Here is a 114,739-nt window from a genome sequence, read left to right as displayed (position 1 = left end):
TATTTTTATTTACTTTAACTAGTCTATGACGACCTGGTCAGTCGTCTCATGAGTTACCGCTCCCTTTTTCCCATTTATGCTTCTTTATGCTTTGTTATCCGTGTTTTGTGGTATTGGGTTGGTCAGATCGAATCTGGAATGATTTTGGTAAGGTTCGAGACACTTAGTCTCTTCTAAGAAAGCTTAAGTTGGAAAAGTCAACCAGATATTGACTTATGTGTTAGTGGGCTCAGAAGTGAATTATGATGGTTCGGTTAGCTTCGGGAGGTAATTTGTGACTTAAGAGTGTGATCGGATTGAGTTTTGGAGGCTCGGAGTAGACTTAGGCTTGAATTGACGAAGTTGATATTTTGGCGATTTCCGGCCGGTAGGCGAGATTTTGATATAGGGGTCGGAATGAAATTTCGAGAGTTGCAATAGCTCCGTTGTGTCATTTGGGATGTGTGTGCAAAATTTCAGGTCATTCAGATGTGGTTTGGTTGGATTTTTGATCAAAAGGGGAATTTGGAAGATTTTGGAAACTTAGGCTTGAACTGATATGTTTTGGTTAATTTGATGTTGTTTGAGGCGTTTTGAAGATTGGTATAAGTTTGAATAAGGTATTAGGAGGTCCCAGGGGCCTCGGGTGTGTTTCAGGTGGTCAATCGGATCATTTTGAAGTTAAGAAAGTTGCAGAAATTGCAGGTTCAATAGTTGCAGGTATTAACTCTTAGCGTTCGCGAGTGGACCCTCGCGCTCGAGAAGAGTCAACTGAGGGAGGTGGAAATTGAGACTTCGCGTTCGCGAAGCAGGTTACGCGTTCGCAAGAGGCTACGAGATTGTGCATCGCGTTCGCTTACGTGTAGTCGCGTTTGCATAGAAGGAATTGAGAGGCTGAGCTTCAGTGGAATTACCCATCGCGTTCGCAATGGATGGAACGCATTCGCGAAGGTTCGTCTAGGTAAAGCATCACGTTCACGAGGGTTTTGTCGTGTTCACGTAAGAGGATTTTGGTCAAAGTTATTTTTGTGCTCCACGAATGCGAGGCTTTGACCGCGTTCGCGAAGAAGGAAATTTAGGCCTGGACAGAATGTTTAAGTACTTGTCTTGTCCGCGATTTTGGGGTTTATTTCCTCCATTGTTGGTCGTTTTTGGAGATTTTTGAAGGAGATTGAAGAGGGATTCAAGGGGAATAACTTGGAGGTAAGATTCTTAGACTTAAAACTCGATTATTATTTGAAGTCCACCTAGAAAATCATGGAAATTAAGCAAAAAATTGAAGAACTAGGGCTTGGAAATTTAGACCTTTAATTGAGGATTTGAAGGACCATTTGGGGTCGGATTTGAGAACTTTTGATATGTATGAACTCGTTGGGAGATAAGAAATCCATTGATGTAAAAATTTTGAATTAGGAGATGTAGGCCCAGGGTCGGGTTTTGGTAATTTCGGGATTTGTGTCGTATTTTGATTATTTTCGCTTGGGCTTCGTTCCCTTAGCATATTTTGATATCCTCGTTTTGGTTTTGGATAGATTCGATGTGAGTGGAGGCCGATTCGAGAGGCAAATGCGTTGTGAGCTAGGAATTTGACCGGTTCGAGGTGAGTAATAATTGTAAATGATATTCTGAGGGTTTGAAACCCCGAATTGCACATCATAATGTTATATTCTTGTGAGACACACGCTTGATAACGAGCGTGGGGTCGTGCACTATTGGGGATTGTGACTTGGTCTGTCCCAATTGATGATTTTACTGCGTATTCGACCGAAATCTATTTGCTATCATCATTATTTGGGCTTCGTGCCAACTATTTGAACCCATCGAGGACTTTTACTGATATTTCCTCAGTCTTTATTTACAGTTGTTACTCACTGAGTTGGAGTACTCACTTTACTCCCTGCACCCTGTGTGCAGATTTAGGCGTAGCTGGTTCCGCTCCCGAGTGCTGATCCTTCCAGCTTCAGGCAGACATTCGGAGTTCACGAGGTGGCTGCTTGACGTCCGTAGTCCCGTGTTTCTCTATCTTTATCATCTCTATCTCCTTTCAGACAGGTGTACTAGTTTATAGACTTAGCAGATTTGTATTATGACTTATAGATGCTCATGACTAGTGACACCCCGGTTAGGGCTGTGTTGGGTTGTTCTTCCACGTATTTATGATATTATCTGCTACTTTGGATTATTTATTCATGTTTCGACTGTTTCTAAATACTTAACTGTTAATAAATTGGAAAATGAGAAGTGTCGGATGGTCTTGTCTTCACGAGAGGCGCCATCACGACCGGGTCCGGGTTTAGGGTCATGACATAGTCTCCTTGCTTTTTCTAAAGCTCTGTCTACTTCAAATTCGTCTTGTATCATTTCAACATTCATACACTCAGTATCATTATCTTCTACGTACTTTCAGTTCTACCATCTATTTCTTTATGGGTAGAATAGTTATAATCAATAAACCTATTTGAGGTTTCTCCTTTTGAATTTATGTACATCAAATGAGATTCTGGTTTGAATATTTTTGGCTTTGCAAAATCTTCTAGATTTCATTCTAATCCAGCATATTCTTCTGGGTTTATCTTAATAGATTTTATTAATTTTATCCCTTTATTTCCCATTAATTCGACTACATCTTCTACCTTAATTTTAAATTTTGTATTATTATTAGTTGCCATTTTTCCTATGAAACCTACACATATCAGTAGATTATTTCCATTATTCATTTCTTCGTACCCTTTAGTCTGTATTCCTATTTTAATATTTTTTTCCGAATTCTGCTAAATTTATCATGAAGTCTGGGCTAATATAAAATATTCCTCTATTGTTGGTTTTGTCTACTGCTGTTAAACCTATTATAGATTTCTTTTGATCTGACCATCTGTCATCATATACCACTACTAGTACTTTAGTTCCTACATTCTTTCTAGTTAGTCCTTTTAATCCGATTACTATTAATCCCATATGCATTAAACATTTTTTATAATTTTTTGTTTGTCTTACTGATTCTGTGTTAATTAAATTTAATGGTGCAACTTTATTTCGTATGGCTGATAATTGCTCTTCTCTGTAATGCCTATATAATTGAGAATTATTTGAAAAATGTCACGACCCCGGTTCGCCCTCCATGAACCATCCTGGCAGCAAATAATTTCTACGACTAGGTAAGCCTAAATTGCGGGAAAAAACCCAAAATTTGCGGAAGTAAAAATTTTTAAAACAGTAATAAAGTAATAAAAGTGTTTAAATGTGCCGCTCGGCATACACCATGTTTACCTCTCACTATCCAATACATAGATCCAAGACCCAGAAACACACGAATCACAAGCTAAGGTCAATACTACATAGCTCTAACTCCGGAATGTCTAAAAAGACCAGAAAAATATAGAAGGGATAAATACTAAAAGCAGGAATAGAAAGGGACTTCTCGGTCTGCGGACGCGGCAGATGTACCTCGAAGTCTCTAGAGCAGTCGCCTCCTCAAGGATGATAAGCCTGAGTAGAGGTACCTGGATCTATACATGAAAAACATGCGCATAAGGGGCATGAGTACACCACAGCGGTACTCAGTAAGTGCCAAGCCTAACCTCGGTTGGGTAGTGACGAGGAAAGATCAAGGCCCTATTGAGGTTAAATAAATATAAAGATGACAGGATAAGGTAAGCAGTACAATTGAAAATCTCCAGTAAGGATCTATACAGGTTAATAAGAGTACAATAACAAAAACAAAAATAAGGGCAAACACCAGGAAATACCACTCATAACCAGGATGATAGCCAGGGATCTCTTGGTATCCTCAATATATACTAGGGATCTCTTGGTATCCTCAATATACGTGCCAGGGATCTCTTGGTACCCCGAGGATCTCTCGGTATCCTCAATTATGTGCTAGGGATCTCTTGGTATATCAAGGATCTCTTGGTATCCTCAATATACGTGTCAGGGATCTCTTGGTATCTCACACCTCAGTTCAGATCATAAATACGGACAGGGGATCTCCCAGGATGTCGTCTCATAGTCCCAAAGTAAAAACACACAGTAGCAACACAAGAATACCCAATTAACCTAAATTTCGTACCAAGTAAACAGTTAATTCTAGCCTAACATGCTTCACATAATGCAGTTAAGGCAGTTTAGGCAAATCGGCAATTAAGTCAACTAAACATGCTTTCCTAAACTAGCAACAGGCTAAATACGCAAGTAGAATAAAATAGGAAAAAGAACTCAATTGAAATACTTAAGGAAAAATGGGATTTTCAACAATTAGCTCAAGTACGCGCTCGTCACCTCACGTACAAGGCATTTCAATTATCAAATATATCATATCCTAAGGGGAAGGTCCCCTACAAAAGGTTAGACAAGCCACTTACCTCGAACTAGCTCAAAATCAACCCGATACCACGTCTTTGCCACGAGTACTCAACTCTGAATGGTCCAAATCTATTCAATTCAATTGCATAATGTAAATAATGCTTCAAGTAACTGATTGTACAATTAAAGTCTAAGCTAATACGCGTAATTATGTAAAATGACCAAAACGCCCCTCGAGCCCACGTCTCGAAATCGGGCGAAATTTACATTTTCAAAAATATCTTACTATCATGAGTCTATACATAACAATAACACTAAAATCGAAGTCCAAATGACCCCTCAAATCCTCATTTAAAGGTCTCCTAAACTCAAGCCCTAATTACCCATTTTTTCCCAAATATTTCACCACTAATTAGGTCTTTAATCACATAAAAAGTCAAGGATGTTACCTCCAAGTGATTCCCCTTTGTTTTCCTCAAAAACCTCTCTCAAAAGCTTCAAACCCAAATGAAAATGGTGAAAGAATAGCTCAAAATCGCGAAGGCAACTATTTATATGTTCTGCCCAAGCATTTTCGCATCTGCGGCCCTGGTCCCCCTTTTGGGGACCAAAGGTCGCACCTGCGACTTTCACTTAAAGACCAGAAACCGCATCTGTGATTACCCTTTCACATATGCACCACCACTTCTGCGGTATTCCTCCCGCATTTGCGGAACCTGAATACCCTCCCTAGATCTGCTTCTGCGATGGCTCCGCCGCTTCTGTGGCTCCGCACTGTTGATACCCAATTTTACGTTTTATTTTTATATACAAAATACCTTTCAAAATAGCATGTATGTGTGTATATAGGTATGTCCCAAGGTCCAATTATATTTTCCTAATATTTCAAGGATTTTTAAATCAATTTACTGCCCTATTTTATCAAGAAAACCCCAATAATTATCCCCAAAATTATCATTTTGGTGATTCATTTATTGGAGTCTCAGTTTACACAAAAATATGGCTAATATATTTTTATATATTTTTTTACAAATTTATTTGGTATTTTAAGGATTAAATTGCATAATTGCAATATTTGCCATTTTTAGGTTTAAATTCGTCTCGTTATTATAAAATAGGGTCTTATATTTTTAAATTATTAATTTTATATTATAAACCATTTTAGCACTTTCAATATGTTTTAAAAATTCATTTACTATTTTTATAAATTAAATGGGAAAATAGGGGCTATTTAACTTATAACCAGATTTGGATTTATATAGCCTAAATTACACCAGACCCCAAGCCAAATTAAACCAGCCTAAAGACCCAAGCCCAATCCCTAAATCTACCCGACCCAAACCGGATTAAATCTTGGTCATTGATCAAAATTGATCAACGGCCCAAATTCAATCTTACCAAATTAAACCCAAACGACCCCCCCCAAACCCCTCTCATTCCTCACTCAACCGACCCTCTTCTCTCTCTCTCTCTATCTCTAGTTCTCTCTAGAACCTTCCCCCTTCCCCTCTGCTCCGATTAGCTCCACCCGCCTTCTCCGGTCACCTCCTGAACTGAATCCATGGTGGTCTAACCACCTACCAACCTACTATGGTTCCTACACGCTTGGTTACTAAAGACTCATGACTTGACCATGAAGAAGCTGGATCCAGACCTTGTTTGATTCGAGTTCCATGGCTATCTCCGGCAAGCCATGTTTGTTTGAGCCTGACCTCCACTCCTCCTGTTTAGATCAACGACGATCCAAGTCTTTCTCACCATTTGGGTTCCTCTGAAACCCTAGCTTTTGAGGTTCTTCTGATTTCCTTAGATCTGTTCTAGATCCATGTTTTCCCTAAACTTTTAAAACGATTTCTTGACTTTTTTTTTTAATATTATGCTTTCAAAACCTTTATTTATTCTGATCTAGGGTTTTTAGTTATGTTTCTCTGATTTTCTTTTTTTTCTTGTATGTTTCTCTGATTTTATTTTTCTTTGTGTGTTTCTTCTACTATGTTGCTTCTACTGCGTTCCTTGTGTGTTTCGTCTACCTCGTCTTCTCCTACTGTGTTGTTGTTAGGTTTTTTTCACCATGTTCTTATTTGTTTCTTCTACTAGTTCTTCTATTGGTTTCGCATGTTGTTCTTTTACTATTCCTATCATGAGTTCCTACAACTAAAAGAGCACGTTAAAGGACTCAGTTCCTTTCCGAGACCTCTGAACCTGTTTCAGTTACTATCTTCTCCCTTAATCATTTTTCCTATCGTCTCTACACTCGGTTATGGTAAGAACCCTAAATTTGGGGGCTCATCCGAGTTTTGAAACCCTTGGCTATGTGATTTACTTGCTCTTCATCTTCGAACTTGTTTGATTTCAGAAAACCCAACTCTTTTGGACTTATTTGAAGTTTTTTGAATTTGTTAACTGGGTCTTGAAATCTCCGTTTCTTTAAGCGATTCTGATTTTTCTACTAAAACTCTTCTAAGGTCCTTATAATGGACCCTTTGTATGCTATTTGATACTATCTCTTCTAACCTAGGTGACTACCTACTGATTTGGCAATGGCATGACATTTTCTTTGCTCTAAATTAAACCTAGCATATGTGTGTGCTCTTAATATGTGTTGAACTTCCCTCTAAAAATGGCTTTCAATTTTGATTGATTTCAGACTTCCCTTGTATAAGTTTGATTGATTTCTTTCCTTGTTTGCCGATTTCCCCGTTACTTGATTTGAGTCGAAAACTTTCCTTAGACCCTTCATGAGCCAGTAATTTCAAACCTCTGACCCCTTGATTTACTGTATCCCATAATTAAAACTCCTATGTATATAGCCCTAATTGCCTACTTTGTACAGGATGTTTATTTGATTTCTTTCCTTGAATAGTTTTACCGTTTGAATTTGATTCCTTAATTAAAGGAAGTCTTGTATTGATTGATTTTTAATTGATAACCAGTTCCTTAATTGTTTTCTTACCATTATTTCTACCAGTTTTCACACTATAAATAACGACTCTTTCATTGACACAAGGACATCAATCCATCACTCGTAGTCTTTCTAAACTTATACTTACACTCAAAGTATTCTCTCTTGTTGCTTGAACTGTGCCCTGTTTACAAGACTACTACCTGCTTTTCTCTATTTACTTCTTTGAAACTGGTATGTCCTGATTTAAGATTTCAACTTCACAACAATGTGTTTATTTATTACTTTTTGTATCTATGTCTGCTTACTGCTTCTGTGTAGTTCCACACTTGCCTAGCATATTGATTTCTTTCTGCCTGCTCTATTATGAATCCCAAACCCTTGCCTCATTATGTGTTTAAGCTGTAGTTTGAGGCATGGCAATACTGCAAGTTATTGACCATGAATCAAATTCGATCCCTTGGGATCCTAGCCTCTAAATAGTGTGTTCTGGCAGGTTTGAGAGTATGTTAGCATCCTCCATTGCTGAGCATGCTTGAAGCCTACCCTTGCCTAAGCAATAGGCTCTTTACAATATCCCTATTCCCTATTACCCTATGTGTACTTATTTGTAGATGTTTCCCTCTTCTTTTCCCCTTTCAGAATTTTGTTTCTGCACTTGCACCCTCTCTTACTCTTTAAGTTTTGCCCCCCTCTTGTGAGCCTTGCCTTGGGACCCTTTGAGCTCCCTCTGAACTTGGACATTTTAGGGCTAACCCTTCCACACTGCACTTGTCATAATCTGATAATACATTTGGGTGTGAGCATTGCCCGGAGCCCCATTGAGGCTCTTAGGGAACTTTGACACATTCAAATGGGAGAAAGGCTTTGGATCATGATCCCTTGGAGTTGGTTTACCTCATATTTCAGACATGAAGTCTGAATCAGGATCTCCTTTGGTTGTACTTTTATATTTTCTGATGCATTTTTTTTACTTTATTCCGGGCTGTAATAATTTGTAATAAACTCTTGGGGATGGCTAGTGAAAAGGGCGGGTAACTATGTATGCAAAGGGTAGATACTATGCCTACAGGTCATTCTAAATTCTACATTCTCACATAGATACCATGTCTATAGGTGTTTTTGAATTTAATGCATATAGAAATCATGCCTATAGGGGATTCTGAATGTCCATTTTCACGTAGAAATCATGATCATAGGATTACTACATTCGTATAGATATTATGCTCATAGGTTTTAAACAAATGCTGCATCTAGATATCATGCTCATAGGTTTTTCTGCCAGTTAGATACCATGTTTATAGGTTAAAACCAGTCTTATGCATTTAGATATCATGTCTATAAGGCTTCTGCATTTTTTTTACCATGTCTACAAAAGGCTTAAAATAAATTATGCGTAGAAAGCAGGTCTATAGGAATTCCTAATCGAACCCGAATCACTTCATTCACGTATAGAGCTAAAACCAGTAATAATAAGTACCACTAGTTGCAGAACTTATAACCTTTGTTAAAACTTGCCTTTTCTTTTTGACTACTGTATTCATTTTTTTAGACCTTGTTATTTCATTGCTTTCTGAATTCAGTAGATGTCATGCATATAGGATCCTTGTCCAAACACTTAGGCAAGCCTTAGGGTAAAGTTATAAACTGAATCAGTTTTATTAACTACAACAGGCAGGCAGGCCTGATTCGGTCTTCTTATCTGAATTATGTAATAAATCAGTCTGCCTCAACCTTTAAGTCCTCTCATGTTAGTATTTAATCAGGCCCTAAACAGTATGTGTAAGTCATGCTAATTACGTGCTTCTTTGTTTAAAGGAGGTGTATTCGAGCCTTTTTTGCTTGTTATGTGCTTTCCCCAATTTCCTATACATGTTTTGTGTGTCGCCTAAGAATTTTGCCTTTGAAACTACAAATAAGTCTAATACCCCTCCCCTTTAGGATTAGTAGTCCTAAATTCTTCCGGGATTGATAGGATTGGGATGGGTAATAGCGTGCAATAAGTAAAACGAGACTATCTCGCTCTTTAATACCTTAACGGGGTAGGAAAGGTAGATATGGATTCAATAATGTCACGTGTAGCCCCTCATTAAGGAGAGATTACCGGGCATTATGTGGGGTGATCCATATTATTAATAAACCTAGGACCCCCTTTCCCTTTGTTTCTTTGTTTCTTCTAAAGATTTCAAACTATATCTTTAAGGAAAATCAGCTTTCTTTTAGTTCTTTCCAACTTTGTTTATTTGTCAACCTTTATGTGAAAATACCCTCTTATCTGTAGTTTCATTTGCTTACATGTCATTTGCGCCTAAAGTCACAACAATAGTCTGGCCGGGAACCACACTAGTGGATCTTGAGGGGTGCCTAACACCTTTCTCTTGGGATAATTTCAAGCCCTTACCCAATCTCTGGTTACTCATATCAAAACCCTCTTGGTGTCCTAATGCACCTTAATCATTAGGTGGCGACTCTTCAATTCAAACCCAAATTCCCAAAAGGGAATGAATTGCCCTCCCAAATGTCATAAACCCGATTTTGCAAGAAAAAGGGGGCGCGATAGCATGGCGACGTTGTTGGGGATCTTTTAGGCTTTTACCATTTCAGACTATTACTGTGGCTTGACATTTTCTTTATATGCCTTTATTTGTTTAATACCTTTAAGCATTTAATTCCCTTTTCAACTACAAAACTGACTTGTCTTTTGTTTCTTTCCTTTCTTTCCTTTACTTCTTTTCTTTATTACTGCTTTAAATTATGAAGAACTGTTGTATTTACTGCTTTCTCAACGTGCAAATACATGACAACCTGCTTTAGTTATTGCATAAACATGTTTTCAACATCATATTCCCCTCGTGCCAAACAAAATACCATAGCAATGCTTAAAATGAGTGGTTGCACTCTTCCGATGTAATCACCCCCTAAATCCAGCAAAATTATATTTGCGGTAAAACCAGTCGATCAACGGTGTAGTCGACGGTTCCACGTCTTTCCCTCTCTAGTTGTCCGCTCAAGGGTACCAGTCTAAAACCCTATAGAAACCTTACTCTGTTCAATTGTGCATGCATCATGGTCAAACCTAGCCAAGTCAGTTATGTTGTCCGCATAATGACTATTTAAGATAGCCTTGTCCAAAGTCCACTGTGTTTCCCTAAAACCCAAACGGACACTACAACATTTTGTGCATTTATTTGGAGAACTAAATGTTTTATTCCAATTATTGATATTTAATAGTCAAGTTTGGTAGGGGTAAGGGCCTAACCCTTTCGTCTTGCAGAAATATGAGGCACGACGTACCCAGATTCGGCATGGTCATCAACATCCACCCGAAATTGCTAAGCTGGTGGGAGGATCTTCATTCGAGTGATCAGACTCTTATCCGGAAATACCTAGGAAATCTACCTTATTTCCTGGAAATCCAACCTAACAACAAGATCATAGAAGATGCTACTCTGTTCTGGGATTGTGACAGGTCTATGTTCTGCTTCGGAGATATTGAGATGACACTCCTGCTGGGAAATAGGGGGATTAGCCGGTAGACCATGGGAAACTCCGGGTTTGTTAATGATGGAAAACCGCAAGGGTAGAGGTTTTCTCAAAATGATGGGTCTGAAGAAGAATCCAGAACTGACATGTCTGAAAGAATCTTATGTCCCCTTTGACTACTTGTTTGAGAGGTACGGTCACAACAAGTCCTATCGTACCTATCCCGAATCATTAGGACATATTCACCTAAGGGTAATTGTATTTATGTTTTGTTTCCTGGGGTTGGCAGTGTTCCCAATGAAGAAAGCAAGGATCCATACCAGGCTAGCTATGGTATCTAAAACTCTGATAGAGGGAATTGGTGGGAAACCATTCAGCATAGTGCCCATGATCATTGTAGAGATTTACCGAGTCTTAGAGAAGTGTCAACAAGGAGCCGGACACTTCGAGGGCTGCAATTTGGTACTCTAGCTCTAGCTCATAGAACACCTCCAAAGGGGTGAATACCGGCAAGAGATTCAGCGAAGGGACTGGGATGATCATATAACTTTCCATCATCCAAGGCGGATGAATTACATGCCTAACATATTCGCCCAGCCAGACGATGCTAAGGGATGGTTAGAGTTGTTTGAAAACCTAACTGGGGATCAAATACAATGGATGTTCGAATGGTTCCCTACCGAGGAGTTTTTCGCCCAATCCAGGGACGCGCTATTTTTGATATTAATCGGTCTGAGAGGAACCTAGCCTTATGTCCCTCTTCGAGTTATGAGACAGGCTAGTAGGAATTATGTTATACCAAGGGTCGACAAGATGAGTCACTTCCGGGCTGACTTCCAAGCTGATGACAGTCCTTATAAGTGCCAAGCTCAGCATATGTGGCATTGCAAGATCATCATGGGAAGAGATACTATCGAACCAGATAGATACCACGTTGGTTGTGCTCCCTACTATTCAGGCTGATTAGAATCTAATCACGATGGTCTGGGTCAGCTAAGACTTTTTAGGGGCCACAGGATCATAGACGAGAGGGCCGAGGCACACGTCAAATACAATCAACTACGCAAGAGGATTCGGGAATATGAAAGCGAGCATCGTGAGATACAAGAAGCTCACCAAAGTCTGATTGAAGAGTGGAAAGACATGGGTGTCAGTTCCAACTAGCGACTGGGATACTTGGAGCGGGGTTTAGTAGAGCTGGAAAGGAAATTTCACAAAGGAATCGAGGATTGCTAGAATGCTGAAGGAAACGAGGGCGGACACCTAGATAGAGCTTACCTGTTGCTGGGACTTTACGAGTTAGTGAAGCTGTTCGATGGTGCCAAAGATGTCGAGTCTGGGGAATGTCCTTCTAGGACCAAGTAGATAAGGAGTTTTTCCTTTTTCGCTTTACAAAATGTAATAAGGCCAATAGCCATTAGTGATTTTTCATTCCTGTTTATTTAGTGTCGATTTGGTATTCATCTACTTTTTTATAAATAAAATGAGGCATTTAGCATCCTATGTTATCCAAATCAATTTGTCGCTATGCCTACCTCGGGCACAGAAAGGTCCCCAAATTAGGACACGATTTAAATTCCCGCATTATGTGTTTAAATACCGCAATACTTTTTATGATCCTCACTAACTTGGTTACCTTTAGTTTTATTATTTGTTTTTGTTTTTATTATTCCCCTCCCAAAAGGTTAGTTCTTGCACTCTGACATCATCATCCTATTAAATGAGATCCAGGGGCCCTCCACCCGCTCCTCCTCTTAGTCCTATCAGAAACAAAAACAAAGGGAAGATGGAATATTCGAACAACACCAGATAGGAAAACTCAACTGAACAGGTAGAGGTCACTCATGGTACTCAAGTTTCCAAAGAAAGTGTGTCCCAACTCGAGCAGAAACTGTTAAAGCTCCAGGAGGAACTTGATCAAGTTCAGAATCTGGCAAATTTGTCATTTTTCCTCACAACTACAGATGTTAACTTCCCAAATGCTCAACACCCCACACCTCCACAAAATATCTCAAAGCCACTAAACCATCTCGCTCCTCACCGCCACTGCAACACCTGCCATACTTCCAACAATACTCCACTGCCCATCCCTGAACCCCAAAACTCCACAAATGACCACTTTCACACCCATCATAACACCCTCATCTACGTGGAAACCATGCCACACTCCACCCAACCCATCTCAAGTGCACCCGAGTCTGATAATAAAGACTTGCTCATCAGGAATCTGGCTGAAGAACTCAAGAAATTAACTAGCCGAATTCAGGGCATTGAAGGAAGTAAGGGGATTGAAGGGTGGAACTATGAAAATCTTTGCATACAACCCGATGTCGAACTTCCCAAGGGGTACAGACCTCCTAAGTTTGAGATGTTTGATGGTACAGGGGATCCAAGAGTTCATTTGAGAACATATTGCGACAAGTTGGTCGGGGTAGGAAAGGACAAGAGGATCCATTTGAAACTTTTCGTGAGGAGTCTGAAAGGAGATGCTCTGTCTTAGTACATTAGCCAAGACCCGAAGAACTGGTCGAACTGGGTGAGTATAGCATCTGACTTTATGGACAGATTCAGGTACAACACAAAAAATGCACCAGACGTGTTCTACATCCAGAACCGAAAGAAGAAGCCCACGGAAAAATTCCGCGAGTATGCCACTCGCTGGAGATCAGAAGCTACTAAGGTCAGGCCTGCTTTAGAAAAGGAACAAATGAATAAGTTTTTCATCCAGGCTCAGGACCCGCAGTATTATGAAAGGCTAATGTTGATTGAGAACCATAAATTTTCTGACATCATCAAGCTGGGAGAAAGGATCAAAGAAGGCATCAAAAGTGGTATGGTTACAAACTTTGAAGCCTTACAAGCCACCAATAAGGCTTTACAATCTGGTGGTACGTCCAAGAAAAGGGATGTAGGTGCCGTAATGGTAGCACAGAGAACCAAATCCCCTATCAAATACCAAACCTATCCAATGCCTCCACTCACATATCAGCCTACTCCAAACTACCAGGCACCCTCACCCTCTTACCAAACTCCACCTCCCACATATCAACCTACCTCACCAAAATATTCCCAACCTGCATATGTCTACCAAGGCTACAATGCTCAACCATCCCACTATCAATCGCCTCCCACACATCAAAACTTTCCTAGACTTCAACCAAATTTTGACCGAAGACATCCCAAATAATATACTGCCATTGTTGAACCCATTGACCAGTTGTACGAAAGGCTCAATGCTGCTGGTTATGACACCCATATCCCTACCATAACTCCTAAGAACCCTACTTAATGGGTCAACCCAAACAAATCCTGTGCATACCATTCTGGCATGAAAGGACATACCATCGATGAATGTCGCTCCGTGAAAGACAAGATCCAGGACCTAATTGATAGCAACATTATTGTGGCAAAGGAGCCTGCTCTGAATGTCTGCAATAACCCTCTGCCAGACCACAAGGGTAGAGGTGTTCACATGATTGAAATAAAGTATGATTGGGACCCCAAGGGATCGATCGGTTTGATCACAGAAGGTGACGATCCAAAGAAGCCAATAGTCACCCTTAATCCGATTGTAGTCTAGATTCAGCCTTCTAGGGACGCCGAGGTAAATATGTCCATGCTACTTGAGTTTGAAGCACCATCCTATGCAAAGATGCCAACACCGATTGAGGTAGAATTTATGTCACCAGCAAATGCATCTACACTTTTCGAAATTACAGTTTTACCGCCTAAGGTGCATGCTCCGTTCGGAATAAAGATAGCCATGCCAATTCCAGTGGCAATGTCTACCGTAACACTATTGCATATAAATGCCATACCTTGGGACTACACAGCTGAGGCAAGAAGAAAAGGGAAGGTCATGTTTGGGGAAGCCGTTGTGGCATAGGGTATGACCAGAACCGGTAGGGTTTATACCCCCGAACATTTGGCTGAGTCAAGCAAGCACGCCTCTGGTCTGCCAACCATCACTGAAACTGGGCCCGATGATCTCTGGATAAAGGTACAAGCCAAGGAATACTCGGTCATTGATCAGCTAGACAAAACACCAGCCCAAATTTCTATCCTGCTTTGTTACAAAATTTTGATGCACACAAAAATGCCTTGTTAAAGGTGTTGAGTGAGGCCTATGTACCAAGCAACATCACCGGAGGAGAGGTGGCAAACATGGTAGGGCAAACGATCAAAGGACAGGCACTAACTCCGAATGTCTGGAATTTGAGTGAGGCCTATATACCAAGCATTCTTGAATTTGACATTGTCTACGTAACTTAGAAAGCGATCAAAGGACCGGCACTAGCAGATGACCTTGCTGAAAATCTCGTGGACGGAGAGTACGAACCCCTAAAAATGTACTTTCCTGACGAAGAGGTATCATTCATAGGAGAAGTTATTGTAGAATCCTATGACGGTTGGAGAATGTTTTTCGATGGAGCAGCAAATTTCAAAGGAGTCAGCATAGGAGCAGTCCTAGTATCAGAAACCGGTCAGCATTATCCGGTGTCTGCCAAACTCAGGTTTCCTTGCACCAACAACATGGCCGAGTACGAAGCATGCATCTTAGGGCTCAAGATGGCCATTGACATGAACATTCAAGAATTTCTAGTAATTGGGGATTCAGACTTGCTTATACATCAGGTCTGAGAAGAATGGGCGACTACGAACTCCAAAATACTCCTTTATCTGCATCATGTACATGAGTTGAGAAAGAGGTTCACAAAGACAAAATTCTAGCATGTCCCCAGAGTCCAGAATGAATTCGCCGATGCACTAGCTACCCTATCATCCATGATACAACACCCAGACAAAAACTTTATTGATCACATTCCAGTAAAGATCCATGATCAGCCAGCTTATTATGCTCATATTGAGGAAGAAGCAGACGGAAAGCCATGGTTTCATGATATCAATGAATATTTAACGAAAGGAGAATACCCAGAACTTGCAAAACCTACTCAGAAATGCACACTTCGGAGGTTGTCCAACAATTTCTTTCACATTGGAGGTATCCTGTATAGGAGGACTCCTAATTTGGGATTACTAAGGTGTGTCGACGCGAAAGAAGCATCTAAACTGCTAGAAGAAATCCATGTTGGGACCTGCGGTCCACATACAAACGGTTTTGTCTTAGCCAAGAAGATACTCCGGGCTGGTTACTTCTGGATGACTATGGAAACAGACTGCATCCAGTATGTTCGAAAATGCCACCGCTGCCAGATACATGCAGACATGATCAAGGTGCCCCAAATGAGCTTACTGCAACAAGCTCACCATGGCCATTCGTCGCATGTGGAATGGACGTTATTGGACCAATCAAACCTACTGCGTCCAACGGGCACAAATTCATCCTAGTAGCAATTGACTATTTCACCAAATGGGTCGAAGCATCATCTTACAGAGCAGTAACTAAGAAAGCCGTGACAGACTTTGTCCGCGACCGCATTATTTGCCTATTCGGGATTCCAGAGTCAATCATCACTGATAATGGCTCCAATCTCAACAGTGACTTGATGAAAGCTATGTGGAAGCCTTAAAGATCAAACACAAGAATTCCACAGCCTACAGGCCTCAGATGAATGGAGCCGTAGAAGCCGCCAATAAGAATATCAAGAAGATATTGAGTAAAATAATAGAGAAACAAGCAGTGGCACGAGAAGCTATCATTTTCTTTATTGGGATATCACACCACAGTATGCACATCAACCGGGGCAACCCCCTACATGCTGGTATATGGCACAGAAGCGGTCATTCCTACTAAAGTAGAAATCCTTCCTTGAGGATCATACAGGAAGTAGAGCTCGACAATGTAGAATGGTTAAAAAGTCGATATAAGCAGTTAGCCCTCATAGATGGAAAAAGGATGAACGCAGTTTGTCGTGGTCAACTTTATCAAAATTGGATGTCTAAAGCCTTCAACAAAAGAGTCAAGCCGAGACAGTTCGCACTGGGGTAGCTGGTGTTAAAGAAAATTTTCCCGCATCAAGATGAATCTTAAGGGAAGTTCTCTCCCAACTGGCAGGGTCCGTACATGGTTCACCGGGTTCTGACAGGAGGAGCCCTCATACTTGAAGAAATGGATGGAGAAGTCTGGCCAAAGCCAATTAATTCAGATGTAGTCAAGCGTTACTATGTGTAATCTTTATGCCTTCCTATACGTTGTAATTTAAACTATGCCTTACCTGATTCCCATTTAAGAGGGGATATGTAGGCAGCCCTATGGGGTCGGTCACAATAAAATTTCCATTTTCCCTGCTATTGGAAACTGGGGCATAATTTTGAAGAGGACCCTCAAAATTTCGAAGTTGATTTTAGCCAATCATTGCAAACAATAGTCAGAAACATCAACCCATTAAACTGGGGCAGAATTTTGAGGAGGACCCTCAAAATTCCGTAGCAAAAGAGGTTGCAATGTCCTGAACCACGTCACAGTTGTCGATTCATCTAAAAGCTGTTTCTTAATTATATACTTATATCGTATTTTTACAAAATCATGCATGTTTATTACTGAAATTACCTTATTTAGCAACGTTACCCTAATGATACATACAGTCTCACCAGATCAGAGTCAAGCGGGTCAAGCAGAGCCAGCGGGAATACGAACTAACCTCCCCCCTCTACAAAACTCACAATTTTTCTTTGGATGTGGGTACTTGAGTTGCAAAATCATCAAAAATGCCATACACCTATGATACCCACACTACTCAGAAATACAACTCTCAGAACTGTTGCACTTATTTGTAGTTGCTATCCGCACACAACAATGTCCCCAGTAGGCATAATGTCCCCAACATCCACAATATCGCAATCAGCTATCAGCTAAGAAAACTCTATGTCTTTTATTTCTTACATAAGGCTACTATTCTGCCTTCCGAGGTTAAGCTCTACCTCCATCTGCATTCTTTCATTGCATAAGGCTACCATTCTGCCTTGCGAGACTAAGCATTGTCTCCATCTGCATTTCATGCATTGCATAAGGCTACTATTCTGCCTTCCGAGACTAAGCACTGTCTCCATCTGCATTTCCTGCATAAGGCTATCATTCTGCCTTCCAAGGTTAAGCTCTACCTCCATCTGCATTCTTGCATTGCATAAGGCTACCATTCTGCCTTCTAAGGTTAAGCTCTATCTCCACTTGTATGGCTAAAAGATCACCACCTTATTTACACTCGCATGGCTAAAAGATCGCGCTTTATTTACACTTGCATGGCTGAAAGATTGCCATTGTTACACCTGCATGGCTGAAATATCGTCGCTTCATTTTACACTTGCATGGTTGAAATATCGCCACCTTTACACCTGTATGACTGTAAGATTGCCGCTTTATTATACACTTGCATGGCTGAAAGATTGCCGCGTTATTTTACACTTGCATGGCTGAATGATCGCCGCTTATTGCATTTCATGGGCTGAAAGATCGCAACTTCATCTACATTTGCATGGCTGAAAGATCGTTGCCTACTGCATTGCATGGCTGAAAGATCTCCACCTACTACATTGCATAGGCTGAAAGATCACCAAACAATGCATTTCATGGGCTGAAAGATCGCCAAATTATCCAAAGTTGTCATTGTTCAGAAGCACCATTTTCACAGCCCGAGAACACCATGCCACGGCCTGAGGACTCCTTTAATCTTTTTCATATCATTATTCAAAAGGAACATAGTTCGGAGGCATCATTATCATATCCCGAGATCATCATTTAATGGCCTGTGAATCCTTCATCATACGCTTAACGGCCCAGGACGTCATGGTCCGAGGACGTCATCCTAACCGTCCAAAGACAACATTCATGGTCCAACGAGAACTTGCATCATGTTTAAATTTCCGCACAATATATGCTTGTATTGCTCATTTGCAGGTAAATCGGTGAGCAACGACCATCTCGGTAGGAGCGATCCCGCTCCAGTTCCCGCAACCCTATTAGACCTTAACCATTCAGCCCAACCCGAATATTGCGTCTGTTCTTGAAAGATCTACATCGGCATACTCTGCCAACGGATCCTGAACTACATATGGCCTGATTCCAGTAAGACCAGGGATATGTAGGCAACTCAAAATCCAGGGCATGGCCAAACTTCTTCAAACCATTTCGTTCGGTCAAAATTGGGCATCATATCTTTACCCGATAACTCTTTCATCCTTCCCGGGTAAAAAGGGGCAACTGTTGATACCCAATTTTTCCCTATATTTTTATGTACAAAATACCTTTCAAAATAGCATGTATGTGCATATATAGGTATGTCTCAAGGTCCAATTAATTTTCCCTAATTTTTCAAGGATTTTTAAATCAATTTACTGCCCTATTTATCAAGAAAACCCCAATAATTATTCCCAAAATTATCATTTTGGTGATTCATTTAATGGAGTCTTAGGTTTACACTAAAATATGGCTAAGATATTTTTATATATTTTTTTAAAAATTTATTTGGTATTTTAAGGATAAAATTGCATAATTGCAGTATTAGCCATTTTTAGGTTTAAATTTGTCTCGTGATTATAAAATAAGGTATTATATTTTTAAATTGTTAATTTTATATTATAAACCATTTTAGCACTTTCCATTTGTTTTATGAAATTCATTTACCATTTTTATAAATTAAATGGGGAAAAGGGGCTATTTAACTTATAACCAGATTTGGCTTTATAATCTAGCCTAAACTACACCAGACCCCAACCCATATTATACCAACCCAAAGACCCAAGACAAATCCCTAAATCTACCCTACCCAAACTGGATTAAATCTTGGTTGTTGATTAAAATTGATCAACGACCCTAATTCACTCTTACCAAATTAAACCCAAACGACCCCCCCCCCAAACCCCTCTCATTCCTCACTAAACCGATTTCCTTCTCTCTCTCTCTCTCTATCTCTGATTCCCTCTAGAACCTTCCCCCTTCCTCTCCGCTCCGATGAGCTCCACTCGCCTTCTCCGGCCACTTCCTGGCCTGAATCCATGGTGGTCTAACCACCCACCAGCCTACTATGGTTCCTACACGCTTGGTTATTAAAGACTCATGACTTGACAACGAAGAAGCTGGATCCAAACCTTGTTTGATTCGAGTTCCATGGCTATCTCCGGCAAGCCATGTCTGTTCAAGCCTGGCCTCGACTCCTCCTGTTTAGATCAACGACGATCCAAGTCTTTCTAACCGTTTGGGTTCCTCTAAAACCCTAGCTTTTGAGGTTTTTCTGATTTCCTTAGATCTGTTCTAGATCCATATTTTCCCTAAACTTTTCAAACGATTTCCTGACATTTCTTTTAAAACTATGCTTTCAAAACCTTTATTTTTTCCGATGTAGGGTTTTTTAGTTATGTTTCTCTGATTTTCTTTTTTCTCTTGTATGTTTCTCTGATTTTCTTTTTCTTTGTGTGTTTCTTCCACTATGTTGCTTCTACTGTGTTCCTTGTGTGTTTCGTCTACCTCATCTTCTCCTACTGTGTTCTTGTTATGTTTTTTTCACAATGTTCTTATTTGTTTCTTCAACTAGTTCTTCTATTGGTTTCGCATGTTGTTCTTTTACTATGCCTATTATGAGTTCCTACAACTAAAAGAGCATGTTAAAGGTCTCAGTTCCTTTCTGAGACCTCTGAACCTGTTTCAATTGGTATCTTCTCCCTTAATCACTTACCCTTTTGCCTCTGCACTAGGTTAATGGCAAGAACCCTAAATTTGGGGGTTCATCCGAGTTTTGAGACCTTTGGCTATGTGATTTTCTTGCTCTTCATCTTTGAACTTGTTTGATTTTAGAAAACCTAACTCTATTTGGACCTATTTCAAGTTTTCTAAATTTGTTAACTGAGTCTTAAAATCTCAGTTTCTTTATGCGATTCTGATTTTTCTACTAAAACTCTTCTTAGGTCCTTATACCTCTTTGTATGCTATTTGATACTATCTATTGTAACTTAGGTGACTACCTACTAATTTTGCAATGGCATGATGTTTTCTTTGCTATAAATTCAACCTAGCATATTTGTGTGCTCTTTATATGTACTAAACTTCCCTCAAAATGGCTTTCAATTTTGATTGATTTCAGACTTCCCTTGTATAAGTTTGATTGATTTCTTTCCTTGTTTGCTGATTTCCCTGTTACTTGATTTGAGTCCAAAACTTTTCTTAGCACCTTCATGAGCCAGTAATGTCAAACCTCTGACCCCTTGATTTACTGTATACTGATTGATCCTTACCTTATTTATTTTAGCCGTGTATTTCAAAATTCATCCCTTAATTAAAACTCTTATGTATTTACCCCTAATTGCCTACTTTGCACAGGATGTTTATTTGATTTTTTTTCCTTAAATAGTTTTACCGTTTGAATCTGAATTCCTTAATTAAAGGATGTCTTGTATTGATTGATTTTTAATTGATAAACAGTTCCTTAATTGTTTTCTTACCATTATTTCTGCCTGTTTTCAAACTATAAATATCGACTCTTTCATTGACATAAGGACATCAATCCATCACTCATAGTCTTTCTGTACTTATACTTACACTCAAAGTATTCTATCTTGTTGCTTGAACTGTGGCCTGTTTATAAGCCATACTACCTGCTTTTCTCTATTTACTTCTTTGAAACTGGTATGTCCTGATTTAAGATTTCAACTTCACAACAATGTGTTTATTTATTACTTTTTGTATCCCTGTCTGCTTACTGCTTCTGTGTAGTTCAACATTTGCCTTATCATATTGATTTCTTTCTGCCTGCTATATTATGAATCCCAAACCCCTGCCCCCTTATGTGTTTAAGCTATGGTTTGAGGCATGGCAATACTGCAAGTTATTGACCATGAATCAAACTCGATCCCTTGGGATCCTAGCCTCTAAATAGTGTGTTCTGGCAGGTTTGAGAGTATGTTAGCATCCTCCATTGCTGAGCATGCTTGAAGCCTGCCATTGCCTAAGCAATAGGCTCTTTACAATCTCACTATTCCCTATTCCCCTATGTGTACTTATTTGTAGTTGTTTCCCTCTCCCTTTCCCCTTTCAGAATTCTGTTTCTGCACTTGCACCCTCTCTTAGTCTTTAAGTTCTGCCCCCCTCTTGTGAGCCTTGCCTTGGGACCCTTTGAGCTCCATCTGAACTTAGACACTTGAGGGCTGACCCTTTCACACTGCACTTTTCCTAATCTGATAATACATTTGGGTGTTAGCATTGCCCGGAGTCCCATTGAGGCTCTTAGGGAAGTTTGACACATTCAAATGGGAGAAAGGCTTTGGATCATGATCCCTTGGAGTTGGTTTACCTCATATTTCAGACATGAAGTCTGAATCAGGCTCTCCATTGGTTGTACTTTTATATTTTCTGATGCATTTTTTTACTTTATTCTGGGCTGTAATAATTTGTAATAAACTCTTGGGGATGGCTAGTGAAAAAGGCGGGTAACTATGTCTGCAAAGGATAGATACTATGCCTACAGGTCATTCTAAATTCTACATTCTCACATAGATACCATGTCTATAGGTGTTTTTGAATTCTGCACATTCAAATGCATATAGAAAGCATGCCTATAGGGGATTCTGAATATCCATTTTCACATAGAAATCATGATCATAGGATTACTAAATTCGTATATATATATTATGCTCATATGTTTTAAACAAATGTTGCATATAGATATCATGATCATAGGTTTTTCTGCCAGTTAGATACCATGTTTATAGGTTAAAACCAGTCTTATGCATTTAGATATCATGTCTATAAGGCTTCTGCATTTTTTTACCATGTCTACAAAAGGCTTAAAATCAACTACGCGTAGAAAGCATTTCTATAGGAATTCCTAATCGAATTTGAATCGCTTCATGCACGTATAGAGCTAAAACCAGTAATAATAAGTACCATTTGTTGCAGAACTTATAACCTTCGTTAAAACATACCTTTTCTTTTTGACTACCGTATTCAGTTTTCTTTTAGACTTTGTTATTTCATAGCTTTCTGAATTCAGTAGATGCCATGCCCATAGGATCCTTGTCCAACACTTAGGCAAGCCTTAGGGTAAAGTTTTAAACTGAATCGGTTCTATTAACTACAACCAGCAGGCAGGCTTGATTCGAGCTTCTTATCTAAATTATGTAATAAATCAGTTTGCCTCAACCTTTAAGTCCTCTCATGTTAGTATTTAATCAGACCCTAAACAGTATGTGTAAGTCATGCTAATTACGTGCTTCTTTGTTTAAATGAGGTGTATCTGAGCCCTTTTTGCTTGTTATGTACTTTCCCCCAATTTGCTATACATGTTTTGTATGTCACCTTAGAATTTTGCCTTTGAAACTACAAATAAGCCTAATATCCCTCACCTTTAGGATTAGTAGTCCTAAATGCCTCCGGGACTGATAGGATTGGGACGGGTAATAGTATGCAATAAGTAAAACGAGACCATCCCGCGCTTTAATACCTTAACGGGTTGGGAAGGGTAGATATGGATATGATGACCACGCGATAATGTCACGTGTAGCCACTCATTGAGGAGTGATTTTTGGGCATTGTGTGGGGTGATCCATATTATTAATAAACCTAGGACCCCATTTCCCTTTGTTTCTTTGTTTCTTCTAAAGATTTAAAACTATGTCTTTAAAGAAAATCAGTTTTCTTTTAGTTCTTTCCAACTTTGTTTATTTGTCAACCATTATGTGAAAATCCTCTCTTATCTTAAGTTTCATTTGCTTACATGCCATTTGCACCTAAAGTCACAACAATAGTCTGGCCGGGAACTACACTAGTGAATCCTGAGGGGTGCCTAACACCTTCCTCTTGGGATAATTTCAAACTGTTACCCAATCTCTGGTTACTCAAATCAAAACCCTCTTGGTGTCCTACTGCACCTTAATCTTTAGGTGATGACTCTTCAATTCAAACCGAAATTCCCAAAAGGGAATGAGTTGCCCTTCCAAAGGTCATAAACCTGATTTTGCAAGAAAAAGGGGGCGTGACACGCACCTACGGAACCCAAACTACAGGTGCGGTTATAACAGAAGACCAGCTGCTGCAGCAAACTTCAAACTCCAAATCCTTCTATTAACCATCCGAATTTATCCCGAGGCCCTCAGGACCTCAACCAAAGGCATCAACATATCCTAAAACCTTATTCAAACTTGTACCAATCTTCAAAACACTTCAAACAACTTCAAAACAACCAAAACACATCGAATTCAAGCATAAGTTTCTAAAATCTTCCGAATTCCGCTTTTGATCAAAATCCCAACCAAACCACATCCGAATGACTTGAAATTTTGCACACACATCCAAAATGATACTACGGAGCTACTGCAACTCTCAGAATTCTGTTCCGACCCTCAGATCAAAATCTCACTATCAGACCGAAAACTTCAAAAATTCAACTTTCGGCATTTCAAGCTTAAATTAGCTACGGACCCCCAAAACTTAATCCGAACACGCCCCTAAGCCTGAAATCATCCAACGGAGCTAACAGAACCATCAGATTTCTATTTCCGAGGCCGTCTTCATACTGTTCCGACTACGGTCAAGTTTCCAACACTTAAGCTCTTATTTTGGGGGCTAAGTGTCCCAAAACTCTCCGAAACTCAATACCGAACATCCCGGAAAATCAAAATATCATAAATAAACTCAAAGAAAGTAAATAATAGGGGATCGGGGTGTTAATTCTTAAGACGACCGGATGGGTCGTCACATCCTCCTACACTTAAATATTCGTTTGTCCTCGAACGAGCATAGAGACATACCTGAAGTAGTGAAAAGATGAGGGTAATGACCGCGCATATCCTGCTTGGTCTCCCAGGTAGCCTCATCGACCGGCTGACCCCGTCACTGAAACTTTACTGATGCAATGTTCTTTGACCTCAACTTTCTAACCTGTCTAAACAATATCGCCACTGGCTCCTCAACATAGGATAAATCCTTGTCCAATTGGACTGAACTGAAATCCAACACGTGTGACGGATCACCGTAATACCTCTGAGCATCGAAACATGAAATACCGAATGAACCCCTACCAAGTTGGGAGGTAAGGCAAGCTCATAAGCAACCTCCCCAACACGCCTCAATATCTCAAAAGGGCCAATAAACCTCGGTCTCAACTTCCCTTTTTTCCCAAATCTAATTATGCCCTTCATAGGCGAAACCCGAAGTAGAACCCGCTCTCTAACCTCATAGGAAACATCACGAACCTTCCGGTCCACGTAACTCTTCTGTCTGGACTGGGCTATATGGAATCTTTCCTAAATCACCTTAACCTTCTCCAAACCATCCTGAACCAAGTCTGCGCCCAATAGTCTGGCCTCACCCGGCTCAAACCAATCCACCAGAGATCTGCACCGCCTACCATATAAAGCATCATACGGTGCCATCTGAATGCTGGATTGATAGCTGTTGTTGTAAGAAAACTCCGCCAATGGCAAGAACTGATCCCAAGACACTCCAAACTCAATCACACATGCACGAAGCATATCCTCAAGAATCTAAATAGGGCGCTCGAACTGTCTGTCCGTCTGAGGGTGAAATGTTGTACTCAACTCCAACCCGAGTACCCAACTCATGTTGAACGGCCCTCTAGAACCGTGATGTGAACTGAGTACCTCTATCTGAAATGATGGACACGATAATACCATGCAGACGAACAATCTCCCGGATATAAATCTCTGCCAACCGCTTCGATGAATAAGTAATACACACAAGAATGAAATGAGCGGACTTGGTCAGCCGATCCACAATCACCAAAATAGGATCAAACTTCATCAAAGTCCGTGGGAGCCCAACTAAAAAGTTCATGGTGATCCTCTCCCACTTCCACTTCGAAATCTCTATCTGCTAAAACAACCCACCCGGTCTCTGGTGCTCATACTTCACCTACTAACGGTTGAGACACCAAGCTACGAATCCAACTATATCTTTCTTCATCTGCCTCCACCAATAGTGCTGCCTCAAATCCTGATACATCTTCGCGGCACCCGGATGGATGGAATACCGCGAGCTATGGACCTTCTCTAGAATCAACCCCCGAAGCCCATCAACATTGGGTATGCAAATCCAACCCTACACCCTCAATATCCAATCATCGCCAATAGTCACATCTCTGGCATCACAGTGCTAAACCTTGTCCTTGAGGGTAAGCAAATGAGGGTCATCATAATGTCGCTCCCTGATACTATCAAATAAGGAAGAACGAGAAACCACGCAAGCTAGAATCCAACTAGGTTCTGAAAGATCCAATATAACAAACTGGCTAGCTAAGGCCTGAACATCCATCACCATAGCCCTCTCCGATGCTGGTAAATATGCCAAACTCCCCAAACTCTCTGCCCGACGACTCAAGGCATCAACCACTACATTGGCCTTGCCCGGGTGATACAAAATGGTGATATCATAGTCCTTCAACAACTCTAACCACCTCCTCTAGTGCAAATTTAGATCCTTTTGCTTGAACAGGTGTTGCAAGCTCCGATGGCCAGTATAAATCTAACAAGGCATACCGTATAAGTAATGGCACAAAAATTTCAGGGCGTGAACAATGGCAGCTAACTCAAGGTCGTGAACAGGATAGTTCTTCTTATGTATCTTCAATTGTCTGGACGCATAAGCAATCACCCTACCATCCTGCATCAACACCACTCCGAGGCTAACCCTCGAGGATTCACAATAGACCGTATGACCCCGAACCTATAGGCAGTATCAAAATTGGGGTTGTGGTCAAAGCAGTCTTGAGCTTCTGAAAGCTTTCCTCACACTCCTCCTTCCACTGTAACGGAGCACCCTTCTGGGTCAACTTGGTCATAAAGGCTGCAATCGATGAAAACCCTTCCACAAAACGACGGTGGTGGCCTGCCAAACAAAGGAAACTACGGATCTCGGTAGTTGAGAATGGTCTGGGCCAACTCTGCACGGTCTTTATCTTCTTCGGATCCACCTGAGTACCCTCACTCGATACCACGTGGCCAAAGAATGCCACTGAATCCAACCAAAACTCACATTTCGAGAACTTAGCATAGAACTTCTTCTCTCTGAAAGTCTGAAGCACAGTCCTCAAGTGCTGCTCATGATCTTCCCGACTCCGGGAATACACAAGAATATCATAAATAAAGATAATGACGCATGAGTCAAGATATGGCCGGAACACACTGTGCATCAAATGCATAAAAGCTGTTGGGGTATTGGTCAGCCCAAATGACATGACAAGGAACTCGTAATGACCATATCGAGTCCTGAAAGCAGTCTTCGAGATATCTGGCTCCCGAATCTTCAACTAATGGTAACTTGAGTACAAATCAATCTTAGAAAACACCTGTGCACCCTGAAGCTGGTCAAACAGATCATCAATACGAGGCAAAGGATAGCAGTTCTTCACTGTCACTTTGTTCAACTGGCGATAATCAATACACATACGCATAGAACCATCATTTTTCTTCACAAACAAGATAGGATCACCCAAGGTGATACACTGGGCCGAATAAAACCATTATCAAGCAATTCCTGCAACTTATCCTTCAACTCCTTCAACTCAAGAGGAGCCATATGATACGGAGGAATAAAAATGGGCTGAGTGCCCAGTAACAGATCAGTGCCATAATCAATATCTCTATCAGGCGGCATGCCCAGAAGATCAGCTGGAAATACATCGGGAAAATCTCATACTATTGGGACTGAATCAACAGAAAGAGTATTAACACTGGCATCTCTCACATAAGCTAAGTACGGATCACAACCCTTCTCAACCATACGCTGAGCTTTAAGAAAAGAAATAACTCTACTGGGAGTGTGATCTAAAGTACCCCTCCAATCAACACGCGGTACACCTGGCATAGCCAGCATCACGGTTTTGGCATGACAATTAAGAATAGCATAATGGGGCGACAACCAGTCCATGCCCAAGATAATGTCAAAATCTGCCATGTTGAGCAACAATAAATTGGCTCTGGTCTCAAAACCACTAAGAGCAACCAAACATGACTGATAAACGCGGTCCACAATAAGAGAATCTTCCACAGGAGTAGAAACATAAACAAGGGAACTCGAGGAATACCGAGATACACCCAAATGTAGAGCAAAATAAGAAGACACATAAGAGTAAGTAGATCCTAGATCGAATAGAACCGATGCATCTCTATGGCAAACCAATTTAATACCTGTGATGACAGAATCATAGGCTACAACCTCGGTACGGGCAGGAAGGGCATAGTATCTGGCTTGGCCTCCCCCTCTCGGGAGACCTCTACCTCCCTAACCTCCACCTCTAGCTGGCTGAGCAGGTGGGGTAGCAACCGGAGCTATAATCATAGCTTGTGAACTCTGCGGGGCACACTGTGGCTGAGAAGTCCGTGGAGGTACACTCCTCCCAAGTCTAGGGCAATCCCTCACCACATGGCATGTGTTTCCACACTCAAATCAAGCTCTGGGAGGACGTGGTGGCTGTGACTAACTCAGACCAGGTCTGTTGGACTGACCTTTGAAAGCACCCCGCGTAGAAGGCGTGCTAGAAACCGAAGGTGAATAATAAGGCTCCTGAGGCCTATGAGGAGCTGGATCACTACTGGCTGCTAGAAGAGTTGAATGAATAGGACGACTCATATAACCCCTACCATGATGACCTGCAGCTGGGGTACGGGCACCAGAATAATGGCCTGACTCTCGAGACCTCTTGGCCTCCCTCTCCTCTCTCTCTCTAGCATGCATACGCTCAATCCTCCTAGCAATGCGCACCTCCTGCTGATAAGAAATATCCATCTCCAACTCACGAGCCATGCTAGACCTGATGCTGGGAATAAGGCCCTCAATAAATCGGTGAACTCTCTCGCGAATAGTAGAAACAAAGGCTGGTGCATGCCTAGCCAAACTGGTGTAACGGACACCATACTCTGATACAGTCATAGTACCTTAGCGCAAATGCTCAAACTCTGCGCGCCATGCGTCTCTGAGGCTCTAAGGAACATACTCTCTCAGGAATAGATCTGAAAACTGAGTCCAAGTCAGTGAAGTAGCCTCATCCAGACTAACTCATAGGTGTGCCACCACTCATAGGCGGCTCCTCAGAGCTGGAAAGTACTGAAGGAAACCCCGCTCGATCGTGATATACCCATGGTACGGAGAATGCAGTAGCTCTCATATAGAAATCCCATAGCATCCTCCGATGCTAGACCACTGAATACAGGAGGCTTGTATTTCTTAAACCTCTCAAGCCTCAGCTGCTCCTCCTCGAAAACCGCTGCCCTGTCCTCGGGCTGAGCTGGTACTGCAGGCAGTCCAGAAATAATCTCAGGAATCTGCTCAACATGCACTCGCTGCTCAGGAGTGTGGGCGGCGGGAGTCTATGCTCCTCCCCCGACTTGAGATGTGGCTGCAACAAGGGGGAAGCAACCCTGCCTAAGCCAAGGTGGTGTACATGCTCATGAGCTACGCCAAAGTCTCCTAAAGGGATGGAGTAGTAATAGCAGTAGGCGTATCAGGTGCTTGGACTCCTACTGGAACTGCAGGTGGTACCTCGGCGATAGCTCGCGCAGGTGCTCTGGCTGCACCACGTGCGCACCCTCGGCCTCTACCCCGGCCTCGGCCTCTGAAGGCTGCAGTAGGGGGCCCGGGTGCCTGATCATCTCGGGTAGCACATGTCCTCACCATCTGTGAGAGAATAGAAGATATAAGTTTAGAATTGTTATGTCAAAATATCTCACGACAAGGAATCAAATAAAGTGGAAATTTTCGTAACGGTTACATAGACTCTGGTAGATAAGTATAGACGTCTCTGTATCGATCAGTGAGGCTCTCATAAACCAGCTTGTGATACATGACTCCTATGAACCTAGAGCTCTGATACCAACTTGTCACGACCCCGGTTCTCCCTCCGTGAACCATCGTGACGGCACCTAGTCTCTACGACTAGGTAAGCCTAAATTGCAGAAGAAAACCAAAATTTGCAGAAGTAAAATATTTTAAAATAGTAATAAAGTAATAACAGTGTTTAAATGTACCGCTCGGCATACACCATGTTTAACTCTCATTATCCAATACATAGATCCCAGACCCAGAAACCCACAAATCACAAGCTAAGATCGATACTACATAGCTCTACTCCGGAATGTCTAATAAGAATAGAAAAATACGAAAGGGCTAAATACTAAAAGCAGGAATAGAAAGAGACTTTTCGGTTTGGACGCGGTAGATATACCTCGAAGACTCTAGAGTAGTCGCCTCCTCAATAATGATAGGCCTGGGTAGCGGTACCTTGATCTGCACATAAAAAACATGCGCAGAATGGGCATGAGTACACCACAAAGGTACTCAGTAAGTGCCAACCCTAACCTCAGATGGGTAGTGACGAGGAAAGTTCAGGGCCATACTGAGGTTAAATAAATATAAAGGTGACAGGATAAGGTAAGCAATACAATTAAAAATCTATAGTAAGGATCTATATAGGTTAATAAGAGTACAATAACAGAAATAAAAATAAAGGCAAACACCAGGAAATACCACTCATAACCAGTATGATAGCCGAGGATCTCTTGGTATCCTGAGGATCTCTTGGTATCCTCAATAATATGCTAGGGATCTCTTAGTATCCCGAGGATCTCTTGGTATTCTCAATATATGCTAGGGATCTCTTGGTATCCTGATGATCTCTTGGTATCCTCAATATACGTGCCAGGGATCTCTTGGTACCCCGAGGATTTTTTGGTATCCTCAATTATATGCTAGGGATCTCTTAGTATCCTGAGGATCTCTTAGTATCCTACACCTCTGTTCAGATCATAAATATGTACAGGGGATCTCCTGGGATGCCGTCCCGTAGTCCCAAAGCAAAAACACAAAGTAGCAACACAAGAATACCCAATTAAGTTAAATTCCATACCAAGTAAATAGTTAATTCTAGCCTAACATGCTTCACGTTATGCAATTAAGGCAGTTTAGGCAAATAAGCAATTAAATCAACTAAACATGCTTTCCTAAACTAGAAATAGGCTAAATATAAAATAGGAAAAAGAACTCAATTGAAACACTTAAGAAAAAACCGGATTCTCAACAATGAGCTTAAGTACGCGCATGTCACCTCACGTACAAGGCGTTTCAATTATCAAATATATCATATCCTAAGGGAAAGGTCCCCCACACAAGGTTAGACAAGCCTCTTACCTCGAACCAGCTCAAAATCAACCTGACACCACGTCTTTGGCACGAGTACTCAACTCTGAATGGCCCAAATTTATTCAACTCAATTGCATAATATAAATAACGCTTTAAGTAACTAATTCTACAATTAAAGCCTAAGATAATACGCGAAATTATGTAAAATGGTCAAAACGCCCCTTGGGCCTACATCCCGAAATCACGTGAAATTTACATTTTCAGAAACCTCGTACTATCACGAGTCTATACATAACAAGAACACTAAAATCGGAGTCCAAATAACCCCTCAAATCCTCATTTAAAGGTCTCTTAAACTCAAACCCTAATTACCCATTTTTCCAAAAAAATTCACCACTAATTAGGTCTTTAATCACATAAAAATGTGTTATGAAGTCAAGGATGTTACCTCAAAGTTATTCCCCTTTATTTTCCTCAAAAACCTCTCTCAAAACCTTCAAACCCGAATGAAAATGGTGAAAGAATAGCTCAAATTTGCGAAGGCAACTATTTATATGTTCTGCCTGGGCATTTTCGCATCTGCGACCAGATGCGGTCCCGCTTTTGCAGACCAAAGGTCGCACCTGCAACTTTCACTTAAAGACTAGAAACTGCATCCGCGATTACCCTTTCGCAGATGCGCCACCACTTCTACGGTATTCCTCTTGCATATGCGGAACCTAAAGACCCTCCCATATCCGCTTTTGCGATTGTTGATACCTAATTTTTTCTTGTATTTTTATATACAAAATACCTTTCAAAATAGTATGTATGTTCATATATAGGCACTTCCCAAGGTCCAATTATTTTTTCCTAATATTTCAAGGATTTTTAAATCAATTTACTACCCTATTCTATCAAGAAAAACCCAATAATTATCCCCAAAATTATAATTTTGGTGATTCATTTGTTCGAATCTCAGGTTTACACCATAATATGGCTAAGATATTTTTATATATTTTTTTACAAATTTATTTGGTATTTTAAGGATAAAATTGTATAATTGCAATATTAGCCATTTTTAGGTTTAAATTCGTCTCGTGATTATAAAATAAGGTCATATATTTTTAAATTGTTAATTTTATATTATAAACAATTTTAGCACTTTCAATTTGATTTAAAAAATTCATTTACTATTTTTATAAATTAAATGAGAAAAAAGGGGCTATTTAACTTATAACCAGATTTGGCTTTATAATCTAGCCTAAATTACACCAGACCCCAACCCAAATTAAACCAGCCCAAAGACCCAAGCCCAATCCCTAAATCTACCCGACCCAAACTGGATTAAATCTTAGCCGTTGATCAACGGCCCAGATTAACTCTTACCAAATCAAACCCAAACGACCCCTCAAAACCCCTCTCTTTCCTCACTCAACCGACTCTCTTCTCTCTCTCTCTCTATCTCTGTTTCTCTCTAGAACTTTCCCCCTTCCCCTCTGCTCCGATGAGCTCCACTCACCTTCTCCGACCACCTCTTGGCCTGAATCCATGGTGGTCTAACCACCTACCAGCCTACTATGGTTCCTACACGCTTGGTTACTAAAGACTCATAACTTGACCACGAAGAAGCTGGATCCAGACCTTGTTTGATTCGAGTTCCATGGCTATCTCCGGCAATCCATGTCTGTTCGATCATGGCCTCGACTCCTCCTGTTTAGATCAACGACGATCCAAGTCTTTCTCACCGTTTGGGTTCCTCTAAAACCCTAGCTTTTGAGATTCTTTTGATTTCGTTAGATTTGTTCTAGATCCATGTTTTCCCTAAACTTTTAAAACGATTTCTTGACATTTCTTTTAAAACTATGCTTTCAAAACCTTTATTTCTTCCGATCTTAGGTTTTTGAGTTATGTTTCTCTGATTTTCTTTTTTCTCTTGTATGTTTCTCTGATTTTCTTTTTCTTTGTGTGTTTCTTCCACTATGTTGCTTCTACTGTGTTCTTTGTGTGTTTTCTCTACAATATTTTCTCCTATTGTGTTCTTGTTAAGTTTTTTTTTTCACAATGTTCCTATTTGTTTCTTCTACTAGTTCTTCTATTGGTTTCGCATGTTGTTCTTTTACTATGCCTATCATGAGTTCCTACAACTAAATGAGCATGTTAAAGGTCTCAGTTCATTTCCGAGACCTCTGAACCTGTTTCAATTAGTATCTTCTCCCTTAATCACTTGCCCTTTCGTCTCTGCACTAGGTTAATGGCAAGAACCCTAAATTTAGGGGTTCATCCGAGTTTTGAGACCTTTGGCTATGTGATTTTCTTGCTCTTCATCTTTGAAATTGTTTGATTTCAGAAAACCTAACTCTTTTGGACATATTTCAAGTTTTCTGAATTTGTTAACTGAGTCTTGAAATCTTTATTTCTTTAAGCGATTCTAATTTTTCTAGTAAAACTCTTCTAAGGTCCTTATACTGGACCCTTTGTATGCTATTTGATAGTATCTCTTCTAACCTAGGTGACTACCTACTTATTTTGCAATGGCATGACGTTTTCTTTGCTTTAAATTCAACCTAGCATATTTGTGTGCTCTTTATATATGCTGAACTTCCCTCTAAAAATGGCTTTCAATTTTGATTGATTTCAGACTTCCCTTGTATAAGTTTGTTTGATTTCTTTCCTTGCTTGCTGATTTTCCTGTTACTTGATTTGAGTCGAATATTTTCCTTAGCCCCTTCATGAGCCAGTAATTTCAAACCTCTGACCCCTTGATTTACTGTATACTAATTGATCCTTACCTTATTTGTTTTAGCCGTGTATTTCAAAATTCTTCCCTTAATTAAATCTCCTATGTATTTACCCCTAATTGCCTACTTTTCACCGGATTTTTATTTGATTTCTTTCCTTAAATAGTTTTACCGTTTGAATCTGAATTCCTTAATTAAAGGAAGTCTTGTATTGATTGTTTTTTAATTGATAACCAGTTCCTTAATTGCTTTCTTACCATTATTTCTGCCTGTTTTCACACAATTAATATCGACTCTTTCATTGACATAAGGACATCAATCCATCACTCGTAGTCTTTCTGAACTAATACTTACATTCAAAGTATTCTCTCTTGTTGCTTGAACTGTGGTCTGTTTACAAAACCTAGTGCTTGTTTTTATCTATTTACTTCTTTGAAACTTGTATGTCCTGATTTAAGATTTCAACTTCACAACAATGTGTTTATTTATTACTTTTTGTATCCCTGTCTGCTTACTGCTTATGTGTAGTTAAACACTTGCCCTAGCATATTCATTTCTTTCTGCCTGCTCTATTATGAATCCCAAACCCCTGCCCTCTTATGTGTTTAAGCTATGGTTTGAGGCATGGCAATACTGCAAGTTATTGTCCATGAATCAAACTCGATCCCTTGGGATCCTAGCCTCTAAATAGTGTGTTCTGGCAGGTTTGAGAGAATGTTAACATCCTCCATTGCTGAGCATGCTTGAAGCCTGCCCTTGCCTAAGCAATAGGCTCTTTATAATCTCACTATTCCCTATTCCCTATTCCCCTATGTGTACTTATTTGTAGTTGTTTCCCTCTCCCTTTCCCCTTTCAGAATTCTGTTTCTGCACTTGCACCCTCTCTTAGTGTTTAAGTTCTTCCCCTCTTATGAGCCTTGCCTTGGGACCCTTTGAGCTCCCTCTGAACTTAGACACTTGAGGGTTGGACCTTCCACACTGCACTTGTCCTAATATAATAATACATTTAGGTGTGAGCATTGTCCGGAGTCCTATTGAGGCTCTTAGGAAACTTTGACACATTCAAATGGGAGAAAGGCTTTGGATCATGGTCCCTTGGAGTTGGTTTACCTCATATTTCAGACATGAAGTCTGAATCAGGCTCTCCTTTGGTTGTACTTTTATATTTTCTGATGCATTTTTTTACTTTATTCCGGGCTGTAATATTTTGTAATAAACTTTTGGGGATGGCTAGTGAAAAGGGCGGGTAACTATGTATGCAAAGGGTAGATACTATGCTTACAGGTCATTCTAAATTCTACATTCTCACATAGATACCATGTCTATAGGTGTTTTTGAATTCTGCACATTCAAATGCATATTGAAAGCATGCCTATAGGGTATTCTGAATGTCCATTTTCACATAGAAATCATGATCATAGGATTACTACATTCGTATAGATATTATGCTCATAGGTTTTAAACAAATGTTGCAGCTAGATATCATGCTCATAGGTTTTTCTGCCAGTTAGATACCATGTTTATAGGTTAAAACCAGTCTTATGCATTTGGATATCATGTCTATAAGGTTTCAACATTTTTTTTACCATGTCTACAAAAGTCTTAAAATCAACTACGCATAGAAAGCATGTATATAGGAATTCCTAATCGAATCTGAATCTCTTCATTCACGTATAGAGCTAAAACCAGTAATAATAAGTACCAGTAGTTGCAGAACTTATAACCTTCGTTAAACATGCCTTTTCTTTTTGACTACCATATTCAGTTTTTTAGACCTTGTTATTTCATTGCTTTCTGAATTCAGTAGATGTCATATACATAGGATCCATGTCCAACACTTAGGCAAGCCTTAGGGTAAAGTTATAAACTGAATCGGTTCTATTAACTACAACCAGTAGGCAGGCCCGATTCGGGTTTCTTATCTGAATTATGTAATAAATCAGTCTGCCTCAACCTTTAAGTCCTCACATGTTAGTATTTAATCAGGCTCTAAACAGTATGTGTAAGTCATGCTAATTACGTGCTTCTTTGTTTAAAAGAGGTGTATCTGAGCCCTTTTAGCTTTTTATGTGCTTTTCCCCAATTTGCTATACATGTTTTGTGTGTCGCCTTAGAATTTTGCCTTTGAAACTACAAATAAGCTAATACCCCTCCCCTTTAGGATTAGTAGTCCTAAATGCCTCCTGGACTGATAGGATTGGGACGGGTAATAGCATGCAATAAGTAAAACGAGACCATCCCGCGCTTTAATACCTTAACAGGGTGGGAAGGGTAGATATGGATATGATGGCCACACGATAATATCACGTGTAGTCCCTCATTGAGGAGTGATTACCGGCCATTGTATGGGGTGATCCAAATTATTAATAAACCTAGGACCCCCTTTCTCTTTGTTTCTTTGTTTCTTCTAAAGATTTCAAACTATGTCTTTAAGGAAAATCAGCTTTCTTTTAGTTCTTTCCAACTTTGTTTATTTGTCAACCATTATGTGAAAATACCCTCTTATCTGAAGTTTCATTTGCTTACATGTCATTTGCACCTAAAGTCACAACAATAGTCTGGCCGGGAACCACACTAGTGGATCCTGAGGGGTGCCTAACACCTTACTTTTGGGATAATTTCAATCCCTTACCCAATTTTTTTACTCAAATTAAAACCCTCTTGGTGTCCTAATGCACCTTAATCATTAAATGGCGACTCTTCAATTCAAACCCAAATTCACAAAAGGGAATGAGTTGCCTTCCCAAATGTCATGAACCCGATTTCGCAAGAAAAAAGGGGTGCGACAGCGATGGCTCTGCCATTTATACAATTCCGCACCTGCGGAACCCAAACCGCAGGTGTGGTTATGACAGAAGACTAGCAGCTGGAGCAAGTTTCAAACTCCAAATCCTTCCGTCAGCCATCCAAATTCATCCCGAGGCCCCCGGGACCTCAACCAAAGGTATCAACATATCCTAAAACCTTATTCAACCTTGTACCAATCTTAAAAATGCTTCAAACAACCAAACACATCAGATTCAATCCTAAGTTTCCAAAATCTTCCGAATTCTACTTTTTTTATCAAAAACCCAACCAAACCACGTCTAAATGACCTGAAAACTTTGCACACACATCCCAAATGACACTATGGAGCTACTTCAACTCTCGAAATTCCATTCCAACCCTCGGATCAAAATCTTACAATCGGACCGGAAACTTCAAAAATTCAATTTTCGGCATTTCAAGTTTAAATTAGCTACGGACCCCCAAAACTCAATTCGAACACACCCCTAAGCCCGAAATCACCCAACGGAGCTAACGGAACTATCGAATTTCCATTCCGAGGTCGTCTTCATACTGTTCTGACTATGGTCAACTTTCCAACACTTAAGCTCTCATTTAGAGGCTAAGTGTCCCAAAACTCTCCGAAACTCAAAACCGAACATCCTGGCAAATCAAAATAGCATAAATAAACTGGGGGAAAGTAGTTAATAGGTGATCAGGGTGTTAATTCTTAAGACGATCAGCCGGGTCGTCACAAAAAATATCTTGTGTTATCTAATATTCTTGGATTAAGTAACCTTAGTTGATTTTGTTGAAAAATTTGTATGTCTTTGTCTATATCTATTATTTCGTCTAATTTCTGATTTTTTTCTTGTCTTTTCCTAGTTAATATTCTCGCTAACATATTATTACCTATTCTATTATCGGAAAAACTTATTCGTGATCTTTCTTCATTCATTGTTCTTGACCCACATGGGAAAAGGTCCATCTTTGTGGTTTTCTTAATCTAAGTCTATCTTTTTGCGGTATTATTTCTACTTTTTTAATTGTTCTATTAAATCGTCTACCTTTGGAATTTCAGTCTTTACCTCTTTTTCTTTAATGATTTTATCTAATTTTTTAATAATTTCTAACAGTAATACTATTAAAGTATTATTCTGTTTTATTATTGTTTGATCCGCTTTTCCTTGGGGAGTATAGTTGGTAAGTCCTTTTGGATTGGGCTGAAGTCTTTCTGTGAATTTTAGCGCGTTCTCATATACTGGATCTATTTCTAGTTGTTGTAGATCATTCATGAGAGAGTGATTTCTTTTATTGTTTCTATCTTTTCTTTTAAGGTGCTTATCTCACTTTTTAATACTTTTACTTGATGTGTTGTTTTTTCTACTAATCTAGTTGTTTGTATATCTAGCTCTTTGGGTTTTTCTGTAATAGTTTTAATTAATTTTTCTATCTCGTTTTTTGTAGGTATTTTTTCTAGGTTAAACTTATTGTTCAGGAATTATATTTTTCTGTCTATTTCTAGTTCTTGTGATTTTAAGAAATTCAAATTTTGTTCTAATATTTCTAGTGTCTTTCTTTGTTTAGTTTGTAATGCTTCTACTAGATCTAACGTTCTTATTATGTTTTTATTATTTTCTTGAGTTTTCTCTCCAAAGTTGATTATTAAATCTACCAAAGTATTGTATTGTTTATCTTCAGTGTGTAATATATATTCTCTGCTACTAAAATTACACTTAATTACCGTATTGTCTTTTAATATTCGATACTTCTTTTCTAGGTATATTTTTAAATTTAAATATTCTAGGTTCTTTAATTTATCTATCTTGTTCAACCTAATGGCATCCAAATTTTTTGGCTCTTAAAAAATATTATTCTTTGATTTTCTGAATATATTTCTCCTTCTATATAATGTATTTCCCACTCTAAAACTGATATAGCTTCTGTACTAATACTACGCATTACTATATAACTTGATTCTCTATTTATTTTTAGATCTGATTTTTTCTATTTGTTTAGCTAATTCTAAAGTTGATATTGATAGAATTTTTACTTTATGTAGTATTTTCTTTAATTCTTCTTTTCTCTGTATATTTCTACTTAAAATCGAATAGATAAAAGCTATTCGTTTAGCTAAAGGATGTTGTCTTAACATATAATTTATCTTAATGGGATATGTTTTATCTTATTTTGGATTGTTCTGATATAATCCTTTTCTTATTGTATTTCAATATCAGTTCTTTCTATTTCAAAGAGAAGGAAATTCTTAAAATTTTCAGTATTTGAAACACCTAGTTCTGGTTTTTCGAAGAGGCTCTGTTTTAATTGTAATGTTTCTCTATATTCTATGTTATTTATAATGCTCTTTAGACTAATATATATTAAGTGGTGATGGTAACTTATGTATTTAATAAAAATATATTGTTTCATAAACTGTCTGGTCCAAAAATCTTCTTGCTCTGATACCAATATATGATGGGGTAGGATATAAAATAAATTCTTTATATTATAAGATGGTAAGGTCTGTCTTTATTAAGATTATAATCTTCTTCTTAGGTAGTATGATTGATGATATGATAATATTAAAAGTAGCAGATGCAGTTATATTCTATATATATATATATTTGAACAAATACTACTATTTTATTGTAGGTGGCGCCCAGCGCATGATATATATATATATATCGTTATTATTTTGGAAAGAGGACATTCTAGGTTGGATTCCCTTTGGAAAATCCATCATCCGGATATATTTGGCAAATCTAAGGCGGAGTTTGGTCTCAAACCCCAGTTCAAACAGGAGGAGTACGCCATCCTATGTGTTGAATGATTCACATCTCAAGGTCAGCAGCTTGATCGAACCATGCTTTTGCAATCAGAATGTTTTTGTTAAATGGCATGTTCTCCCCCGCAGAAATAGGTATTTTTATCATTTCTTTGCATGCACCTACAATAGCATTTGTAGCATCATCAATTTACTCGACCTCGTACATTTGTAACAGTCAAAATCATGAGCATCATCAATTTACTCGACCCCGTACATTTGTAACAGTCAAAATCATGAGCATCATCAATTTACTCGACCCCGTACATTTGTAACAGTCAAATATTCATATTAATTAAATAGGAAAAATGCATAAGTACCCCCTGAACTATAATCATATTTTGAACTACACACCTTTTCTTTACGGGGGTCCTATTATCTCCTTAAACTATTTTATAGTAGAATTATTTCTACTGTAATGGCTTATGTGGCAGTGTGTGTGTATTCCACTCTTAAAGAGAATGAGGAGCAAATTTTTTTAATTAAATATATATATTTTCTTACCTATTTTTTCCTTTTTCTTTATCTTTTTCTATAATATTATTTTTTTTCTTCATTACATGAGGTTCCTTTGAATACAACATACACTGACGACGTCTGGACATAACATTCTGCCACTGGAAAAAAAAATTAGCGCCGGAAAAAATGGAGTCCTTGAAATTCCGACGACCACCTATATTCTTATTTCTTTCTTTCTTTCTTTATTTTCCTTTTCCTCCCTCACATAAATCATTCTTTCAAAATAAAAATTATACATATCTAAAGCAAAAACACCATCAAATCTGGACAAAAAAATTTATCACCGGAAATTTTTTTCGCACCGGAAAATATAGACTCCTTGAAATTCCGACAACCACCATTTTTTCAGCTTATATTCTTTCTTTATTTTGTCTTCCTTCCACACATAAATTGCACTAATAGGAAAAATTTATACATATATAAAGCAAACACACTCATATTTGGACAAAAACAATTATTAGCTGAAAGTTTTTTCGCGCCGAAAAAAATGGAGTCCTTGAAATTCCGATGATCACCATTTTTACTCCGCCCATAATCACTAGTTATATTAATCATCTAAAAATCTTCCACCACAATAGCCATTTAATGGCCTCAAGCCAAGAGTAGCAGTAAATCAGACTTTTAACAAGTTAGAGGTTTTAGGAATTATTTCACGTATATCAATCATTTCATCTATGAAATAAGAAAGAAGACTATTAGTTACACATATATGAATTAGTTTATCTAGGAAGAGAAAAGGATAAAGGAAAAGTGTAACGATCCAAAATCCACTAAGGATCATGATGGCGCCGGACACTACTGTCAGCCAAGCCAATTACAATTTACTAGCAATTTCTCATTTTAATTATTTTGAAATCATTTCATTTAAACATATAAATAATAAATAATAAACTTCGCTAGATAAATGAGGATGTCTTTACAAAATTTAACTGCTGAAAAATCCCGTGATCATCCCAGAACCCGGTGGTAGATGAGCAATTTCTGAGAAATAATGTAATACAACAACCGTCCGGAATACAATATTGTAAAGAAAGTAAATACAGTAATTTGAAAGAGACTCGGCTGGTTGCAGGTCGTCTCGACGCAGCTCACCTAAGTCTCCGTAACAACCATGCTGCTACGTCCACTATACCACTACAGATGCATGTGCCTGTGCAACAAAAATTCACAACAAGTGTAGTATGAGTACGAAAACAACGTGTACCTAATGAGTATCTCGTTTAATCTCGAAGAAGTAGAGACGAGAGGTTGACTTCGACACTTACTAATGGTCCAATGATAATATAGTAAAAGTGTGAGAAATTCATGGATTTCATAAAGCAAAATTAAACTCATAAAGCCGGAAAGCAGGTAAATAACTTCTCAAATAATGAAGGATTTCCAAATATTTACTTTTCATTATCTTTATCAATTTATCTCTGGCCAGGAAGGGCAATTATCAACATTTAAAATTCTCAGGCAAGCAATACAAGCATGCGCATATCATGCCGAGGTCGTACGACCTGATCCAACATAAATGTAAAATCTGCATTGCTGAGGGTCGAACGGCGCGAACCATAGATGCATCTATTACCCACTCGCGAATCATACATGCGACACGGTTAACATAAATAAACAAATACCCTGCTCGCGAATCATACAAGCGACGCAGGTACACATAGAAATACATGCTCAAACATCAAATTAAGAATTTATCGGGGAACGTCTATCCAAATAAAAGCCAATTCTCTTTTAGCGATTTAAGAAAATGAAGTTTAATCCCTTTTATAAATTTATTTTCCAATTCGATAAGATTTAAGCAATTCAACTACCAACAAGATTACATATATTCCAGGTATAGCATGTTTTTGGGTCCTAGACTACCCGAACTTACACATAATAGTAGCTATGCACGGACTCTCGTCACCTCGTGTGTACGTAGCCCCTACAAATAGGAGAACATTACCAATTATTTTACCTATGAGGACAATTCCCTCTTAAAAGGTTAGAAAGGAGACTCACCTCGCTTCGAAGATCCATAACCGGCATTCCACGCTCTTCCAAAGACTCGAATCGATGCACAATGCTCAAAAATTAGCCAATGATTATGAAAATCCATTAATACATATTCAATTACTCATTACAATCGAATTTATAACAATTCCTAACCCCGTTCGAAAAGTTAACAAAATTTCCCTCGGGCCAACGTGCCCGGATTCCAAAAATATTTGAAGATAAAATTTACCCATGAACTCACGAACTCAAATATATGATTTTCTCTTAATTTCATACCCAAAATCATGGTAAAAATAAAAAATATCCATTTTCTAGGTTTTCCCCCAACCCCCAAGTTTCTACCAATTTTTCATGCTCAAATCCAAATCAAAATCATGTATTTAACGTCTAATGAGTGGGAACAACTTACCTTGGCAGGGATGAAGAAAATCTCTCTTCCGAAAGCTCCAAAATAGTCCAACCCGAAGTGAAAATAGGTGGAAATGAACCAAAACTCGATTTTTAACGAGAGCTCGCTGCCTCTAGTCCTTTTGCACCTGTGGTCTCTTGACCGCTTCTGCGGTCCCACATGTGCGGACCAATTGCCGTTTTTGCGGTCCCACAGGTGCTGACCAATTACCGCTTCTGCGGTCCGGGGCTCCCAGCCCATTTCCGCTTCTGCGCTCCTTCTTCCGCAGGTGCGCTCCTACTTCTGCGGTAACCTGACCACATTTGTGGTCCCAGCCTTCACCCTTCACCACCGCATCTGCGTCTTTTTGGCCGCTTCTGCAGCTCTGCACCTGTGGCCAAAACTTCGCAGGGGCGGTTATATCAGATATCAGCTGCTTCAGCTATTCTTTCCAACCCCAATTCAATCCGTTAACCACTCGGAATTCACCCGAGGCCCCTGGGACCCCATCCAATTACACCAACCAGTTCCAAAACATATTACGGACTTGCTCGAGGCCTCAAATTATATCAAACAACGCTAAAATCATGAATCGACCTCCAATCCAAGCTTAATGAACTTTAGAATTTCAAACTTCAACATTTGATGTCAAAACCTATCAATTCATGTCCGATTGACCTCAAATTTTGCACACAAGTCATATTTGACATTACAGACCTACTCCAACTTCCAGAATTGGATTCCGACCCCGATATCAAAAAGTATACTTCCGGTCAATCTTGTCAAAAAAAACCTTTAAATTTCTATCTTTAGCCAAATGACTCCAAAATGATCTAAGGACCTCCGAACTCACTTCCAATCGCGCCCCCAACTCCAGAATCACCATACGGAGCTATTGCCGGACTCGGAATCCCAAACGGACATCGATAACACTAAAATGCACTTCAACTCAAACATATGAAATTCCTTCAAAAAAGCTAACTTCCACAATAGCTGCCGAAACGTTCCCAATTCTTCCAAAACCCGGTCCGGACATACGCCCAAGTCAAAAATCATCATACGAACCTGCTGGAACCTTCGAATCCCGAATCCAAGGTTGTTTACTCAAAAATTCAATCTTGCTCAATTCTTCCAACTTAAAGCTTCCGAAATTAGAATTCTCTTTCCAAATCAACTCCGAACTTCCCGGAATTCAATTCCGACCATGCGTACAAGTCATAATACCTGAAGTGAAGTGTCATGTCCCTAACCCGGACCTGGTCGTGATGGCGCCTCTCGTGAAAACAATGTCAGCTAACACTCCCTATTTTCTAATTATTGACAGTTAAACATTTAAGAAATGGTCTAAACATGATAAAATAAATCCGAAATAACCATGATAACATAGATACGCGGAAGAACACTCATACACAGCCCTAACCGGGGTGTCACTAGTCATAAGCATTTATAAGTCATAATACAAATCTTCTAAGTCAATAAACTAGTACAACTGTCTGAAAAGATATAAAAGTGATAAAGGAGTAGAGACAAGGGACTACGGACGTCAAGCAGCTACCTCGTGAACTCCGAATGTCCGTCGGGAGCTCTCGACTCGCACTGGCAGGATCAACAAAGCCTGAATCTGCACACAGGGGTGTAGGGAGTAAAGTGAGTACTCTAAATCAGTGAGTAACAAATGTAAATAAAGACTGAAAGCAAGAAATAATGTAAAGCACAAAGCATTCTATAATGAAGCAGTAATACCATTTAAAAATCCATGAAGTAGTGAAAGATAGGTAAAATCCCTTAATTCAACATTTACTTCATGAAAAGCCTTTTTCAACAATTAAGCAGGAAATTTATAGTCAATTATGAAAAGTAAATACATAAAGGTTCGCCCCTCAGGCATAGTATCAACAAATCCGCCCCTCGGGCAACATCTCAGAACAGTACATGCCCCTCGGGCAACATCTCAGAACAATATCAGCCCCTCGGGCTCAATCTCACATCACAATAGGTACCCGCGCTCACTGGGGGTGTGCAGACTCTTGGAGGGGCCCCTTACGGCTCAAGCACAATAACAAGCCATCTCGTGGAATCAAAACTAGGCCATTAGCCGTATATCAATCAAGCCACCTCGTGACACACATATCTCAGGCCCTCGACCTCAAATAAGTATCAGCATTTCCTCACAATATAAGTCCTCGGCCTTACTAAGTCAAGAACCCTTACAAGCCCCTCGGGCAATAGTAAAACAGTGTTTCTCAGCCCAAACATCATTTACAATATCATTTTAAGTCTTAAAACTGAGTAAACATGGTTGAGTAGTAAAATAGTGGAAAGTAACATGACTGAGTTCAAGCATAAAGTCAAAACAGTGAGGAAGTATTAATAAAAAAAATCCCCGAAGGGTTCAAATAGTTGGCACTACGCCCAAATATGGAATTCAACCCAAATAATGATGATAGCAAATAGTTTTCACTCAAATACGCGGTAAAATCATCAATCGGGGAGAACCAATTCCCAATTCCCAATAGTGCACAACCCCACGCTCGTCATCGAGCTCAACATAGAACTACGATATGCAATCCGGGGTTTCAAACCCTCAAAACATCATTTACAATCATTACTCACCTCGAACCGGCTAAATCTCTAGCTCGCGACGCCTTTTCCTCTCGAATCGGCCTCCATGCGCGTCAAATTTATCCAAAACCAGAACAAGGACGTTAAAATATGTTAAGGGAACGAAGCCCAAGCGAAAACAATCAATAAAGGGCATAAATCCCGAAATTACCAAAACCCGACCCCCGGGCCCACGTCTCGAAATTCGATAATTTTTACATCAATAGGTTCCTTATCTCCCCACAAGTTCATACATATCAAAAGTTCTCAAATCCGACCCCAAATGATCCTTCAAATCCACAATTAAAGGCCTAAGTTTCCAAGTTCTAGTTTCCCCAATTTTAACCTTGGATTTCCATAATTTCTAGCTCTAATCCATGAAATAATAGCATAGGAACAAGTTTTATGTCCAAATTCCTTACCTCAATGAAGTTCTCTTGAAATCCCTCTCTCAGATCGCCCAAAAAGCTCCCAAGCGGAAGTCAAAAATGGTGAAATAACTCAAATTTGCGAAATGAAATAACTTACCCTTTTCGCATCTGCGGTCCTTCAACCACATCTGCGGTACCGCATTTGCGGTCATTATTTCGCTTATGCGGAAAACAATTAACCGACCACATACGCATATGCGAATCTACAGATGCGGTCCTCTTAGCTGTTTCTGCGGTACCTGACAAATTCCCATAAACTGCTTCTGTGGCCACTCTCTCGCATATGCAGCGCCGCACCTGTGGTCCCCAAACGGCAGGTGCGAAAACACCAGAAGCAGCAATTTCAGTAGCTGCAATAACATTTCAACTTCTACGTTAACCACCCGAAATCACCCCGAGTCCTCCGGGACCTCATCCAAAAGCAACAACATATCCCAATACCTTATCGAAACTTGTTTCAATCATCAAAATACCTCAAACAACATTAAATCACCCAAAACACATCAGATTCAAGCCAAACTTTCTAAAATATTTCAAATTACGCTTTCAATCAAAAACCCAACCAAACCACGTCCGAATGACCTGAAATTTTGCACACACATCCCAAATGACACAATAGAACTACTGCAACTCTCAGAATTTCATTTCGACCCCTATATCAAAACCTCGCTTATCAACCAGAAATCGCTAAAATATCAACTTCGCCAATTCAAGCCTAAATCTACTACGAACCTCCAAAATTCATTCTGATCATGCACTTAAGCCACAAATCACCTCCCGAAGCTATCCCAACTATCAGAACTCACATCTGAGCTCTCTAACACATAAGTCAACATCTGGTTGATTTTTCCAACTTAAACTCACTCTAAAGAGACTAAGTGCCTTAAACCTTGCCAAATCCTTTCCGGATTCGATCCGACCAACCCGATCACATATAGCACCAATAGATGAAGCAATAATAAGCAGAAATGGGGAAAATGGAGCGGTAACTCATGAGACAACTGGCCGGGTCGTCATATCCTCCCTATCTTAAAAAATGTTTGTCAATGAACCCGTGCTGAAATCCAAAACATGAGATGGATCCCCAATGTATTTTCGAAGCATAGAAACATGGAATACCTGGTGCACACTTGACAAGCTAGGTGGCAAAGCAAGCTTATAAGCCACCTCCCCAATCCTCCGAAGCACCTCAAAAGGCCCAATGAACCGAGGACTCAATTTCCCTTTCTTCCCGAATCTCATAACACCCTTCATGTTCGAAACCTTCAACAGAACCTTTTCACCAACCATGTAGGACACATCTCGATCCTTCCTGTCAGCATAAATCGTTTGTCTCGACTGTGTTGTACGAAGCCTCTCCTGAATCACCTTCACCTTTTTTAAAGCATCCTGCACCAAGTCTATCCCCAATAGCCTAGCCTCACCGGACTCAAACCAACCAACTGGAGATCTAGAACACCTCCCATACAAAGCCTCATATGGAGCCATCTGAATACTCGACTGGTAGCTGTTGTTATAAGCAAACTCTGCAAGTGGTAGAAACTGATCCCATGACCCTCCAAAATCCATGACACAAGAACGCAACATGTCCTCCAATATCTGAATAGTGCGCTCAGACAGCCCGTCCGTCTGAGGATGAAAAACTGTGCTCAACTCAACCTGAGTACCCAACTCTCGCTGCACAGACCTCCAAAACTGCAAAGTAAATTTAGTGCCCCTATCTCAAATGATGGAAAATGGGACACCATGCAAATGAACAATATCCCGAATATAGATCTCTGCCAACCACTCTGAAGAATAGGTAGTACACACAGGAATGAAGTGCGCATACTTGGTCAGCCGATCCACAATCACCCAAATAACATCGAACTTTCTCAAAGTTTGTGGAAGTCCAACAACAAAGTCCATAGTGATCCTCTCCCACTTCCACTCGGGAATATCCATCTGCTAAAGCAAGCCACCCGGTCTCTGATGTTTATACTTCATCTGCTGACAATTGGGACACCGAGCTACAAATCCCACAATATCTTTCTTCATTCTTCTCCACTAGTAGTGCTGCCTCAAATCCTGATACATCTTTGTGGCACCCGAATGAATGGAATACCGCGAGCTATAGTCCTCCTCCAGAATCAACTCCCAAACCCCATCAACATTGGGCATACAAATTTGGCCTTGCATCCTTAGCACCCCATCATTTCCAGTGGTCACATCTCTAGCATCACCATGCTGAACTCTGTCCTTGAGGACAAGCAAATGTGGATCATCATACTGGTGCTCTCTGATGCAATCATATAAGGAAGACTGAGAAACCACATAAGCCAACACCCGACTGGCCTCCGAAATATCCATCCTCACGAGCCGATTGGCCAAGGCGTGAACATCAACCACAAGATGTCTCTCCCCAACTGGAATATATGCCAAACTCCCCATACTCACTGCATTTTGGCTCAAGGCATCGGCCACCATATTGGCCTTTCCCGGATGGTACAATATAGTGATATAATAATCATTAAGCAACTCCAACCATCTCTGCTGCCTCAAATTAAGATCTTTTTTCTTGAACAAATGCTGAAGACTGCGATGATCAGTGAATACCTCACAAGATACGCCATATAAGTAATGCCTCCAAATCTTCAATGCGTGAACTATGGCAGCCAACTCCAAATCATGAACGAGGTAGTTCTTCTCATAGGGCTTCAACTGATGAGAAGCATAAGCAATAACTCTACCCTCCTAAATCAACACATAACCAATCCCAACTTTTGAAGCATCATAATACATGGTATATGAACCTGAAGCTGATGGCAAAACCAACACTGGAGTTGTGGTCAAAGCTCTCTTGAGCTTCTGAAAGATCTCCTCACACTCGTCCAACCATACAAATGAAGCACCCTTCTGAGTCAACTTGGTCAAGGGCGATGCGATAGATGAAAATCCCTGAACAAAACGGCGATAATAACCTGCCAAACCAAGAAAACTACATATCTCGATGGCTGAGGACGGTTTGGACCAAGTCTGAACCGCCTCTATCTTCTTCTGATCAACCTAAATACCCTCGCTGGACACCACGTTCCCCAAGAAAGCCACTGAACCGAGCAAAAACGCACACTTGGAGAATTTTGCATAAAGCTTCTCCTCTCTTAATCTCTACAACACCACTCTCTAATGCTCTATGTGCTCCTCGTAAATACACGAGTACACCAGAATATTATCAATGAAGACAATCACAAACGAATAAAGATAAGGCCGGAACACACTGTTCATCAAATGCATGAACGCTGCTGGGGCATTAGTCAACCTAAAAGACATCACCAAGAACTCATAATGACCATATCGAGTCCTAAAAGCTGTCTTAAGAATATTCGAGTCCCTGATTATCAACTGGTGATAACCTGAATGGAGATCAATCTTGGAGAACACTCTCGCTCCCTGAAGCTGGTTGAATAAATCATTAATGCGAGGCAAAGGATACTTGTTTTGTTCTTAATTGTTACCTTGTTCAATTGCCTATAATCAATGCGCATTCTCATTGTGACATCCTTCTTCTTCTTCACAAACAGAACCGGTGCACCCTAAGGTGACATACTAGGCCGAATGAACCCCTTATCAAAGAGGTCCTGAAGCTACTCCTTCAACTATGCTAGTTCTATACGATATGGCGGAATAGAAATGGGCTGAGTGCCCGGCACCAGGTCAATACAAAAATCAATATCCCTGCCCGGTGGCATGCCCGACAAGTCTGCAGGAAACACATGGGGAAATTCCCTCACAACTAGAACAGAATCAACACTGGGAGTCTCAACACCGACATCCCTCACAAATGCTAGATACGAAAGACAACCCTTCCCAACCATACGCTTGGCTTTCAAGAATGAGATCACTCTACTGGGAACATAATCAGTCACACCTCACCACTTAATCTGTGGCACACCCGGTATAGCCAATGTGACTGTCTTAGCATGACAGACCAAAATAGCACGACACGGAGATAGCCAATCCATGCCTAAAATGACATCGAAATCCACCATACACAATAATAAAAGATCCAAATGGGTCTCCAAACCCCCAATAGTCACCACATACGACTAGTACATATGGTTTACAATAACGATATCACCTACCAGGGTAGATACATGAACAGGTGAAGCAAGAAACTCACAGGGCGTACCCAAATAACGAGCAAAGTATGATGATACATAAGAAAAGGTTTAACCAGGGTCAAATAATACACAGGCATCTCTGTGGCAGACTGAAACAATGCCTGTAATAACAACATCGGAAGCAATAGCATCGGGTCTGCCTAGAAGTGCATAGAAACGGTCCTAACCGCCACCTGATCGACCTCCCTCTTTGGGGCGACCCCTTGCTCACTGACCTCCACCCCTAGCTGGGTGGGTGGGTGGTGATGAAGCAACTGGCGTTGAGCTGATGACTGGCCTCTCTGCTGAGATGAGCAAGCAAAACGATGAGGACACTGCCTCCACATGTGACCCATATCGCCACACTCATAACTTCCAGGTGCTGGAGAAGAGGGCTGAAGGGAACCCCTCGCACCGGAGTGACTAGCAGATGCACTCGGCATAGAAGAGCCTTGAGCTGATGGAGCACGGGTCAAACTCTAAGCTGAAAAGGTGCTAAGTGATGACTGGCCTTGCTGAGAATTGTGATAACCATGACCTGAAGACGCCCCACGATAACCTGGGTGAGCTGGCTAAGCAGACCTGAATGAACGGCCTCTGTCGTGCTGAAACTGACCCCTCGAATGAGCACCACTATAACTACCAGATCCTCGAGGCCTCTTGGCCTCCCTCTCCTCTCGCTGGCGATGAAGAGACTCAATCTCATGGGCAATATCCACAACCTCCTCGAATGTAGCACCAGATACCCTCTCCCTAGTCATGAGAATACGGAGCTGATAAGTAAGACCATCAACAAACCTCCTAATCCTCGCCCTACCTGTCGAAACCAACCAAATGGCATGACAAGCTAACTCGGAGAACCTTAACTCATACTACGACACAGTCATCTCCCCCTGAAGCAACCACTCAAACTGCCTATGTAGCTCCTCTCTACGAGACTGCAACACATACTTCTCCAGAAAGAGAATGGAAAACTGCTGCCAGGAAATGGGTGCTGCACCAACAGGCCTACGCCTATCAAAATCCTCCCACCAAGTGAAAGCAACTCCTGAAAACTGATAAGTAGTGAAAACGACCCCGCTGGTCTCCAGAATACCTGCAGTACGATGCATCCTCTAACACTTATCCAAAAAGCCCTAGGCATCCTCGCCCTCTACGCCACTAAAGGTCGGAGGCTGCAATCTACCAAACCTCTCCAATCTACGCTGCTCATCTTCCGGTATAACAGGAACTACATAGTCCTGAGCAACTGCAACCAGCTGGGCTGGATGCGCCCCTAGCGTCAAAAGTCCCTGCAGGACCTGCTCAGGTGTGCGAGTGGTGGGAGTCTGAGTGTCTCCCCCGGCCTGAGAAGTAGCTGCGGCTGTAGTGGCTGAAACCGCCTGAGCTAGGCAAGTGCAAACTGATAAGAACTAAGTCAAGGCATCCTGAAGACCCGGAATCACAATAGGCACAGCTGGTGCCTAAGCTGGTGCTGCAGGAGCGTCCATAACTAGGACTTGATCCTGAACTGGGGGAGCTGGTGGATCTACAAGGGCTGCCCTCACTGCTCTGCCTCTACCATGACCATGACCGCATCCTCAACCTCTGGTGGCCATAACTGGTGGCACTGGTGGTCGTCCATCCTGTCCGGTAGCGCGTGTCCTCACCATCTGTGAGAGAATAAAATAACAAGAGTTTAGTACTTGGATCAACAAGTTCGCACGACAAGAATTTCAAGAATATGAAGTTTTTCCTAAAGGTTCTACAACTTCTCGAGGATAAATACAAACGTCTCCGTACCTATCCGCGAGACTCTACTAAACCTGCTCATGACTCGTGAGACCTATGTAACCTAGGCTCTGATACCAACTTGTCACGACCCTAACCTGGCCCTGGTCGTGATGACGCCTCATGTAAAGACAAGGCAAGCCGACACTCCCCATTTTACAATTATTGACAGTTAAGCATTTAAGAAATGGTCTAAACATGATAAAATAAATTTGAAATAATCATGATAACATAGATACGCATAAGAACACTCGTACACAACCCTAACTGGGGTGTCACTAGTCATGAGCATCTATAAGTCATAATACAAATCCGCTAAGTCAATAAACTAGTACAACTGTCTGAAAAGATATAGAAGTGATAAAAGAGTAGAGACACGGGACTGCGGACGTCAAGCAGCTACCTCGTGAACTCCGAATGTCCGCCGGGAGCTCTCAACTCGTACTGGTAGGATCAGCAATGCCTAAACCTGCACGCAAGGGTGCAGGGAGTAAAGTGAATACTCCAACTCAGTGAGTAACAAATGTAAATAAAGACTAAAAGCAAGTATAATGAAGCAGTAAAACCATTTAAAACCCCATGAATCAGTGAAAGATAGGTAAAATCCCTTAACTCAACATTTACTTCATGAAAAGCCTTTTTCAATAATTAAGCAGGAAATTTATAGTCAATTATGAAAAGTAAACACATAAAGGTTAGCCCCTAGGGCACAATATCAACAATTCCGCCCCTAGGGCAACATCTTAGAACAGTACCTGCCCCTCGGGCAACATCTCAAAACAATACCAGCCCCTCGGGCTCAATCTCACATCACAATGAGTACCCTTGCTCACTGGGCGTGTGCAGACTCCTGGAAGGGCCCCTTACGGCCAAGCACAATAACAAGCCATCTCGTGGCATCAAAACTAGGCCTTCGACCTCATATCAATCAAGTCATCTCGTGGCATACATATCTCAGGCCCTCGACCTTAAATCAGCATCAGTGTTTCCTCACAATATAGGCCCTCGGCCTTACTCGGTCAAAAACCCTCACAAGCCCCTCGAGCAATAGCAAAATAGTGTTCTCAACCCAAACATCACCTAAAATATCATTTGTCTTAAAATTGAGTCAACATGGTTTAGTAAAACAGTGGAAAGTAACATGACTGCGTTCAAACATAAAGTTAAAACAGTGATGAAATATCAATAAAAAATCCCCGAAGGGTTCAAATTGGCACTAGGCCCAAATATGGCATTCAACCCAAATAATGATGATAGCAAATAGTTTTCAATCAAATACGCGGTAAAATGATCAATCGGGGTGGGCCAAGTCCCAATCCCCAATACTGTACGATCCCACGCTCGTCATTGAGCGTGTGCCTCACCTTAATATAGCACTGCGATGTGCAATCCGGGGTTTCAAACCCTCAGAACATCATTTACAATCATTACTCACCTCGAACCGGCTAATCTCTAGCTCGCGACGCCTTTTTCCTCTTGAATCAGCCTCCACACGCATCAAATCTATCCAAAACCAGAACAAGGAAGTCAAAATATGCTAAGGGAACGATGCCCAAGCAAAAACAATCAATAAAGGTCACAAATCCCCAAATTACCAAAACCCGACCCCCAGGCCCATGTCTCGGAATTTGATAATATTTACATCAATAGGTTCCTTATCTCCCCACGAGTTCATATGTATCAAACGTTCTCAAATCCGACCCCAAATGTTCCTTCAAATCCACAATTAAAGGCCTAAGTTTCCAAGCCCTAATTTCCCCAATTTTAACCTTTGATTTCCATAATTTCTAGCTCTAATCCATGAAATAATAGCATATGAATGAGTTTTACATGCAAATTCCTTACCTCAATGAAGTTCTCTTGAAATCCCTCTCTCAAATCGCCCAAAAAGCTCGCAAGCCGAAGTCAGAAATGGTGAAATAACTCAAATTCGTGAAATGAAATAACTTATATGTTCTGCCCTGGCCTTTCCGCATATGCTGTCCTTCAACCGCATCTGCGGTACCGCATTTGCGGTCATTATTCCGCTTCTACGGAAAACACTTAACCGGCCACATTCGCATCTGCGATCATCCTTCGGCATCTGCGACTCCATAGATGTGGTCCTCTTAGCCGCTTCTGCAGTCCCTAAAAAATTCCCATAAATCGCTTCTGCGGCCACTCTCTTGCATATGCAGCGCCACACCTGCGGTCCCCAAACCGCAGGTGCGAAAACACCAGAAGCAGCGATTTTAGCAGCTGCAATAACATTTCAACTTCTCCGTTAACCACCCGAAATCACCCCGACGCCACTGGGACCTCAACCAAAAGCACAAACATATCCCAATACCTTATTCAAACTTGTTGCAATCATCAAAACACCTCAAACAACATTAAATCACCCAAAATTCAAGCCAAACTTTCTAAAATCTTCCAAATTACACTTTCGATCAAAAACCCAACCAAACCACGTCCGAATGACCTGAAATTTTGCACACACATCCCAATTGACACAACGGAACTACTGCAACTATCGGAATTCCATTTCGACCCCTATATCAAAATCTCGCCTAACAACCAAAAATCGCCAAAATATCAACTTCGCCAATTCAAGCCTAAATCTACTACGAACCTCCAAAATTCATTAGATCACGCTCCTAAGCCACAAATCACCTCCCGAAGCTAGCCCAACCATTGAAACTCACATGCGAACCCTCTAACAGATAAGTCAACATCCGATTGACTTTTCCAACGTAAACTCACTCTAAAAATACTAAGTGCCTCAAACCTTGCAAAATCCTTTCCGGAATCGATCCGACCAACTCGATCACATATATAACTGATAGATAAAGCAATAAGAAGTAGAAATGGGGAAAACGGAGCGGTAACTCATGAGATGACTGGCCGGGTCGCCACATGAAGTTGTTCATGGCCTTAAACTACTAAACGACGTGCTAGAGCTCAAAACGACTGGTCGGGTCATTATATTCTCTCCCACTTAAACATACGTTCGTCCTAGAATGTGCTAAGAACTGTACTAGAGTTGTCCAAAATCAATGTTTAACACCTCGAGCACCTACCCGTGCTACCACAACTCAGCTAGGCACCCTAGCTCGATAAATCTGAAGATATCCTTTTTCACTTAAGAAAATAAGCCTTAGCGCCCAATTCCAACATCCGGAATTCTCTGCCAAGCTTGTTTCCAACATCCTCTCACCATATCAATAACTACACGCAGCACCAAAATATGACTGCATACCTTAGCTGAATTTACACCTTGCACCACGTTACTCACAAGACCACAATAACATCCTCTGATCAAATTAGTCAAAATTCCACGAATCTGATTCTCCATTGCACCTCATGACATACATAGGTCTTGCTCTAACTCTTAGAATACTGCCACGACGGAAGAGATGTGTAAAAATTCATAACCAACTGTTGAATCAATAAATCATTGGGTCTATACTCCTGACAAGAACCAATACCTCATTCTGTACCAAATAATGGTCTTAGCTCCTTAATATACTTCATATAATCAGATTGCACTGATCCTAAATCCAATGATCTCGTCTCACCCAGTACGAATTGCTCAGGAAATAAGCCATCCCAGACATGACTAAAAGTCTCATATGATGCCATAATGTGGCAGTAGGCTAACAATTTAAACGTGATACAAAGGAAAATGAACTCTGAAAAGGAAATCCAATTGCCCCGCTCGCGAATCATACATGCGATGCGGTCAACATAATTGAACAGATACCCCTCTCGCGAATCATACATGCGACGCGGGCACACAACTAATATGAGCTTTCCTCAGAAAAATAGGAAACAAAACACATAAAAATAGATATAGGGAACTATACTCGACATCACATTGTTGCAACACGCAACCCGATCCAAATAACACGCCCATGGCAGCGTGCTACCCGATCCACACATAAAATTCACATAAGGAGATACACACCGAGCTAGATTTCTCATTACATCAAAATACCGAATGTCGGTCACCAGCACGTCAAGTGCATAATACCATCCCTAGGGAGACATATAGTGTTATATGCTACAAACTCAAGCACAATTGAGGTGCGATATACGATCTGAATCTCAAGAGCCATTCTTCTCATATAACAACATCTCTAAGTAGAACCTCGACACATAAGAAATTCACCAAGCCGTCTCATGACTCACACGGCGCAATACATCACTACATGAAATAGCTGACGACGAAATAACACCCTGACTACTCTTCCATAAGGAGCGCATGGCTGAAATGAACACATCTGGCCTAATATAGAGACCATTCACATTTAAATCCATCCATAGATCTCAAGATGATTTTGATTGCACTAAAACAGGCTAATAGCCTTTCAAAGGTCCATAATCACCCCCTTTTCTCATAACACTCAAGAACAACCATCATAATCGGAGTAATCCTCCACAGTCCACAACCCAATAAACCGAGTACCCTCCAAGCATAAATTCTCAATTTAACGACATCACTACAATCTTCATACTTAATTTAACTCTTCAATCAATCAAGTGGCTACATGACATACTAATAAAACCTTCCCGTGGGGCACGCTCCCACAGCCTTCCATAATAGATAACAGGTCTGTACATCCAAACCACCGGCCATACTGACACTGAAAAGCGATCAAGAATCCTTAACCAGGATACAAAGCCTTTTTCACAAAATACCAATCTCAGGTGACACTGAAGTCAATACCAACTTACCTTAAACATCGAAACTCCTTTCCTGCTCATCCGAGCTCGTGACATCCTTGTCAATACCCAACTGCAACCTTGATCCTCACGTCAAATTCCATACCACTCACTGCACCCAACATGCCAATATATGATAGAACACAATTTTCGTCATAACCCCAGAGCCACTAATAGATTAACACTTCATCCTATAAAAATATTTCACTTAACTCACTTCAGGAGACCATAGCAACACACAGGTGAATTCTCATATCCGTAGAATATACAAACCTCTAAGTAGTGATCTAAGCCACCATAGCCCCTTCCGAGATTTGCCTACATATGACAGACCATAACAGTGGAATACATCTGAACAACATCAATTACGGCGGCCGACAAGACTCATACGTACCGTCACAAATCACTTGCATAACTTGATCACGCTGAAGGAACTGATCACTACCAGCAATATGCCAATTCAACTATGGCTAGACAATCTATCTTCGTCTAATTTATCCTTGATTGCCCTTGAAATAATAATAACACCATTCAACACATAGCTCACTCCATCCGTACTCATCCCATGTGACCTTGAATCACGAGACCATGTTGTCTCAAATTCCATGAACTATTTCATATCTCCCTTGTGCGCACATTCACATCCTCAACTGGTACGCCCATTCCGATAATCTCCCTACGAATCCAAAGTCCTCTTCATTCTCCTCCCAAATACAACACTACAAGTAAAAACATCATAGAACATTTTGGGCCTCTTCTCATAAGCTGCTACAAAGCTTGATTCTTAACCGTACCTATAGGCTCGAAATCATTAGGTACCACACTTTACCCCTTTGAATCCACAAGGACCATTTTTAAGATCCACCCGCTCTGACTTGGCCCCGAATATAATCTACTCCATAAATCTTCTAGGATATGAATACCCTCTCGATGAAGCACCCGGCAGAATCACTTTCCTTGAAACCTGCATCTATACAAGGCATAAATCATGAATCCTTCCTCAAGTTTGAACATAAGCCAATAAGGCCAACCATATAATACCTTTAACAATCCCTTTGCTCAGATTACCACTTATGTTCTTTACCCGTAGCTGAAATAACCCATCAATATGCTAATAACCAGAAACCTCACAAGTAGTTAACCATGAAACCCAATCATAGGCAGTGGGACTCTCCCACTTAGCTTGAAGCCAATTACACAACTTTGGAACCCACCAAGATTCTTGCTCTCTTATTGACACGACCTCGCACGATTAAACCGCCAGATTCCTTGAAATCCTTCGATTAGCACTTCATAAACACCCTGAATTTCCATTGACATTCACATATTCGACCTCTTACCGGAATGGCCGGTAAAATCCTCCGCAGAAGCTTCGCCAACCACGCGATCGCTAACCTGCTCACAGGGAATAACCACCTGTGCAAATCACTTTCCGACATCTTCCAACGTTGTTGTACGGGGTACATTCACTACGACATCAATAACACATGCTGAGTCTGAGCTCACTTTCTAGCTGCACAAGTCCATTCACCCCTTGTTTTAAAAGTAAATTCTGTATTCTAAGGCCTTAAAAGCCTCTTTCTGTCTCACCTTGACTTGCGTGCGCAGTCCAGAAATGTAGCCGGAAAGCCATTATGTGAAAATATATGAAAAATGATGAATTTTGACTATAAAATGTATTAAGTTGACTTCGGTCAACATTTTGGGTAAACGAATTCAGAAACATGATTTGACGGTCCTAGAGGATCCGTAGGAAAACATGGGACTTGGGCGTATGCTCGGAATCTAATTCTAAGGACCCAAGCATGAGAAATAAATTTTTAAAGAAAATTATTTATGAGATTTTGGAAATAAATTGTGATTAGACCTTGATAAGATCGGGCCCTTATTTTGGTTCCGGCGCCCGGTACAGGTCTTATATGTGATTTAAGATAAGTCTGTGAAGTTTGGTAAGAAACGGACTTGAAACGACGTGAATCGGATCATTTTTGAGAAAATTGAAAATTTGAAGTTCTTAAGGAAATTTCATGATTTTGATGCTAAACTCATAGTTGTTGATGTTATTTTAATGATTTGAGTGTACGAGCGAGTCAATATGATGTTTTAGTTGGTGTGCATGTTTGGTTTGGTGTGTTCAGGCCTGGCTCGCAAATGCAATATCGGGAATGTGAGGGCTATGTCGCAATTGCGAAAGCAGCCCAGGCTAGCCCATCTTGCAATTGTGATTTCCCCATTTTCAGCCAACAGTCGCAATTCCCATACCTACAACCTGCAAATTTTTATACTTAGCCGAAAATCAACCATTTTTAACCTCTTTTCAAAATACAAACTCCCTAGGGCGATTTTTCAAGAACTACTCTTCATCCAAATCAATTGTAAGTCAATTGTAACTTATTTCCTTCAATCATTAACATCTTTTAACATGATTTCAACTCAAAATCAATGATTTTCATGGGGGAAATTGGGTGTTTTGGGTAGAACCTAGGTTTTTCAGAAATTGGGCATTTAGACCTCGATTTGAGGTCCGATTTCAAAACAGATTATATATTTGGGTTGGTGAGGGAATGGGTAATCGAGTTTTTGTTCGAACCTTGGGTTTTGACTATGTGGGCCCGGGGGCAATTTTGACTTTTGGGTAAAACTTGGGAAAATTCATTTTCATGCATTGGAGTTGATTCATTTAGCATTTATTGATGTAACTAAGTAACTTGTGGCTAGGTTGGAGCGAATTGGTAGTGGATTCAAGGTTTAAAGCAATAGTTGAGACGTGAATTGTGTTCATGGCATAGAGGTAAGTGTTAGGTCTAACCCTAGCTTGAGGGATTAGGAGTCGTGCCTTATTTGCTATATGTTAATTGTAGAGTACGGGGTGTAGGCATGGTGATGAGTATCTATACGTCGGTATCAAGCATGTTTGTGAGTCTTGTATTGTAATTGTTATGACTCCATTGCGGTTTATTGCGCTTCACATGTTATTTTCATTATTATTCCCCTGCCGGGATGTTATTATCATTATTGTTCCCTTGCCGGGATGTTGTCTTGATATTATTGTTCCCTTGCCAGGATGTTGTTGAAATATAATTGTTCCCTTGCTGGGATTCTTTTATGATTGTTGTTGATTTGTAGATGGGATCGGGTGGCACGCCGTCACGAAAAAATATGTAATGAAAGCGTGTTGCATGCATGCAACGAGATATGTGAAATGGGATCGGGTTGCACGCCTGCAACGAGATATGTGAAATGGGATCGGGTTGCACGCCTGCAATGAGATATATGAAATGGTATCGGGTTGCACGCCTGATTTTGGGTTAGTAATTGGATTTTGGTTTCTTTATATTCTCTTGATATTTTATTGTTATCTATTATTCCCCGAAGCATGTTTCCCCTGCCCGATTTTAATTGCAATTATCTGCTTCTATTTTTGCTGTTTATTATATAATTGCACAGGTTTATTTGGTAGTCTGGTCCTAGCCTCATCACTATTTCGCCGAGGTTAGGCTAGACACTTACCAGTACATGGTGTTGGTAGTGTTGATACTACACTCTGCACTCTTTTATGCAGATCCTAGTGTTGTAGACTTCAGACTGCAGTGAGGTTGCTACCTTCAGTCTAACAGGCGACCCTAGGTAGTCCTGCAGGTGTTTGTGGGCCTTGCCATCCCCTCCTACTTTTCCTTTATCATGTATCCTTTACTCATTTCAGAAACAATGTATCTTCTATCTTTCAGACTTTGTATGTAGTATTCTTAGACCGTCTGTAAAGCTGTGACACCAAATTCTGGGTAGAGTTGTATTTAGACTTCCGCAGTTTGTATTAAGATTAATTATCAAATTGTGTCTTCCGCTTAATTATTTTCGTTATTTGTATGATATCTACTCATCAATGATAATGGTTTAAAACGGGAAAAGGTTAAGTAATTAGAATAATTTAGCTTACCTAGCTTTCACCAGTAGGTGCCATCACGACTCTCGAGGGTGGGAAACTCGGGTCGTGACAAGTTGGTATCAGAGTTCTAGGTTACATGGGTCTCACATTTCACATACAAGCTTAGTAGAGTCTGAGGGATCAGTATGGAGACGTTTGTATTTATCCCCCAGAGGCTATAGAGTTAGGAAAAATTTCACATTTATCCCTTCCTGTCGCGTGGTTTGGTTTCTCAATGCTAATTAAATTTCTACTCTGTTATTTCATAGGTGGAAAGAACACACGCTACCAGCAGCCCGAGCCCCCAGTAGCAGCTACCATGAGGGGTAGAGGGCGAGGTCGAGGTCGTGTTAGAGGGCGAGGTCGAGGCTGTATTAGAGGCCGAGGTAGCGGCAGAGCTCACCCAAAGCAACAACACCAGCAGCGGACCCTCAGGTTAATTTTGATGATGAATTTACGGCCCCAGCAGTTCCGGTGGGCCCAGCTCAGGTCCCAGAGGTGTTTATTACTACCCTAGTACTCCAGGATGCTTTGGTCCGTCTAGTGGGCCTTATGGAGAGTGTCACTCGAGCGGGCTTGCTCCCTGTAGCAACAACCATCTCTTAGGCTAGAGGAGGAGCCCACACTCCTGCTACTCGCACTCCGGAGTAGGTAGCTCCCTAGTTTCAGACTCTAGCAGTTCAGCTAGTTGGAGCAGTTCAGCCGGGTATGATGGCCCAGACCAGTGATGAAGCAGCTATGTCTGCCGATGCTTTGTGGAGATTGGATAGGTTCACCTAGCTATTCACTACTACTTTCAGCGATGCATCTTCTGATCCCCAGGATTATCTAGACAGTTGTCATGAGGTTCTTAGGAACATGGGGATAGTTGAGACCAATGTGGTCAGTTTTGCTACTTTTTGTTTATCTAGATCCGCAGAGACTTGGTGGAGAGATTATTGTTTGGATAGACCAGCCGGATCGCCAGCTTTGACTTGGGAGCAGTTTACTCAGCTATTTCTGGAGAAGTTTCTCCCCATCACTCAAATAGAGGCCTATCGGAGGCAGTTTGAGCGTCTCCAGCAGGGTTCTATGACTGTTACCCATTATGAGACCAGATTCATCGACTTGGCCCGTCACGCTCTTATCATACTTCCCACCAAGAGAGAAAGAGGGTGGGGAGGTTCATTGAGGGACTTATCCAGCCTATTCTACTTCAGATGGCCAAGGAGACTAAGAGTGAGATTTCTTTCCAGGAGGCGGCCAATGTAGCCAGGAGAGTTGAGATGGTTCTATCGTAGGAAGGTGGTCAGGGGTCTAACAAGAGGCCTCGTCATTCAAGCCGATTCAGTGGTACCTCATCTGGAGGTAGGGATTCATATGGTAGGGTCCATTCTCCCAGGCCTTTTCAGTCAGCACTTCAGGTTTCTCACGGTGCTTCAGGTGGTCATGGTTCCCATATGCAATATTCTGATCAGCAGTCCGACAGTGCACCACCAGCTCCTATCAGTGCACCGCCACTTTAGAGTTTTCAGGGTCGTTAGCCCCGGTAGCCGAGAGCTTGTTTTACTTGTGGTGACACAAGGCACATTGCTAGGTATTACCCTCGAACATCGGGCGGCTCTCAGCATCACGATTATCGTGCCATGGTTCAGGCATCGAGTGTTCCACAGCTCGCCCAGCCAACTAGAGGTAGGGTTAAAGGTGCTAAAGGAATAGGTAGAGGTATTAGAGGTGGAGCTCAGGCCGCTAGAGGTGGAGGCCAGCCAACAGCAGGCCGTCCTAGAGATATAGTTCAGGGTGGTGGGGCCCAGCCCCAATGTTATGCTCTTCCAGCCAGGCCCGAGGCTGAGGCTTCCGATGTAGTTATCATAGGTACAGTTCTGGTTTGTAGTAGGGATGCTTCAGTGTTATTTTATCCAGGGTCTACGTACTCCTATGTGTCATCTTATTTTGCACCGTATCTAGTCATACCTAGTGATTCTTTGAGTGCTACTATTTATGTGCCTACACTGGTGGGTGATTTTATTGTGGTAAATCGAGTCCATCGTTCTTGTATAGTTGTGATTGGAGTTCTTAAGAATCGTGTAGATTTGCGTCTTTGGACATGGTTGATTTTGATTCATATTGGGGATGGATTGGTTATCACCTTACCACGCTATATTGGATTTCCATGCCAAGACTGTGACCTTAGCCTTGACGGGTTTACCTTGTTTAAGTTGGAGAGGGACTCCTGGTCATTTTACCCGCAGTGTCATCTCGTACGTGAAGGCTCGGCGTATGGTTGAGAAAGGGTGTTTGGCCTATTTGGCCTATGTTCGTGACTCTAGTGCTGAGGTTCCTTCTATTGATTATGTGCCCGTTGTTCGTAAGTTTCCTGAGGTATTCCCTTCAGACCTGTGGGGTATGCCGCCCGATGAGGATATTGACTTTTTCATTTATTTGGCTCCAGGCACTCAGCCCATTTCTATTCCATCGTATCGTATGGCCCTGCCTGAGTTGAAAGAGTTGAAGGAGCAGTTGCAAGACTTCCTTGAGAAGGGTTTCATTAGACCTAGTGTTTCTCCTTGGGGTGCGTCGATGTTGTTCGTTAAGAAGAAGGATGGATCGATGAGAATGTGTATTGATTATCGGCAGTTAAACAAGGTTACAATCAAGAATAAATATCCATTACCGAGGATTGATGATTTGTTTGATCAGTTTCAGGGTGCCAAGGTATTTTTGAAGGTTGACTTGAGATCTGGCTACCATCAGTTGAGGATTAGGGCATCCGATGTCCCTAAGATAGCTTTCCGCACTCGGTACAAGCATTTTAAGTTCTTGGTGATGTCCTTCGGGTTGACAAATGCCCCAGCAACTTCTATGGATTTGATGAACCGAGTGTTCAGGCCTTATTTGGATTCGTTTGTGATAGTCTTCATTGATGATATTTTGATCTATTCCCGTAGCCGGGAGGAGCACGAGCAGCATCTTAGAGTGGTTCTTCAGACCTTGAGGGATAGTCAGTTGTATGCTAAGTTTCCTCAGTGTGAGTTCTAGTTGAGTTCTATTGCAGTCCTGGGTCATACTGTATCAGCAGAGGGTATTCAGGTTGATCCGAAGAAGATTGAGGCAGTCAAGAACTAGCCTAGACTAGCATCAGCTATAAATATTCGGAGTTTCTTGGGATTGGCAAGCTACTACCGTCAGTTCGTAGAGGGGTTTTCATCTATCGCAGCCCCAATGAACAGGTTGACCCAGAAGGGTGCCTAGTTCAGATGGTCGGATGAGTACGAGGCGAGATTTTAGAAGCTCAAGATAGCTCTGACTACGGCACCGGTGTTGGTTTTGCCCACAGGTTCAGGGCCTTATACAGTTTATTGTGATGCATCTCGTATTGGACTTGGTGCAGTGTTGATGCAGGATGGCAAGGTCATTGCCTATGCTTCGTGGCAGTTGAAGATTCATGAGAAGAACTATCCAGTTCATGATTTGGAGTTGGAAGCCATTGTTCACGCATTGAATATTTAGAGGCATTATCTGTATGGTGTGGCATGTGAGGTGTTCACGGATCACAAGAGTCTGCAATATTTGTTCAAGCAAAAGGAGTTAAATTTGAGGCAGAGAAGGTGGTTAAAGCTATTAAAGGACTATGATATCACCATCTTATATCATATGGGAAGGGCCAATGTGGTGGCCGATGCTTTGAGTAGAAAATTTGTCATTATGGGCAGTCTTGCTTATATTCTGGTCGATGAGAGGCCGCTTGCTTTGGATGTTCAGGCTTTGGCCAATCAGTTCGTGAGGTTGTATGTTTCTGAGCCCAGCCGTGTGTTAGCTTGTACAGTCACTCGTTCTTCTTTATTGGAGCATATCCGAGATCGACAGTATGATGATCCTCATTTATGTGTCCTTAGAGACACGGTACAGCAGGGAGGTGCCAAGCAGGTTATCTTAAGTGATGATGAAGTTTTGAGATTGCAGAGTCGAGTTTGTGTGCCTAATGTGGATGGAATCCGAGAGTTGATTTTAGAGGAGGCCCATAGCTCCAATACTCTATTCATCCGGGTGCCGCTAAGATGTATCAGTATTTGCGGCAACATTATTGGTAGAGGAGAATGAAGAAGGGTATTGTTGCATATGTGGCTCGATGTTTGAATTGCCAACAGGTTAAGTACGATCATCAGAGACCTGGTGGATTATTTCAGAGGATTGAGCTTCCCAAGTGGAAGTGGGAGCGGGTCACTATGAATTTCGTTGCTGGACTCCCACAGACTCGGAGGATGTTCGGCGCAGTATGGGTTATTGTTGATAGGCTGACCAAGTCAGCACATATCATTCATATGTCAGTCTCCTATTCATCGAAGAGGTTAGCTGAGATCTATATCTGGGAGATTGTTCTTCATGGTGTGCCCGTGTCTATCATTTTAGACTGAGGTACACAGTTTACCTCACGTTTCTAGAGGGCAATTCAGCGAGAGTTGGGCACACAGGTTGAGTTGAGCACGGCGTTTCATCTTCAAATAGACGGGAAGTCCGAACAGACTATTCAAATTTTGGAGGACATGCTCTGAGCTTGTGTCATTGACTTTGGAGGCTCGTGGGATCAGTTTTTACCTTTAGCAGAGTTTGCCTACAACAACAGCTACCAGTCAAGTATCTAGATGGCTCCTTATGAAGCTTTGTATGGTAGGTGGTGTTGGTCACCGGTTGGATGGTTCGATCTGGGGGAGGCTCGGTTGTTGGGTACGGATCTAGTACAGAATGCCTTGGACAAGTTCAGAATCATTCAGGATAGGCTTCGTGCAGCTCAGTCTAGGCAAAAGAGTTATGCCAACCGCAAGGTTCGAGATTTGGTATTCATGGTCGGTGAGCGGGTATTGCTTCGAGTGTACGCCTATGAAGGGCGTGATGAGATTTGGGAAGAAGGGCAAGCTTAGCCCTAGGTTCATTGGCTCGTTTGAGATTCTTGATCGAGTGGGAGAGGTGGCTTACAAACTTGCATTGCCGTTGAGCTTATCATTCGTGCATCCAGTGTTTCATGTGTCCATGCTTCGAAAATATCACGGCGACCCATCCCACGTGTTAGATTTCAACACTGTCCAGTTGGACAAGGGCTTGTCTTATGAGGAAGAGCTGGTAGCTATTCTAGACCGGTAGGTTCGTCAGTTGAGATCGAAGAGTTTTCCTTCTGTTCGTGTTCAATGGAGAGGTCAGCCTACTGAGGCATCGACCTGGGAGTCCGAGTCCGATATGCGGAGCTGTTATCCCCATCTTTTCCCTATGAACGGTTGTTTTAGAGGTGGAGAATGTGATGACCCAAAAGGTCATCACTTGTTTTAAAAGTAAATTCTATGTTCTGAGGCCTTAAAAGCCTCTTTCTGACTCACTTCGACTTGCGTGTGCAGTCCGGGCGGGTAGTTGGAAAGCCATTATGTGAAAATCTGTGAAAAATAATGAATTTTGACTATAAAATGAATTAAGTTGATTTTGGTCAATATTTTGGGTAAATAGACAAGGACCTATGATTTAACGGTCCCGGAGGGTCCGTAGGAAAACATGGGACTTGGGCGTATGCCCGGAATCGAATTCCAAGGTCCCAAGCACGAGAAATGAATTTATAAAGAAAATTATATATGAGATTTGACAATGAATTGTGATTAGAACTTGATGGTACCGGGCACGTATTTTGGTTTCAGTGCCCGGTACAGGTCTTATATGTGATTTAAGATAAGTCTGTGAAGTTTGGTAAGAAACGAACTTGAAACGACGTGAATAAAATCATTTTTGAGAAAATTGGAAATTTGAGTTCTTAAGGAAATTTCATGATTTTGATGCTAAATTCATAGTTGTTGATGTTATTTTAGTGATTTAAATGCACGAGCGAGTTCGTATGATGTTTTTAGGTTGGTGTGCATGTTTGGTTTGGAGCCCCGAGGGCTCGGGTGAGTTTTGGATAGGCCACGGAGTGGATTTTAGACTTGGTGAATTATAGGTTTGGCTGGTGTGTTCAGGCCTGCAGACTTCGCATTTGCGAAGCCTGGCTCGCAAATGCGATATCGCAAATGCGAGGGCTATGTCGCAATTGCAAAAGCAGCCCAGGCCAGCCTATCTCGCAATTGCGAGGTTTTTGATCGCAAATGCGATTTCCCCATTTTCTGCCAATAGTCGCAAATGCGACATAGTGTTCGAAAATCCCATCTCGCAAATGCGACATAGTGTTCGAAAATCCCATCTCGCAAATGCGACAACCCCTTCGCAAAACCGAACATAGCAGGGGTCGGGGTTCACAATTCTCATACCTGCAACCTGCAACTTTTTATACTTAGCCAAAAATCAACCATTTTTCACCTCTTTTCAAAACACAAACTCCCTAGGGCGATTTTTCAAGAACAGCTCTTCTTCCAAATCCATTGTAAGTCAATTTTAACTCGTTTTCTTCAATCTTTAACATCTTTTAACATGATTTCAACTCAAAATCAATGATTTTCATTGGGGAAATTAGGTGTTTTGGGTAGAACTAGGTTTTTCAAAAATTGGGGATTTGGACCTCGATTTGAGGTCTGATTTCAAAACAAATTATATATTTGGGTTCATAGGGGAATGGGTAATCGGGTTTTGGTTTGAACCTCAGGTTTTGTCTATGTGGGCCTGGGGGCGATTTTCAAAACAAATGCACTGAAGTTGATTCATTTAGCGTTTATCGATGTAACTAAGTAACTTGTGGCTAGATTCAAGCAAATTGGTGGTAGAATCAAGGGGTAAAGCGATAGTTGAGACGTGAATTGTGTTCGTGGCATCGAAGTAAGTATTTGGTCTAACCTTAGCTTGAAGGATTAGGAGTCGTATTTTATTTGCTACGTGTTAATTGTGGAGTACGGGGTGTACGCATGGTAACGAGTATCTATACGTCGGTGTCAAGCATGCCCGTGAGTCTTGTATTGTAATTGTTATGACTCCGTTGTGGTTTTTTGCGCTTCACATGTTATTATCATTATTGTTCCCTTGCCGAGATGTTATTATCATTATTGTTCCCTTGCTGGGATGTTGTCTTGATATTATTGTTCCCTTGCCAGGATTGTCACGTCCCGAACCTAGACCTGGACGTAACACGACACTCGGTGCCTGACTACATGTAATCGAGCGAACCAACTAGCTGGCTGAATCAACATATGATATCATAACATACTGAATGCGGAAGATTAACTAACACATGCTGATATACTGAAAGTCTGAATGATATAAATCAAAGTGCGGAAATATTAATACTGTTCTGAAACATGTTTGTTGCCAAAATAACTTAATATGAAAAGCCTGTGACTCTATCTAGATGTTACTCTAGTCTATGAAGCCTCTATTGACATACTGAAAACATTGACTGTCTGAAAATACCGAAGGATTGTGAAGTAATGATAATGCCCCGAAAGAACTGGGATCACCAAATAGCTGGTATGAGAATCCTAGCGCTCGGAATCATCAACCTGTAAATCATTACCTGCATTGTGAGATGCAGGCCCCGGGCAAAAGGGACGTCAGTACATTTGAATTCTACTGCTATGTAAAGCAACTGAATGACAATCCATCTACACCCAACCAACAAAATTCCGTCAAATAATCACCTTCCAATCTCTACAATAACTATGTATTTGTATTGGGAACTTATGGCTTCTAATCACCACACCAAGAGCCCCGATACTTAATTCACACTCATATACCCATAATAAATTCATACATGTAAGTCTAAGGGTGTAGGATTACCTTTTGGAAGAAATCTTGCAAAACTCTCCTTTGAGTTCTTGAAGGAATTTCTTGAAGATCTATGTGTTGTATGAGTAGATTTCTTCAATACTAGTGTAAGAATGATGATATTTCACACCAAGTTAATGGAGATTGCTTACTTTGAAGATGGTAGGAGTTGGTGCTCTTGAGAGGGTGAAGGAAGACCCCAAAGTTCGGCCAAGATAAATGGGTAAAAATGAACCCCGAATTAAGTATATAGTGTTTCAGGCGCCACAGGTGGCACTGGGCGCTGATTCCAGTATCTCAAAAATTCCCGGCACCACGTCTAGCACCACGGCTAGCGCCTGGCGCTACCCAAGACGCTGGTAATGGAAGGTACACGAAAATGGTCATAACTTTCTGTATACACCTTCAAATGACAAACGGTTTGATGCGTTAGAAACTAGACCCAAAGAGATTTAATATGATAGGTTTTTCATCCTACAACTCCTTATATAAATGTAGATATACTTGTCCAAAGTGAGGTCTTGTGCGTACTCATTCGAAATTTTTAGTCTATCATGAAATTTCCAACTTGGCTTAGACTTAGGTATCTCCTTGGATCCCAAATCACTTATTATATGCCTAATACAATTATTATCATAACCAATCAATTACCATCACGCTAATACTAATTTAATGCATCCACAACCGATTCAAATTTATGGGGTGTTACAGGGATGTTGTTGAAATATAATTGTTCCCTTGCCGGGATTCTTTGTGATTGTTGTTGATTTGTAAATGTGATCGGGTGGCACGCCACCACGAAAATATATGAAATGGGAGTGGGTTGCATGCCTGCAACGAGATATGTGAAATGGGATTGGGTTCCACGCCTGCAACGATATATATGAAATAGGATCAGGTTGCACGACTGCAACGAGATATGTGAAATGGGATCGGGTTGCATGCCTGCAACGAGATATATGAAATGGGATCAGGTTGCACGCCTACAATGAGATATGTGAAATGGGATCGGGTTGCATGCCTGCAACGATATATGTGAAATGAAAGTGAACTCTACATTTGTTTTCCCTATCAGTGTTAGTAATTAGATTTTGGTTTCTTTATATTCTCTTGATATTCTGTTGTTATCTGTTATTCCCCGAAGCATGTTTCCCCTGCCCAATTTTAATTGCAATTATCTGCTTCTATTTTCGCTATTTATGATATAACTACACAGGTTTATTTGGTAGTCTAGTCCTAGCCACATCACTACTTCGCCGAGTTTAGGCTAGACACATACCAGCACATGGGGTCGGTTGTGCTGATACTACACTCTGCACTCTTTTGTGAAGATCCCAGTGTTGTAGACTTTGGAAAGTAGTGAGGTTAATGCCTTTAGTCTAACAGGCAACACGACGTAGTCCTGCAGGCGTCTGCGGGCCTTTACGTCCCCTTCTACCTTTCCTTTATCCTCTTTCCTTTACTCATTTCAGAAACAATGTATCTTTTATCTTTCAGACATTATATGTAGCATTTCTAGACTGTCTGTGAAGCTGTGATACCAAATTCTGGGTAGAGTAGTATTTAAACTTCCCCAGTTTGTATTAAGATTAATTATCAGATTTTGTCTTCCGCTTAATTATTTTTGCTATTTGCATGATATCTACTTATCACTGATAATGTTTTAAAACTGGAAAAGGTTAAGTAATTAAAATAATTTGGCTTGCGTAGCTTTCACCAGTAGGCGCCATCACGGCTCTCGAGGGTGGGAAATCTGGGTCGTGACACTCGTGGACATCAATTAGATGTGCGGCAACATCCTTCCAATTCAAAGTTATCCTTCTTCATTTCAAGCATCTCCCTTCCGTTATATCAAATCTCCTACCGCATAATAGCCCATGCTCCAAATTAAATCCGTACGCCCAATCACCAATCTCTAAAATTTCAAAATCATTCCAAACTCTCCTTAATGTTCGTAGTCATCCTATCGCAAAGCCCATATACAACTCCGCCACTCCCTCACTTTGGCGAAACTCACCCCTTTAATCGACTATGCGACCTTTGCTTCTTATACCTGGCCTTCTAGAAGTTTTAACCACTGCCAGACACTCCCCATATGTACTTCCTCATCCTTTGCTGCTCGGTTGTTGCCTTAATAAAATCTATCTTCGTAGCACTTGAACCCACAAATCGCTACTAACTTTAAACCTTTCCGGAGATCATCTTTCTCAACTCGTCGACATTAGAAACACTGATTCAATCCTGAACCACCGCACCCCGCGATATCCAACACTCGTTTCTCCAATATTATTTCACAATATCCTACCCCAAGGGCAAATTGCAGAAGACCATAACACCGACGAACTTAACACATTCAATCGCGGATGATGACACCACATCGTAGATGAAAATTCTACCACGCTCGAAAATACCAAGTCTCGTTACTTCATCAAACCAAACTTGAACATTTATAGCCTGATTGCCTCTCTTCCGCGAGGAAATAAAATTCTGAATCTCGCATTGAGTAAACATCCTTCCAAGTCATTCACTGCTTCAACGCATAGACAAACACTCTACCATTACACCAATATTATGCGATAACAACGCACGAATCGTCATAACAATTAATACCAAATCTCAAAACCTTGGGTAATATTGAAACTGAGCTGAAATGATAGAACGACCTTTCGTAAGGCAACGAAAATAGCCCGATCAAATACGTAGGGAGGAATATCCCGCACCACATCTGTAGTACCATTACATTTTCTCAATTCCCTATTTATAATAAGCGCTTCACTTTGCATAAGATTGAATAGGAAGAAAATAAAGGCATAAGCCTCAAAGGAATCGAATCACACGATTATAAAATCAAGAAGGGAAGTGCTCCTAACAGCCCTGTAGCCTCCCGAAGATAAGTGCAGACATCTCCGTACCGATCCTCGAAATTCTACTAGACTTGCTCATGACTCATGAGACCTAAGGAAACCTAGTGCTCTAATACCATGTTGTCACGACCCAAAATCCACTAAGGGTCGTAATGGCGCCGGACACCACTGTCAGGCAAGCCAATTACAATTTACTATCAATTTTTCATTTTAGTTATTTTGAAATCATTTCCTTTAAACATATAAATAATAAATAATAAACTCCGCTGGATAAATGAGGATTTCCTTGCAAAATTTTACTACTAAAAAATCCCGTGATCATCCCAGAACCCGGTGTCACAAGTACATAAGCAATTTCTAGGAAATAATGTAATACAACAACCGTCCGGAATACAATATTGGATAGAAAGTAAATACAGTAACTTGAAAGAGACTTTGTTGGCTGCGGGTCATCTCGAGAAGTGCACCTCACCTAAGTCTCCGTAACAATCATGCTGCTACATCCACTAGACCACTATAGATGCATGTGCATGTGCAACAAAAATGCATAGCAAGTGTAGAATGAGTACGAAAACAACGTGTACCCAATGAGTATCCAGTCTAATCTCTAAGAAGTAGAAACGAGAGGTCGACTTTGACACTTACTAATGGTCCAATTATAATATAGTAAAAGTGTGAGAAATTCATGGATTTCATAAAGCAAAATTTAACTCATAGAACCGGAAAGTAGGTAAATAACTTCTCAAATAATGAAGGATTTCCGAAGATTTACTTTTCATTATCTTTATCAATTTATCTCTTGTCAGGAAGGGCAATTATCAACATTTAAAATTCTCAGGCAAGCAATACAAGCATGCGCATATCATGTCGAGGTCATACGGCCCGATCCAACATAAATGTAAAATGTGCACTGCCGAGAGTCGAACAACATGAACCATAGATGCATCTATTACCCCCGCTCGCGAATCATACATGCGACGCGGTCAACATAAATAAACAAACAACCTGCTCCCGAATCATACATGCGACGCAGGTACACATAGAAATACATGCTCAAACAACAAATTAAGAATTTATCGGGGAATGTCTATCCAAATAAAAGCCAATTCTCTTTTAGGAATTTAAAAAAATGAAGTTTAATCCCTTTTAGAAATTAATTTACCAATTCAGTAAGATTTAAACAATTCAACTACCAACAAGATTACAGATATTCCAGGTATAACATGCTTTTGGGTCCTAGACTACCCAGACTTACACATAATAGTAGCTACACACGGACTCTCGTCACTTAGTGCGTACGTAGCCCCCAAAAATAGGAGAACATAACCAATTTATTTCACCTATGGGGTCAATTCCCTCTTACAAGGTTAGAAAGGAGACTCACCTTGCTTCGAAGATCCATAACCGGCATTCCACGCGCTTCTGAAGACTCGAATCGATGCACAATGCTCCAAAACTAACCAATAATTATTCAAATACATTAATACATATTCAATTACTCATTACAATCCAATGTATAACAGTTCCTAACCCCGATCAAAAACTTAACAAAATTTCCATCGGGCCCACATGCTCGGATTCCAAAAAATTTCGAAGATAAAGTTTACCCATGAACTCATGAACTCAAATATATGGTTTTCTCTTAATTTCATACCAAAAATCGTGGTAAAAATCCAAAATATCCATTTTTTCTAGGTTTTCCCCCAAGCCCCAAGTTTCTACCAATTTTTCATGCTCAAATCCGAAGCAAAACCATGTATTTAACGTCTAATTAGTAGTAACAACTTACCTTGGCATAGATGAAGAACATCTCTCGTCTAAAAGCTCCAAAATCATCCAACCCAAAGTGAAAATAGGTGGAAATGAACCAAAACTCAATTTGTAAAGAGAGCTCACTGCCTCCAGTCCTTTCGCACCTGCGGTTTCTTGACCGCTTCTGCGGTCCGGGGCTCCTAGCCCATTTCCGCTTCTGCGCTCCTTCTTCCGCAGGTGTGGTCCCGCTTCTGCGGTAACCTGACCGCATCTGCGGTCCCAGCCTTCACCCTTCACCACCGCATCTACGTCCTTTTGGCCGCTTTTGCGGCTCCGCACATGTGGCCAAAACTTCATAGGTGCGGTTATATCAGATATCAGCTGCTTCAGCTATTCTTTCCAACCCCAATTCAATCCGTTAACCATCCGAAATTCACCCGAGGCCCCCGGGACCCCATCCAATCACATTAACCAGTCCCAAAACACATTACGGACTTGCTCGAGGCCTCAAATCATATCAAACAGCGCTAAAATTATGAATCAACCTCCAATCCAAGTTTAATGAACTTTAGAATTTCAAACTTCAACATTCGATGTCAAAATCAATCAATTCACGTCCGATTGACCTCAAATTTTGCACACTAGTCATATTTGACATTATAGACCTACTGTAACTTCTGGAATAGGATTCCGACCCAGATATCAAAAAGTCCACTTCCGGTCCAACTTCTCAAAAAAACCTTCAAATTTCTATCTTTAGCCAAATGACTCCAAAATGACCTACGGACCTCCGAACTTACTTGCAATCACGCTCCCATTTCCAGAATCACCATATAGAGCTATTCCCAGACTCAGAATCCCAAATGGACATTGACAACACTAAAATGCACTTCAACCAAACTTATGAAATTCCTTCAAAAATGCTAACTTCCACAATACGTGCCAAAACGTTCCCAGTTCTTGCAGAACCCGGTCCGGACATACGCCCAAGTCTAAAATCATTATACGAACCTGCTAGAACCTTCGAATCCCGAATCCGAGGTTGTTTACTCAAAAATTCAATCTTGGTCAATTATTCCAATTTAAAGCTTTCAAAATTAGAATTCTATTTCCAAATCAACTCCGAGCTTCCCGGAATTCAGTTCCGACCATGCATACAAGTCATAATACCTGAAGTGAAGCTGCTTATAGCCTCAAACTGCTGAACGATGCACTAGAGCTCAAAACGACCGATCGGGTCATTAAAAAAGAAAAATAAAGAAAATTAAAGGAAAGAACAAGAAAAAAATTTAATTTTAACGAAATATACATGTGTCACGACCACAAATAACCCGGTCATGATGGCGCCTATCAAAGTACTAGGCAAGCCAACCCAACAAGTAACCATAGTAAATTCTTTTTATAAAATCATTTTCTAAAACTGATTAGGTCTCTAATGCTCATAAGAAATATATAAATCAACTGAAATGTGCGTAAAACAATACAAAAATATACCAACACAGCCCAACAATCCGGTGTCACAAGTCAAGAGCCTCTAAATACAACCTGACAAATATATAATAAGTCTAAAAATGCGGAAAACTAAGATAGAAAGAAAGAAAGCAGGGCTGCGGACGCCGTGCAACTACCTTGCAGTCTCCGATAAGCTTTGGGAATGCTGGGGACCCTCACTCTGCCGCTCGGACACCTGCATCTGCACACACGGTGTAGGGAGTAACGTGACTAGCCAAATCAGTAAGTAACTAAAGTAAATAAGGCACGAGTGCAGTGACGAGCAGTTTAAAATCATATATATATATAAGGGTATTCAACAGAATATCAAGTAAAACTCAATAGTTTAAAGGCCAGTTACTTTGTAAAACTTCAGTTTCAATTGAAATACTTTGAAATCATTTACTTAGCAGTTTTTCAACAGAGGCTCATTATAAAAGAAAAGTGAAATCAGCAAAAACATTCACAAAATGGGCCCCTCGGGCAAGGTATCACTCATAAATATAGCCTCTCGGGCAAGCCTCTCGATCACTCGTGACTCAGCTCTCGCCACACAGTACTCACAACACTTCAGCTCAATAATATCTCATAATAGTAATATTCATAATAATCATTGCGGCGTGCAGCCTGATCCATTGTTTATAATCGACTATGCTCACAGGGGGTGTACAGACTCCGGAAGGGCTCCTACAGCCCAAGCATCATATCACTGCAGTGCGCAGCCCGATCCAATATATATATCGCTACAGCGTGCAGCCCAATCCATATAAGTATCGTTGCGGCGTGCAACTCTCATAGCCACTCAGGCATAACAGTGGAAATCAAGGAAACCCAGCCCAAACAGTTTTCATATTTTAAGAAGTAGAGTGATAAAAACCAAGTTTAAACAATAAATGGGTAAAACATGACTGAGGATATGCTTTCAAACAAATAGAGTGAGGAAAATAGTAAAAATGCCCCTAAGGGTCTAAACAGGCCGGCACAAGGCCTCGTACATTTATAAGAGTCAAATATTCATATTAAATAAATAGAAAAAATGCATAAGTATCCCCTAAACTATAATCATATTTCTAACTACACACCTTTTCTTTACGGGGGTCATATTATCTCCTTGAACTATTCTATAGTAGAATTATTTCTACCCTAAAGGCTTATGTGGCAGTGTGTGTGTATTCTACTCTTAAAGAGAGTGAGGAGCAAATTCTTTTAATTAAATATATATTTTCTTACCTATTTTTTCCTTTTTCTTTATCTTTTTCTATAATATTATTTTCTTCTCTTCTTTACATGAGGTTCCTTCGAATACAACATACACCGACGACGTCCGGACAAAACATTCTGCCACTGAAAAAAATTGCGCTTGAAAAAATGGAGTCCTTGAAATTCCGACGACCACCTATATTCTTATTTCTTTCTTTCTTTATTTTCCTCTTCCTCCCTGACATAAATCATTCTTTAAAAAAAATTATACATATCTAAAGCAAAAACACCATCAAATCTGGACAAAAAAATTTATCACCAGAAATTCTTTTCGCACAGGAAAAATGGACTCCTTGAAATTTCGACGACCACCATTTTTCAGCTTATATTCTTTCTTTATTTTTGTATTCCTCCCACACATAAATCACACTAATAAGAAAAAAAATTACATATATAAAGCAAACACACTCATATCTAGACAAAAACAATTATCAGCGGAAAGTATTTTCACGCCGAAAATAATGGAGTCCTTGAAATTCCGATGATCACCATTTTTATGCCTCCCATAATCACTAGTTATGTTCACCATCTAAAAGTCTTCCACCACAATAGTCATTTAAAGGCCTCAAGCCAAGAGTAGCAGTAAATCAGACTTTTAACAAGTTAGAGGTTTTAGGAATTATTTCACGTATACCAATCATTTCATCTATGAAATAAGAAAGAAGAATGTATTAATTATACATATATGAATCAATTTATCTAGGAAGAGAAAAGGATAAAGGAAAAGAAAAGAAAGAAAAAAGAAAAAAAATAAGGGAAAGAACAACAAAAAAATTTAATCTTAACGAAATATACATGTGTCACGACCCCAAATAATCTGGTCGTGATGATGCCTATTACAGTACTAGGCAAGCCAACCCAACAAGTAATCTTAGTAAATTCTTATAAAATCATTTTCTAAAACTGATTAAGTCTCGAATGCTCATAAGAAATATATAAATCAATTGAAATGTGCGGAAAATAGTACAAAAATATACTAACACAACCCAACAATTCGATGTCACAAGTCAAGAGCCTCAAAATACAACCCAATATGACTGACAAATATATTATAAGTCTAAAAATGCGGAAAATAAGATAGGAAGGAGGAAAGCAGGGTTGCGGATGTCGTGAAGCTACCTTGCAGTCTCCGATAAGCTCTGGGAATGTTGGGGACCCTCACTCTGCCACTCAGGTACCTGCATCTGCACACACGGTGTAGGGAGTAATGTGAGTACGCCAACTTAGTAAGTAACTAAAGTAAATAAGGTCTTAGTGCAGTGACGAGAAGTTATAAATCATATATATAAGGGTATTCAACAGAATATCAAGTCAAACTCAATAGTTTAAAGGCCAGTTACTTTGTAAAACTTTAGTTTCAATTGAAATACTTTGAAATCATTTACTTAGCAGTTTTTCAATAGAGGCTCATTATAAAACAATAGTGAAATCAGCAAAAAAAATATCACAAAATAGGCCCCTCGGGCAAGGTATCACTCATAAATATAACCTCTCGGGCAAGCCTCTCAGTCACTCGTGACTCAGCTCTCATCACACAGTACTCGCACTCAGCACTCCAGCTCAATAATATCTCATAATAGTAATAATCAAAATAATCGTTGTGGCGTGCAGCTCGATACATTATTTATAGTCGACTACGCTCACTGGGGGTGTACAGACTCCGGAGGGGCTCCTACATCCCAAATGTCATATTGATGCGGTGCGCAGCCCGATCCAATATATATATCGTTACGGCATGCAGCCCGATCCATATAAGTATCGCTGTGGCACGCAACTCGATCCATAACATATACATATAATATTGTTGCAGCGTGCAGCCCGATCCATAATATATATATATATATATATATATATATATATATATATATATATATATTCATCACTATCAGGTCCTCTTCCTCTCTTAGTCATTAACCTCACAGCCACTCGGGCATAACAGTGGAAATAAGGTAAACCCAGCCCAAACAGTTTTTACATTTTAAGAAGTAGAGTGATAAAAACCAAGTTTAAACAATAAACGGGTAAATCATGACTCAGGATATGCTTTCAAACAAATAGGCTGAAGAAAACACTAAAAATGCCCTTAAGGGTCTCAACAGGTCGGCACAAGGTCCCAAATATAACATATATCCCATAATATAGTATCAATCTCTAAAATACGTGATATCATAAGATTTCAAATCAAATACGCGGTTTGATAGTCTCTACGGGACAGACCAAGTCATAATCCCTACCGGTGCACGCCCACACGCTCGTCACCTGGCATGTGTGTCACCTCATTCATCAAAACAATACAAAATACCGAGCTTTTATACCCTCAGTTCCAGATTTACAATGGTTATTTACCTCAAACCTGATGAAATACTACTCTGCTATGCTTTTGCCTCTCGCCTCAGCCTCAACTCGCGCCGAATCTACCCAAAATCAGAATAATAACATTAGAATATCCTAAGGAAACGAAGCCCATGCGAAAATAATCAAATTATACCAAAAATTTCGAAATTGATCCAAACCAGATCCCCGGGCCCACGTCTCAAAATTCTATAAAAATCACATCATAGAATCCTTATCCTTCCACGAGTCTATACATACCAAAAGCATCAAAATCGGACTTCAATTGGCCCCTCAAATCCTCACTCAAGGTTTTCCAATATCAAGCCCTAATCCCTCAATAGTCATCCTCAATTTCCACTAATACCATGATTAAACAATGCAAAAAATGGTCATAAACTCAAGTAACGAAGCTTAGGTAGCTTACCCAACTGATAATCTTCGATTTCCCCATGAAATTCATTGCCCTAGCTCACTTCCCGTCATAAAAAATGGAGAACATAGCAGAATTTTGCGAAGGAAACCTTATATATTTTCTGACCCAGGTATTCGCACATGCGGTCCCTTTCTCCTCTTCTGCGCTACCGCTTTTGCGGCCTAACCTACCGCACCTACGAAAATGACTAAAACCTCAGGACCGCACCTATGGTCACTCTCTCGCACCTGTGCCATCGCAGATGCTTCCATATATATGCTTCTGTGGCTCTGCTTGACTTACGTCTTGGCCGCTTCTGCGGCTTGCTTCCGCATCTGCGGGAGTCACACCTATGGCCTCCCAACCGCAGATTCGGTTATGACAGCAACCATAAAACTGCAGCTGCCAAACTCAACTCCAAAATCTCCCGTCAACTATCCGAAATCACCCCAAGGCCCCCGGGACCTCAACCAAAATCATGAACTTGTCATATGCTAATATCCAACTTATAAAAATATTCAAAACACCTCAAACAACATCGAATCAAAAAAATCACATCGGACTCAAGCCTAAGGTTCCAAAATCTTCTGAATTATGCTTTTGATCAAAAAGTCTAACAAACCACGTCCGAATAACCTGAAATTTTTCACACACATCCCAAATGACACAACAGACCTACTTCAACTCACGAAATTCCATTCCGACTACTATATCAAAATCTCACCTATCAACTGGAAAACGCCAAAATTCCATTTTTTCCAAATCAAGCCTAAATCTACTATGGACCTCCTAAACACGTTCCGATCACACTCCTAAATCCAACTTATCTCCCAAAGCTATCCGAACCATCGGAATTCACATCCGAACTCTTTTCACATAAGTCAACATATGGTTGACTTTTCCCACTTAAGCTTACTCAAAAGAGACTAAGTGTTTCAATCCTTACCAAAACCATTTCGGATTCGAACCGACTAACCCAACACGGATAAACAAAGCATAAAGAAGTAGAAATAGGGGAAACGGAGCAGTAACACATGAAACAACCAGCCAGATCGTTACATCCTCCCCCTCTTAAACAAATGTCCGTCCTTGAACGGGTCAAGAAACATACCGAAACCCTCAAATAGGTGAGGATATCTTCTCCACATCTCCCGCTCAGTCTCCTAGGTAGCCTCCTCTATGGGCCGACCTCTCCATTGCACTTTCATTGAAGCTATATCCTTTGACCTCAACTTTCGAACCTGACGCTCCAAAATACCTACTGGCTCCACATCATAAGTTAAATCATCATCTAACTGAATTGTGCTGAAATCCAAAACATGAGACAAATCGCCAACATACTTTCGGAGCATAGAAACATGAAATAGCGGATGCACACTCGATAAATTGGGTGGTAAAGCAAGCTCATATGCCACCTCCCCAATCCTCCGAAGCACCTCAAAAGGCCCAATGAACCAAGGACTCAATTTACCCTTCTTCCCAAATCTCATAACACCCTTCATGGGTGAAACCTTCAATAGACCTTCTCACCAACCATGTAGGACACATGCCGAACCTTCCTATCAGCATAACACTTTTGTCTCGACTGTGCTGTACGAAGCCTCTCCTGAATTACCTTCACCTTGTCTAAAGAATCCTGCACTAATCTGTACCCAATAGCCTAGCTTCACCCGGCTCAAACCAACCAACTAGATATCTACACTGCCTCCCACACAAAGCCTCATATGGAGCCATCTGAATACTCGGCTGGTAATTGTTGTTATAAGCAAGCTCTGTGAGCGGTCGAAACTAATCCCATGACCCTCCAAAATCAATGACACGAGAGCGCAACATGTCCTCCAATATCTGAATAGTGCGCTCGGACTATCCATCCATCTGAGGATGAAAAGTTGTGCTCAACTCAACCTGAGTACCCAACTCTCGCTACACAGACCTCCAAAACTGCGAAGTAAACTGAGTGACCCTATCTGAAATGATGGAAATTGGGACACCATGCAAACGGACAATCTCCCGGATATAGATCTCTGCCAACCGCTATGAAGAATACGTAGTACACACAGGAATGAAGTGAGCGGACTTGGTCAGCCGATCCACAATCACCCAAAATAGCATCAAACTTCTTCAAAGTCTGCGGGAGCCCAACTACAAAATCCAGGGTAATCCGCTCCCACTTCCACTCTGGAATGTCCATGTTGAAGTAAGCCACCCGATCTCTGATGCTTATATTTCACCTGCTGACAATTGAGACACCGAGCCACAAATCCCACAATGTCTTTCTTCATTCTACTCCACCAATAATGTTGTCTCAGATCCTGATACATCTTCACGGCACCTGGATGAATGGAATACCGCGAGCTCTGGGCCTCCTCTAGAATCAACTCCCGAAGCCCATCCACATTGGGCACACATATCTGGCCCTGCATCATCAATACTTCGTTGTTACTAATAGTCACATCTCTAGCATCATCGTACTGAACTCTGTCCTTTAGGACAGGCAAATTAGGATCATCATACTGGCTCTCTCTAATGTGATCAAATAAGGAAGACCGAGAAATCACACAAGCCAATACCCGACTGGGCTCCGAAAGATCTAACCTCACGAATCGATTAGCCAAGGCCTGAATATCAACTGCAAGAGGTCTCTCCCCAACTGGAATATATGCCAAACTCCCCATACTTACTGCCTTCCTACTCAAGGCATCGGCCACAATATTGGCCTTCCCTGGATGGTACAAGATAGTGATATCATAGTCGTTTAGCAACTCCAACCATCTCCGCTGCATCAAATTGAGATCCTTCTATTTGAACAAGTGTTGGAGGCTACAATGATCAGTAAACACCTCACAAGACATACCATATAAATAATGCCTCCAAATCTTTAATGCGTGAATAATGGCAGCCAACTCCAAATCATGAACAGTGTAGTTCTTCTCATTGGGCTTCAACTGACGAGAAGCATAAGCAATAACTCTACCCTCCTGCATCAACACACACCCAATACCAACCCTCAAAGTATCACAATACACGGTATATGAACCTGAAGTTGATGGCAAAACTAATAGTGGAGTTATGGTCAAGGCAATCTTGAGCTTCTGAAAGCTTTCCTCACATTCATCTGACCACCTGAATGGAGCACCCTTTTGAGTCAACTTGGTTAAGGGCGATACGATAGATGAAAATCCATTGAACAAACTGGCGGTAATAACCCCCACACCAAGAAAGCTATGAATCTCTATGGCTGAGGATGGTCTGGGCCAACTCTAAACCGCATCTATCTTCTTTGGATCAACCTGAATACCCTCGCTAGACACCACGTGTCCCATGAAAGCTACTAAACTGAGCCAAAACTCACACTTAGAGAATTTTGCATAAAGCTTCTCCTCCCTCAATCTCTGCAACACAACTCTCAAATGCTCTACATGCTCCTCTTGACTACGCGAGTACACTAGAATCATCAATGAAAACTATGACAAACGAGTCAAGATAAGGCCGAAACACGCTGTTCATCAAATGCATGAATGCTATTGGGGCATTGGTCAGCCCAAAAAACATCACCAGGAACTCATAATGACCATATCGAGTCCTGAAAGTTGTCTTAACAATATTTGAGTCCCTAATCTTCAACTGGTGATAACCTGAACGGAGATCGATCTTGGAGAATACTCTCGCTCTCTAAAGACGGTCAAACAAATCATCAATACGAGGCAAAAGATACTTGTTCTTAATTGTTACTTTGTTTAACTACCTGTAATCAATGCACATCTTCATCGTACTGTCCTTCTTCTTCATAAACAGAATAGGTGCACCCCAAGGCGACACACTAGGCCGAATAAACCCCTTATCAAGGAGTTCCTGAAGCTGCTCTTTTAACTCCTTCCACTCTGCTAGTGCCATACGATACAGTGGAATAGAAATAGGGTGAGTGCCCGCCACCAGATCAATACCCAAATCAATATCCCTATCTGGTGGCATACCCGGAAGGTCTGTAGGAAATACATCGAGAAAATCCCTCACAATAGGAACAGAATCAATACTGAGTGTCTTTGCACCGACATCCCTCACTAAGGCTAAGTATGAAAGACAACCCTTCCCAACCATCCGTTAGGCCTTCAGAAATGAAATCACCCTACTGGTGACAAAAATTAGTATAGCCTCGCGACTCAATCCGTGGCACACCCAGCATAGCCAACGTCACTATCATTGCATGACAGTCCAATATAACACGACATTGAGATAGTCAATCCATGCCCAATATCACATCAAAGTCCACCATACAGAGCAACAATAGGTCAACTCGGCTCTCCAGACCCCCAATAGTTACCACACACGATCGATATACATGGTTCACAACTATAGTATCGCCCACCGGAGAAGATACACAAACAGACGAAGCAAGAGACTCACGGGGCGTATCCAAATAATGGGCAAAGTATGATGACACATATGAAAAATGTGGAACCAGGATCAAATAATACTAAGGCATCTCTGTGGCAGATTGAGACAATACCTGTAATCACAACATCTGAAGCAACGGTATCTGGTCTAGCTGGGAGTACATAGAAACGAGCCTGACCACCACCTGATCGACCTCCCACTCTAGGGTGACCCTTAGCTGACTGACCCCCACCCCTAGCTGCCTAAGCAGGTGGTGAAGTAATTGGAGCTGAAGTCGAGGGCTGACCCCTCTGCTGAGACGGATCCTCAAGAAGATGAGGACATTGCCTCCTCATACGCCCAAACTCTCCACACTCATAACAACTCTCTGGTGTTGGAGACGGGGACTGAAGGGAACCCCTAGCACCGGGATGACTGGCAGATGCACCTGGCATAGAAGAGGCCCATGACCTGACGATGATAAGAACTGAGTGATGAATGGCCATGATAAGAACTGTGAGACCCATGACCTGACGATGCCCCACGATAACCTAGGTGAGCTGACTGAGCATGCCTGAATGGACGACATCTGTCGTGCTGAAACTGACCTCTCGAAAGAGCACTACCAAAGCTACCTGATCCCCCAGGCCTCTTGGCCTCCCTCTCCTCTCGCTTCTGGCGACGAACTAACTCAATCTCGCGGACGATGTCAACAACCTCCTCAAAAGTAGCACCTAACACACTCTCCCTAGTCATGAGAATCCGAAGCTCACATGTGAGGCCATCAACAAACCTCCTAATCCTCTCTCGATCTATGTGAACCAACCAGACCGCATGACGAGCTAACTCAAAGAACCGCATCTCATACTGTGTCACAGTCATATCTCCCTGACGCAACTGCTCGAACTGCCTGCGCAACTCCTCTCTACGAGACTATGGCACATACTTCACCAGAAAGAGAACGGAGAACTGCTGCCAGGTAAGGGGCGCCGCACCAACAATCATACGCCTCTCATAAGCCTCCCACCAAGTAAAGGCAGTTCCAGAAAACTGAAAACTAGTAAGTGTTATACCACTGGTCTCCAGAATACCCGTTGTACAAAGATTCCTCTAACACTTGTCCAAGAAACACTAGGCATCCTCGCCCTCAGTACCACCGAAAGTCAGAGGCCGAAGTCTACCAAACCTCTCCAATCGATGCTGCTCATCGTCAGGCATAACTGGTACCACATACTCCCGAGGTGGTGCAACCGGCTGGGCAGGAGGTGCCTCCGATGTCTGAAGTCCCTGCACAACCTGCTCAGGTCTGTGAGCAATGGGAGTCTGAGTACCTCCCCTGGCCTGTGAAGTAGCTGCGACCGTAGTAATAGAGACTGCCTGAGCCAAACCAGTGCACACTGATAGAATCTGAGCTAGAGCCTCCTGAAGGCCTGGAATAACAATAGGCATAGCCGGTGCCTGAGCTGGTTCTGTTGGAGCGTCTGTAACTGGGACCTGATCCTGAACTGGGGTGGCTGGTGGATCTACAGGTGTTGCCCTAGCTACTGTGTGGGCAACACCCCTGCCCCCACCACAGCCTCGACCGCGTCCTCGGCCTCTAGTAACCCCAACTGGTGGTACTGGTGGTCATCCATCCTGACCGGTAGCACGTGTCCTCACCGTCTGCGAGAGAATAGAATAACAGAAGTTTAGTGCTAGAATCAACAGATTCGCATGACAGGAATTCAAGAATGAGAAGTTTTCCTAAAGGTTCTGCAGCCTCCCGAGGATAAATATATACATCTCCGTACCGATCCGCAAGACTCTACTAAATTAGCTCATGACTCGCGGGACCTATGTAACTTAGGCTCCGATACCAACTTGTCATGACCCCAAATAACCCGGTCGTGATGGAGCCTATCATAATACTAGGCAAGCCAACCCAACAAGTAACCACAGTAAATATTTTTTATAAAACAATTTTCTAAAACTGATTAAGTCTCGAGATTCTCATAAGAAATATATAAATTAACTGAAATGTGCGAAAAACGGTACAAAAATATATCAACACAACCCAACAATCTGGTGTCACGATTTAAGAACCTCTAAATACAATCTAATCTGACTGACTAATACATAATAAGTCTAAAAATGGGGAAAATTGAGATAGGAAGGAGGAAAGCAGGGCTGCGGACACCGTGGAGCTACCTTGCAGTCTCCGATAAGCTCTAGGAATGCTAGGGACCCTCACTCTGCCGCTCGGGCGACTAGATCTGTACACACGGTGCAGGGAGTAACGTGAGTACTCCAACCCAGAAGGAACTAAAGTAAATAAGGTCTGAGTGCAGTGACGAGCAGTTAAAAATTATATATATAAGGGTATTCAACAAAATATCAAGTCAAACTCAACAGTTTAAAGGCTAGTTACTTTGTAAAACTTCAGTTTCAATTGAAATACTTTGAAATCATTCACTTAGCAGTTTTTCAATAGAGACTCATTATAAAAGAAGAGTGAAATAAGCAAAACAAATGTCATAAATTGGGCCCCTCGGGCAAGGTATCACTCATAAATATAGCCTCTCGGGCTCTCGTCACACAGGACTCACACTCAGCACTCCGGCTCAATAATATCTCATCATAGTAATAATCATAATAATCGTTGTGGCGTGCAGTCCGATCCATAGTTTATAGTCGACTACGCTCACTGGGGGTGTACAGACTCCGAAGGAGCTCCTACAGCCTAAGCGTCATATCTCTGCGTCGCACAGCCCGATCCAATATAAATATCGTTGCGGCGTGTAGTCCGATCCATAAAATATACATATAATATTGTTGCGGTGTGTAGCCAGATCCATAAAATATACATATAATATTGTTGCAGCGTGCAGCCCGATCCATAATACATATATATATTCCTCACCATTAGGTTATCAACCTCTCTCAGCCATTAACCTCACAGCCACTCGGGCATAACAGTGGAAATTAGGGAAACTCAGCCTAAACAGGTTTCACATTTTAAGAAATAGAGTGATAAAAACTAGGTTTAAACAATAAACGGGTAAAACATAACTCAAGATATGCTTTCAAACAAATAAAGTGAGGAAAATAGTAAAAATGTCCCTAAAGGTCTCAACAGGTCGACACTAGGCCCCAAACACGGCATAAAGCCCATAATATAGTATTAATCTCTAAAATAAGTGATATCATAAAATTTCAAATAAAATACGCGGCTTGATAGTCTCTACGGGACGAACCAAGTCACAATCCCTACCGGTGCACGCCCACATGCTCGTCACCTAACATGTGTGTCACCTCATTCATCAAATCAATACGAAATACCAGGGTTTTATACTCTCATTTCCATATTTATAATAGTTACTTACCTCAAACCAGATAAAATACTACTCCGCGATGCCTTTTCCTGTCGCCTCGGCCTCAACTCGCGCCGAATCTACCCAAAATCAGAATCATAACATTAGAATATGCTAAGGGAACGAAGTCCATGCAAAAATAATCAAATTAAACCAAAATCCCGAAATAGATCCAAACCCGACCCCCTGGCCTATGTCTCAAAATTCCATAAAATTCACATCAATAGAATTCTTATCCTCCCACGAGTATATACATACCAAAAGCATCGAAATCGGACCTCAATTGGACCCTCAAATCCCCACTCAAAGCTTTCCAATTTCAAGCCCTAATCCCTCAATTGCCTTCCTTAATTTCCACTAATACCATGATTAAACAATGAAAAAATGGTCATAAACTCAAGTAATGAAGCTTAGGTAGCTTACATAACTGATAATCTTTGATTTCCCATTGAAATTCACTACCCTAGCTCACTTCCCGTCTTCAAAAATGGAGAACTTAGCAAAAATTCGCAAAGGAAACCTTATTTACTTTCTCACCCAGGTATTTCGCACCTGCGGTCCCGTTCTCCGCTTCTACGGCCTAACCCACCACACCTACGGAATTGACTAAAACCTCAGGACAGCACCTGCGGTCACTCTCTCGCACCTGCGCCATCGCAGATGCGTCCATATGTCCGCTTCTGTGGCTCCGCCTGACTTACCTCTTAGCCGCTTCTGCGGTTTGCTTCCGCATCTGCATGAGTCACACCTGCGGCCTCCCAACTGCAGATGCAGTTACGATAACAACTATAAAACTTGAGCTGTCAAACTCAACTCCAAAATCTCCCGTCAACCATCCGAAATCACCCCGAGACCCCCGAGACCTCAACCAAAAGCACGAAATAGTCATATACCAATATCCAACTTATACAAATCTTCAAAACACCTCAAATAACATCGAATCAAATAAATCACATCGGATTCAAGCCTAAGGTTCCAAAATCTTTCGAATTACGCTTTTGATCAAAAAGTCTAACAAACCACGTCCGAATGACCTGAAATTTTGTACACACATCCCAAATGACACAACAGACCTATTACAACTCCCGGAATTCCATTGCGACCCCTATATCAAAATCTCACCTATCCACCAGAAAATGCCAAATTTCCATTTTCGTCAATTCAAGCCTAAATTTACTACGGACCTCGAAAACACGTTCCGGTCACACTCCTAAGTCCCATCATCTCCCGAAGCTATCCGAACCATCATAATTCACATCCGAGCTCTTTTTCATATAAGTCAACATCCGGTTGACTTTTGTAACTTAGCTTACTCAAAAGAGACTAAGTGTCTCAAACCTTACCAAAACCATTCTAGATTTGAACCGACAAACCCGATACCATATAACACGGATAAGGAAAGCATAAAGAAGCAAAAATTGAGGAAACGAAGTAGTAACACATAAAACGATCGGTGTGTAGTTGGTTTAGCAAAACTTTTATTAAATCTTTGTATTATCTTTTTAACTCTATTTTTTTAATGTGTGATTGTATACTAGTTAACTCACGATCTTCCGTAATAAGAGACCCCACTGGCCATCCCTCAAATAGAAAGCAATTACAAAAAAAAGGAGACTAACCAAATCGATGTTAAACAAGTAAAAAGACTAATACTTGATGAAAAAAAGTTTATTTCATTTCTTCTTATTCCAACTCAATTTTTTTTTTCGGTAGCTGATTAGTTTTAACCATATGCATATATAACATTAGAAGGGAGATACAAGATTATTATAATCCAGAAAAGAATTGGTCTCCATTGCAATGCTGTAAAACTGAATTATACTTGAACGTGAAAATTGCTATCTAGCTACCTACTTTGCTTTGTCAGCTACTCGTGTCTTTTGACAAAGACAGGAAATTGTTATCAACTAGATATATACAATGAACGGAGAAAGAAAATGGAAAACATGTTTTGCACAATAGGTGGCCAAGACACTGTGAATAAATTAAACAAGCATATGCCCTATCCTAAACCTCGAGTACATCATTTTGGATTTTCAATAAATCGTTTTTTTATCCTTGTTTGTAGATATCCTTGTCGTGGTGCTCCTATCAGCATCACCTCATGTGTAAACAAGGCCGATCTATAGTAATGTTTATGGGTTCATATGAATCCACTAACTTTTTTTGAAACTTTATATATTAAAATATTTAATAAGTATTTAAAAATATTTTTTTGTTAATTCAATAGTTTAAGATTATTATAAGAACTCGTAAAATTTGAATAATAGATCTGCCTCTATGGTCTATGGGTAAACTCTTTAAAACTCATTATATTGTCTTTCTTTCTCTGTAAAATAAACTCGTAACAATAGGTAATTAAAGAGACTTTTTTCAAACTAATGAGACTTTCAGACAACCAGTTCGGGTTCATGCCGAGACGATCTACCACAGAAGCTATCCACCTTATTAGGAGGATGGCGGAACAGTACAGAGATAAGAAGAAGGATCTCCACATGGTGTTTATTGATCTGGAGAAAGCGTACGATAAGGTGCCTAGGAAGGTCTTGTGGAGCTGCTTAGAGGATAAAGGGGTCCCGAGTAACTATATTAGGGTGATTAAAGACATGTATGAGGGAGCTAAGACTCGGGTTAGGACAGTAGGAGGCGACTCTGAACAGTTTCCAGTTATTACGGGGTTGCACCAAGGGTCTGCGCTCAGCCCATTCCTATTTGCCCTGGTAATGGATGCACTGACTCATCATATTCAAGGGGAGGTTCCATGGTGCATGCTATTTGCTGATGACATTATTCTAATTGACGAGACAAAAGGCAGCGTCAACGAGAGGCTAGAGATTTGGAGACATGCTGTTGAGTCGAAAGGTTTCAAGTTGAGTAGGACGAAGACGGAATACCTCGAGTGCAAATTTGGAGTTGAGGCGACGGAAGCGGGAGTTGAAGTGAGGCTTGACTCTCAAGTCATTCCCAAGAGAGGTAGTTTCAAGTACCTTGGATCGGTTATGCAGGGGATCGGGGAGATTGACGAGGATGTCACACACCGTATAGGGGTGGGGTGGATGAAGTGGAGGTTAGCGTCGGGAGTCTTGTGTGACAAGAAAGTGCCACCGTTACTAAAAGGTAAGTTTTATAGAGCAGTGGTTAGGCCTGCCATGTTGTATGGAACTGAATGTTGGCCGGTAAAGAACTCACACATCCAGAAGATGAAAGTAGCAGAGATGAGGATGTTGAGGTGGATGTGCGGGCATACAAGGATGGATAAGATTAAGAATGAAGATATTCGAGAGAAGGTGGGTGTGGCCCCCATGGAGGACAAGATGCGGGAAGTAAGACTCAGATGGTTCGGGCACATTCAGAGGAGGAGCACTGATGCACCGGTGAGGAGGTGTGAGCGACTGGCTGTAGTGGGCACGCGGAGAGGTAGAGGAAGACCTAAGAAGTATTGGGGAGAGGTGATCAGACAGGACATGGAGCGACTTAGGATTACTGAGGACATGGCCCTTGATAGGGAATTATGGAGGTCGAGCATTAAGGTTGTAGGTTAGGGAAGAGTGAATATTTCTACAGCGCAATAGAGGGATACTATCCAGTTAGGAGTTAGACTAGGAATGTCATTGGTCGTCTATTGATGCAGGGCTTTCCCTTCTAGTTGTACTATACCAGCCATCTATTTCGTATTTCGTATTTTGTATATTGTATTCCATATTTCGTATCTTTTATATATTGTTGTTGTTATTGTTGTTATTTTTATTACGCATTTCTATGGTACTAATATATCATCTCCTATTGCTTTTTTGAGCCGAGGGTCTCCTGGAAACAGCCTCTCTACCCTTCGGGGTAGGGGTAAGGTCTGCGTACATATTACCCTCCCCAGACCCCACTTGTGGGATTATACTGGGTCGTTGTTGTTGTTGTTGTTGATGATTTACTTCAACACAATTGTCGGCTGAATTTTGCTTAAAGGTCCCCTGCAGTTTGAAGGAACTGTAAGTGGTTGGTAGTTATTGGCCCAAGTAAAGTTTGTTTTGATGATTGAACAAGGAACTCAAGCATGAACCTGGTCTATCTATAGTATACATAGACAAAGGCAGATTCAAGTATAACGGATACACGTGAGGAAAATAAGCTTAAGTTATTATATCTGATATCTCTTGATCGAAAAAGTTGCATAAATGATAAGGAGGACTCCTTACTCGAAGAGAACTTTATCCAAGATAAGGGAGGAGTTAGAAGTTGAAAATAACTAGAACCCTTTCACCAAGGAAGAGTATAGCATTAGAACTCTAGTTATTTCTTATTCTACTAACTCTATAAATTACAGGATGTTCTCACTTTACAGGCACGCACAAAAGCTGAAGTTAAACGTGAGTTGAGAGAAAAATAGCAAGGCATTTTGCAAGCAATTCTTGTGGGATTCAAGTGTGCGAACCTGAAGCTACATAAACTAGATAGAAGAACCAATTTCAAGTGTATGTCTTTTATTCTAGTTTCATTGTAGAAGGTGGTTTTCAAGTTATACCTTTCAGCTTTATCTAGAAGCAATTGTATTAGGTACTCTAGTATTCAAGTTAGAGTTAACTTGAAGTTGTCGCAACAGTTAGAGGTTGGTTGCCACAACCGGATTAGAGGCAATCCTTAGGTTTAGAAAGAATTTTGTAAATGTGGTTTTGACTCGGTGATTTAGTGAAGTGTTGGGGAAAATCTTACTGAGTTGTAGGTCGTGATTTTTTCACCTTTTGAGCTGGGTGTTTTCCACGTAAAAATACTTGTATTCTTTACTTTCTGCATTTATTATTTCTGCAATAGTAGTATAAGGAACACATAAAAGAACCATATCCTTCTATAATTTGTGCACGCGAAAATTGGACACCACACAAATCACTTCCTCTCTTGTGTGGCATTGAAGTATAAAACATCAATTGGTATCAGAGCGGGTTATCCTTAAAAAGGATAATACCTTAGGAGAAGATCAATATGAGTGCACCACTTGAAAACTGGGAAGGGCAATCCACTGCTAGGCCACCACTCTTTAATGGCTAGTACTACTCTTGGCGGAAAATCAGGATGAGAGATCATATTATAGGAGAGGACTATGAGCTATGGGACATTCTCATCGATGGTTCATTAGCTACCTTGAAGAAAAATACCGAAGGAGTAGATGTGCCAAAAACAAGAGTTGATTACACTGCTAAGGACTTGAGGAAGTGGGAGAAGAATGTTAAAGCCAAGAAATGGCTTATTTGTGGACTTGATCCAAATGAGTACAGCAGAATCCAAGGTTGTACCATTGTTAAGCAAATTTGGGACACAATGCAAGTGGCTCACAAAGGAACACCTCAGGTGAAGAGATCCAGAGGAACTCTACCGTACTCTCAATATGAGAGTGTTGCTATGAAGGAAGGAGAAACCATTCAAGAAATGTACACAAGGTTCACTATACTGACAAATAAACTAAAATCTCTTGGAAGGATTATTCCTGAAGAAGAAAGGTTCGAAAATATATTGACTAGAGTTTTGCCTATCACTTGGGAGAGTAAAATCACTGCTATCCAGGAATAAAAAAGATATTGCCACTCTCACACTGGATGAATTGATTGGAAATCTTACTTCCTATGAACTTAGGAGACAGACCATGAAGATGGATGTACCTAAGAAGGAAAGGAGTTTGGCTCTCAGAATTACTGAAGGTTCTAATATGGAAGATGATGAAACGGCTATGATTAACAAAGACTTCAAGAAGTACCTAAGGAGAGGAAAAAGTTCTTTAAGAAGTGGAAGCTACAGCAAATCAAAAGCTCCTGAGAAGCAAGCCAATGACGGCCGCTACAAGTGTTGAAAGACTTATCACCACATCAAGAACTATTCTTTGTGGGAAATTGAATGGAAGAAGGAAAGAGTTGAACTAAGGAATAGGAAGATGCAACAAGTTCAATCCAAGAAAAGCAACAAAGGATCAACAAAGGCTATGGTTGATGCTTGTAAAGATAGCTCAGATGAAAGCTCAGATGGTGATGATGATGATGATGAACGAGCACTTATGGACATTGGAGAATTTGATGTAGAAGCTAAGGTAAGTGTCTCTCATCTCAAAGACAAGATTAAATTTTTGCCTAAGAAAGGTTATCTGAGTTGCTCCTAGAGCTAATTCAAGAATCTGAGGATGTAAATAATGAAAAGGAACGATTGCCAAAAGAGTGTATAGTTTTAAAAGCTAAGTGAAAAAATCTTGAACTTAGGGCTAGTGAAACTGAATGTGAAAATGTTGTGTTGAAGAATCAGGTTCATGAACTTTACATATAAAAATCTAAAACCGAAATTAGGAACAGGTAAAAAGACAGTTGATCACACTCAACTTGCTTTGGAAGAAAATGTAGGAAAAATGAAGGATGAGTTGTACAAAAGGGATGAGCAGGTAAGAATCCTAAAGGAGGAACTAAGTAAGGCCAAGCATGAGCTAAACATAACTTGTAAATGGAACAGGTCCTCCGATGCACTTTCATGGGTACAAGAACACCATAGTAGCAATAGAAGAGGACTTGACTTTGGGAACCCTGCACCTAAGTGGGGTCCCAAAAGCAAGTACATCACACTTCTTGAGAACAAAATTTGCACACACTGTGGTAAAACTAATCAGTATAAAAGTGAATGCACTGCAAAAGAAAAGGCAAGTCAAAAGAACAAAGAATTTGTTCAAGGGAAAAATAGGCTGCCAATTTAGGCTAAAAAGAATTTGATTCATCATTTTGCCTATAGAAAGGGACCCAAACTAGTTTGGGTTCCTAAGACTAACCCCTGATTTCTTTTTTCATGTCCAAGTGAAGTGAGTATCCAAATATGGTATATGGATAGTGGTTGCTCAAAGCATATGACAGGAAGCAAGAACCAATTCCTTTCACTTGAGGACCTTAATAGAGGTAATGTCTCGTTCAAAAATAGGAAGAAAGGTGAGATCATTGGGGTTGGCAAGGTAGGTAAGACTGACTCTCACTCTATTGAGAATGTTTACTTGATGGACGGACTGAAGTACAATCTAATAAGTGTCTCACAATTGTGTGATAGAGGTAATATGGTTGCATTCACCTATACAAAATGCTTTGTGATTAGTCTTATCACTAACAAGATAGTTTTGCAGGGAAAAAGAGTGAACAACATATATATTGTAGATCTGTCCACACTGTCAGATAATGGACTCACTTGTTTAAGTGTGTTGGATAATGATCCCCTCCTTTGGCATAAGAGACTTGGACAAGCCAGTCTAAGTCAACTCAACAAACTAGTCTCCAAGGACTTGGTGATAGAACTACCTAACATTAAGTTCAAGCAAGATAATGTGTGTGAGGCTTGTGCAAGGGGTAAGCAGGTAAGATCCTCTTTTAAAAGCAAAAAAATGGTTAGCACCACCAGGACAATAAAACTGGTCCATATAGATATTTTTGGATCAATGAGAACATTGAGTAGAGGTGGTAAGAAATATGTTATGGTGCTTGTTGATGATTACTCTAGGTTTACTTGGACACTGTTTCTAACATATAAAGATGAAGCATTTGACATGTTCACTTCTTTTGTTAGAAAAACTCAGAAACAACTAGGTAATCAACTTGTATCAATTAGGTCTGATCATGGTACTGAATTTGAAACTGCTAAATTTGCTGAATTTTATGATGAGCATGGCATATATCATAATTTTTCTGCTCCTATGACTCCACAACAGAATGGAGTAGTTGAAAGAAAGAATAGGACATTAGAAGAAATGGCTAGGACTATGCTTCTTTCTAGTAAACTGCCTCAAAGCTTCTGGGCAGAAGCTGTGAACACTACATGCTACATCATAAATAGGTTCATGACTAGACCTCTTGTTGAGAAGACTCCTTATGAGTTACTTAAAGGGAGAAAGCCAAATATATCCCATTTTAGGGCATTTGGATGCAAGTGCTTTGTGCACAATAACTCTCTAGGTAAGTTTGATCCCAGATGTGATAAGGGAATATTCTTGGGATATATTTCATATAGTAAAGCTTATAAGATCCATAACAAAAGAACTATGTGTGTAGAAGAAAGTGTATAAGTGGTTTTTGATGAAACTAACATTCTTTCTGAGAGGCAGGAACATGAAGATGAAGCAATTGGGCTGGTAAGAAACTCAAATGATACCATAGACTAGACTAAAGCTGCACCAGAGGAAGGAACAGGTGATAGAACATGTCCTTCTACCCAGGTCAACCTGACAGGGGGAACTGAACAAAGAAGAACTGATTCTCAAACCTTGAGGGAACCTGTCCATAAACCCGTTCCTCGGAAACAAAACACTGAAGGAACATCTAGGGGAAACCAGCTAGTTGTGAAACCTTACAAGTACCAAAGTTCCCGTCCCATTTAGAACATAATTACTGATCCAACATATGAAAATCAAAACCAGATCTTCTTTGAAGAATATTTGTGCTTTTGATGCTTTTCTATCTCTTATTGAACCTAAAAATGTTGTTGAGGCTTTGCAGGATGCAGACTGGGTGAATGCAATGCATGATAAACTCAACCAATTTAAGAGAAGTCAGTTTGGCATCCAGTACCAAGACCCAAGGATAGATCAGTAATTGGCACAAAATGAGTCTTCAGAAATAAACTTGATGAAAACAGTTACAAAGAACAAGGCAAGATTGATGGATCAAGGATATAGTCAAGAGGAGGACATAGACTATGATGAGTTCTTTGCTCCAGTTTCAAGATTGGAAGTAATTAGAATCCTTATAGCCTTTGATGCTTACATGGAATTCACTCTTCATTAGATAGATGTCAAGAGTGCCTTCCTCAATAGCTATCTAAAGGAAGAAGTATTTGTCAAGCAACCTCCGGGCTTAGAAAGCAAGGAATGTCCTGATCATGTGTACAAGCTTGACAAGGCACTTTATGGGCTCAAGCAGACTCCAAGAGCATGGTATGAAAGACTATCCAAATTCTTGCTTGAGCATGACTACAAGAGAGGTAAAATTGACAATACTTTATTCTTGAAAGAAAAAGGTAAAGATCTCTTGGTAGTTCAGATATATGCTAATGATATAATTTTGGAGAAACTACTGATAATTAAGTAAAGAATTTGCTAAACTAATGAGGAGTGAATTTGAAATGAGTATGATGGTTGAGCCTAATTTCTTTTTAGGTTTACAAATTAAACAAAACTCAAATAGAACTATGATCCATCAGCAAAAGTATGTGAAAGAGTTACTTAAAAGGTTTAAAATAAAAGATTCCAAAGAAATTGGCACTCCTATAGCAACAACCATAAAATTGGATGAAGATGAACCTCGTTCATCTGTTGATCAAAAATTGTATAGGGGAATGATTGGTTCTTTATTATATCTCACTGCTAGCAGACCTGCCATTATTTTCATTGTAGGCCTTTGTGCTACAGTTCAGGAAAATCCAAAAGATTCTCACTTGACCTTTGTCAAGAGGATCATGAGATACCTAAAAGGCACCACTGGCCTTTGTTTATGGTATCCAAAAGGTAGTAATTTCAACTTAGTAGGATATGTTGATGTTGATTATGCAGGTTTTCTTATGGATAGAAACAGCACCTGTCACGACCCAAGTTCGCCCTCCATGAACTATCGTGACGGCACTTAGTCTCTACGACTAGGTAAGCCTAACAATTGCGGAAAAGGAACCAAAATACGAAAAAACTAATAAAAAGTGAAGATAAACAAGTATATAAGTGTTTAAGATGTCGCTCGGCATATACCAATACAAGATCTCAAAATTGAACAATTCCCAAAACCCAAAATCTCATGAAATCACAAGCTATGAATACTACATTGTGCTCTAACTCCAGAGTGTCTAAACAAAAGTAAATACAGAAGGGCTAATACTATAAGAGAGAATGGAAAGGGACTCCTCGGTCTGCAGACGCAGCAAATATACCTCGAAGTCTCTGGAGAATCACCTCGCCTTAAGAGTAGTAGGGCTGAGTCGAAGTACCTAGATCTGCACATGAAAAACATGCGCAGAAAGGGCATGAGTACACCACAACAGTACTTAGTAAGTGCCAAGCATAACCTCGGTCGAGTAGTGACGAGGAAGGTCAGGTCCCTACTAATTATAACTGGAAAAAAATGAGGTAAAACAGTATAGAATACGACAATATAATTAAATGCTAACAGTAAGAAGTAACATAGGATAATAAGAATAACAACAACTATAACAGAGACAAAATAATCACAAAAGGAATACCGCTCAACAAAGAGATAACAACCGGGTATCTCTCAGTATCCCTAGAATCTCTTAGTATCCTCAATATGTATGCTGGGGATCTCTCAGTATCCCGAGGATCTCTTAGTATCCTCAAAATGTACGATGGGGATCTCTCGGTATCCCGAGGATCTCTTAGTATCCTCAATATATATGCTGGAGATCTCTCAGTATCCGAAGGATCTCTTAGTATCCTCAATATACGTGTTGGGGATCTCTCGGTATCCCGAACTATAGTCTAAATCAATATATGTGCAGGGATCTCCCGAAATACAAATCCGTAGTCCCAAAGTAAAGAGGTAGGGGGATCTCCCGGGATACCGTCCCATAGTCCCAAAGTAAACACACAGCAGCAACACGAAGAATACTCAATTCAAGTCAAAATTTCATACCAAGGTAAAACGGGTATTTCTAACCTAGCATGCTGCACATAATCCAAATAAGGCAGTTTGAGCAAATAAAGCAATTAAGTCAATTAGACATGCTTCCCTAAGCTAACATCAGACTTAAATTGCAAGTAGTATAAGCAAGAAAGTAAACACAATTAAAGTTACTTAATGAAAACAAGATTTTCAATAATTAGCACAAGTACGCACTTATCACCTCACATACAAGGCCTTTCAAATATCAACAATATCAAATCCTAATGGGAGTTCCCCCACACAAGGTTAGAAAATCCACTTACCTCGAACCAGCTCAATCAACTCGAAACCACGTTCTTGCCACGAGTATCCAACTCCAAATGGCCCAAATCTATTTAAAGTAATTGCATAGTGTAAATATAACTTCAAGTAATTAATTCGACTAATTAATTCTAAGCTAATACGCGAAATTAGGAAAAATGACCAACTTCCCCCCCCCCGGCCCACGTCTCGGAATCGGGTAAAATTTACAAATTCAAAATGCTCACACTCTCACGAGTTCAGTCATACCAAAAGTACCAAAATCGGACCTCAAATGGTCTCTAAAATCACCACTCAAAACTCTCCAATTAACCAAGCCCTAACCCCCAATTTACCACTAATTTTCCTTCAAATTTAATACTTAAAATGATAAAAATCACCATAATAACGAGCTTAAGGATCAAAGGCTTTACCTCAAAGAATCCCTCTGAAAATCTCCCTTGAAAATGCTCCCCAAAGCTTCTTCCCATTTGAAAAGAGATGAAAAATACTCAAATTCGTGAAGGAAATCTTTTATACTTTCTGACCCAGGTTATTCGCACCTGCGGTCCATTTTCGCTTCTGCGCTACCTCTTCTGCAGTCAAGGGAACCACTTCTGCGATTTCCACTTATATCCCCTTTTCCACACCTGCGACCTAGAATCCGCGTCCACGGTCCCACAGGTGCGGTACATCTTCCGCTTCTGCGGTTTCAGCCCTCATTCCTCTTGGCCACATATGCGGCTTCCCTTTCGCTTCTGTGGGCTTGCACCTATGGTCCCCAAGCCGCAGAAGCGGTTATGATAGCAAACTCAACAACTTCAGCTACAAATTCCCAACTCCAAACTTCCCGTTAACCATCCGAAACCACCCCGAGGCCCCAGGGACCTCAACCAAGAGCACGAACAAGTCATATACCACTATCCAAACTTATACAAATCTTAAAAACACCTCAAATAACATCGAATCAACCAATTAACGTCGCATTCAAGCCTAAGAACTTCAAAAACTCTCAAATTGAGCTTTTGATCAAAAAGTCTATCAAACCTCGTCCGAATGACCTGAAATTTTGCACACACATCACATTGAATACTGCGGAGCTACTTAAACCTCCGGAATTCCATTCCGACCCCGATATCAAAATCTCACTATCGAACCGGAAACTTCAAAAATTCAACTTTCGGCATTTCAAGCCTAATTAAGCTACAGATCTCTAAAACACAATCCGAACACGCCCCTAAGCCCGAAATAACCCAATGGAGCTAACGGAACCAACAAAATTCTATTCTGAGGTTGTCTTCACACTTCTCTGACTACGGTCCAAATTCTAAAGCTTAAGCTCTCTTTTAGGGACTAAGTGTCCCGAAACACTCAGAAACTCAAAACCAAACATTCCGGCAAATCAAAATAGCAGAAACAAATACGAGAAAAGCAGTTAATAAGGGATCGGGGCATAATTTCTTAAATGACCGGCCGAATCATTACATCTTCCTACACTTAAACATTCGTTCATCCTCGAACAAGCATAGAGACATACCTGAAGTAGTGAAAAGATGAGTGTAACAGTTGTGCATATCCTGCTCGGTCTCCTAGGCCACCTCCTCGACCGGCTGACCCCGCCACTGAACCTTCACTGATGCAATGTCCTTTGACCTCTGCTTTCTAACCTACCTATCCAATATTGCTACTAGCTCCTCAACATAAGATAGATCATTTCGGGATTTGTGTTGTAATTTGATTATTTTCACATGGGCTTCGTTTCCTTAGCATATTTTGACGTCATGATTCTGATTTTGGATAGATTTGACGTGAGTTGCGGCCGAGACGTGAGGCAAAGGCATCGTAGGCTAGAGTTTGGATAGGATAAAGGTAAGTAATGATTGTAAATGTTGTCCTGATGGTATGAAACCCCGGATCTCACATTATTGTGCTATTTTGAGGTGATGCACATGCTAGATGACGAGAGTGGGGTCGTGTACCATTGGTAATTGTGACTCAGTTCGTCCTGTATGACTGTTTAACCGTGTGTTTGATTGAAAACTATTTGTTATCATCATGTTTTGGACTGAATGCCATATTTGGGCCTTGTGCCGACTGTTTTGGACCCTTAGGGGATTTTTACTACTATTCCTCACTATTTTGACTTCATATTTGTACTAAGTCATGCTATATTCTACTATTTTCATAACTAAGCCATATTTACTTTGTTTTGACATCTTAAATGATATTTTGGGCTGAGCATCATATTTTACTGTGCCCGAGTGGCTTTTCGAGATTTCTGACTAAGTAAGGCCGATGGCCTGTGTTGTGAGGTTATTATGGGATTGGGCTACGCGCCACATTGGTATTTTGCTGATTCATGATTATGAGGCTGAGGGCCTGAGTTGTTACGCCATGAGGTGGCTTGATATGAGGCCGAGAGCTTATTTGATTATGCCACGAGATGGCTTGTTATTGCGCTTGGGCCGTAAGGGGCCCTCTCTGAGTTTGTACACCCCTAGTGAGCGCGGGTACCCAGTGTAAGATGTGATATATCCCGAGAGGCTGATGTTGTTCCATGTTATTGCTCCAGGGGCTGATACGAGTGATTGTGATATAGCCCGAGAGGCTGGTTCTATTGGTATTTTGCCCGAAGGGCTGATTTGTGTTTCTATCTTTTATCCCTATTTTCATTCACTCTTTTGAACTGCTAAAAGATGTTGTAAATAGGTTTTACTGAACTAAGAAGCTTTTATGAGCTTTTACTATTTTATAGTAATGTTCTGGTTTTACACTGCCTCGTTGTAGCATTTTGCTGTGTTTTACGTATTTTCTTATTGCTCAGCTTCCTTTACTTTTATTACCTACTAAGTTGGCGTACTCACATTACTCCCTGCACCCTGTGTGCAGATTTAGGAGTCTCGGGCCATGCTAGCGAGGGCTGATTTGCTTCCACTGCAGGCCTAATTGGAGTTGACAAGGTAGCTGCTCGGCGTTTGAAGCCAATTGCTTCTCCTTCCTATCTTTACTTTCCTTGTACTAGCTTTGTACTAGACTGTGTAGTCTTTCCATACTCTTAGACTGATGTTTAAAAGCTCATAGCTGGTGACGCCCCGATGTCGGGCTGTGTTGTTTTCCACAAACGTTCTATTTCACTCTTTATATTGGGATTTATCACTTATTAATGACTTAAATATGAATTATTACAACTATTTAATTGGTTTGGGGTTTGTGTCTCTCGATAGGTTCCATTATGATCGGGTCCGATTTAGGGTCATGACATTATTTCACCCATCTTTCAGACCTTGAAAACCAAATTAAACCCCTGCAACTCCTCTCAAAAATCCCACACAAACCCTTGGGTATTTCAGGTGTTACGACGTGATTCAAGTGCCAAAAAGTCCAGATAGCTTGCTAGTTTCTCTTTCTCCTTCTTCTAGCCATGTTGAGGAACTGATTTTTGATGAAAAAGGACCAGGTTTCGTGAATTATACTCAGTACAAGGTAAGGTTATGCTTCTCCTTCAAGTATCTATGAGTTTGCGAGTTGTAACTCGATCGTAAAGAATAGACCTAGCGAGTTTCGAAAGAGTGGTATGATGTTTGATCTTGTGTCATGGTTGGCTGGTTGTGAACTTATTTTTAAGTTGAATTCATGGTTGGTTTATTGGATAAGAGGTATAAGTATGTACTTTTGATTGTGTTTCTCAATTTGAAATAAAAGACAAGTCAAAACGTGTTTAAGTAAACTGAAAAACATTAATTTTGAGTTGCTGAACTTGTGGGACTGTTTGTCGGCTGTTTCGTGTTGTTATTGTGTTCTCTCTTTTGACACTGTTTTATGGAGTTGAGAGGAGAAAGGGTATGGATAAAAACCACATAATGGTAGGGTTGTTTGCTGGCTGTTCATCTTAATATTTTCAGATTGTTTGACACTATTATGGTTGTCGTGTTATGTATAAAGTGATAGGGGTATGTTGGGCTGTTTGGTGATTGTTTTGACTTGTGTGAAGTCATATATATAGGGGAGGTGCTGCCCGTTTCATCGTAAAATATGTTATGGTCGATACATAATAGTTACGACTCGTAAACGATAACGATAGTGTCATTTCTCTTATTGTAGACTAAGGAGTCGTGACATTTGCATTGCTTGAGGTTGGGAAGTACATATACAAGGTATGTGAGGCTATCCCTTTTCTTCTTTTTCATGACTTCGATTGTACATAATGCAATGAACGAGCTTCCAAAGATACTCTACTCTTAAAAGCTAGCAGTACTTATATTGTTTCCCTTCTTATAGAGAGATTGATGTTGATGTTGCTTCTCTTATTCTTATGTTAGCAATGTTGTTGGTACTTCCTGATTCTTATAAGGTTCATAGTGAAGAGTTAGTCCTAATAACGTGTACAGAGGATACCGACCTTACGCCACTCTGAAAGGTTTAGAACGTGCATCCATGAGTTGAGCATGCATTATATATATGCATCTATTTTACTCTATCAAGCCATGCTATAGTCGGCCGAGTATGACACCTGTTGTTCAACCACTGATCAGTTGGGTTTTACCAAGCTCCACGTGGCCAGGTACGATTCTACCGAGCCTTATGATGGCCGGGTACGCTTTTACCGAGCCTATTACGGCCGGGTACGATATGATGATGATGATGCCAATATAGGTATATATTTTAAAAGTTTTACATATATATATATATATGTATCATGCATTTGATGTCAGTAGCCCTCAGAGGTACCCAGATGTTACAAGTTGTATATTCTCTATCCCTGTTTACATTACTGTTCGTACTTATGCTTTCCTGCCTTACATACTCAGTACTTTATTAATATTGATGTCCTTTTTATTTGTGGATGTTGCATGACGTGTTGTAGGTCCTGATAGATGGGTAGACGCAACACTCGTTCCACAGTAGGCTACCCAGTTCAACGGTTATTTGCGAGATCCCTTCTCCGGACTTGTGATGGTCTTGGTATGCATTTTTGTTATAGACATTATCGGAATGTCGGGGCCTTGTTCCGGCAATGTTGCAGCACTTATGTTCCTTTAGAGGCTCATAGACAGGTGTTGACTCATGTATAGTTTGGTATGCCTTGTAGCCTGATTTTTGTTGTATAGTCTTTCATGGTAGCGTGGTAGCTCGTACATTATATATAGTTTCTTGATTGTCTGGTCATCCCATGTTATGTATGTTCATGCCATCATCTTTCATTGTTGGTTGTCCATGATCCATTTCTACCATTCACATTGATCTCGTCAGCTCTTAAATATAATAAAGAAGGTTAGATAAAGTGTACGTTGGTGCTCGGCAAGTATGGCCGAGTGCTAGTCATGGCCCTCCAGTTTGGGTCTTGACAAACTTGGTATCAGAGCAAGTCTATCCTAGAGGTTGTCTATGAGTCGTGACTAATAGAGTCTTGATTATGGATGTGTAGCGCGCCACATTTATAATTAGGAGGCTACATGACATCTAGGGTTGTTACCTTCTTCCTGAATCTAGATCGTGCGTAGAGTTGAGTCCTAAGTGTTCGTCTTTAATATTCACCTTGTTTTCTTTCAGCAATGCCTTCGACTAGGAAGCAAGCGATTAGTAGACGGCTCGATATAGATGCGGGAATGGGTACTAGTCAGGTTCCCCAAGCCAGAGCAGGCCAAAGTGAGGCTCAAAGTGAGATGCCGTCTCATACCTCATCTACTCCATCTCCTCCAAAAGATATTAGGAGGCACCCAACACCTTCAGTTCCTCCGTCTGGCACTACAAATCAGGATATGTGGAGTGCTTTGCAGTTGTTGACTAGCTTGGTAGTTGCTCAAGCTCAGAGGCAGAATATAGGTGCTGCTGATAAACCAGTTAGTACGAGAGTTCATGATTTTATTAATTTAGATCCTCTAGTGTTTACTGGATCAGACCTAAAGGAGGACCCGTAGACTTTTATTGACCAGGTTCATCGTACACTGTGGGTTATGCATGCTAGTGATGTGGAGGAAGTAGAGTTGGCTTCTTATTGGTTACGAGATTTAGCAGTTTTCTGGTAAGATAGTTGGGAGAGATCTAGGGGTCCAAACGCTCCTCCAATTGTGTGGAAGGAATTTTTGAGGCCTTTCTTCTTCACTACTTACCAATTGAGATACGACTAGCTAGAGCTGATAAGTTCTTGAACATTCGACAAGCTAATATGAGTGTGCAAGAGTATTATTATGTGGTTTGATTCTTTAGCAAGGTATGCTCCCCATATGGTGGCCGAGATGAGCGATAGGGTGCACCTTTTTGTGAATGGGCTGGGACCATATCTGATAAATGAGTGCCCGACAGCCTCTTTGGTAGAGGGCATGGATATTTCACGTATTCAGACTTATGCCCAGACACTAAAGGATGTAAGCACCAGCAAAGGGCAGATAGGGAGCAGGATAGGGGCCAACATAAGAGGACGAGATTTGCAGTGTATTCTGATGACTTTAGAGTCAGTGTCAGGCCCCAGTCTTCGAGGAGTTCAGCGCCACCTTAGCTAGTGCTCCTCCATAGTTTTAGAGGCCTCGATATGATCGATTTACCTATTCTAGTCCAGGTCAGGGTTTGCGGGCATCAGGCTCGCAATATCACAGGGATACTAGTCAGATGAGACCCCTAATACCATGTTGTGATCAGTGCGGCAAGGCCCACTTTGGACTGTGCCATCGAGGTTCTGATACGTGCTATTCTTGCGGACAACCTGGCCATATGATGCTGGATTGTCCTAAAAGAGGAGGTGGTGGTATGGCTTAGCCCACTGGATCTGTGTCTGGTTCTTCCTCGTCAGTTTGACCTCCAGCACGGGGTTTTCAGCAATTGACAGGTCGTGGTAGAGGTAGAGGTAGAGGTAAAGGTGCAGTGCCGAGTTCGAGTAATGCTTAAAATCGAACCTATGCTCTAGTAGGTCAATAGGATCTCGAGTTGTCTCCGAATGTTGTTACAGGTATATTGTTTATGTTTTCTTACGATGTATATGCACTGATTGATTCGGGATCTACATTATCATATGTTACACCCTTTGTGGCTAATTTTTGACGTTGAACCTGAATTGATAATTAAACCAGCTGTGGTATCTACTTCGATAGGAGATTCTGTAATTGCTAGAAGAGTATATAGTGGTTGCACAGTGATAAATTGTAGTTGTCAAACCTCAGTGAATTTATTTGAGTTAGAAACGGTTGATTTCGATGTGATAATGGGAATGGACTGGTTGACCTCATTCTATGCAAATGTTTATTGTTGTACAAAAATGGTTAGGTTCCAGTTTCCCGGTGAACCCATCATTGAATGGAAGGGAAACATTGCGATGCCGAAAGGTAGGTTTATTTCCTATCTTAAGGCAAGGAATATGATCTCAAAAGGTTACATTTATAATCTCGTTCATGTTAGGGATGCAGAGTCAAAGTATCTTACTCTATAATCAATCCCCGTTGTCACTGAATTTCCAGGTGTTTTCCTAGATGAACTCCCAGGCCTTCCTCCTAAAAGGGACATTGAGTTTAGCATTAATGTGTTGCCTGACACTCAACCCATATCTATTCCTCCATACAGGATGACCCCGGCAGTGTTGCGAGTGTTGAAGGCGCAGTTGAAGGACTTGCTGGATAAGTGCTTCATTAGGCCTATCATTTTACCTTGGGGTGCGCTAGTTTTGTTCGTGCAGAAGAAAGTCGGGTAGTTAAGGATGCGTATCGATTATCGACAGTTGAATAAGTTTAATATAAAGAACAAGTATCCACTTCCAAGGATTGACGACCTATTTGACCAACTCCATGGTGCCAAGTATTTCTCTAATATTGACTTACGTTCAGGGTATCATCAGATGAGGGTTAAGGAGAAGGATATTCCAAAGACGACCTTCCACACAAGATATGGGCGCTTAGAGTTTTTGGTGATGTCGTTCGGGCTAACAAATGCCATAGAAACTTTTAAAGATCTCATGAATACTGTATTCAGGCCCTATCTTGATGTGTTCATAATCGTATTCATTGATGACATTTTGGTGTATTCTCGTTCGGAGGCAGAACATGCGGGCCACTTGCGAATAGTATTACAGACGCTTCAGGATCGTAAGTTATATGCTAAGCTCTCCAAATGTGAATTCTGGCTGAACTTGGTAGCATTCCTTGCCTATGTGATATCTGACGAGGGTACTAGTATCGACACTCAGAAGATCGATGCATTAAAGAATTGGCCAAGACCTACAACACCATCAGAAGTCCGCAGCTTCTTGAGGATAGCATGAGATTATAGGCGATTTGTAGAAGGAGTTTCTTCTATATTAGCACCATTGACTAAGTTAACACAAAAAGCTACTAAATTCCAGTGGCCTGACGCTTGTGAATGAAGTTTTCAGGAGCTAAAGAATCGATTGACATTCGCGCCATTGCTCACTCTCCCAGAAGGAACAGAAGGTTATGTGGTATATTGTGATGCCTCAGGTATAGGTTTGGGGTGTGTATTGATGCAACGTGGGAAGGTGATTGCTTATGCATCAAGACAATTGAAGAAGCATGAAAAGAATTACCTGACCCATGATTTGGAATTGGCTGCGGTAATATATGCTTTGAATATATGGCGGCACCACTTATACGGCGTCCATGTTGATATCTACACAAATCACAAGAGTTTACAATAATCTTCAAGCAGAAGGAGTTGAATTTGAGGTAGCGTAGGTGTCTTTAATTACTAAAGGATTACGATGTCAAGATATTGTACCATCCTGGTAAAGCCAATATTGTGGCAGACGCTCTTAGTCGTAAGTCAATGGGAAGCTTAGTACACATTGAGACAGGTAGACAAAGGTTGACTAAAGAGCTTCACCAGCTTCTCAAAATGAGAATCAGATTGTTAGACTCTTATGATGGAGGTGTTACTATATAGAATACAACAGAATCATCTTTGGTAGCCGAGGTAAAAGCACGACAGTACGAAGATCCTACCTTAGTAAGATTGAGAGAGAGCATTCAGCAGTGTAAAATTACGGATTTCGAGATTGGAGAAGACGGGGCACTGAGATACCAGGGCCGATTATGCGTGCCTAATATGGCAGGGTTGTGAGAGAAGATTATGATTGAGATTCATCAATCCCGATATTCCATCCATCCCGGCTAGACAAAGATGTATCATGACGTTAAGGAGCAGTATTGGTGGGATAACATGAAGAAGTCTTTTGCAGAATTTGTAGCCTAGTGTCCTAATTGTTAACAGGTAAAGATCGAGCATCAGAAACCCAGTGGATTGCTTCAGAATATAGATATTCCAGCCTGGAAATGGGAGGTGAATAATATGGACTTCATTATTGGATTACGTCGATCTTTTCATAAGTTTGACTCCATCTGGGTGATAGTTGATCGACTTACAAAATGTGCCCATTTTCTACCAGTTAACACAACTTATACAGCTGAAAATTATGCGAATTTGTATATCAAGGAAATTGTTAGGCTTCATAGTGTGCCAGTATCTATTATATCAGATCGAGGAGCGCAATTTACGACTAACTTTTGGAGGTCTTTTCAGAAAAGTTTAGGGACAAGTGAATCTCAGCACTGCATTCCATCTGTAGACTGACAGACAGGTTGAACGGACCATTCAGACACTTGAAGATATACTACGAGCATATGTTCTTGATTTCAAGGGGAGTTGGGATGACCAACTTCGACTCATAGAATTTTCCTACAATAATAGCTTCCATTCTAGTATTAAAATGGCCCCATACGAGGCACTATATGGTAGGAGATGTAGATCACCACTTGGATGGTTCGAAGTTGGTGAAAAAGAACTATATGGGCCAGATTTGATTCACTAAGAAATTGAGAAGGTGCAACTGATACAAGAGCGGTCGAGGATGACGCAAAGCAGGCAAAAGTCTTATTTCGATGTCCAACGTCATGATCTGGAGTTTGAGGTTGGTGATTGGGTTTTCCTGAGGATATTGGCAATGAAGGGTGTTATGTGTTTTGGGAAGAAGGGTAAGCTGAGTCCGCGGTATATCGGTCCATATAAAATTCTTCGACGAATTGGACAGGTTGCTTATGAGTTAGAATTGCCATCCGAATTGGAATTTGTCTACTCGGTATTCCATGTATCTATGTTGAGGAAATATATTAGAGACCATTCTTGGATCGTCTCTATCAAATATGTACAAGTTATAGAGGATCTATAATATGAAAAAGTGCCAGTGGCTATATTAGATCGACAAGTCCGCAAGCTGAGAACAAAGGATGTAGCTTCCGTCAAAGTATTATGGAGGAACAAGAATATGGAAGAAATGACATGGGAAGCATAAGAGGAGGTGAAGTCTAAATACCCTTTGCCTATTCCAGAATGAAGATAATGAGGATGCCGGGGGAACGCATGACACATTAGAGGGTGAAACGGCTCTATGAGGTAAGTAATAGTTTGAGAATACACTTCCTTAATATAAAATGGTGATATGCAGATAATGTATAAATCCATAATGCTTTCTATAGCCTTGTGAGTCCATACGTTGGGTTTAACTATTTGCAAGTTTGCTAGTGTCCATTTTATAGGGGAAACTCGGCCGGAATCTCTTGGAATTCACGATGTTTTAGACTTCTCATATACCCTTACATTCGAGGACGAATGTTCTTAAGGGAGGGAGAGTACAACCCGTATTCATGTATGTTGTTTCATGCCATAAGTTAATCGACGTAAATCTGAGAAGAGATTATCTTTGAGATGATAAGAAGTTAATCCTATTGTTCGTAAATAATAGAAGGGTGTATAAGGGTAATTAACAAGTATTAGAAGTTAAACAAATCAAGGATGTTGTAACCCATATTTTTGGGTAAACCTAGGGGTGATAATATTCTCAAGAGGTCATGTTTTAAGGTATTTGAATCACATAATATCTGTATCATAAGTCTTCAATTCAAACGAGTTATGAAACAAAAGTCGACAAAAGTTGTCGCAACTTATGTTCATAATTTTACATAAACTTTAGGCCAAATATTACAAATCGTTTCTCCCAATTTACTAGGAACTACAGGGTGATCTACCACCAAATTGAACATCTATGAGTCTAGTTTCCAACGTATTAAACCATTTGTCAATACGATCTTGGAGTATAGTGATATTCGCATTTTCGCGAGACTGTGCAGATTGGTAGGTGACAAGTAGGTGCATCACCTACTTGCCAAAATGAGAGGACTCAATTAAAAGCCCCAAAGTCGGCAAAGAGAGAACTTTTAAGGGATTGTCAAATCATTTATTTCACCCATATTTCAGACCTTGAAAACAAAATTGAACCCCTGCAACTCCTCCCAAAAATCACACACAAACCCTAGGGTATTTCGGGCGTTACGATGTGATTCTAGTACCGAAAAGTCCGGACAGTTTTCTAGTTTCTCTTTATACTTCTTGTAGCCACATTGAGGAACCGATTTTTGTTGAAGTAGGACCAGGTTTCATGGGTTATACTCAGTACAAGTTAAGGTTATGCTTCTCCTTCAATTATCTATGCGTTTGCGAGTTGTAACTCGATCATAAAGAATAAACCTAGCGAGTTTCGAAAGAAGTGTATGTTGTTTGTTCTTGTGTCATGGTTGGCTGGTTGTGAAATTATTTTTAAGATGAATTCATGGCTTGTTTATTGGATAAGAGGTATAATTATGTACTTTTAATTGTGTTTCTCAATTTGAAATAAAAGACAAGTCGAAACGTGTTTAAGTAAACTGAAAATATTAATTTTGAGTTGCTGAACTTGTGGGACTGTTTGTGGGATGTTTTATATTGCTATGGGTTATCTCTTTTTCTAATGTTTTTATGGAGTTGAGAGGAGGAAGGGTGTGTAATAACACCACATAATGGCAGGGTTGTTTGTTGGTCGTTCGTCGCAATATTTTTGGATTGTTTGACACTATTATGGTTGCCGTGTTATGTATGAAGTGATAGGGGTATGTTGGGCTGTTTGGTGATTGTTTTGACTTGTGTGAAGTCATATATATAGGGGAGGTGTTGTCCGTTTCATCGTAAAATATGTTAAGGTTGATACATAATAGTTACGACTCGTAAACGATAACGATAGTGTCATTTCTCTTATTGTAGACTAATGAGTCATGACATTTGCATAGCTTGAGGTTGGGCAGTACATATACAAGGTAGGTGAGGCTATCCCTTTTATTCTTTTGCATGACTTCGATTGTACATAATGCTATGAACGAGCTTCCAAAGATACTCTGCTCTTAAAAGCTAGCAGTACTTATATTGTTTCCCTTCTTATAGAGAGATTGATGTTGATGTTGTTTCTCTTATTATTATGTTATCAATGTTGTTGGTACTTCCTGATTCTTATAAGGTTCATTGTGAAAAGTTAGTCCTAATAACGTGTATAGAGGATACCGACCTTAAGTCACTCCGAAAGGTTTAGAATGTGATTCCATGCGTCGAGCATGCATTATATATATGTATCTATTTTACTCTACCGAGTTGCGCTATAGTCAGCCGGGTACGTCACCTATTGTGCAACCACTGATCAGTTGGGTTTTACCGAGCTCCACATGGCCGGGTACGATTCTACCGAGCCTTATGATGGCTGGGTACGCTTTTACCGAGCTTATTACGGTCGGATACGATATGATGATGATGATGACCACAAAGGCGTATGTTTTAAAAGTTTATGTATATATATGTATGTATCATGCATTTCATGTCAGTAGCCCTCAGAGATACCCAGATGTTACAGGTTGTATATTCCCTATCCCTATTTACATTACTATCCGTACTTATGCTTTCTTGCTTTACATACTCAGTACTTTATTCGTACTGACGTCCTTCTTATTTGTGGATACTGCATGTCGTGTTGCAGGTCCTGATAGATGGGTAGACGTAGCTCCCCTACCATAGTAGGCTACCCAGTTCAGTGGTTATAATGGCGAGATCGCTTCTCCGGACTTGCCGTGGTCTTGGTATGCATTTTTGTTATAGACATTATGGGTATGTCGGGGCCCTGTTCCGGCAATGTTGCAGCACTTATGTTCCTTTAGAGGCTCATAGACAGGTGTTGACTCATGTATAGTTTGGTATGCCTTGTAGCCTGATTTTTGTTGTATAGTCTTTCATGGTAGCGTGGTAGCTTGTACCTTATATATAGTTTCTTGATTGTCTTGTCATCCCATGTTATGTATGTTCATGCTATCATCTTTCATTATTGGTTGTCCATTATCCATGTCTACCATTTATATTGATCACGTCGACCCTAAAAGATAATAAAGAAGCTTTGATAACATGTATGTTGGTTCTTGACAAGTATGACCGAGTGCTAGTCATGGACCTCCAGTTTGGGTCGTGACAAATCGGTCGGAGATCGGTCGGCAAATTCGCAATTAGATCCAGCCCAGATGGGAATTTCCCCCATTTTCATCTTCTAACTTTTTCACTTCTATCTCTCATCCATCTCCCTTCCCTATAGATTTTTGGCCTAATCCCCCCCCCCCAAATTCAAGTCAACCATCCCCAATTAACGAAGGCCCACCTCTCCTCTCTCACGCCTAAGCTGCCGCCACCACTGTTCCGCTCCTCCACCACCACTGCTGCGCCGCCACCTCTACCACCACTGCTGCACCGCCGCCACGACCACCACCACTGCCATTGTTGTTCAAGGTTAGTAATCTATCTTAATTATTATATTTTTAATTTTTAATTTTTGGAATATAAGTTTATGTAATTATTAAGGGTTTTTGTATATTTTGGATTTGTGTGATTAAATAGGCTTTTTGGACTATGTTAGATTTATATTTAAAATTGAACTACCTAAAATTATATGTTTTTGGGGTTTTTGGTTTGAACTACATTAGATTTAGAATTAAGGTATAAATTATGAATTGTATAAACTAGTACATTGTAATTTAATTCTATAATTTTGTAACTTAAGGTATAAATTATGAATTGTATAAACTAGTACATTGTAACTTAATACTATAATTTTGTAACTTAAGGTATAAATTATGAATTGTATAAAGTAGTCATTGTAACTTAATTCTATAATTTTGTAACTTAACGTATAAATTATGAATTATATAAACTAGTTCTTAAAAAATGGATGCTATAATTTTTACACCATCAAAGAATATAAGTACATTGTAATTTATTTAGGGGATTATATTGTTCTTTTAGTGTTTATTACTTTTAGAAAATTAGGCTTAACTAATTATGCTAGATTAATTGAGTGTGCTAACAAATTATAATTTATTATGTAACTTAATTCTCTAAATTAATTTGAACTATGATTAATATAATTTATTTGTCCTCTATGTAGATGGAATATCATAGTTGGATGTATAATAGGAATTATCCTAATCGTCGGTGTTTGAGGGAGGAATTTATAGAAGGGGTTAAGGAATTTATTAGGCATGCAATGTCACTTGAACCGTTTTGGATTGGAGGGATGATTAGGTGACCTTGTACGGAGTGCAAGTGTTTGTATTTTTTTGGTCTGAAGGATGTTACGACTCATCTTTATAGAAAGGATTTGTGGATAATTATTTTGTGTGGACTAGTCATGGAGAGGTTGATGGTACTGATGGTGTATTTTATAACGTAGTTGTTGGTGAAAGTAGTAGGTCGGTGGAGAATAGCATTCAACATCCTAGATACCATAAAATGATTGCAGATGCTTTAAGGTTGCACTTCGATTTTGAAACCCATGAAAGTGTTGAACAACCTCCTAACGAAGAGGCAAAATATTTTTATGAACAGTTAGAGGCCGCTAGTCGTCCACTAAGACAAGGGAGTATGCACTCTCAGTTGTTTGTTGCGGTTAGATTATTAAGTATCAAATCAGATACCAATATTTCTCAAGTAGGAATGGATTCTTTCATTGGCCTTATGAGTGAACTAGTTGACCTAGATTTCAACTGCTCCATTTGCTTCATCACTGGCTGGATCACATCCATCAAGATTACAGCTGGCCGGATCGCAGCAGTGGTCTGGATCGCAGCAGGGGTCTAGATTGATGCATAGGTGTGGATTGCAACCATCTTCATCAGGGTCCCCGTCTCCCTTTCCACGGAGTTCGTCTCCTAGCATTTCTAGACTTCGTCTTCGGGATAGTATCACTGAGCCAGATGCCTCCCCTTCTGCGCATGCTTCAGATTCATCGGATGATGATGATGATCCAGATGAAGTGCGGTATGATCGTTATCATAAGATGATCATCAGGCCCGAGGACAATGGGTAAGATTTATTTATTACTTCTTTATTTTTGCTGAATTATAATAGTGTAAAGCCCCAGAAAAAAATTTTGCTTAGTAATTTAAGATTTCGTGGTGCCAAGGTAGGCCAAATATTTTATTTTGCGTGCAAGTGAGGATTAAGGATATTATGGATATCAATTGGATATGTTAAGAAGCGTATAATTCATATTAGAGGTGAATTGGGGTCTACGTATAAGCCTAAGTCTAAGCCAAGTTAGAAACGTTTCATATTAGGCGAAATCTGTAAATGAGTGCGCACATGACCTCACTTTGAATGATCATATCTCCAGTTCTATAAGGAGTTGTGTGATTCATAACCTATCAAATTAAAGCCCTTTGAGTCTAGTTTCTAACGCAATAAACCGTTTGTCATTTGGAGGTGTATACGGAAAGTGATGACCATTTTACTTGGCAGGTGTCTCTAGCGCGAACATTAGCGCGAAGTCGCGCATTATGCTGAGTATTCTGCCTCCCGCGCGCGAACATAGCGCGAGCTCGCACGCCTGGAAGGTTTTTAAATATCCTAAAAACCGGAAATAAGAGAATTTGAGTTATTTCTTAAGCTTAGGGCTTCCTCTACACCCCAAACTCGACCAAGGCATCCAATTGCACACCTAAGGTGAGTTTTAAGTGTGTTTTCATGGTGATTTCACTTCTCAATCACTAGTTACAACATGATTTTGATTGGGTTTCATAGGGTTTCTTCAAAATCTCAAGAACACCCCAAATTTGTCTTTCAAGATTTGGTCTACAAGAGGTAATCCTACACCTTAGACTTACATATATGGAGTTATTATGGAAATATGAGTATGGATTAAGTATTGTAACTCATGGGATGGGGATTGGAAGTCATAGGTGCCTAACCTAGGTTGTGTTGGTATTGTAGAGATTGTGAGGTGGGTTATTGGGGTATGATTCTTGGGGTAATAGTATTATGTATACATGCATGTACAAATTAGGTTTGTGGGAAGATTGATGAATATAAATAAGTAAAGATTGGGTTGGGGAAAGAAGAAAATCTTGTAAAAGGAATTTAAAATCAAGATGCTCAACTAGTGTTTGATAAAATGCTCAAATGAGCTGAAACCATGAATACCTTCCTAATTTGTGTTAATTTTGTTATGTCTCAAGTAGATTGGGATTGCTAGAATTTTCGAAACGTCGTAGTAACTTAAGGAAAGCTCAAACGAGGTATGTATGGCTAACTTTAACCTTTGTAAAGTCACTTTTTTTGGTGTATGAATATTTGGTATGTGATATCTATGTGGATTATTTGTGGAATTCTTGTGATTGGTATGATTTTATTGTTCGTGGTTAAGTCTCCCGATATAATGGTGTACGTAATTGGCAATAAACCAAATGTGTGATTGTGAATGTGTTATGTGGTAATAGTTGACAAACAAATGATGGAAGGAAATCGTAAATGATGCAGTTGGAACAACTGTGGTAAGAACATATATGGCTTGTATTGGCAATTATCGCGGTGACATAAAAAGCATATGAGTTGTTGAATATGATGGAAATAGTATTGATGGCTATAGAAATTCTTTGAGAATTGTTGTTGTTGTTCTTTGTGAATTGTTGTTGTTGTTGTTGTTGTGTTATTTGTGAATTGTGATTGATCGGTGGGATTGGGTTGCGCGTCGCAACACGAAGTAATAAGGTGTGGGTTGTGGTGATAAAGGTGGCCGAGGTAATAAGGGTGGAAAAGTAATCGAAATCACTATTAAAATGAAAATATGAGAAAGTTGTGAAATCATTGATGTGAAAATGTTGAAGGGGAAATGGAGAGATTGTAACTTGTTTGGCTTGATGGTTTTCTTTCATGTGTATTTGATTGTTGGTTCCATGACTACTTGTTACTTGTGTATGGTTTGAGTTTACTTAGGGCAAGTTTGTTCATACATACCAGTACAATTCAAATGTGCTGACGTCCCTTATGCCGAGGGCGCTACATTCGTGTTATGATTGTAGGTGGATCCATAGCAGGTACTCCAGTCCACCGACCGTAGCTCCCCTTCACTTTCCGCTAGAAGCATTGGTGAGCCCTTTTCCTCCCGGGGCCTTGAGTGGCTCATGCCGCTTTTTATTTCGGAGTCTTGTTTTGATTTTTGGTGTAAGGTATAGCCGGAGCCTTGTTACCGGCAAGTATTCTATCACTCTTTTGTATCCCTAGAGGCTCCGTAGACAGGAAATGTGGGTTATGTACTTATGTATTTTGGGTAGTATAACTTGTAAACCATGCTAAGTAACTATGTCTGCTATGTAAATCTCGTAAGAATGTGTTTAAATTTATAAATGACTATTTCACTTGGTTAATGGGAAATGGAAACGCGGGGTAACACATGGAATAGGAAAGGCACCTAGGTCCGCTTGGTTGGGGCTGCCTGATCGAGTGCCGGTCACGCACCTTGGTTTTGGGGCGTGACAAACTTGGTATCAGAGCCTAGGGTTTTAAAAGGGTCCTGGGATGTCTCGGAGCCGTGTCTAATAGAGTCCTTCTTGTTGGTGTGTTGTCGACCACATCTATAAGTTGGAGGCTACATGGGCATTTAGGAAATTACCTTCTTATTTGTTACTCTATATCGTGCAGTGAAGTGAAAAGTGGAAGTATTTACCTCTAACTTGTGCTTTGTTCCAAATTTTCAGTAATGGCACCTAAGAAGAGAGCTAGACTCGGCCTTGGGGCCAATGCCACCCCAAGTGTGGCTATGAATCATGTACCTGATGTCGTGGGTGAGAGTGACTCCCTGGTCTTGAATCTGCCTGGCCCATTTATTCTAGATCCAAGTATTCATGTTCCAGCTGCGGCAGAGGGTGCTACCATCCCTCCCACTTATTTTCCAGATCTTGATGCAGTTCTAGATTTCGGTCCCGGGTTTTCTGATGGGGACCTTAGATGAGCCATCCATATATTGACCCAGTTAGTGGCCGCTCAGGCCCAGAGATCCCATGATGCCCCTACATCCTCCAGTGGACAGGAAGATTCCGCCAGCTCCAGAGTCAACCAGTTTCTGAGGTTGGCCCCTCCAGAGTTCATAGGCACGGACCTAGAGGCTGATCCGCAGGATTTCCTTGTTGAAATGTCTAAGACCCTTCGAGTGATAAAGGCTACAGAGACAGAGGGGGTTGAGTTAGCTTCATACAGGTTGAGGGGAGCAGCATATTCATGGTTTGAGATGTAGGAGGATTCCCGTGGGGAGGAAAGACCTCTAGCTAGATGGGATGAGTTTGTATATGCATTCATGGACCACTTCTTTCCTGCCGAGACAATGGCGGCCCGTGCCACTGAGTTTGAGGTCCTCAAGCAGGGCAGTATGAGTGTTTGGGAGTACCACATGAAGTTCGTGAGATTGTTCAAGTATGCTCCCCAGTTAGTGTCGACAATGGGTGATCGAGTTCGGCAATTTGTTTAGGGTCTTAGTCCCTTGGTGGTGAACGAGGCTGCTACAATGGCCTTACCCTCAGATATGAATTATGGGAAGATTTTGGGATTCGCTCAGGCCACAGAGGCTAGGAAGTTGAAAATACGGGCAGAAAGGGAGAGTAACAGCAGGGCCCGATCAGTAGGTCACTCAGGGAGACCAATTCAGAGA

At 40.7% G+C, this 114,739-nt stretch overlaps 1 protein-coding gene across 1 annotated transcript; it reads right to left on the bottom strand.

Annotated features, from left to right (window-relative positions):
- Positions 1-28,046: 28,046 nt before the first annotated feature.
- LOC138879260 (uncharacterized) lies at positions 28,047-81,401 on the bottom strand. Its single transcript, XM_070158864.1, has 9 exons — positions 81,049-81,401; positions 80,570-80,639; positions 80,158-80,281; positions 52,293-52,360; positions 50,274-50,469; positions 50,022-50,183; positions 49,670-49,904; positions 47,053-47,523; positions 28,047-28,380 (listed from the first exon to the last, which is right to left on the bottom strand). The coding sequence occupies exons 1-9, from the start codon at positions 81,399-81,401 to the stop codon at positions 28,047-28,049; spliced, it is 2,013 nt and encodes a 670-aa protein (XP_070014965.1).
- Between the last annotated feature and the right edge of the window lie 33,338 nt (positions 81,402-114,739).

Source organism: Nicotiana sylvestris, chromosome 10, assembly GCF_000393655.2.
Source record: "Nicotiana sylvestris chromosome 10, ASM39365v2, whole genome shotgun sequence".
NCBI lineage: Eukaryota > Viridiplantae > Streptophyta > Magnoliopsida > Solanales > Solanaceae > Nicotiana > Nicotiana sylvestris.
Note: the sequence above shows the minus strand (reverse complement) of the source record. Positions and strands in the feature narration are given on the sequence as shown.

Excerpts from the sequence above, each read along its gene's own strand:
- LOC138879260 (XM_070158864.1), bottom strand. The coding sequence starts at position 81,401 with ATGGTTGGGAAGGGTTGTCTTTCATACTTAGCCTTAGTGAGGGATGTC. Across the intron at positions 52,361-80,157 it reads TTGGAGGCATTATTTATATG|ATTTGATGCGTGTGGAGGCT; the intron begins GTATGTCTTGTG and ends GGTTTTGGATAG. Across the intron at positions 49,905-50,021 it reads GAAGTATGTGTTGCAGTCTC|GTAGGGCGAGGATTAGGAGG; the intron begins GTAGAGAGGAGC and ends TGGTTTCGACAG.